Source organism: Canis lupus, chromosome 3, assembly GCF_011100685.1.
Source record: "Canis lupus familiaris isolate Mischka breed German Shepherd chromosome 3, alternate assembly UU_Cfam_GSD_1.0, whole genome shotgun sequence".
Classification (NCBI taxonomy): Eukaryota; Metazoa; Chordata; class Mammalia; order Carnivora; family Canidae; genus Canis; species Canis lupus.
In genome coordinates, this window is record NC_049224.1 from 64,612,864 (window position 1) to 64,757,042 (window position 144,179).

Consider the following 144,179-nt stretch of genomic DNA (forward strand, 5'->3'; position numbering starts at 1 on the left):
GGAGAAGCAGGCTCCATGCAGGGAGCCTGATGTGGGACTCGATCCCGGGACTCCAGGACCACGCTCTGGGCCAAAGGCAGGCGCTAAACTGCTGAGCCACCCAGGGATCCCCCCTTTTTAAGGCTATAAGCCCCTTATATGTATACACCACATTCTGTTTGTCCATTGACCCATTGATGGACATTGAAGGTGCTTCCACCTCTTGGCTATTGTGAATAGTGCTGTGATGAATATGGGTGTACAAAGGGACTTATTTTGAATATGGACTGCACCAGGCATCACTATCTCCTTGAATTCTCCCAACCACCACATGGCATGGGGTGGCAGACTGCTAGGCATCCCCAGTGTCCATTCCCCCTTCTTCCTTAGTAGTAGAGCCTTCTCTAGTTTTAAATGAGTACTGAGTAAATGAGCTCAGAGTAAACCAAAGAAAACAAAGGAAAGCTGCTGATGCTCGGCCTCCCTTGCAGCTAGATGTAACTATATTACCAAGTTCTCTCCAATAAGTATGAACAGAAGTGTTCTGTGCAACTTCCAGGCAGGCTATTCAAAGCTAGGGGTGCCTTTACCTACTCTTTCTTTCTTAAGAAAAAAAATACCTTCCCTTTCCAAAGGCTGGAATAGGGATGTGGCAGTGGCCTATTTGGTTTTTTGTTTGTTTGTTTTTTTGTTTGTTTGTTTGTTTTTAAAGATTTTATTCATTTTCTCATGAGAGACACACAGAGAGGCAGAGACAGACAAAGGGAGAAGCAGTCTCCATGCAGGGAGCCTGACGTGAGACTCCATCCCAGGTCTCCAGGATCAGGCCCTGGGCTGAAGGTGGCGCTAAACCGCTGAGACCCCCGGGCTACCCCAATTTCAGATCTCCTGAACAAGAGTACCACCCTCACCCACCCACCCCCACCACCCAGAGTGTGGGGAACAATAAGATAGAGGAAGCATGAATTTCTGATTTAGACTGTTTATGAGGGGCATGACATCCATCTGTCTTGCTTTCTGCTTTGAGGTCTCTATTACAAGTGTCAAACTATATCCCAACCAATACTGATAGATTATTATTAATGCCATTTCACAGATGAGGAAGCTAATGCTCAGATGGTTAGAATTACTTGCAACTGTAGCCACAGATGGACCAGCTCTGCCTGTTTCTACATCTGCGTTCTTTCCATTATGTCATCTTGCCTCAGATAATGTTTAGGTGATGTATATGCATCTAGGAATGTGTGTGCCTGTGTGCACACACATGTATATGGGTATACATGAATTTAGGTTGTTTCACTGAATTAATCTTTCTTAAAAAATTTTTTTAAATTTACAGATTAAATGATATTTTAATTGCATCAGGGCACTTAGGATTTGAAAATATTTTTGACGATATTTTTTAAAAGAGTTATTTTATAAAGTGAAGGTTATGTCTCCAGTTTTGTTTTGCAAGTCCAGGTTTTCCTATATTACATTTAGTTTACTTAATACAGATTCCACATATGCCCACAGATAAATATGTCTCAATTGCCTTAATAGGCCTATAATATTTGTTTTCTCGTTTCATTTGTTATATTGGAGGAGGGAGAAATCTAGAAGAGGGGAGGAGCAAGATGGGTAATTCACACTCAAATATTTAAGTAAAATTTTTGCACACCAATCACATTTGCAATTTAAATTGTTTTTCTGTTGCATGAGTGGTTTAAAAACTAAAAAACATAAGATAATGGAGCAAACTGAATCATACAACGACCATGAGCTTAGTGGGAGCATATGACTGTACTTCCTTAGTTCTGCCATCTGGCAAGGTTTTCCATGTGATTAATGAGAGACCGTTGAACAACATTACCAGGAGGGAAACAATTCCAATTACGCATAAATCTAAACCATAATTACTATGCAAATGATTTCAATAATGTAATAGAATGGGATATCTGGTCATTACAGGGCAGACAATTCACAATGCTAATTGGGGTTAGTCTGTTTTTGGAAGGTAAATAATATTAACAGCAAAATAATTCCAAACTAATATTAGGTTTGATTTTGCCTATAATCAAGGGGCATGGTCTGCTTTTGAAATTACATTTACATTAAAAAGATAAACCATACTTGCTGTGGTTCCTATCAGACATAAAATGACTTCGGATTGAAAATGCTGGGAACAAAGTGGTACTGAGATAAGATTTGAGGAACAGTTGAGGGTCTTCCAGCCAGAAGAACCATGAGGAAATAGACCAACTTTAACTCTCAGGGTTGCCCAAATAGACCTGGGGCAGGAGGTGATGCTCAGAATCTGAAGAACAAACAAACAAACAAACGCCTCCTGGTCAGTCATCCTCTTAAAACCTTGTTCTTCCCCTCAGTTCTATTACCCAAGTTTAAGTTCTATACTACCACCTACTTGTTCTATTGTGATTATTTTCAAATCAGTTTCTTCTGACTCCCTCCTCCTCTCCATGCATGCTCACCTCTCCTCCATTCCATGCTATGGTAGCTCATGAGATCCTTCCTTCCCCTGCTAAGTCCCACACGTGTACCTCCAGTGGAAGTACCCAAAGGCTCCTTTCCCTCCCCATTCTGCACAGACACTGGGAGGGCACAGGACTGGAGTGTGGACAATCAGATGCATGAATTTTGAGCCATTTCATCGACATCACCCTCCCAGTCCCCCCCCAGCAGACATGATGTCTGTTGCGGCTCTTCCCATCCTATTCTTAGGCCAGATTTTCCAATTTCACTTTCACATTCCCTGATCCACACAGGATCCCTCCAACAAATTCCCCTTCTGAATGATCCTAACCAATGTTTATTTCTGTGGCTTTCCAGAAAGGAACCCAATGGATACACTTCTGAGAAATTTAAGATCTACGTGGCATTCAGTGAAGGGGAGTGAAAAGAAGGTCATGATCCTCTCCTAAATTGGAGCTGTTTCTAAAGATTGCTTGTGGTCAATTTCAATTTGGAAATATCCTGTGAGCACATGACATCACCAGAAGCAGCGGAAGTAGCGGTTGAGAACCAAATTCCCAACACAGACCCAGTGGGTTTGAACCTCACTTCCTCCACCTGATAACTATATGGCCTTGGGCAAGCTGCTTGCTAGGAAAATGGAGAGACCAAGAGTGCATTCCTCCTAGGGTTGCTCGGAGAATGAACGAGTTATATATGTGGATTTTCTAGAGAAGAGCCTGATTCCAATAAATTGTAAGTATGTAAAATGTGATTATTAAGATTTCTGAAAAGTAGCCTATGTGGGTAGGTAAATAAGATTTACAACATAATGACTTCATACACTTTCTTGACATCTGTGTACAAGGACTTATGTAGCATCCAAAGTAGTTCCCTGGGGGCTACAAATATCCCCATGATATTGTCATTATTCAAGTTTGGTGGGGTCTTTCTGCTTGTTTGTTTGGTTAGTTTTGGTTTTGTTTTGTTTGTTCCAGAATTTATCCATTACAACTTGATTTAGAGCCTGCTATACATAGGTTGTAGTGCCCTTGTTCTGGCCGGAAAGGGATTCAGTTACTAAAAACCGAAAGAAGGTGACTAATAGAGTAGGTAGATGATGTGTGACCACTGCTCCCGAGGTCATCCAAGCCCTGCCAAAAAATGAAATTACAGAAGTGACAGCATATGGATCTTTGCTCCCAAGGGCCCTACTGGCTCAGGGAACACAAGTCCTGTGACAAAATTGCAGGGACTTGCTCGCCTGACAACAAAGTCTCCAATCCAGGGCCTTAAGTGTCCTTGTGGTCTCTGACAGGGTCTCAGATGGCCTCCAAGAAAGCTCAGTCCTGAAACACATTTCTACCTCCCCTGCCTGCTCCTAGAAAGTGTTCATCAGGATCTGCTCCTGCTGCTGCTGCGTCTTGGTCCTTCACTCCTAGCCCTGTTCAGAGTGCCTATTAGGTTCTCCAAACGTAGCCAGAGTTTGATGCGTGTTAACTTGAACTACTTTCCACAAGCAGATCCACCGGGTATTTGAGAACCCATTGGTGTCTTATTACATTTAATCCTCTACATGGTCCTAGATTTGAAGATAATGTTGCTCTTGGTACTCAGTGAGACACCTGAGCTCCCAGCTGCCAATAACAGCAGGAAATGAGTCCATGGGTCTCCTTCCCAGGCTCCACACACACAGTGCTTTGCATTCAGGACTCCCCAGTGCCCTCAGATATCTTGGGTTAAGGGTGGCAGTGGCATATTTCAATGCAGTCTGATTCAGAAAAACAGTGGTGGTTGGATAGAAGCTTACCCAGTCATGTTCTGATCCCAGAAGGTCATCTAGTCACCAAGTCCTGTAAAGGACACAAGTGGTGATGTCATCTTCCAGGATCACTCATCTTAGGTGGTGGGCAGCTGACTCATCAGTAATTCAGTCCTTGGAAAGGTTCTGAGTTTACTGGCTAGGCTCTTTTTTTTTTTTTTTTCTTTTTCTTTTTTTTTTAGTTTTTTGGCTAGGCTCTTAGAAGAGTGCTCCCTTGGTTCCCTACAGCCTCAGACACAAGTTTTCACTGATAGTAGGTGCTATGGGTGTCAAGTATGGCTCACTGAGGGAGAGGAGGTTTAGGAATACAGTTGTAGTTAAACCTCTCTGCAAAAGCCAGTGCCACTCAGAAGCAGGGCTATGGTTGGGGCTTTCCCATGGAAAGCTTCAGGGAGGGAAACCTCTGCTGGCACAGGGGCAGCAGTCCCTGAGATTGGCAGGTCTGAATGGAGGGGGCCCATTCACAAGGGGCTTTTGGATTAGAGATCCCCTGCATGAGCTCTGAGACTCTTTTGCAGCACTCAGTAGGCTGAGCCCAGCAGGTTTCAATTCTAGAGTTCAGTGTGGATCTCCCCTCTCACAGTTTTGGCACTGAGCACCTAACACCAGGCTAGCAAAAGATGCCAAGTAGCTGACATCCTAAATTCTCAGCACTATCAGGTGTTGGGATCAATTATCTCTATCTGCATAAAGTGCTTACCAAACTGGGTCACTTCAGCAGAATGAGCACCAACCCCACTTCCAGCCACACATTGATGAAAAAATAGGGTAGGGATGGGGCAGAGGTTAATTTAGGGCTGCAGTAGGAGAACATTTAGATGTTGTGGAGTGCCAACCTATCCTCCTTTCCTTTTCAGACAGGAGCAATGTCTCTAATTAACCATATTACCTCCAGCACCTCGGGCTCTGTCTCTATCCAGTCGGAGCTGGATAAGTATTTATTCAGGAGCAGTCCCTCCCCTCCAAACAATTTTTAGGTCTTCAATAAGAGTCTCTAGGAGATATAAAGACATCTTTCAGTCCTGCTGGTCCAAGCCTACTTCTGAATGGACACAGCAACAGTCATGATCCCTTTTCTTTTTTATTTTTATTCCATATTTTTTTTCTAATTGTTTCAAGGATAAAATATGCTTTAAAAACTAGCAGCACAAAATAGAACATGACTAAATGTCTAGTAAGCTCTGTGGGAAAGAAACCTTGCTGTGTCCAGAGATAAGCAAGAATATGTGGTGTGAAACCTTCCATTCATTTCCACTGTACCCAATCTAAAAAGGTCCATCTCAAATAAGACCAATGCCAGGTCTTTCCCTAAGCCTCTCCTTTCCCAAAGGGAAACCTACCCCTTTTCTGAATCATCAAATTCCCAACGTACAGCTTGGTTTGATTGCCTTGGTTTCTTGCTCTCTGCTTTTAGGTTTGGGTTTTAAAAATAATATAAAAAATAAAAGTAGTATAGAAATGTATAGAGTAAAAACTAAAATTTCTCTCAGCCCTCAAGACTTGTTTGTGTTTCTCTTATACGATTTCTTTACTTTCCTTTTTTACTATAATGTTTTAAAATTTTGATTTGTGTCTCCCTGCCCTCCAACAACTTGAAAATTCATAGGAGGAAAATAACGTGTCTTACTCACTTCGATCCACTTCATTAGTGGCAGAATTTGGGATTTGAGTAGAACCTTAAAGAATGGGTAGGTTTTGGGGATCCCTGGGTGGCGCAGCGGTTTGGTGCCTGCCTTTGGCCCAGGGCGTGATCCTGGGAGACCCTGGATCAAGTCCCACATCGGGCTCCCGGTGCATGGAGCCTGTTTCTCCCTCTGCCTGTGTATCTGCCTCTCTCTCTCCCTCTCTCTGTGTGACTATCATAAATAAATAAAAATTTAAAAAAAAAAAAAAGAATGGGTAGGTTTTAATAGGGAGAAATGATAGAGGAAGCTATTTGGAGCTAGCAAAGTGTCTGGCACTTAGGAAAAAAAAAAAGGTAGGTTTCTTACATGAATGAATGAGAGATTTATCCTCTGTGATAATAAAGTGATGGATTGAGATAAATTCAGAATCAATAAAGTTTATGAATAGAAAGTTTCCTTTAAAAAGTAAGAGGAGAAAAAAAAAGTAAGAGGAGAAGAAGGGAAAGTAAAGAAAACAAACAAAAAGTCTTAGTGATCATGTCTTTGTTAATGTTGCTAAATTTAAGGTAGTACAAATTATCAGTTTTCATTTCCCAGTTTTTGATACTTTCTTCTTCCTTAACTCCTAAGTCTTGTTCACATATATACAATGCTGAATTACATGTATTAAAATTTTGTTTCAAATTTTAAAAATAGATATTAAAAAAATTTTAAAGTACATAAGATTGGTCTATATTTTTATTTCTCTTTTTTGTCCTTGTTTTGTTTTCAAAGGGATATTGGCTTCATAAAATGAACTTAAGGGCTTTGTATCTTTCTCTGTTAATGGAACAGTTTGCATAATCTAGTATAAAACTTCCTTCATGATCTGACAGACTGAGTCATGAAAACAGTCCGATCTATGTGAGTGAGGGAGCGTGTGTGTGTTTATTTTGAAACCTGATTTAATTTCTTTAATATTAAAAGGACTCTTCAGAGTTTCTATGTCTTGTTGATTCATTTTTGGTACTCTTCGTTTTTCTATAAGCTTAATGGACTTTATTGACATAAAGCTGCTCATGAATTCTCTTGTAATCTTTTTGTATGTGTGTGTAATCTCTTCTGCATCTGCCATTATGATTCCTTTTTCCCTCCTAACAGCAATCATCATTTACCATTGATGTTAATATCAGTTAATATTGCTGAAGTTTGTCTGTTGTGTTAGTTTTTTTGAAACAATTTGTTTTAATTAAAGTTTATTGATTGTCTATTAAAATCTGTTTCAATTTAATTATTTTCTGTGCTTTTCTTAAAGAGTCATCTATTTATTCGAGAGAGAGAGAGAGAGCATGCACGTGCATAAGTGGGAGGAGAAGCAGACTCCCCATCTAGAATGGAGCCCAATGCAGGGCTTCAACTATCAACCCATGAGATCATAGCCTGAACCAGACTAAGAGTTGGACACTCAACTGACTGAGCCACCCAGGTGCCCCAATTATTTTCTGTTCTTATCTTTAGTACTGCCCTCCTCTCTTGCTTTGGGTTTAGTCTGCCATTCTTTCCCACTTGTTGAATTAAATAGCTTTATTTATAATTTTTTATCATCTTCTGTCTAATGTATTAAGTCTATAAATTTAAATTATTCGAGTCACCCCATTATCCTCTATTTGTAGTGTTTTTATTGTTATTCAACTCTAAATATTTTGTAATTTTTATTATAATCTGTTCTTGAGATACACATTATTAACTTTCTTTCATTTTCAAAACTATGAGGATTGTTTATAGTATTGATTGTCAACTTGATTGCATTTAGTAGAACAACATAGTCTATAGTATATTTGTTTCAGTTATTTGCTGAGACTTTCTGTGGCTTTGTATATGTTTATTCTTTAGTTGATGGGATCAGGGTGGTTTTATTATGCCTACTCTATCGTATTATCCAAATCTCCTGAATCCTTAAAAAAATTCTGTCTGTCTTATTTATCAGATTCTAAAAAGAGATATGTGAAACTCTCTCATGATTAGTAAGAATTTCATCTTTCTCCTTGAAATTCTTTCAATATTGGCCTAAATATTTTGAAAATGATGCTGGTAGATGCAGATGAGTTCAGAGCTATTTTCATTTCCTAGAGAATTGCTTAATTTATTGGCCTCTGATGACCTTTTTTAAAATCTCTTACAGTGATTTTACTGCTGTGAAAAAGCTAATATCAATTATTAATATATCTGAATCATATATTAATAATTCATAATTACTGGTAACAAGTAGGCCAATATTAAATTGCTCTTAACTACTTTTTTTTTTTTTTAAATTGGCTTTTATGGAATAGGGTGTTTCAGGAGTCCAGGAGGGTGGTTTGGGCTCAACCCCATTCAAGCAAGTTGTCAGTCCGTGAGCTCAGTATCCCTCTGCTTGGGCCAGCCTCACTTGTGAGGGATAGCAGATACATTCCCCGTAATTTCAGGAAATTCTCTCCTTTCCCTGCATGCCCTGGGTACAGATAAGGATGAGACTTGCAAGATGAGTGGATAAGATGTTGCCAATAAACACTCCTTTGTTGGCCCCAGACCATTCCAGATGCTGCAGAGCTAAGGTCTCCTCTTCTGATCAGGGTCATGTCGCTTCTGCTATTGCACTGCATCTCTTTTTCATCCCAGCTTAGCCTTATCAAGCTCTCTTCTCCAGGACAAGAAACACATCCTAGTGTCTAGGATGCTCAATGGCCATCAAGAGACTTCAGCTCAGCTCAGCTCAGCTGTAAAGAAGCCTGGTGACCAGGGGAAACCACATAGCCCATTTGGATATATGTTTATTCTATAAAGTGAAGGAGGTACATTTTTTTAAAAAATCTGAGGTCTTTTCTAGCTGAGGGAAGTGCTATGAATCTAATTGCAATAGGCAACCTGCCGCTTGTGTTGGGAATTTCAAATCCTAAGTACTTTGCTGAGTAAACAAAAAAATCCCCAGAACTGAGACAAGAAGGTTGGTAAGGGTATGGATATTAGAAAATTTTGGGATCCCTGGGTGGCGCAGCGGTTTGGCGCCTGCCTTTGGCTCGGGGCACGATCCTGGAGGCCTGGGATCGAATCCCACGTCGGGCTCCCTGCATGGAGCCTGCTTCTCCCTCTGCCTGTGTATCTGCCTCTCTGTCTCTCTCTGTGTAACTATCACAAATAAATAAATAAATAAAATCTTTAAAAAAAAAAAGAAAATTTTACGGTGGAGCCTGGTGGAGCAGGACTTCAACAAACACTCAAACTAATGATGACTTTTTTCTAGGAAATTCCCCTTTTTTCGAAACTTCCATATATCTAACAAATGAAACAAAGCAAGCTATGTGTAAGTATAAAACACTTAAAAATATATAACATGCTTTTGAGTTTTATTTTAGTTCTCCAAAAATCTAACAAAGTAACTTTCTGTCTGTTAAAAAAAAAAAAGACTTAACAATGCCTACTATATAGACTCTCTATTTGTAGGAAATCTTTCCTATATCAGTGCTTTTAGTCTAAAGCTTTTTTTAAAAAGAGGGTTTTATGTATTAACTCATGAGAGACACAGACAGGGAGGCAGAGACACAGACAGAGGGAGAAGCAGACTTGCTGCGGGGAGCTTAGTGCGCAACTCTATCCCAAGACCCCAGGATCATGACCTGAGCCAAAGGCAGATGCTCAACACTGAGCCACCCAGGTGCCTAAAGTTTTATATAATTTAGGAGAATCCTAATACTTAACCAAAATTCAGATTCAAAAAGCATAAAATCTGAAATCGCCAGCACAGTGCTTTTGCTATTTCACTAGAGGGCAGCATGTTCTAACAAATAATGGTATTACAAAGTAATGAAGTAAAAAGCTATTTTAATAACAAATGTCAGCCTCACACAGACTCTTAAACAATGTAAAGAACTCGAGTGATTTTCAGCTTAACTTTAAAGTACCGTGGATCTATTAGAGGCATTATTTTACTCCACACATTCGCACATTCTATTTTAAGTACTAATTCTTGAGTCTAAAATATAATATGGATAGAAGGGTTGGATTCTCTGAGACATCTTTTCTTCATTTACGTTTAAACTAAAGGAAATGAAAACTGATCTCCTAGCCAAGAAGGCTTTCAACCGTTACCAAGAACCAGTTATAATAAAGCCTTTCTCAAAGTCAGATCTTGAATTTTATTTGGCAATTAATGATCTAGAAAAGAAACTTGAAACTTTAGGGAAACATACCAACACAACTGAAAAATTTATCTAGCAAAACTGTCATTCTACAAATTCAGGGCATGAACGTGTTTTGCTTGGCCTGAAGTATGTCTGTGTGAGTGTGTGTGTGTGTGTGTGTGTGTGTGTGTGTGTGTTTCAAGAACTGCCCATACTCAGATTCATGCTTTTCCCTATAAAAATCCAGATCCCTGGGTTATCTGGTGCACACAGAAGATCTGCCAACACCGAATCCGTATTTTCACACACAACCTGAGGCTGGAATCAAGTGGTGGCTACTCCTTTTTGACCAAGCAAGAGCCCTTCAGTTTTTTCTCATTTCTTTGGACTCTGTTATCTATTTTCTAGTTATATTTGTTTTCTATTCCCATGTAACAAATCACCACAAACTTGGAAGCTTAAAACAACACCCATGTATGAGCTCACAGTTCTGTGGGTCTCACAGTTCCAGACCTGGCATGACTGTAGTTTCTGCGCAGGGTCTTACAAAGCCAGCATCAATGTGTCAGCCAGGCTGCATTCCCGTCTGGAACTTAGAATCCTCTTCCAAGCATATGGTTGTGACAGAATTTATTTCTTTGTGGTTGTGGGCCTGAGCTCCCCATTTCCTTCCTGGTTCTGAGAGGGAGACTCTCATTTCCCATCGCATCTCTCACCGCATGATTCCCTTCCTCTTCAGAGCCAGCGACCGAGACCTTGGCATACACCAACTCCCACTCGTGCCTCCCATCTCTCTCCAGAGGCAGCCCAGCCCCTTAAGGGCTCACCCACTCAGCTCAGGGTACCCAGGTTCCTCTCCCTTTCTTAGAGTCAGATGTGCTGTATGACATAACCTAATCGTGAGACGGATGACCTGTCACATTTACAGTCCCAGAGGCTATCCAGGCCGTGTAACACGAGGCAGAAACCAGAATTCTATCTACTGCGCGTGGCCTAGAGCCAGTTTGTCGTTCACTCTTCAACATAAACTCTTTCAGAATAGAGTTTAAAGGAAATAGAGTTTTTAGGAATAGAGTGTGAAGGAAATTGAACAATTTCTATGCAAACACTTCTTTTAAAAATTGAGAAAATGGTCAAAGGAAAGTCCATACAGTGTGAAAAAAAACAAAAACCCAAGAAAAATATGTCTGTGTGTTTCAAACGAAAACAGAATGTACTATTTTTAGATTCAGGCTTCTTGTTTCATTTATGCTACCCATCCAGCCATTTGGGGAGTTCCAGTCCTCAAACCTGAAAGGAATTGAACCTCAGATTGAATGCATCTTCTGACAACCTATCTCCACTGAAAACCTCTGAGTGCCTCTCAAAATGCATCCCATGTGATTCTTGGCTCTTGGCTCTTCTCCCTTTCCTTTTGACTTTAGTAGCTTAAACCTCAGGGGTTCCCTTAAGAGGAGTTTCCCTGCAGCAGTGCTTCCTAAACTATCTTGTGGTGAAGAAACTTTCTTCCCTCAATCTACCGCAGACTGATACTTTTGTAATTCCAAATAATACAATTGAAATAAAACGAGCTCACTGATTATGTTGTTGGGTGTTGACATGACATTAAGTTGATATAAAAGTTTCTAAAAAAAATAAATAATAAATAAAAGTTTCTAAATTTTATCTTGTTAAAGACTGGTAACCAACTGTCCGTGGGCAGCCACCACTCCACTGACCACACAAAGCTGACAGTGACCTTTTGTCAAACAAATTTTCAGTGCAAATCATATGTAGTATCAAATTACAAATATTGCTAAGGCTGTAATAACTAACTTTTCTTGTGGAATTATTATGTGCCACTGTCAAGGATTTTTCTAGTACACATTATCTCCTCTAGTCCTCAAAATCTACTCATGAAGTGGATTCCGTTATTTTAAAGGTATGAAAACTAGGCACAGATAATGTAAGTAATTTGCCCACATTCACACAGATGGTCTGTGTTCTCAAATACCACACCCTGTGGCCATTCATATGGCCACAACAGGTGTTGGAAATTGTACCTATTTTGGTGTCAGGAACCAGGACTCAAACTATGACTCCTCTACCTCCCAGATACATGACATGGGTTGAATTATTTAACTTCTCTGAGTAACACTGTCTTCAATGAAATGCAGTACTTCAATGAATATACAGCTCCCTGGGGTAAAATAGGGAGAGATGGTAACATGATAGAATTTGTATTAGTACTTTACAAATTGTAAAATCCTCTTCAAGAGTTAATTATTTACACACATCAATTTTTTTCAAAGGTTTTATTTTTTTTATTTATTTGAGACAGAGACAGAGCACGAGCAAGGAGGGAAGGGCAGAGGCAGAGGGAGAAGCAGATTCCCTGCTGAGCAAGGAGCCTGATGTGGGGCTCAGCCCCAGGACCCTGAGATGTGCCCTGAGCTGAAGGCAGACACTTAAACAACTGCATCACCCAGGCGCCCCACACGCATCATTTTTAAAGGTAATACTGGCATAGTCTCTAACCAATGTCCTTCAAAAATCTTCTTTCAAATATGCTGTACCAGTGAGGGCCCAGCAGGGGAAGAAAACCCACTCTTCCATACAGAAGGAATTGAATATAGGGAACTGATTACAGAATTGCTGGAAGAGCTGAAAATTCAGAGGATTAAGAGGTAACCCAGAGATGATCTGTATTAGTTAGGGTAATAACTGTTTATCTCTGCCAGAGAAACAGAACCAGTATATATACAGAGATGAGAGATTTTATATTTATAAATAAATATATATAATTATAAATATGTGTAATAAATATAAATATGTAACAAATATAAAATGCATATGATCTATATGGATTTAATACAAATAGCAAAGAACTTTCAGTCTATCTACAGTGCTTCACATTTTAATCTTTTGTTCTCAGTTTTGTTCATCTGCTTTTCTTTCTGTCGCCTAATGGCTGCACCAATCTGAACACACAATGTAGCTTTTCATAAATACATAGATACAAATCTGATTGACATAAAAATCCTGTCAGCCATAAGCTTACCATAGCAGACACTGGGACTAAGAAGTCAAATTTCCATACAATAGTAAATGCAGAGGATACCACGGATTTATTTTCACCAAATGAGCGAGGATCTAGAGAAGGTGGAAAGCATCGGGGAAACTGGCCTTGGGAAATATCCAGGAAACCAACTCATAGAAAAGAGGGAAGAAGAAGGGCTGAGCATAGAGGTGTTTGGAGGGGATGCTACAGAATTAGTGGTCTTTCGTCTCTGCATGCAGGAGGTAACATGGGCAGGGCTTGGATGGGGCTCAAGGAAAAAGAGAAAAGTTTACAATGGGCCCCTGTGAGGAACTGGAAGCAAGCTCACCAGAGAACAGCAGTTACAGGTCTGCCCAGGACCAGCAGTGGCCAGAAGTCATGGCTCTTGATGGTTCTAATCAGGTCTTGAGGCAAAATTTATCTCCTCCAAGAGTCCTGGTTCTTCTCTCCCCCTTTCACACGCAGGCATGTGAGCATTTTGAAAATGTGTACCTTACACACACATTATATATCTGCAGCTGGTGAGAATACCGAGCTGTTACGATCTATGTTACAATTTGTCCCTAAGTTTTCTCCTTTCTAGTTTAACATCTCAACCTGCAATTATTCCTCAGCTAGCAGTCATGTTGCCACCTTGGCAGCTTTTCCTTGGAAGCAGATAACTAACAACAGGAATTGTTACTTCCTTACACTACTTTTTGTGATGATTAATTTTATGTGTTAACCTGGCTGGGCCACAGTGACCAGATATTTGGTCAAACATTATTCTCCGTGTTTCTAGGAGGGATTTTTGGGGGGGAAAGATTAGCATTTAAATCAGAGGGCTCTGAGTAAAGCAGATGCCCCCCCTTAATGTGAGTGGGCCACATCCAATCAGTTGAAAGCCTTAAAAGAAAAGACTGACCTCACCAATGCAAGAAGGAATTCTGGCAACAGATTATCTTTGAATTCAAACTGCAGCTCTTCCCTCGGTCTCCAGACTGCTGGCCTACCCCAGCAGAGTTGGGGTCCACTAGCCTCCACAATTATATGAGCGGATTCTTCATTCTCTCATAGATGCGATGAATTCTTCATTCATCATAGATGTATTTTAAATAAATAGATTTAAAGATAGATCTAAAGATTAGAGAGATGCGGATGATAGAGATAGAGACATAGATAGAGGCAGAGACATCTCATTGGTTCTATTTCCCTGGAAAACTTGACTAATATGTTTGATGAAAAGTGCTTTCACATAAGCTATGCAGTAGGTGGATTCTGAAAGTCATTTGTGTCAGTCAACTTATATATCCTTTATAAACTTCTTTCACCTGCAAAGGGACATAAATATTTGTGATCCCTCCTCCATTTCTCTTCATTAATTTCCAAACTCCAAAACCCCCAGCATCCCCCTGAATTTTCATGATATTCAGTATGTCAATATAGATTTTAAAAGAGTTACATAGAAGCATGCTAAGTCTCAATTCATTTATAGCATTTGTAAAGAAAAAAAATCATTAGTTACCAGGAACTTGTTTATTCCCCAACTTTTCCTCCAATCTTTAAATAAGTTGCTTTTATTCAAATAATGCAGGGTCTCTAACCTACCAGTTATATTTTTACCAAAGTGGATTTGAAATTCAGCATCAATTCTGGAGAGAATGGTGAGGATTCTGTTGGAAAAAAAGATGACTAATAATGTATTATCAAAAGCAGCAACAGCTAAGGCTGATGCAATTGGCAAGTCACCCACGTATTTCCAAAAACAGACTGCCTTGTTTAGATCTATGATGTAATATTATCACCCTTCTAATGTGGAACTCTCTGGGTCTTCTCTTTGACCCAGTTCACCGACAACATTACTTTCAAGCAAACAACCCTTGGTTAGGATGAGAAGTGAACAGGAGAACAGTATACCCAGGCTATATTCTCTCTCTCCTTTCAAATCTAGTTTATGAAGGGTTTAGTTTGGGGACAGAGCTGCTCCAGATCACAGGCAACAGTCAACCTAGATTTTAAGATAGCAAAATTGCTTTGTACCTTCCGGAAAATACTTGCTACCCTGTGCAAATCCCTCCTCCCCATACCACCTCTTCTCCTTCTCTGGTCCCTGCTTGGGGTTACTCTGAGGCCTTCCCATAATTTCTAAGTAAAGGGATAATGCCTCAGTAGAGTGGAGGTCCTCAGAACCCTACTTTGGAGCTACTGTTGGCATCTCTTCTTATTGGTCAGTATTCATGCCCTACTGATTGGTTAATGTGCTAAATATCACACCTGGTTGGTAGGGAAAGTTTTGAGCATCCTTTTTTTTTTTTCATACAAAGATTTTTAACAAATCTATTTTTGTTGAAAAATAAATAATAAAATAAGAAGCAAAAGCATTTTTACAGTGATCTATACTTTGTAGCTTTTCCAATACATTAGTTTATTAAACAACTCTTGATTGATTCCTACTGTTCCAAGCACCATGATAGATATTCATACATACATACACACAAACATCATTTACTCCTCATGACAACCTTGTGATGTAGGTGCTTTGATGTCTTCCCCAATCATATTAATATTAGCTAATATTATTCCATATGCTAAATAGCAGGCACTATGCTAAACATTTTACATGGTTTAGCTAATTTAATCTACAACAATGTCATGAGATATGTGCTTTTTTTATTCCCTATATCTGGATGAGTCAATTGGCACTGAAAAGATTAAGTAACATCCTCAAGGCTAAGGAGCTGGTAGGAACAGAGCAAGGACGCTCATCAAGGCTTTCCAACCACACTGTGTCCTCCATTCTTGAATGTCCCTTTGCATCATTACAAGTTGATATTGGCAGAAGTATTGCATAACGGTGCTATTGTAATTTCTAAATGGCTAAAAGTGTATTAAGCTCTAAATTTCAGCTTTAGCATTGACAACTTACACATTTCACATCAGAAAAATTAGCATTGAACAGCTAACTGATCTCTAGATGAAACTGCTCCAATTTCTCATTGGTCATTCTTATCTCTAAAGGACGGGCATTTTGCTATCCCTCAAAGACTCTTTCTGTGCCTTTATTATACATTGTATTTAAGATTAAAAAAAATGGAGACTTCACCTTCCCAGGGATATTGTACAGCAGAGGGGTTACTGGAGATTTGTTGCTTTTGATTTGAGTTTACTGCCCCCAACCCACTTTTCCTCTCTCCTGTCCAGAGGAGAATGCTTCACAAAGCTTTGGGACAGGGCCTGTGCCGATTTCATTTTATCCCCAGTCATTAACCTAGTGCTTAGAACAAGAAAATAGAAAGCATTGCCATAACTATGGGTGATAGATAGTGCCTTTATGCCTCTCTAAAAGAGGCAACCCCCTAAGTTATGATGACTATCATACTTCCCACAATATACTTTCCAACCCCCTCAGGTTAAAAAGTCACCATATCCAGTATGTCACATCTGACACCTGGTTCTCTCTCCATTCTTTCATACAACAAGCACTACTGAAATATTCATTCATTTATTTAGCAAATATTTGTTGAATGCCTGTTATATATCAGGCAATGTGCTCGATTCTGGGAATACAGTGACTCACAAGAAAGTGAGTTCCTTTTCTTGGGGAGCTTATGCTCTAGTTGGGGAAAGAAGTGGAAATGAATGCATCCAAAAACAACTCAAAAAATAATACACAGAATACTTATCAATTGTATGAAGGGCTACGAAAAAGAATCAAGAAGGGAAGAGATGAAGAAACGAAAAGTAGCAATGAAAAGATGACCTTGAGCAGAGATCTAAAGGATGAGAATGATGTCACCATGCAAAATGGTGGAAAAGAGCATTCTAGGCAGAGAGAAGAGTAAATGCTAGGGCTCTTGAGGAACAGAAAGGAGGCTGGTCCTGCTTAGGACCAGTGAGAAATGTGGAGAGAACTGGGGGTGGGGAGGAGAAGGCAAGCCTTGCAAGGATTCATAGTACCAAGTTTGTCTTTTATTTTCAGAGAAATGCAAGACCAATGGAGGGGAATAAAAAAGAATTTTATGTCTACCACAGAGAGGACTAAAGAGGGAAAAATAAAGGCAAAGAGGTAATGGTGCCATGGACAGAGAAGGTAGCAGTAGAAATGGAAAGAAGTCAATGAGTTGGAGGCCTACATGAACTGGGTGTATTGGATAGGGACAATCTGGATTAAGCAACAGAGATAGGGAAGAGTAAAAGAGGAACAGGTTACAATCAAGAATTTTTACTTTGTATATATTAGCTTTCTATTGCCTATTAAAGACCCAGGTGGGGATATCTAGTAAGAGTTGGATATACAAGACTTGGGTCCAAGGGAGAAAGAGAGAGAGCATGCACAGAGCTGGGAGTCATAAATTTGGGTATTGTCAATAGATGAAATCAAAACCAAAGTAATATATACAAGAATTTGTCTCTTTAAACACCAGTTAGAAACAATGCTAATCCTATGGTCTTGAGCAAATAACTTCTTCATGCCTCAATTTTCTTATCTGTAAAATGGGAATGAAAGTCTCACTTCTTAGGGCCATTGCAAGGATGAGTAATATAATCCTTGTACCCTCCCTAATCCTGGACAAACACTCCATGAGTGTTAATGTGATTTTTTCCCCCCACAACAGCCTTCACACTCATTCTGGATATGATTGTACTAAGACAACTGAAGTCTGAGGGCTTCCAGTGGGGTCACTTGGACGGGCTTGCTCTATCAAATTCTAGAAGTCCTGACCAGCCCCACTGCTGCCCTCAGTCCTTCTCTGCCATTTCAGGTAGCTTTGGCTACCCCCACATACTCACAGTTATTTAGACAAGAAGAAAGCACCAATCTCAGGGATGAGATGTCAAGATTCCCTGCAGGAAGATAGTCCCCCTTTGTAGGTTTGCTTTGAGGACCATCCTAAATAGGCTTCAGGAAACAAGCCCTTCTCCCTTCACCCAGAGTTGAGAAGATCAGGGAAAGGCCATGATCCTCTTACATGTATGAATCCCATTTAAAGATCTTCCCAACCTTTTCCTTATATAGTTGAAGATGGGTTGATAGAGCTCATAGTCAGAGGACCTGCTTGTTCATATCAAAGTCAGTTCTCCAGAAATGTGTCCAGTGTTAGTCTTTTTAATGCAGGGAATTTGTCATACATTATAACTAGCTTTGGTCATCAGCCAAAATTCCAACAGGAAACATCCATTTCTCATAATTTATGCTTTAGTTTTATTTTTTTAGTATCAAATTTATTACCTCATTATGACCCCCATGCAAATAAATACTGGCTCATGAATCTGAAGTTGCTAGAGATGTAGGAAGAATAATAGCATATAATACTGCCTTTCCATATGCTTATGATACTGGGTTACAAATCTGAATGAGACATTAAAACTATCTGTACTACATAGGAGTTCATAAAAAGGGTCATCTGGATGATGTTTGAGTTTAAAGGAGGGTGATAATTAATTGCTCCTTCTTCTCAAAGTTCAGAGCTAATTAAGAAGTCAGATACATGGAGACCAAAATATATGCCTTATAATTCAAAAGGCTATATTGGAGAATGTCGTTTATCCTGTAGCAAATGTAGGCTTCCCAAGACTCCCTTCACCCTCGCCTTACTCAAAAAAGCAAGATGACAACCTGTCTTTAGAACCCTACCATCTGCAGGCAGGAGCCACGAATGCATGCTTACTGTTGGCAGGCAGATCCCAGAGAGGGAATCACGTGGCCTGTTTTGAAGGGAGGGACAAACAATCACAGAAGCTTGGACTAGTGGAGATCAGACCCTCCTTGACTTCCAAATTAGGGTGGTAAAAGAGGAGAAAGGTACAAGTGTTCCTTCCACATTTTCCTTCCTTCCTCCTTTAAGGAAAAGTAGGAGGAGGGATAAAAATGGACCTTCAATAGGTAAATGAAAGAGCTAAGTGCTGTGAACATGCAAAGAGTTGAGAAAGATTCCCTGGAACTGGAAAAACCCAAGGAGGACAGCATCATGATGTTCATTTGCTCTGCGACCTCCAGGTATGAATTTTGGGGGGGAAGTTTTGCAGGCAATATTCCTGTGTGGGGAAGCGTGAGTGGAGATGAAAGGAAAGGCAGAGGTGCCTAGGGAAAGTGAGTATTCTAGACTGACTTGGAAACCAAAACTTTGATGGGGACTAGAGGCAGAAAGTGAAGTGAAGAGGCCATCTGGAGCCAGGTTGTAGAGGATCTTGGTTACAAGCCAGAGAGTTGTCTTTTATTTGGTCAGGAATTGGAAAGCAGTCAAAGTTTTTGAGTAAGAGAGAAACATAATTATAGCAATGCTTTCAGAAGATTAAGTGGGCAGCAGGGTTCAGAATATATTATCTGGGGAGTGTTTGGAAGCAGAAAGATCAGTCAGACATTCCTGTACAGGTTGGAAGTGGAAGTAACGTTAATTAGTATCATCACAGTGTGACTGGAAGGCAAATTGCTTGTGTAGTGCTTTAGAGTTTACGAAGTTCTTGTTGCATTAATTACCTTGTGTCATACAGCAACTGTGAAAAATAAGTAACTCAATGATAGACACACCCTAAGACAGACACTTTGCATCATTAATAAATATTAAACGAATAAGCTCAAGGAAGATTCTAAAGGACTTGGTAACTATAAATAAGAAGGAAGGCAAGTGAGCAGTTAAAGACGACCCAAAGCCCCAAGAACTAGGGTAAATAATTTATTCATTGAGTATTTACTGAAGTCCTATTATAATGCCAGGAATTGTTCCAGATGCCAGGCTATACCAAGGAAACTGATAGACAAATAGCTTATCCTCAAGGAGCTTATATAGAAGGGAAAAGAAATAATCAAGAGATATGTAAAGAAACATAAAATTTCAGTGAGGAAAGGGGAAAAATCAGGGTAAGAGGATAGAGGGTCAGGCAGGTACTTTATAGATAATGCTATCAGAGAAGTCTTTTTCTGAAAGTGACTTCTGGGAAAAGACTGGACAGGAGTGGGTTGGAGATACACACAAAGTTCTGGAAGAAGAATACTTGATGCAGCAAGAACGGTAAAGGAAAATCCTCAAAGTAGTCATCCATCTGGTATGTTTGAGGAGCAGCAAGGAAGCCTGTGCGCAAAGCAGAGACCACAAAGTGCAGGTGGTAGGAAATGAGTCTAGAGAGAGAGAGCCAAAGGCCAAATCCCAAAGGGTTTTGTAAGCCAGGCTAAGGACCTTTGGCCATTGTGCAGAATCATTTGTAGAGGGGCAAGTGTGAACTTGCAGGAGTCCAGGCGAGAGATGATGGTCACTTGGACTAATGTGATATTGTTAGAGATGAAAAACAGCCAGAATCTGTTTACGATAAGATAAGGGTTATAGGACTCTTCACTGGATTTGATGTGGAGTGGAAAAAAAAATAAGGACGCTTCCAAGGTTTGTGTCCTGAACAGTTGAATAAATAGCTGAGAAGGGGAATTGTGGGCAAAGGAGACAAGAGCTTTGCTTAGAGCCTGTTGTCTGTGATAAACCTGGAGATGTAAAAGGAAATATGATTCTGGAGTTAGAGGAAGGAGTCAGGGTTAGAGATATAAATTTGAGATGGCTTTACCATCATCAAAAATAGAAAAGCCAGGTAGGTGGTTCATATATTTATCCAGTATTTATTAAGTACTTAGTATGTGTGAAACACTTTTTTAGGACTTGTGGATACAAAGCCCAAAGACACAGTCTTCCTTTGCATAGGTTTCACCACTTACAAGCAAGGAAAAACCAAATACAGTGTAGTGGTATAAGCTTCCTGGGGATATTGTGGGAGACAGCAATGGGGCACTGAATCCAACAAATCCGGCAAGTCTTTCTAAAGAAGATAATACCTGAGAGAAGTTTTGAGAGCTGTCTGGGGAGAAAAATCCAGGACGTGGGAGAAGGATGTTTCAGGTGGAGGAAACATAGTTAACAGCATAGAGGTGTGTGGTAGCATGACACATCTGTGCAATGGCAGTTCTATGGGTAGGACCAGAAAAGAAGGGGCTTGTGGGAGAGCAGCAGGAGATGAGATAGAAAAGTAGGCAGAGACAGATTATAAAACCCCTCTGGACCATGCTAAGGGAGTTGTTAGATAAGTAGAAGAGAAGTTCTATTTTAGAGATGCTGCGTTTGAGATATAAATGGCACATGTCTAGAAGGTAGCAGAAAACAGAAGATCGAAACTCCAGGGAAAATGAGGGCCAGATTAATATTCTTATATCTATCTGTATCAATCATATCTTAAAGTGTCCCTCATAGGAGTGATCTTTGAAGCCACAGATGCAGATTCAGGTATCATGATGTAGACAGTGCAGAGGAAGGAAAAGGAAAAGAAGAGAGTTGTAGGTAAGGCCCACAGTTCAAGGACTGGAAGAGGAGGAGGCATCAGGATGGAAGTCAGGGACAGTTAAAAACTGGAGGAGCACCCTGTCACTGTAGCCAAGGAAAGGGAAAGATTCATGAAGGCCTCTGGTTGGCAGGGTCCAGCACTGAGCAAGGTTAAGGAGGGTGAAAATGGAGAAAAGGTCATCAAACATGGTGACCAAATGATCCCTTGGTGACCTTTAGGAGAATAAATAGAAGGCAGGAGGTAAAACTCAGAAGCAGAGGTTGGAGTGACAAGGAGTACAGTGACAGTGAAGGCAGAGAAAGTGGACTTCCAAGCCTCTGTGCCCAAGCCGGTCCTATTTTCGTGCCTGGCATCTGCCTTTTGTACTCAACCTTCATGTGACCCTTTTCTCCTGGCTTTCGGTCCTGTCTCTCTTATTCTCACTGTCAACTCTCCCAGTGTGATGGCATCTCTTGCTAGCGGCAATTCTAGCATTCAGCCATCAGGCAAGTTAGGACCTGAATCCCAAGTACACTTTATCAGATAAGGAAATAGGTCAAAGGTTATCTTGATGAAGGATGTGCTGTCTTAGAGTCTGCAAAAACAGAATCTCTCTTCCCATTTTGTTTTGCCTGTTTGCTCATTCCGAATGAATGGGTGGTGTTTTTTGCCCATTGATTTTCTCAATCTGCTGAAATGACTATATGCTTTTTCCCCTTATTTGGTCAATTTGAATGTTCGATTTTTATTTATTTAATGTTTTAAATTGAAGTATAACTGACCAACATTATATTAATGCCAGCTCTACAATATAATGATTCCATCTTTGTATATATTATGAAATGAGTATAATAAGTCTAGTTAACATTCACCACTCGATAGAGTTAACCTAAAAATTTTTTTCTTGTGATGAGGATTTTTAAGACCTACTCTTCTAGCAACTTTCAAACATGTAATACAGTATTATTAACTATAGTCACCATGCTGTACATTCATCCCCAGGACTTATTTATTTTATAACTGGAAATCTGTAACTTTGACCCCCTTCATCCATTTCTGCCCACCCCCTACTCCCAGCCTCTGGCAATCTCCAATCTGTTTTCTGTATCTATGAGGTTGGGGTGTTGTTGTTGTTGTTTTTATTTCCACATATAAATGAGATCATATGGTATTCGTCTTTCTCAGCCTGACTTATTTCACTTAGCATAATACCCTGTAGTGCCATCCACATTGTTGCAAATGGCAAGATTTAATTCTTTTTTTAGGGCTGAATAATGTGTGTATGTGTGTGTATGTGTGTGTGCACGTGCATCATGTCTTTTTTATCCATTCATCCATTGATGGACACTTACGTTGTTTCCATAACTTGGCTTATAAATAATGCTAATATGAACATGAGGGGTATATATCTTTTCAAATTAATGTTTTCATTTTCTTTTTTTAAAAAAGATTTTATTTATTTATTCATGAGATACAGAGAGAGAGAGAGAGAGAGAGAGAGAGAGAGGCAGAGACACAGGCAGAGGAGAAGCAGGTTTCATGCAGGGAGCCTGACGTGGGACTCAATCCGGGGTCTCCAGGATCAAGCCCTGGGCTGAAGGCAGCGCTAAACGGCTGAGCCACCCAGGCTGCCCAATATTTTCATTTTCTTTGGATAAATACTTGAAAGTGGAACTGCTGGATCATATGGTAGGTCTACTTTTAATTCTTTGAGAAATCTCCTTACTGTTTTCCATAAGTGGCTGTACCAATTTAGATTCCCACCAACAGTGCACAAGGTTTCCCTGTCTCCATGTTCTCATCAGCTCTTGTTATCTCTTATCTTCTTAATAGCCATTTTCACAGGTGTGAAGTGGTATCTCATTGTGGTTTTGATCAGTATTTCCGTGATAAGTGATGTTGAGCTTCTTTTCATGTACCTGTTGGTCACCTGTATGCCTTCTTTGGAAAAAATATCTATTCAGATCTTCTGCCCATTTTTTAATTGAATTCTTTGGGTTTTTGCTATTGAATTCTATGAGCTTTTTAAAAAATATATTTTGGATATTGACCCTTTATCATATATATAATATTTGAAAATATTTTCTCCCACTCAGTAAGTTATCTTTTCATTTTATTGATGATCTCCTTTGCTGTGTGGAAGCTTTTTAGTTGGATGTTGATTTTTGTTACCTTTGCTTTTGGAGTCAGAGCCAAAAAAAATCATCACCAAGACTGGCCAGGAGCTTACCGCTGGTGTGTTCTTAAGAGTTTTATGGTTTCAGGTCTTCATTCATGTCTTTAATCCACTTTGATTTTTTGTGTGTAGTATAAGACAGTAGTCTAATTTCATTCTTTTGCATGTGGCTGTCACCACTTTTTAAAGAGATTGTCCTTTCCCATTGTATATTCTTGGCTCCAGAATGTCTTTAAGGACACTTTCTAATAGGAAGAATACCCACCTATCTATTAACAGTAGTTACCTACCCAGGTCCTGGACAGTAGGAGGTTGTGGTGAAAGATGTTTTCGTTTTTTAATTTTTACAGTATACACCATTTTGTTGTTTTAGGTTATTGTTCTTGTTTTATAACAAAAGACTTGTTGGTTTTCTAATTTTAAACATTTTGTTTAAAAAAAAAGACAAAAAAGATATCCCCTTGGTCCTTATAATCTGTAGAAGTACCATTTGGCTAAGATCATCCATATTTTTCTTTATATTTTCCACCCATCAGTCTTTGGCAGCCAGCATTAACTCAATGGAAATGTTGGCAAACTCTCGAGTTAGACATTTGTTCCCTTGAATGTCATGGCCATATCTAGATAATTGTTCTCCTACATCAATTGATATCTAGCTTTTAATGTAATTGGATTTTTGCATAAATGCCACTTATGCAAATTAAAACAATGACTCCATTCAATAAACTGGAAATGATAACCGCAGTCATAATGAAAGTAAGTGGAACTAATCAAAGCCCCATCTTCATAATTTTCTTTTTAGAGACCAACAACTGAAACAAATGATCAGGAAGAATAATTTGCCATTTATTCCAATCCCTGCTTTTTCTAATAGTAATAAAGAGCACAAATAGCAAACAAATTAAGCACTGCTCCCTCTGAGCCAATCAATTACCAAGTCATGACAGCTTTACCTCCTCCTACTTGAATCTTTTCCTTTTATCACTAGCTCATCCAGGCCCTGTTCTTTTCCTTTGAACCATGTCAACAGCCTCTCAGATTCTGTTCTTGCTTTTCTTAAATATGTCCTCCTCATTGGTCACTGAAATGAGCTCTCTACTACAAAAACCAAGCCATTGCCTTGCTTAAAAACTCTTTGGTGGCCCTTAGAGTAACATAGAATGCTTAAACTTTGTCACGGCATTCAATATTATTGGTTTCCTTGATCCTACCTGTGGATCTTCTGAATTCAGTTTCATAATATGCCAGATAGAGCTCTTCCCCCTGACTATGGGTTATTGTGTGGAGATCATGTCACTGCCAGACCTTCACTTTCTCTTGTGATGCATTTCCCTCTGGGGAAATTTAGTGTTCTCTTTTGTCACCTTGGTGAGGATGACCACAGTTCACTGTGGCAGGTTTTCCTAATTTTAGCATTTGGTTGAATGGATTGTTGACTTCCTTTCTTCCCTTTCAGGAGACTTTTAGAATCCTATGCAGATACAACCACTCCCTTGCTAAACTTCTGTAAACTGAGAAGTCTTTTGCAACAGATTTTTTTTTTAAGTTTATTGCATACCATTTTCCAAAGTCAAGACATGCCTCAATTCTTATATTTGGATGAAGGATGCAGCTCCAATATGACTTTCAATGTTCACTTTTCAATAAAAAATTCTACCACACCAGGTACCGTATCACACATATATAATTGGATTTATATAAAATTCAACTCTATAGGTATAAGTGCACACATATATATTAAATAATTATATCTCTGCTTTAAAAATTACTTTCCTGGCTAATACTTTTAAATAATACTATTGCTGTTTTATAGGTGGTCTAACAGATCATTTCCTGGAGTCAATAGCGCTAAGATTAGAGAGTTCTATAACTTTAACCAGAGCCAAATGAATGAACCCTCTGAATTAACTGTTTTATTATTTCTTCTGTGCCAGATTTCTAAAATCTAAAAGTAGGAGAGAAGCTAACAGTTACAGATTTATCAGAGACCATTTTAAGGAGCTGTTGAAACAGCTTATGAATCTATAGACTTCAACCATACATGTGCACATAAAAATATATCTAGTTCTTTTTTTTAATTTTTAATTTTATTTTATTTACTTATGATAGCCACACAGTAAGAGAGAGAGAGAGGCAGAGACATAGGCAGAGGGAGAAGCAGGCTCCATGCACCAGGAGCCCGACATGGGATTCAATCCCGGGTCTCCAGGATTGCGCCCTGGGCCAAAGGCAGGCACTAAACCACTGCGCCACCCAGGGATCCCTAAAAATATATCTAGTTCTTAAGACCTAAAAACTTTTTAGGGGGAAAAGTGTTTAAGTTTGGCCCATGCAAGCCCTTCCACCATGTATAACCCTACTCTTGGAAGATCTTACTCAGGCATCTAGAAAATGATGACTGCAGAGATAGGACTTTCCACTGAAGACCAGATAGGAGAACACTGTAGAAACATAATACTGGACCCTCTGAAGGCAGTACAAATATCTGCGGGACCCAGATATCCAGTCAACTAACAAGCTGTGCTCTTCTAAAACCCTTAAATACATAAAAATACAAAATTGGCCACATATATGTCTTCAAGTTCTCCAGCTTTCTGGGGTCATTTATTCTTAAAAGGAACTTACTTAAGGAGCTCTAGAACCTCTGGGAGGAGCAAAGAGTTGCATCTGGAGCCACTCAAGTTATACAAGGAGTCTCCTTTGTGTAGCTTGAGATTACTGGGAGAGATTATTAAAACTTTGTGTCTTTCTTTACATTATAGTTCTCTTTTTTTTCTTTTTCAAATAATAAAAACTTTCTAACCCAACACTCCATTTTTGTCTCACTTATACAGAAGGCAGAGCTTGATTCAGAGCTTCCTTTAGTAACTTCCCACTTCCCTTTTGGAATAGCCTAATTTATATGGGTTAAACTTTATAAAACCAGGGTGGAAATTCCGAATAAAACAATTAAATTAAGTAGAAGGCATAACATGCAGCCATAGTCAATCACTGCTAGATCAATATACGAACATAGAATAGGTATGGCCTTTTAAATAGTCCCTGGATTATCAAAAACAAATAACTTCTACTTGTTTTCAGCCAAGTCCTTGTGTCTTCTGAGGTCATCATTCCTTAAAGATCCTGATAACACTGTCTGGGCCCCAATACCATATACCTTGGGAAACTCTGTGACCACCCTCCCCTGACACAGGCATGCATGTATAGACACAATATGCACACACTTTCCCCATCCCTGTGTCACTCTCTCCAAAGTACCCCAGTGAGGTCTTTCTGGTGCTTAATGAATCCTCTGAGCTATTCTCTGTCCCCAATCCTCTGGCCCAAGATTGTTGGTGTCATGGATGCTATCAGTGCTCAACCACGGGGAATTACTTTATTCAGGAGATTAAGTTTCTACCATTCCTCTTTCAGAGAAGACTAGGGGTGATGAGTCACTGACATGAGTTTAGAAAACCACAACACTTGTCTCAAAAGGGGACCAGCTCTATTGTGCAATTCATGCTCCAGAGCTCTCCAGGGAATCAGTCCCAAGTTAGTCCCTGATGAGACCATACCCATGTTGGGATGTCCATGTCTACTCTCACTCCTCTCTCCTGAGAGCACTTCCTCAATACATCACAGTCAGAGCAATCCCTGTCTCAGGCTCTGCTTCTAGGCAACCCAACCTGATACAGTTGGGTTTAGGTTTCCTCTTGAAGGAGAATAATGACCCAATATAGAAAAGCAATGATTTAGGTTTGAATTCAGTGCTCTTTGCTAAAACAAGCAGCATCAAAGTGGACAACTGCAGGGTATGTCGCCCTCTTTTCTATACAGAGCGGTAGGACAATATTATATCTGTTTTGTGGTTTTACAGGACTTTATTCTGTCCTCTCTTAATTGCCTCCCAGAAAAGGAAATGAACACTAAAAGAAAGGACAGCAAGGCCTGGGTTCAGGGAGCTCCCAGAGTTTGACAATCGTATTATTTAAAATGTTTCTGAAAGCTCTTGAAGCAAAAACAAAGCACAGGAACCAGATAATTCAACTCTTGAAAAATCTACCCTCCCCGCAACTCATTTTTCTCATTTTCTTTCTCAAGCACTTTCACCCATAAACTGAAGAACCCTTCCCTCAATTCTTTAAGGGGCCATAACAAGGGCCGCAAATGGGAATGTGTGATGCTGTGAGGGAAGGCATGTTAAAAAATGAAATGCAACTGAATAAATTTGAAGATCAAATTGGCTTTATTCAGCAATTCATGAATCAATGTGGCATCCCATCTAGCAAGTGAAAAGGAGCTCTGAGAAAATGTACAAAATGGAAGACCTTTACAGGCAGAAGGAGGTAGAAAAGCAAGTTTTAATAGATTGGACTATTTCGGGCAAGTTACCTTTGGGGGAGAGGGGTCTGTTGTGCAGATCACCTCACTAAGGCTAACCAGGTAATTCTAGGTTGACTGGGTAAGGATCACATTCCTGGGAGGAGCTGAAATTGCAATTACGGTAGGTGTTGAGTCTTGATTTGCTGACATTAGGCCTAGTACAAATAACTCCATTAGGGGCCTGTTGTCTCTTTTTTGTTAACAGGTATATAGAGAATTCTGTGGAAGCCAAGATATGCAGGATGCGATGACATCTCCCTCCGTAGGGCACAGGTGGCATGGCGTACATGTTCCCACTGCGGCAGAGGCTAGGTTAAGTTGGAGGGATGTACAAATTGCCATGGGACTACAGAAAATGAAACAACCAACATTACTTGGTGATGAGGAGGGGGAGGTCAGGAAAGTTTTTATAGAATATATGACATCTGATCTGTGCCTGGAAGGATGGGAGGTAGATGACCAAGGAGGAAAGAAGAAAGAAGGAAATCCCAGGGAAAGAGTCTCCCAAGGGACAGAGATGGGACCGCAGATGGCAATGCTAGGACCCAGTGAGCCCAGAGTGCTACAGAGACATGGCAGGAGATGACACTGGGCAGATAGCCTGGCATCAGCTTGAGGAGACCCAAAGCATCAGGAAAAGTGTTCAGTAGGAGGTGCCTTGTTCATATGTATTATAGAGACCAATCTGCTCAGCATGTGGGGGAATAGAGAAATTGAGAGACAGAGACAGAGACATAGAGAAATGAGAAGGTAGTGAAACCAGTTAGGAGGCTTTTGAAATGTCTCTAGGGTTTATTGTGTATTTGTGAAGTGCTAGGCATTCTTCCAAGCATTTTCCATATTTGATTTCACTTAATCCTGGCTATGACTGAGGGTCACAAATGCTATTGTGCATCTCAAGTGACAGGAGAAAATTGAAGCATAAGAAGTTAAGTAAGTTGCCAGGGGGGTCAAAGCTAGTAAGTACAGAGCCCTGAAGGAAACCCAGGGAGTCTGACTCCAGAGTCCACAGCCCTTTCTTCCCCACTCTGCTGAAATCATCCAGGCAAGATACGTGGAAGGACTCTCCAGGACAATAGTAGCTAGGATAGTTGGGAGACAAAACAAAGGATGTCTGCAGGGGGAATACAGGTGAGGCAAAGAGATAAGTCCAAATAACCAAGCTCTAGTTCTAGTGAACCAAGGAAGGGAATAGGAATTCATAAGAAAGGGTGCAACAGCTTCAGGAGTGAAGGTGTTACTACGTTTGCAGAGCTTGGGAGACATCCTGGTGAACCGTTGGGAAACATGTGACACACTCCCAGTCTCTGCTTCCTCCCTGTGCAGTAAGATATCCCCTCCATATTCTGCAACTGGGCCTCACCATGCCTGCTCTGTCCTCTGCTCTGTGAAGTGTCTTCTCAAGGAAGTGCCCACTTCCTTGAGAAGTGGACAATATCGTGATTTCAGAAGATATATGTGTTTGGTCTTCATCCTGGCTCCTGGCACAGAGTTCCTAAAACCGTTGTAATTTCCTAAGTGATAAAAATGTTAAAGGTGCTTTTTATGTGTGAATTAGGTGTCTTTTGGAAAGTACCTAAGGATGGGGGGTTGGTTGGGAGGGGAACCAACCACATCATTAGAGGGCTGGAACTTCCAGTCCCACTCCCACCCACCCCGAGGGTGGGGAGAGGGGCTAAAGGTTGAGTCAGTCACTAATGGCCAATGGTTTCATCAATTGTGCCTATGTAATGAAGTCTCCAAAAAAAACCAAAAGGAGGGGAACCTGGGTGACTCAGTCAGTTGAGTGTCAAGCATCTCTCTCTCTTTCTCTCTCTCTCACCCTCTCCACCGTGCCCTCCTCCTGCCTGCACTCCTATTAGTTTTTATTAAAACAAAGTCAGTGACAGAAGACTATTCATTGTGCCATTATTTATAATAGCAGGTTAGAAAGAATCCAAATGTTTATTAATAGGAGACTTATAAACTATGACACGTTCCCACGATTCTGTATAGTCAGTCTTGAAGACATGAGGAAGTTTCCTATGTACCTATCTGTGGATACAAAGATGAATTATTTCATGCAAATGCAAGGTACAAACTGCTAAGTTATACACCACCTTTCATATATATATTCCTGTACTTGCAAAAAGAAATCCTGGAAGAATAAACCAGAAACAAAATTAATTCACAAACTGCTAAGTCATACGCCACCTTTCATATATATATTCTTGTACTTGCAAAAAGAAATCCTGGAAGAATAAACCAGAAACAAAATTAATTCACAAACTGCTAAGTCATACGCCACCTTTCATATATATATTCTTATACTTGCAAAAAGAAATCCTGGAAGAATAAACCAGAAACAAAATTAATTCCCTGTAGACAGCTGAGGCAAACAGGGTGGAGGGCATAAGCATGGAAGCTAGAGGGCCCTGTGTACAACTAACTGGCTTTTCCTTTATGGGTGTCTGATGAGAGTGAAGGACACTGGCAGGGAAGAGATAGGGAATGGATAGAGAAAGAGACACAGTATGGCTCAGGATGAGAATGGCCAAGAGGGAAGGAACAAGAGAACAGGAACGGAGAAATGGTAGAGACATCACCTCCCCCAAGCAACTCTCCCTCAGTTTGCAAAATTTCCTCCCCCAGTCTCGCCTGAAATCTTTGTTGTTCACCCATACTTTTTGGCTTAAGTTAAAAATATTTTATTCGAAATATTTACAGGAGGCTATTTAGCAGTTTTGCTTGTGTGGCAGGACGCTGATTTGTGTCTTTTTCCTCGACTGGTGGGTGTGTTCCTCCCTCTCTCCTCGTCCCCGCCCCAACTGGAGCAGGAGGCAGCTGTGCGCTCACTGGCACCAGAGCAGAAGTGGAGGAGTAGGAGATAAGAGGCTGTCGGCTAACGTTTGCTGCCCCACCCCTCCCCACCCCCAGGCCTAGGCAAGGGTGAGGAAGGGGGAAATGACATCTGGGGTTCTGAGAAGGAGAAGAGCCATCTATCGTTACAGGCAGGGAGGGGAAGACGTGCCAGGAATGGTTATATGGCTGGGACCCTCTGGGCAGAGGGCATCAGGGGCAGCCCAGCCTGAGTCCTGTGCTCCAGGCAAGACAAGGAAACAGAGCCAGACCCATCATGGGTGAAGGGCCGTACAGACAGACCCTCAGGGACAGTGAACAAAGATTAAGTGGGCCCCCACACATTCTTTGGCAGGGGACATGATCCAGGAACTGTGACATACATCAGAGAGAGAGAGAGAGAGAGAGAGTGTGAGCCCTGGGACTGATGAAGTAAGGGTTTCCCCCTGTTTTCTTTTTCCAACACTCTGCCATAATGTGAATGTAAAGTTAGTATTAAATTGGTTTACAGATCATTTTACTGGAGTGTTTATTACACACTTCAATTTGGGGGACAAAATATATACCCAAAACCTCTGATTCTTTCTCCACCTAATTAGACATGCTTACACCCCCCACAGGAATAGCAGCTTGGTGCACAGAAACAAAAGCAGGGTATCTCTGGCTTTCCTGGAGTTCCCCCAGATCCCAGCTATCCCATCCACACTCAGGGTGCCAGTGCTGAGACCCAGAGGCAGCGGCATGTCAGCGTGATCAGGAAACAGCAAAGCAAGCAAAGTCAAGAGCTTGGAGAACTTGTCAGGGAGGGATGCAGATCATGACCGCTCAGTCCACCTTTATTTAATTCATGTCCCCAGAACTAAATTCCACAGAGGTCAAATACATTTGACTCGAGAACAGCCAACAAAATTGTCCTGCACTTTGTCCTGAAAGCAAACAGCAATAGAAAAAAGGGGCCAGAACAGGAGAATGGGGACAGGGTGGAAGAGGTACTAGCTAAAAATATAAAAAGATTCACAGAGAATGCCTTTTCTTTAATGTCCTGGAAATTCAGTAGCTGATCGTGGTTGCTACATAAGGAGACAAGTTTTCTTTTACGGTAATCACAGGTTTGGAAACCATCCACCTTCAAAAACAAATTTAACCTTTGGAGCTGTGTGAATCGGCAGGTGAAACAATTGCATTAGGACAAGAAGTGCATATTTTATATGTCCAACTGACTTCGTAAGATTGTTATAGATTCTACCAAAAAAAAAAAAATATTAAGGCACTCTACTAGTCCCTGCTTACCTAGATAAACTAGTTCTTTATTTTGCCCACCTTTCACACAGTATTGCAACAATGACAAGCTCACCTGCTAGAATGTGAGCTCTGAGAGTGCTGGGACACCATCTCTTCATATCTGAACCCCACTGCTTACCACAGTGCCTGGTGCTATTAAGTGCCTAACAAATGAGAAGTGAAGAGGTGTATGGATGGCGAGGTGGGAACTCAATGGATAGACAGGTGGTGTGTGCATTGGCTACAGCCCCATGATTTAGGAGGTGGCCCAAGTTTTGCCATAACATGTGCAGACAAATGGAAGGAGCTGGGAATGGGCGGGGGAGGGGGGGCATTGTAGAGAGTTGTCTTTCAGTTTCATCTGCCCTGTGAGCGACAGATCTAAGTAGATGTGGTTAAAAAAAACAAAAACGAAGAAACAAAAAAACACCTCACAACTGTAGAGCAAGGATATCACAGTATATCTGATGTTATGGGCAATATGCAGCAGTAGGATATTCTCAAAAGTAGTAATATCCAAAGGTCAGGGCAGATGATAGTATTGTGGATTTAGGGACAATACTTAAGATCCTCTTGACTGAGGACTCTAAGTGGTAAGCAAATAGTTAATAGTTCAGGGTAGAGCTCCCAGTTGGGAATCAGGATTAATTAGGACACCAGAAGTAGAAGTCCAATTGGATAGGCAGATTTATGATGGCTACATCTTGTGGGGGCACATGACAGCTGATGACTCAGTGGATATGGAGCTTTAGGCAGCAAGCCTGATGTCAGATCCTATCCCCAGAAAGCATGACAGGCCTAATGTGCTCTTTGGGGATCCCATTCCCATTCTTGTGTATATTCATCTTCTCCCTGCAACAATCAGTGCCAGTCACCAAATAAGCAAACAAACTTCCCTTCTTACAGTCAACGTTGTCTATGCTATTGTCTCCTCTTCTTCACCTCCTTCTCAGTCCTCTTTGAGTACATCCAGTTAGGTATTTCTTTCTCTACTCATGAGGTGGTTCTCACTGAGGACAGTGATGGTGTTGCTGATGCTACATTCAAAGGACATGTTTCAGTATGTACCCAACATGCCCTCTGCAGCATCCATTATCTACTACTCCTGTTCCTTGACATGACTTCCATGGCCATGCCTCCTGAGGACTTCTTCCTATCTCCTGCCTCTCCTTCATGGACTACCCATCTGGCCATTTTTTTCCCAAATGTTCATGTTCCTCCAAGATTTCCTGGCTGCTCTTCTCTCATGCTCTGCACCCTTCTTGTGAGATGTCACCTATTCCCTTCATTTCAACACCCGGATGAAAATGACTCTCAAGTTTATATTTGACTTTGGATTTCTCTCCACATCACCATAGCTGTATGGGTATATCCTATTTCCTAGACATCTCCCCTTGGCTATCCATGGACTGAAGTATGCCATTTTGAGGCAACTTGATATTAAGAACCAAATGAAACTGACATGGGCCCAAATGATACACAGCAAAATTTGTTATAGATGAAAAGCTTACTTGAGTTTGGTAAACTTAAAAATTGCAAAATTTACTTCAGGATAATTTTAGGCTTCATTAAAAAAAAAACGTAAACTACAGCTGAGGAGCAAAATCAGTAAATGGTAAAAATTATTGCTCACAAATTAATGAAAAATTAAAAAGATTTGATAAAAGCTTACATGTGTAAAATCTGACATGGTAAAAATAGTAGAAATAAAAGAAAATTTACCATGGAAAAGCTATAATTGGTACAAATTTCACAAAGATAATGAAAAAGTTGAAAAATAAACTTTCTTGTAAATTGTACATAAGAAAGATTATATCCTGATGGAAATAATATTGGTAAAATAAAAATCAAAGTGGAAACAGTTTAAATATGCTATATAGAAAATGGACCAAGGAGCTAAATTGCCTTAATGGAATGCATCCTGGAATAAATCTTTGCCACAAAATTCATCAGTTGTTGATATCATCCTAACAGAAATGTTTATGCTCAAGAGTAAAGACCAGGCAGGGTCAAAAACATATACGAGCTCAAAATGATGAAGCCAAAATGTCCCACACTCCCCATGGGTACTTCAAACCCCAGTTTCCAAACTGGACTCACTTTGCCTTCCTCATACACTCCACATCACTCCTCTTGTTTCCTCTCCCTGATTCCTCTCCCTTTCTTACCACCTTTCTCCTAACACATCTGACCACATCCTGCCTTTTCTGGCTCCTACAGATCTCTCAATATATTCTATCTCCCCATTTCCACTCTAATTCCTGCTGTGGATGCCATCATCTCAGCCAGGCAAGAGCCTCTTAACTGGTCATACTAATTTCCTGAACGACCTCAAAGCACTCCACACACTGCCAAGGAGGGAGGTCTTTCAGAAAGGCAAATCTGATCATAGGTTCTTTATAGGTTCCCTCTGCCCTGTGCCTAGCTTGCAAGGCTCCTCATGGCATGTACATCTCCAGCCTCAGCCTCACAGCTGCTACTATATTAAGCTTCTCTCTGTGTCTTGACTTGCCAGCCTCTCTCTGGCTCAAAGGCAACGCATATGCTTTCTCTTCCACCTCGGATCCTGCTACCTTCACCCCAACCCCTAGAATCCCTTTGCTAGTGAATTTCTATTCATCTTTCAAGAATTAAATTGCAATTGTCTGTTTTCTTGTCTGTCTCTTCCCTAAATTATAAAGTTCTCAGGGCAGGATCATGCCTTATTCATCATTATATTCTTAGTTACCAAGTACAGAGACTGACATGTAATAGGGCCTCTCTATGTATCTGCTGAACTGATGGATGGATCTTATTTAATCTGCACAACAATCCTGCACAGCAGGCATTACTACCTTTATTTAAAGAAGCTCAAAGAAGTTAAATAACTTGTCCAAGTTCTACAGCAAGTAAGAAGCAGTAAAGACTTCACCCACGAGTTTAGCTATAAAGTACATATTCTCTCTATTCCACAATGCAGTGCTTTTTAATTGTATGCAACCAAAATACAGATATGAAGACACAGTTCCTACAAACATGGTATTGAGAGTCAACAGGGGAGAATAACGCATTAAAAAAAAAATCACTGGAACAGGGTGGGTTTTAGATGTATGGACTATGGGTACATAAAGAAAAAGAATTCTCTTCACCCGGGATCCCTGGGTGGCGCAGCGGTTTGGCGCCTGCCTTTGGCCCAGGGCGCGATCCTGGAGACCCGGGATCGAATCCCACATCAGGCTCCCGGTGCATGGAGCCTGCTTCTCCCTCTGCCTGTGTCTCTGCCTCTCTCTCTCTCTCTCTCTCTCTCTCTCTCTCTCTGTGACTATCATAAATAAATAAAAATTAAAAAAAATAATAAAAGAATGACCAAAGGTGAAAGGGAGGGTTAGGAAAGACATTGAGGGGGTATTAGAACTAGGGTTTAAAGGATAAGTCGGAGCTTGACTGGCAAAGCTGGAAAGTGAATTCTGGGCAGATGTAGAGAATGAGTTCAGTTTTTTTAGACATCAGTTGCTACATTGAATAAGCTTAAAAAATTAATATTCTTTTTGCATGTAGTATAGATGACAAAGCTACTAATGCCAATATTTCAACATTTCAAAACACTAAAATGATTAAATGTATAAGAGTTTAAGAGATGATTTCTCAGAAGCATTGAGCATGATGCTGCAAGCGTCTCTCCTGCCAGAGTCCTCGGGCAGGCCATTATGAACGTATTTCTCCATGTCTTGTACCTCATCAACCTATTCTGCTGTGTTCCAAGTGCTAATTAAAATTGTATGCTGCCTGCCAAAGTAAAAGCGCTTACATTAAAATAATAAGTGTCTAAATTAAATGGCTCAAAACAGAGTCTGATTCCAAGTTGACATATAGTTCTTACTCCAACCCATAATTGTGCGGGGAGAGGGATGAGACTCAGACATAAGATTTAATCAATAGTACGTTCTTTCTGCCATTTATAATTATTCAAACAATCTATAGCTTAAAGTTTATAGAAGCCATCATCCCATCTTATCCCTTCAATACACTGAAATGACTTAATCTGGAATTTTGAGGTGAAATGTGATGTTCTATAAGAAAGAATATGACGTTTATCATTACAGTGTATCTGCAATTCCCTATGCAAACCCCCACCCCCACAAAACCAAAATAGATTCCTTTCCCAAACACAACAAATTTTTAAAAAATGTTTGTTCAAAACAAATTTTTTAAAAAATATTTGTTCTGTGGGGCACCTGGGTAGCTCAGTCGGTTAAGCATCTGATTCTTGGTTTTGGTTCAAGTTCTGATCTCAGCATCATGAGATTGAGCCCCGTGAGGGCCCCTGCTCAGGGGGGAGTCTGCTTGAGATTCTTTCTTTCCCTCTCTTTCTGCCCCTACCCACCCCTGCTCATTTGCTCTTTCTTTCTCAAATAAATAAATGAATAAAATCTTTTAAAAAATGTTCTGCAAATGTTACGACTAAGATCAATTTTCGGAAAAAAATTATGTTGATACTACTTCTTAACTAGATATTGGAGTTGGACATTGTGAATAAGACTTAATACACAGTAAATGCCCAATAGACATGGACTAATGTTCTAATTATTCTACTCAACAATTATGAGCAGTAGGGCAAGCAAATCTCACTATACATCACGCTAAAAAAAAAAAAACTGTTTTTGAGTTATTCTTCAAGAAGGCCCAGAGGTACTGATATCAACCTTTTAATCTCCTAATTCCTCATTTCACCTCAACCATTCCTGTTCATTCTTCTATTCATCAACCCTCCCCACCCCGATTTGTTCCCTTTGATTTAGCCCTGAAAACTGAAATAAATCTGGAGTTTCCATTCAAACACTACGAATCCTCCCACGTCTTCACTCTGTATATGCTCCTCCATCTGTGAGGCCCTTTTGTTACCTCCCTCAGTCCCATTTCCTACCGGGCAAACACATCTCCCAAAACCCATTCAAAGATACTTTCTAAGCTGTCCTGGTTCTCCCCAAAGCAGAATTACCCAGTCTCTTCTCTTAACTACCATGGCGCTTCATTCATTTGTCTACTACGGTCCTTAATACACCGCAATATTGTTACTTGTGGAGGGGAAACACATCTCACTTATCTTTACTACTCTAAGGCTTTGCACAGTACTTGGCATATACAAAAACATTCAACAAATATTTGTTGAATAAGCTGTAATAAAGTATGTTAATTAAAGGTAAGCAATTTTGGGTAAAGACCGCAATTTATTTATTTATTTTAAATTTTTTTTTTTTTTTAAGACTTCAATTTAGAACAGGGTTCTGGAGTTCATCGGAATAAAAACATTACAAATTTATGCCAAGTCCACATTTAACTTCAGCCTAAAATAACAAGGTACCTAAAATCTCATCATCTTAGAACTGAAAGGAAACTTTGAGGCAATCTAACCGACTGTCTGCTATATGGATCAAGAAACTAAGACCTGGATCTCATCTCAGGTTTCCTGCTAGTAAGCAGCAGCCCAGAATCCTAACGCAGGCCTCTCAACTCCAAGTTGACCGCTTTCTCCATTTTATTCCTCTGTCTCTCTACTGAAGACCTTTGCTAGTCTAATGCCATCAGTTGAGACTAAATTCTAGGGTCTAGTCCCAGACGAAAATTTTACCTACTTTGGTGCAGACACACACAAAAAACTGATTATTTTGAGAAAACTGTTAGCTAGAAACCAATGTTTGCATGGGTGAATCCACCTGTGTGTTTCTATGGGTCCCTGAAGGATTAACAGACACTGCCTATGAATACTTGGTTTAAAAAATGATAGACTCAGAAGAAAAATCTTTGTTGATATCTTATTTTAAAAATATATGCCCTTAATATGAAAAAAAGTATTAGATTTCAAGAGAGAAGCTACTTACACTTTCCATAAAACAGAACACTGTCTATAAAACACCAGTGAAGAGATCACACCAATTAGGCTTTCTCTGCAAAACATGATTAAAATATTAGCAGAGGATTTAGAGTGGACATTAAGTTGCCTAAAATCAATGGCATTAATTTATTTTTGTACCTTTAATTATTTAACAGGAGACTGATTTTATTATCTTTGTTAAGATTAACTAGAAACTGTGAAAGAGCATATAAAGCTTGTTAAACTAAAATCAAATTGCATGAAACTTGATAGTTTAGAAAAAGGATATCTAACATGTCAGACCATAAATTCCAGCATAATGAACATTAAAATTGAATATTTAAAAATAATTCAAAGTACTAGACATGAATTTGTATTTATACAATTGGTGTGATGACATTTCTAAGTATATGGATGAAGGATCAGAGTGAAAATAAAGAGATGATAAATAATGACCAGTGCCTGATTTAGCCTCACTTTTCTCAGCAATCAAATATTTATGTATGAATTATGCATGCCAATTTTTAACTGCGCCATATATCTGTCATTAGTGTGCATATGCTCAGGGGAATGCGAATTAATGTTAGTACCAGCTTAGACAAAGCATAATTAGGAGGACAGCGCTATCCCAAGAAAATAATGTGCTAAAGCCACAATATATGTTTTCTTTTTATTGCTATTTTGAAAAATTAGCTGCATTACTGTTCCCCTTTAAAACTGTGCACCTAAGCTATAGCATCCATAGGGAAGATAAAGAGTAAAAGCTGTTCACTGTTTGAAATTGATACTAAATTAGAAAATGTCAGAAACAACAGGAGTTTGCACATAAACAAAAACTAGAATATTGAAACAAAAACTAGAATATTGAAAAGGTTATTATAGTAGAGGCATATAAAAGAGCAATCTGAAAATCCAAGGCCTTGAACTCCGATAAACACATTTCTAAAATCTGGAAGGCAGAAACTCTTAAGGGAGAAGTTTTGAGACTCTGAAAATCTATTCTGCATTTATAAGACATTTTGGTCACAAAGACAAAATAGAAATTTAGCTTTGCATAAGAAGAGATAAAATTTTAAAAATAAATGCTTATGAAACCCAGAAAATCCATTTACTTTTAACTATCTTAGAAAGAGGAAGGAGAAAGGAATAGAAAAAAAATATTAGGATGGAAACAATGATGAATGAACAGAATGAGAAGGAGTGCGTGATCGCAGCCCCAAGAAACTTAATAGATATGCAAGGAAAGAGAACAAATTACTCTTATCTTGATCCATGAGAATTCAACCAGAAACACTAGAAAAATGTGAAAATTTATCCTAAATATCTTGTAAAATCTTCTGATTACCAACAACTATTTGATAAGTGGCCAAAAGAAGCAATAAATAGCTCATCACCAGGGAACAATAAAAACAGGACAATAAAAATTCTGAAAGGCAAAATCCAACAGGAACTCAATGATAAATAAAATCACCTTTACTGGGTGAATTCTAAAAATAAAGGCTTTGTTAGCTGGAGTGATAAAGAAGAATTTTAACGGTTATCAAAAAATTTTTTTGGAAAGTCTGAGTTCATTCTGCAAATAGATTTTTTAATTAACTGACTAAACGATTAAAACCATTATAAACATGACATGTCTGCTTTTTTTTAATGGGTATAATGAAAAATGAACAATGTTCTTTCTCTACATAAAGAGAAATCTGGAATGGAAAGCTTGCCAAGTCATCACCATGGTCCCTTTTCATCGGTATTTTGGAATTTTCCAGAAATTTAAAATCTAAACCTTTTATCTGATCACGAAAAGGTCCTAAGGTCCTATTAGCCAATATAATATGGGTTTGTGTTCATACACTCTTAGGACATAAACATAACTACCTTTAGGTCTTCAGAACAGAATTTTTTTTTTTTTTAATAAAACATCCCTTTTAACAAAATAACCTTTTCAATAGAGTCCATTTCAAATGTTTTTCTATATTCTCCTGCTGCATAAATGCTTTTAGAAATAAGATTTTGCTCATGACTGTTTTAGTTAAATTGTAACAGGTACATTAGAATCAAAAGTACATTATTCAATTTGTGCTCCATCTTCTGGAAACAAACTACATTGGTGTCCTTTAGAAATGCATGGAATAAAGCCCAGACAGTATAAAACGTAATGAGTAGCAGTCCAAAAATGACTGCTGAATGATAGAAAATACTAGTACTCAAACTCAGAGATTCAATAAACTCAGATAAATTTGCTGCAAGCCTTGCTCTGGGTCCAGCGCTTTATTTTATTCCTTTAGAATATCAGTTGCAAAGCTGTTCTGATTTTTAAAAAACATCAACTCTTAACTTTTCTCTTTGAAGACAAAATGATTAATTAAATTCAGCAAGACAGTTTGCAAATTCAACACATGGCATTTATGGTTTGGAAAAAGTCATGTACTACTGAAATAAATTTTTGACTGAGAAATACAAAATTAATTTAAACCTGTATCTGTCCAGTGGTTGAATTTATACTACCAAAATTAACTGTCCAACAGTAATCATTTCAAATACCGTTTCAGTTGCCGTTAAATGCCACCTTAAACCAGTGTTCTTAGACTTAGGTATGCACAGGTACAATATGCGAAACTTGTTTAAAGTGGGTTTCTACCCTGAGGCCTGTAGTGTAGACCGGAAAGGTCAGTGAGAGCCTATTGGTTGGTTCTCATAATGGCATGCAGAACTAATGCACAGATCATAAAGTTATGTTAAAGACTAAACGTCTCTGATGTGTTAAGAGTGAAGTTACCGTATTTTAATTCCCTGCATTCAGATTTTAGACCACATTACAAAGTCATTCTGTAATTAAGGATTTCATACTTTTCTACAAATCTTCAGAGTATAGGCATATCGAGCTATTTTTAACCCAAGAGCCCGAGAATCTAAAAAAGGGTTTGCAAGGATTTTATCCTGACATTTTGGAAGTGGCCATGAGGGAAATCTAGTCCAATATGCTACAACAGGAAAAATGAAGCAAAGAGAGGTCACATGTGTTACCCTTAGGTCAAAAGACTCTTTTAACTGGAGAGTTAGAGAGAGTACAGGCTTTCTCTTGATTCAGGATCCTTGCAAATCATCAAAGTACTTGATATTTTGGCACTAATTTCAAACATAGTTATGGACACGTATATATAAAACGCTATTGAGCTAAAATGCTTTGTAGTTGAAAAGTAAAACCTACTAAGTTTAAAGGAAACAGTCACAGGTATCACTAAAGAGAAAGAAAAGGGGAAATCGTATTTTTTTTCACCTCCTACTATAAAATAGGTGGGTGTTGCCCTATTTACCAATGAAAGAACCAGTATATAGACTTCATAAGACAGTTTTCTGTAGCTTGAATCCATGGTTCATGCAGAATGGGTTCAATTTGTTTTGTTTGGTCACAAAATCACAATTATTAAATCTTTATTAGAATATGGAGTTATGCAATGTATTTTTTTTTTTAAGTTGTGTATATTGGGGCACCTGAGTGGCTCAGTCAGTTGAGGGTCTGACTCTTGGTTTCTGTTCAGGTCATGATCTCATGGGTTGTGGGATTGAGCCCCTGCCCCTTCCTCTGTCTCCATGCTCAGTAGGGAGCCTGCTTGAGTTTCTGCCTCCCTCTTCCTCTGCCCTTCCTCCCTCTCATACATCTTTAAAAAATATAATAAAATCGTGTATAAATTTCCATTCTTAAAAATGATATTTTGTGCTTGCTATTTTCAAAATACAATAGCCACATGACAGATATTGCAACCAGAAAGTACAAGAATACACAATTAAAAATATGTGCAATTTTATACTCTTAAATTTATATCAATTATTCATGTATATTAAAATGTAGCTTTGAATATATAAATTCCTTTCTTATTTAAGAAAGGTTTTTTAGCTTATTGAATTTTTCCCCTCTCTTGTTTACATGGAAGACTCTCCCCGACTTCTTATTCATGTTCTTCACTTTCCTCTATTAGAAGTATTACCCATGAATAAAGTTATTTCTTTGATCAGCAGCTAGGACAGTGACATGTAAACAGCACACCAGCTCACTGCTTGCTGGTTTAAGTTACTGTAGCTCATTGTCATCCAAATTGTTTTTCCCTTCTACCTTAACTCAGAATGTCATCTGAGGTCTCTTTAACAGTGAGAGTTGTCATGTTTTTAAAATATTCTTACTGTTTTCTAATGGTGGTATTACAAATCTAGGCCTACATCTTTCTTTTTACAACAGATATATATATAAAAAAACCATTATATCTCAACTGCTATTTTCTTTCCTCAGGGAACTGGCTCTTCTGTGCTGTGTAACTATTTCTCACTTGAGATTATTTGTAAGTTAGTATTTTGAAGATTTAGAATACGCATATGAAAACACCCTTTCCTGGATGCTGAATTAAGTTGCAGAAAGTTGAATTAACCCAAAGAAAATAAATTTTTGTATTACAGTGGGATATTTGTTATCTAACCATCAAAACCTATCCAAACGAAGAATAGTGTTAAATGAAAAAAAAGTTTTCTTTATAGTTTTCAAAATGCTTTTTAGTAATGTTGAGTTCATAATGGGTTTGAACTGGTGCAATTTCACAAAGTATTAGATAAAACAGCTCCAGTGAAAAGACCCAACTGATGAGAAGCTCCAAGTCCCTGTCTTCCCATCTTGACACCTTCATACCTAGACTGCCCACAGATGTTCCCTTCCTCTTTGTTATCTAAAAGGATAGGTAGCCTTTGGAACAGTGTTTTTCCTCAGGCCTGATATTGAAAATGAGAGAAACCCATTCCTACGACCCGCTACCTTAGGAAACAGAATTTCAGATTCCTTTCCTTCCAGCTTCTGTTGAGTTAAAAGGCCGGGGCAATAAGCCAGTAAATACGGAGGGGCAGTAAATAAGAACTGACATAAACAAGAAACAAGTCTACTTCCTTCTTGACATCGGAAAACCACGGGATGAGGATGGTATTAAACTATGAAAGATCATAGAATTCGAGCTGTATCTCAAACGCCGTAAAACTTTCAGGGCCTTTGATTTTCAGAATGATTGTGAGGATTCGTCCTGAGCACTTGTTTTTGATTAAGGCTCGGTTTTGACGAAGTGTAACACAACATCACACGGAGGATGGTCACCCTAAGGTTCACAACTGTACTCCTGTGCACTCTTCTATTTTACGAAGGAGCCTAAGGACGTTCCAGGGATTGGTTCCCCTTGTTTCCGGGGCGGGTGAGGGGCAGGTCCCGGCTTCGGGGCCTTTCCCGTCCATCCTGGCCCCCCACTAGGGCTCTCCCTTGCCGGCACACTGGCAGGTGTCTGCTCTAGGCACACTGCCCCCACCTACCCGCTGTTAAATCTGCTGGGTCTGCAAATTCGCCAACTCCTAAGGGCACTAACCAGCGGCCCCGGAACCCCCAGGGTTCTCTGAAGGATCAACAGGAGCCCGGCTTTGCTCTATTCCTACCCGTTTACATCTGGCTGTCGGGTTTGGGTCTAGGCAAGGCTGCGGAGAGCTTACTGCTGGGGGAACAATTACGACTTCACGCTTGCTAACCAAAAGGGCAACAGGCGCGGGAAGGTTCTGAAGTTGGCAGCTCGGCCGGCCGCGGTCGTCCTAAGCAGAGCACGCGGCAACCACGTGGGGGCAGGTGCAAAGGCCCCCCGGGCCCTTCCCTGGAGCATCTTCGCCGGCGCCATCCCTGCGGCGGGGGCGCGGTCTCAGGCCCAGGCCGGAGCCGCGAGGGCCGGTGCAGGGAGAGCGGCCGCCCAGGTGATGGAGCGGGGGCACGGCGGCCGCCAGGAGCCCGACCCCAGCCCTCATCCCGAGGAAGGGTCCAGGGCGCCCGCGGGCTCCTCGGGCTCCCCCCCCCCGCCCTGCCCGACGGTTTCGGACCGTCCACAGGAGCCCAGAGGCTAGGGAAATGTGACGGGCGACCATAAATATGCAGAAGAGATGGAGTCCCAACGGCGGACGCCGGAGCAGCCGGGGCTCGCGGGGGTCGGGGATCTGGGGCCGGGCCCTGGCGGCCGGGGCGGCGCGGGCGGTGCCAGGACGGGGCGGGCGGCGCCGGCGCACTCCGGGCACCCAGCCTGCAAAAAGGGCCCCGCGCGGGCGGCCGCGCACCTCGCAGACGGCGGGCAGCGGCCGCAGCGAGCGCCGCCCCGGGGCCCCTCCGCCGCCCCGCCGCCGCCGAGCCTCCGCCCCGAGCCCCGGAGGCGGCCGCTCTCCCCGGCCGCGCGGCCCGGCGACATGGAGCCCGGCGCGGGGTCCCGGACGGCCGAGCCCGCCGCGCCTCGGGAAGCCCCCGCGCGCCACGCCGAGGGCCGGAAGAAGATGGCGGCGGCCGTGGCGGCGGCGGCGGCGGCGGCGGCCTCCCACGCGCCGCTGACGCAAACAGCGCGCGCCGGCCGGCGAGCCGCGGATGGCGGCGGCGGCGGCGGCCCGGGCTCCGGCGAGGGGCGGGGCGAGGCCGGGAGGGGGCCGGCCGGAGGCGGAGGCCGGGCGGGAGGCTGGAGGGAGGCGGCGGGGACAGTTTGTTGTGCTCGGAACATGGCGGGCGTCGGCGATGCGGCCGCCCCGGGAGAAGGCGGCGGTGGCGGCGCGGACGGCCGCGGCGAGGCGGAGCAGCCGGGAGGCGGCGGCGGCGGCGGCCACGGGCCCTCGCCGGCGCCCCAGCTCACGGAGACGCTGGGCTTCTACGAGAGCGACCGGCGGCGGGAGCGGCGCCGCAGCCGCGCAGGTGAGGCGGGCGGGCGGGCGGAGGCGCTAGGCCGCGCCGCGGGCGGGGGGCGGGGGGCATCGCCGCGGCCGCAGCTGCCCCCGGGGCGGCCCGGGGCGCGGGCGCGCGGGGTCGGCGGCCGCTGACAGCCCGTCGGGCGGGGGCGGCGCGCGGCACCGCCGGCTCCGGACGCGGCTCTGCGGGGAGACCCCGGGGCGCGCCCCCGCTGGCGCCCGCCGCCCGCGGAGCCCCGAACCCAGACGCTCCCGGCGGCTCTGTTCCCGCTTCCCGTGCCAAGGTGACTTTCTCGTAGTGTATCTTAAGCGAACTTGAGCCGTAGGAACCTGTTCCCTCGCGCTCCAAATGCGTGCTCCCCGCCGGCAGCTGGCGGCGCGGCGAGGACCGTGAACTTCAGTACTTTTGCCCAGAACGGAAATACCGTCAGCTCTCTTCAAAATGTTACTTACCTGTGAACTTTTCCTAAACCGAAACTTAAGCCTCTTTTTTTTTTTAAAAAAAAAAAAAAGAAAATTAAAAAAAAGAAAAAGTTGGCCGTATAGGGAAAAGACGCCTTTGTAAATCCTTTTTTCGACGACCGCTTTGAAGCATGTTGTTAGAATATTATTTTGTAAGCAGTGGGATTCTGATTTTTTTGTTTGTTTTTTAGTTTAGGTTGCATTTGTATTTCATGTTATAGTTGCGTGTTAGGCTTAAAATGGGATTCTGAGATACGTGTTTCGGTGAGTAGAGTGATCACAACATTTACGTTTTTTACATGACTCTAAGTTTTAAAACAGCCGCTGAGCCATTAAATTTCTTCCAGAAAAAAAAAAAAATTTTTTTTTTTTTTTTTTGCTTCTGGTGGGCAGTCGGGGCTCCATTAGCCCTTATTGCCATCAGTTCCTGCAAATGAATGTTAAGTCCTAAAGCTGACTGCATCATTGATTGTACTTGGGTATTGAAAATATAGCAGCACTCAGATCCCAGAAGGTTGATCAGGTGAGATCCTTGTTGAATTTGCCAGTTTTCAGAACCAGGCGCAGGTTAGATTTTGAAGAGGTCTGGGTCTTTGAAATACTGAGTACAGACCGCCTCGTTCCGTCTTTTCCTATTAACCACATAAAAAAAATTCTCGATTCTGTTTGGTTTAGTTGTCCGTTAAATACTTGCTTTCAAGAGTATTTACTTTCTCAACGGGCAGGAAGTAAGTAAGGGTATTAAATCTCTCAGCTGTTTGTTTACTGACTTAGACTTCAATCTTAAAGACTCTCTGATGCAAATGGAAACAAGAGTGGCCAGGTTTCACAACAATGTCTTTAACATATTTCTGAGTTTTCAGGAAAGCCAATATTACAAAAGCCATTTTTGTTGTTTGCATGCATAGAAAATGAAGTTGTCAGAAGTCTTTTGATGAGCACAGATGTTAGACTTTTGGAGTAACCCCTAACACCCCTTCCCTGGCCCTTCCCAAGCCGGGTCTGAATACCTGGTACCAGGGGCTTCCTGAGACTTCACACTCGCATTCTTCATCAACGTGAGTTTCCGAGCGTGGTATAGTTAACATTGTTGAAAATTGGACTTTTAACCCATAATTGCAGAAAGTCTTTATCTGGGAGACACTTCCAGCGCTAGTTGTTGGGATAGCCCTCATGGTTTCCCTAATTCCATCAGTTTTGTTTGAGGAGAGATGATAGTGGCAACTGTCCAAGATCAAGACTTAGGTCTAAGAATCCCAGACTATTTCGGCTGGGGGTTATAAGCCAGTGTTATTCCATGGGGGCCTCTAATTCTTTCCCCCAAGTGTCTGTCTCTGCTCTGCTAGTCACACAGCTCTTGCCCCTGCTAGCATCGACTCTGATGCCGCATTGGTTCCAGGCACACCCAGGAGATTAGAATTCTTTCAGCCGTTCTTAAACACCTAGGCTAAGCGGCTTGGCTTCACCTTGCTGTTTTGGCATCGCCCCTTTCTACTGCTCTGTAACCTTTCCCTCTCTAGTGCAGAGTTGAGAAAACTGTTCCCTAGGTGCTGGCCTGGCCAGAGGGCCTTTGAGTGCACCACCTAGTGTCATGTGGGAAGCATTTCTCCCTGAATCAAATGTCTTCCAAGCCTCTGTCTTTATACCTAAGGTGTTACTTGTCCATTAATTTTTTTTTTTTTTTTTTAGTAAAGTTGACACACAACGTTGCATTCGTTTCAGGTGTACAGCAGAGTGATTCAACATCCCTATAGGTTTTTCTGTGCTCACAAGTATAGCTACCATCTTCACCACACATACTTGTCTACTCTTTTTATTCTCGCACTGCCTCTGATACTCTAGTCCTCCTCTCCAGTTTAGGGCAACCTTTGTTTTTCCCTTTGAAAGTCATAATCTTAGTGTCTCAGTGGCCTAACCATCAGTTAGCTCCAAAATTCTCTTTGTTAAATCTCCCAAGGAATTTAAGAGTCTTTTGAATGTTTGTTGGCCTTTCCCAACAACGTAGGATTTCGTGAATGAACATACAGACTAGATGCTTATCAACACCCTCCCTATCTAAGTAAAATAATTCAAGACATAGTACTTGAGGTTAAATCTTTGCTTTATATCTATCTTTGTCCATTTTTATGTTTAGAAAATATACTTGATATTTATTTGTGTATGGGCAGTGTATGGTCACTGTTCTTGGACTCGGTATAGTGCAAAGCTACAGATTCATCTCTTCTGTTTTCTTTTGTCCCTACTCTTAAAAGTACTGCCAACTTCTATTATCCTTTTTTGACTTAAGCTCAGATAATAAGTACCTATTACCATAGTTTTGTATTATTCCCCAACTTACTCATCTGTAAAAGTCCTGAGGGGGAGAATTTCTGTATTACCATGTTCTCATTTAGGAATCTAGGCCCAGCAAGTCAACTTTGGACTAAGAATTAGGCAATCTATTCTTGGCTTGGTTTGGTTGTCAAGTTGCTTTTAGACTGTGTGCTTGCTTAGACTGCTTGCCTAATTCTTTTGGCTCTGTTTCATGGCTCCACTACTAAATAGTTCAGTATCTGAAGTACCTGAGTTGGCTCTAGTGCCCATGGAGACTTAACAGTGGAAGAATTGGTGTAAATTAAGCCTCATACCTACTGGTGAGGACGAAACAATACCTATCTGATGCAGGTGTAAGAATATGCATAGGGTGAGGTGTTGCTTGTAAAACAGAAGAGCTTAAAGTAAGGTTAGGGTGGATAGTATCGTGTCTCACTTCAGTAGTGCTGTGGGGCCCATGTTTTTCCTTTTGTTTCAATGGTGACTCTCCACATCTAGAGCTTAATGCTTGTTTTCCGTCTCTTTTGCTGCTTTTCTCTTTCTTTACCCATTTTAGTCCTCTTGCTTTACCTCCATGAGGGAATGAGCAGAGGTGGGAAGAAAGCCTAAACCCCAAAAAGCCCAGCTGAGCTCCTTTTCACAGTTCCCACAAAAGACTTCACGTGGGACAAAGGTTTTAACTGGTCAAATTCTCTATGCCCTATTATTTGTAAATTGAAAATTTAAATTCTTATTACAATTAATTTATTTTAACTAAAATACCATTTCATTTATCGATCCTTCTCCTCCATAGAATGTGTTACATGGTTATCCCCATGACCCCAAACTTATTCTAAGGATGGATATTAAAGGTTGTTATTCTGAAATTGTATTCTAGTCCATTTCTCACTTACAAAGGGAAGTAATGATGACTATAAAACTGGGAAGTTACTCGGAGTAACCACAACCCTGAGATAGGTTAAGTAAAATTAGCTTCTCTCTGACACACTGTTGCTCTGCTTTTTTAAAACTCTCACTTTATTGAACTAGTACGTGTAAATTGAGCAATGAAAAGTTATTCATTTTGGTCAGTTCAGTATCCTGGCTTTTTAAAATGTGTAACTCCATCCTAGTTTACCCTTCACAGTTCAGCCCTGGCTGCTCATTTGTGGCCCAGTTTGAGGAATGCTTGCATGAATCAGGTCTTTGGAAAGACTGAGCATTGACTGTCAAATTAGTGACATTCTGATCCCATTTTTAGTCCTTAGCCCTGTGACCTTGTGACCTTTGAAAAAGCCGCTGCTGTTTGTGTCCCTTTTTCCATATAAATGTATAAGTTTATGAATATCCTACCTATTCTTTTCTTCCCTAAATGAGACTATTTGTGAGCAGTTTCAGGATCTTAAAAACTTGAAGGGTACCTTTACTTTTATTTAACTTAGGAAGATAGAATCACTGATGTATTGATTTTGAATTCGCCTTGTACAACGGCATACCTCTGTGTTTGTGTAACAAACTTACGTGTAACATTTTCATATAACCTTAGTAAAGTTTATTACTATTTTACATTATTTAACACTATGGAGATTTGCATGTTTTATAATATTTTCTTAAAAAAAATTTTTTTTAAAGATTTTATTTATTTATTCATGAGCAACACACAGACAGAGACACAGAGAGAAGCAGAGACACAGGCAGAGGGAGAAGCAGGCTCAATGCAGGGAGCCCGAAGTGGGACTCGATCCCAGGTCTCCAGGATCACGCCCCGGGCTACAGGCGGCGCCATACTGCTGCGCCACCAGGGCTGCCCTATAATATTTTCTTTTTTTTTTTTTTTTTTTTTTTTATTTATGATAGTCGCAGAGAGAGAGAGAGAGGCAGAGACACAGGCAGAGGGAGAAGCAGGCTCCATGCACCGGGAGCCCGACGTGGGATTCGATCCCGGGTCTCCAGGATCGCGCCCTGGGCCAAAGGCAGGCGCTAAACCACTGCGCCACCCAGGGATCCCCCTATAATATTTTCTTAACAACCAGTATTACTTTCCAGTTTTTTGATGGTCAATGCTATTTTAAGGAAAATATATTTAGACATATTACTTACCATTTAAATATATTTATGATTACGCATTACGTTTAATTAATACTTCTGTTTCCTGGGTTCTTATTTCTAAAATGAACTATCCCAGAAGATAATTAAACATAATCTTCTTTTAGGGATGAGGAAGAAGCAACTTATACTATGCTTTTTCTCAATTTAAGATACCAGAACACAGAGCATTTCTGCAGTAAAAGATGAATGTTGATTAAAAATACTCTGGAGGAACTGATTTGGACTTATGATTGGGTGGCAGAGCTTAGTTCTTCTAATGTAGAAGCACTTGTTTATATTATAAATAAATATTTTAAAAAGACGTGCTGACGTTTCTTCTTTGTGAGAGCTAGATAAATGAACTAAAATCGGTTGAATCTAAAAAGTTAAGTCAGTGTTTGGAAAATAAACATTTGGGTTATTTTTATTTTGGAAAATAACTTGTTCTTAAAATATAAAAACAGATGTTTGGCATAACAAATGAGAGTGACTTTTGCTGAGAAGGAATAACATGGCACCACAGTATGGAAGAAGTTACGGTGGACTTAGCAGAATTCTTGAGGGGTGGTACCTGCAAGTTGAAGGAATAACAGTCTTTTTAGATAATTAGCTAGGCAGCTATACCCAGTATCACAGGACAAGTGAGTTCAGGCAAATCTGTAGAATGCTAGAGAACAGTGTTTGAAATAACAAGAACAAAAGCTGAACCACTTCGGAACAGAAGATTAAGTAGCATCCTACAAAGTATATCTATGGCTAGAGAAGGTGGGTGCAGCCGACCGAGCAGCAAGGCTAACTTACTAGCTCAGGCTGCAGGGAAAAGTAAGCCCCTTCTCTTTTGGTAAAGATCAAAGGGCTCTTTCTGGCTGGTTGAAGCCAGGTTAGGGCTAGGTTATCTTCTCTTGTGTGATTGTCCATAGATGGATACTAAATTATGGCATAGAGGAGAAAGCACTCTGACCTCCTGGTCAGAGATCCAGATCCTATTCCCAATTTACATCTCAGCCTCTCAGTGACTTTGGACAAGTGTCTTAACCTCCAGGATCCTCAGTTTCTTCATTTGTAAAACATAAACACATTCTCTGCTCTCCTTAGCGCTCAGAATTGTTGTGAGAATTTTATGAAATACTGGGTGCTAGACCTTTGTAAACTGCCTCTTGGCATAAAGTGGGAGGATCCTAATCCCTTAAGCAGGACAAGTTTTCCAGGAGTGGGAGAGAAGAAGGTAAGATGAAGCTTCCAAAATAGTTCACCCCATGAAGCTTGGTTCTTTTGTCAGTATTGCTTTAATGTATCTTTACAAACCATTCCCTAGCCCATCAGCAATGGTGTTAATTGTATGCAGGCACTTCCCCCAGACTCAGAACTCACTGGGGGCTGGACATTGGGAAGATCAGGATTCGTGGTGCCTGCTTTCAGACAGCTCATGAGCTGGTAAGGGAGCCAACTAGTTAACACTGTAACTTCATAAAAGTAAACCCAGGGTGCTGTATATGAAACACAGAGAAAGAAGAGGACGGGAGTGGTGGTCCCAGTTTTCTAGAAAGTACACAGTGACCCGTCTACAAAAATTACTTAAGACAGTGATAGGCAAAATAATCTAGTACCACCTGCACCCCATGTTCATAGTAGCAATGTCCACATTACCCAAAGTACGGAAAGAGCCCAGATTTCCATCAAGAGATGAATGGATAAAGAAGATGTGGTGTGTGTGTGTGTGTGTGTGTGTATTGCTCAGCAATAAAAAAGAATGAAATTTTGCCATTTGCAACAATGTGGACAGAACTAGAGGGTATTATTCTAAGAGAAATAAGTCAGAGGAAGAGAAATACCATATGATTTCACTCATATGTAGAATTTAAGAAACAAAACAGATGAACATAGGGGAAGGAAAGGAAAAATAAGATGAAAACAGAGGGAGAGGCAAACCATAAGAGACTCTTAACTCTAGGAAACAAACTGAGGGTTGCTGGAGGGGAGGAGATGGGAGATGGGGTAACTGGTGATGGGCATTAAGGAGGGCACTTGATGTTATGAGTACAGGGTGTTATATACAACTGATGAATCACTAAATTCTACCCCAGAAACTAAAAATACATAAATGTTAACTAAATTGAATTTAAATTAAAAAATAATAGCAATCTCATGCCAAAAAGCACATACTTTGAGAATAGAATGCCTGATTTTGAATTCTGGCTCGACCACTTTCTTCCTTTATGACCCTGGAAACCTCCTTAACCTCCCTATCCCTTGGTTTCTTCATCTGCAAACTGGATGTAACAGAAGAATATGCCTCATAGTTATGAGAGCTGTGCAGTAAAAACATGTTTTTATCATTTTGATTTTTTTAAGTACATACTTTAAATTTTTCCATTGTGGAATTTAAATTGGTGTTTATGACTAAGATTCTTGAATTTCTAGAAGTAGAATCCTGACATGTCACTTCAATTTATAATATAGTTAAGACACTTTTGTAGGTATATGCTGTGTGACTTGTTTATAGAAAATTAGTTACTAGGTTAGTTTGTTAAATATACTTATTTGCAACATACCTTTTATCCTTGAAAACAGAATTGCAGAAGCAGCACCAGTAAACATTAGGGAACCACCAGACCAGAATTGGGTAATATGTCAGGTCCTGTGAAATTACTAGTGAAGAGTTCAAGACCTTGTGTCATGCTCTGCACTTGTCATGTGCTTTCATCAAATCCTCTCAGTCCTTTGGCCATCCTGTGTGGATGGCAGGCAGGTTCTAAAACTGCTCCAAGCCTTAGTTTTCTGTTCTGTGAAATTGAACTTTATGACTTGAGCAGGGTCACAGGACTCATGTGTGATAGGATGCCAGAAGCCCCTTTTGATCGCTAATCCCTGCTTTTCTTGTGGATCATAACAAAACTTATTATGGTAAAACTCGGTCAACTGCGTCATCACGGAAGACGCCACTGTGGAGGATAATTTTCTAAGTACATAAGGTAGAGCTATCTCTTTTGATTTAATTTTCTGTTTTAAATGTAAAATTCTGTAATAACCTGTTTCTGTATTTCCTTACACAGCTGACATACTAGCAGGCTGGCCAGCTTCCCTCCCTTCCCTTACTGTGAATAATGCAAGCATCCTTGTCCCATACCCCAGGGTACTCCATGGCTGTGCCTGCCACCATGGCACCCTGTCCTTTTAGGGCAGAGGTTCAGATATGTGCTAGGTTACTTTACATTCACTTAGACACACATATACACGACATAGACACTCCTTATCTTCAGTGGCTGCTGCATCCAGTGAGGTGCCAGATCTTGTCATTCTTTCCCCTCTCACTCTCCCGTCTCAGAAAATTCTGTCTCAGTCACAGGCTGTTTTCTCAAGAATCTGGTGTTCTCTGTTTTTGCCACTTCTGATTTCTGATTCTGTTTTTGTTCTCTCTCTGCCACACTCCTCCTTGTGTTTTTTTTTTCCCCTCCTTCTCCTCTCATAGTCTTTCAGCAAGTATTTGTTGAACACCTGTGACGTGCTGTACCCCAACGATGCCAAGTGAAGGACAAAACCAACCCCAAAACCTAGTATGGTATGGGTGGAGGGAAGCACAGGGTAGGATAGACGCTGTGCCAAGCCAGTGGAGAAAGGCTGCATTCCGTTTGGAAGACCTGGGGATGGCTTCCCAGAGCAGGCGCCTGTGCGTTTTCACCTGTGGGAAACTGGAAGCGAATTCTTGGGACAACAGACCTTGTGAACTGACTGCCCTGTTTGCAAGACATGAGAAGTAGTGTAACTAGAGAACTCTGACCTAAGAGACTAAGCGGAGGCAGGTGTGAGGCACAACTGAAAACCTAGCAGGGAGCCAAGTTGTAAAGGATCCAGTGTCCCCACTGCTGAGGTGGAGGGCCTGGCCCACAGGTGGCAGCACTGAAGGGGGGCTGGGCTGCTGCTGGCCTGTGAGCATGTGGCTCTGGCTGCCTGGCGGGGCCAGGACTGATGGGAGAAGAGATGGAAGGAGGGCATCAGTCAGGAAGCTTAGGTGGGAACTGTAGGGAGATGAAAAGGACCAAACTCAGGTGACAGATAGAGACGGGGGAGGGAGGGCTAAGTTAATCAATGTGCCAGAGAACGAATCAATGAGACTTAGTGAGGAGAGAGGGCCAGTAGCATCGAGTTTCTGACATACACTGTGTCACTGGCAGTGCACGAGCTAAAGCCAGGGCTGCAGGAGAGGGTGGATTGAAGGGCAAGATCTTGAGCTCCATTTGCAGGTTTAAAGGTGGGGCTGTGGGGGAGCTCCAGGTAGAGTGGCCCAAAGGCAGCTGGGAATACACGTACAGGTTCCTGGGGTCAGATATGGTGACTTTAGGATTCAAATGATGGCTTTAACCTTAGATTGTCCAAGGAGAATATATATATAGGAAAAAGAGAAAAGAAGAAGACACTCCAGGGAATATAGCCGTAAAGAATGGCTGACATTTTACTGTTACTGGTGCTTTGTTAGGACACAGTGACTGGAACACTGAACCTGCAAACGCTTACAGTCAGGTGGAGGGGAGAAGCCACCCAAGACACCCAGTTCCAAAAAGTTGGGCCATTTGAGAGGGGAGCGCTTGAGGGTGGAGGGTGGCAGGAGAGGGGACGGGAATCATGATGACATGACCTTTGGGGCTCACTGGTATCAGCGAAAGGTAGTGCAAGTACAATCTCTCCTGCCTTTGGAGAGGCCTGTTTTTACATGAAAGGATTAGTATTTATGACATTTATTGATATATATCAGCTAAGCAGAACATCCTTTGCTTTCTAATTGGAAACTGAATATATATGCATATATATATTTAAAATTTTATTTGAGAAAGACACAGAGCACAAGGAAGAGGACAGGCAGAGGGGGAGAGAAGGAGAAGCAGACTCCCCACTGAGCAGGGAGCCCAATGATATGGGGCTCGGTCGCAGCCACCCAGGTGCCCCAAGAGTATAATTTTTATCTTTCACTGGTTTGGCTGTTCTTGTTTGCAGCTCAAAAGGCTCTTTTTCTCCGCTTCAAACAGCAGATCACATTCTGTATCTAGCCAGCCTACAGTATATTAGAAAGTTCCCGATCAAAAATTTTACTCTGCATGGATTTGGTGATACCAAGGCCTTCTAATCTGAACATCTATTAATATGTGAACGATACAGTTCACCTCTGGCGTCCATGGCTTCAACTGTAAACGTCCCAAAAGCATGATGCTGGCAGTGCATTTGACGATTCGGCCTGCCCTGTGCACGGCAGGAGTGGGTGGAAGTCTGCTCTTCTCTCCGTCTGTTTCAATCCCCAGATCTCTCTCGTGGTATCACCAACCCTCCAGAGAGATGATGAATCTGGAATTTAAAGAAATGTGTGCATGCATGTGTGTATTTTCTCTGTACTGTGACCTCGGTACACGAACAAGCCATTTGACCTGGTACTCAGAGAACTAGCCATCTGTTCAGTGCTGGAGGAAGTAAGCTGTCTTAGGCCCACTGAGAGGTAGTAAGTCTCCGTCTGGGTCTTCCTGAGGGCTTCTCAAGGGTGTTTTTGACCACAGGATCTTCCGTATACCTACAGACTTTACATCCTAGCACTCACATAAGATGCAATTCCCTGAGTCAGTCCTTATAAATGAAATCCACCTTCCCTCTTTGTCATTTTTTTGGAGGGAACACCAACACTGCATTTGGTAAAAGGACTACAAGGGCCAGCTCAGAGCAAAGAGGACAGATGGAAACTTTTGGTGTCCTGACTTCTGGAAGAGGGCTTGGCCTCATGGGTGGTAAGAATAGTAAGGTAATGTGAGTTAGGGGTCCAGAAAAGTCAGTGAGATGATGGGTTGTCAGGGAAGCACGCGCAACCTTAGATTCTTATCTCAGAGACTCCAGTTAGAGCCAAGGGGAAAGTACTCAACTTCCTTTGGCCTTACTTTCATTTGAGATGGAATGATTCTGGGTGAATTTGTTCTGGAGGAACAGAGAGAGCCGGTGGATAAATCCAAGGAAAGGGAAGTCTTTCAGATCTTGTTGAGGTTCTACTTTGTATGACTTAGTATGATTATTTTGTTGGTAAGCCTTCACCTAGGGGACTGGCATTTTTTAGATAGTTTTGCAGGCTCTCTGAGACTGAAGAAGGAAGAAGTTGCACTGGTATCAGTGTAGTTCACCCAGGATGGTTTTTGGACCTGAGCAATGCCTGTTTAGGTGACTTGGCTCCCTCTTAGCATATAGAATCATTCATAGGTGTAGATGTATGGATATACATATATGTATCTATCAGCATATAATATTCATATTACATATACTTGATCTCTACTCTTTTTACCCCTCTTCTGTCTATCAGTCCAGGTCCTATATCACTTATAAGACCCAGGACTGGGTTCTTGCAGACCCTTTTCTAACTGTTCTGGCTCATAGTAATCATTCCTTTTATATTCCTGTGGCATTTTCTCTTTATACCACACAGAGTAGCAATTTTGTCAATAATTTTTGCTGATCATTTGTGTGTAGCTGTTCAGTTCTGGGCACAGAATTATAGTTTGCTTTGTTTTATTCTCTTCTTGTGTTATATATGTATTATCTATGGCCCCAGCTAGCATGTAAGTTTCTTGATAAATACTGTTCTTTTTGTTTTGTGTCATTTTCTTTTCCTGTAGAGCTTTCATTGTTGAGGTTCCTCAGTGCTGAACTAACAAGAGGGTACTTCCTTGAACATAATGAGGCCAAGTATACAGAAAGAAGAGAAAGAGTATACACTTGTATGCGAATACCAAGAGAATTGGAAAAGGTACTATTTTTTTTTTCTATTACCGGACATCATTTTGAAAGTTATGTCGACATGTTAATTATACAAAAATAAATTGTGAACACCTCGAGTTGAGTTTTTAAAATATTGAAAGTAATATGATTATAGGTAACTAAATATATTGGGAATAGGAATTCCCATACAGGAAGAGGTTTTAACCTTGTATTTTTAGTGTAAGTGTTTCTTAACTTTGCTATGTATTAAACTTACCATATTCCCACTTGTGTACCATCCAAGTCACTTTTTCCAAGGAGTTAATCTCTACCTACTCCCTTAATTTTCATCAGTTCTCTTGGGCTAAGAGCAGTATTTTTTTCTCAGTATGACAAATTACTGAATTGTCAGCCCTTTTGAAGGTTTGTTTCCCAGAAAGCCCTTGTATTTAAAAACATTAATGACAGTCTCTTCAAAGAAAAAGACGATTCATTGCATCTTTGTCCTAGAAAACCTCACATCCCAGGGTGAGTGTAGCCACAAGCATAGCCACTGAATCTGTGCAAGCCGTATTCCCTTGGTTGTGTCTTAAGATATGACACTCAGATATGACAGGAAGGCCGCTCTTTTCCCTTTGCATTCTTGCAGCTGGTAAGTCTAAGCAATTCCAAGATTTCTTACTAGAAAGGAAGAATTAAGAAATAATTCAGTTTTGGCTGTACTAGAACACAGTTTCATACTTCTATAGTCACATAAAACTTGTAATAATTTGCTTCCTTAGAATCACACTTTCTTTTGGAGTGGCTGTCAGAGGAATTTTGCTGGTTAGTTCAGTCAGAGTGTTCTAGAACTGGAGGAGCAGTAGACAGGATTGAGGACCCAGCTGTTTTGGCTGCTGGTCTTTTACTTCTGACAGTCAGTGCATCGGTATGGTAGAGGGAAAGGAGTCAGCTGTCCAGTGACACTTTGAGAAGTATTGCTTCACATGGGCTCTTGGTGGCAGATTGCATGCTGAACTTTTGGGGAGTTCTTTGTTAAGGTAGGGAGGGGTGGGAGCAAGCGCAGGCTGGAGGGAGAACAGTCATGAAAATGAGACGGTTGTTGCCTGTGGTCAGGATCATTAACTGTGCTTAGGGTATGATTACATGGCTGCTTTTCTAGGGAGTCTCGGGTTCCATGAAAGAGTCGGTGCCTGGTAGGGGAGATGGAGAAGTGTGGGGCGCTGTCTGCACCTGCTGCCTTAGTGCGGCAGTGCCTTGATTCTGTACATTGGAATTTATTTAAGATTTTGGCCAGGGATGGGGGGTAATGTTTCTTTGGCTTGCCAATAATAATAACAACAACAATAATAAAATTAGTTCTTATGTCTTTCTTTCTTGAACACATTATTTTCAGAGCTCACTTTTTCCTTCCAATGATAAGCCAAGACTGGGAAGCATGAGGATATACTGCAGAGGGAATTGGAGGGAGGTTGGGGCCTAGGTCCTTGTACAGGGCAGTGCCAGCCACAGTCAGGTTTTACCCACCTGCTGTCCCCTGTCTGGATAGTTGTGGATTCCCTTTTTATCTGGGGAAAACACAGAAGTTTGCCTGCAATCCACAGCCAAACTACAGACGCACCCAGGGGATTGCCTCAAAGCAAGAAGTGTGTGTCTGGCCCCTTTTATTACCCCTCACGTGGCAGAAATGATGAGCAGCGGCTATGCCCTTGTGATGGTGAGCTCATCAGAGTCAGGGTTGGTACACACATTCTCTTCTCTTCTCTCGGGCAGCACTGACATGCCAAGCAGTTTCTTGGTAGATCCCTCACAGAAACTTGCGAGCATTTCCTGGTGTCATTGTGAGTCTTGTCTTCTGGGGGAACTGCACACAGGTCTTGATAAGCCTTCACTATAAACCAGAGCGTATTTCAAACTATGGTGCATTAAGGGACCACTGATGGGATGAGTAACCCATGAGGTAGGTTACAATCAGTTAGGAATTTTTTTTTTTAAAGAAAAGTTAATCAGAATGGCATTGCCTGTAGGAAGGTAAATATCTTGTCATGAAACTTTGGTTTTATTTGTGTGTATATAAGAAGTGTAATGTCAGAAAAGTTGAATTAACACTGCTCATGCACAATTGTAATTATTTTCTAATCCTGTTTCCTATTATGAGGCTTTGGCTTTAGGCCTATTTAGGAACATTTGATTTAGTTTCTTAGAACAACACTCCAGAAGCTTTATTGCTTAAAATGTACAAAAGGTGTCACATTTTTCAATTTAGAGCAATTTCTTCTTAACTTCTCAGAGTAAGTGAAATGTAGAGGAAAGCAGAGTTCAGGGACACCTGGGTGGCTCAGTGGTTGGGCTCAGGGTGTGATCCCTGCCTTTGCTTTGGCTCAGGGTGTGATCCCGGGTCTGGGGATCGAGTCCTGCATCAGGGTCCCTGTGAGGAGCCTGCTTCTCCCTCTCTGCCTGTGTCTCTCTCTCTCTCGCTCTGTGTCTCTCATGAATGAATGAATAAATAAAATCTTTAAAAAAACCAAAACAAAACAGTTCAGTTTCAGTTGAATCACTGGCATAAATACCTTATAACAGGGTAGGTTCTTCTCTAGTGTCTCCCAGGCCTTGATGTTAGGAGTAGGGTTTCACCAGGCTTTTATTACAAGAGTTGAGGGGCTGTCTAGACATTCGCATTGGTAAACTTATTGTCTAATTGGTAATTCATAATATATAATACCTTTCCCTGATATAGAATATAGAATACTTCTAATATATATAACACCTTATTCATCTTTTTTTCTTGTTTTTTGGTAAATGCTATGATATTTTCATGTAGCCTTTTCAGGAGGAAAAATTTGACAATTAATGCTTCTACAAGGGTGGCACATGCCATAAAACATGTAGTTAATGTTTATACTTTCAAATTAAGAGAGTCGTCAATTCAGTATATCTTATTGAACTTGTTTACTAATGTAAAAAAAATTCCAGAACTTTTGTGTAATCTTCTCAGTGGAAAAACACATTATACTTGACATTCAAAACACGTAAATTGTTTATACACTCAAAATAGTATTTCCAGTGGCTGGCACTTTTTTCATATTTGAACTTCTCATTCTAATGAAAGGGGATGAAATTTTGGAGTGTTGTGTTGGCTTTAGACAGCATTTCTTTTTTTTCTGCCACAAATCTCTTTTGGCCTGCAACTACACACCCCTTGGGTTCTTGTCCTAGGTCTGTTGCTCACTGTGTGTGATCCGTTTGGGGGCTCTGGTGTTTTCTTTGTACAGCAGAGAATACTGAACTGTACTTCTCTGCATTCTAAACTGAGAGACAGGATAGTGCAGTGGTCAAGGGCATGAGCTCTAAAGCCAGCCTGCCTGTATTTGCATCTCCATTCCACTATTTATCAGGTGCAGGGCCTTGAGTCATTTACTTCTGTCCATTTGCCTCAGTTTTCTCATCTGTATATTAATTGTGGGATGAGCCCTATATCACTGTTTTAAAATATATCATAGTCCTCACCTCAGCAACTTGAGGAATGCCCTGCCCTAGGAGAACAAGAAAAATTTGGGAAGGTTTCTTGTCTCCAGGTTGCATTCCAGGGGATGTCTCCTTGCAGGAGGGGTGGCTGTCATCTGGAGGGCTCCCTGCACAGCAGGAGGTGACCAGGAGGAGTCTGGTTTCCATGTCTCCCCCATGTCCCATTTGATCTCATGTTAGAATCTAACCTTCCTGTTTAACTTGCTGCTAAATTTGACTTTTCTAGCCCAGTAAGGGACATGATTTTCTGACTCTGCCTTCTCTGATTGCTGACCACAGGCAGAAAGAAGCTTTGGGGTAAAACTGTTTTCTTCCCTCTGTCTTTGTAATTAGGCTGTCTTCGAGTAAAACATGTCTCTTTCATGAAGGATTTAGCTGATGGTCAAAAGAGATAGCACACCCTGTCACCCTAACGTTTTCTGTCAGGCCTTCTAGAGTCTGTTCTCAGCAGGCACAGAACTTGGAGCTGATGGTTAGGTCAGACAACCAACACTTTAACTAGAAGCCTTGTGAAATCGGGGCAGGATCACCAGTTTCTTAGGAACTTCCTGGTGAGTAAGTGCTCACTGCTCCGTAGCCCCCATTGATTGGCCGCTTATCCTACCCCTGGCAGCTATTTCTGTGTTGATAAAATGAATAGCAGTTACCACATAAGGATTAGGAGCCAGGCACTGTCCCAGGCACTAGAAATGAGTTAGCATTCAGTGTCACCCACTGCCTCACGGGATACATGTTCTCTATCTTCCCAGACCTGGCGGTCCTCTTGGTGTTTGTGCTGCATATGGACCCTGTAGGAACAGTGTATCCTGTACCCCATACAAAATTAACTCTTGACAGAGGCTGTCTGTGTGAATTCACCTGTGTGAATCCCAAATTATAGGAAACAAGAAATGCTCACCAAAGTATTCTTTCAAATTCCCTAATATATTTAAATGCTAATTTAGAGAGATACAGGTCACTCGTTCACTTATTTATTGATTTTGCTCAGGCTTTTTTGAGTACTGTCTATATTCTAGGCACTTTGACAGTGTGCATGTACAGAGCTCAGCCCCAGACTGGCAAGGTAATACATTGCCAGGTGACGAGAAAGGGAGGTTGATTTTGCACCTGTGTTTTAGGGCTTGGCATTGTGAGTGGGTGTGCTAGGAAGAGCCAGAGGTGGGAAATTGTTTGGGACAAGAAAGGACAGGTACCCTGAGAGGAGAGGCCAGATCCAGGTAACTGTGAGTGGTCACACCAAGCAGTGGAGACTAGCTATGGGAGGATTTTTAGGAATGCTTTTTCCTATGTAGGTCACAGACTACCTAACAGTGGCTTAAACAAGTTTACAATTTTTTTTGACTAGTCAGAGGATGGAGATCTCTTTTGCTCCAGCTGATAAATGAAGCCAGCATGGACTTGGACTCCTTTTAATGTTTCCATTTTGGCATCATTGACAAATTGGCTTTTGGTCCTCTTGCTTGCTGCCTTTTAATAGAAGGATGACAGCTGCGACCTCAGGCAATACCTCTGCATTATCACCCAAGAGAAGAGGAAACAGTGCCATCATTCGAATGTCCCTTTTATAAAGAATGTAAAGCTTTCCCAGAAGTGCCCCGGCGCACTTCCTTCTGTGTGTCTTATTGGTGGGAGTGAGTTCCACAGCCATCTGCCACTGCCTGGGAGACTAAGGACAGTGGATGTGATACTTTTCCAATGAAGGGAGAGGCAGACTGAGAATGGTGATTGGGTTAGCCACCCCTCAGAGCTCTGCCTCTGAAAAGTTCGTACAGCAATATTCAACATGGATTAGCAGTAAGAGAAGAGCTCAAGATCTTTCCATGTGCCTAATATTTCTTCAAATTAAATTTATTTATTTTATCTCTTAAGAAATATATGTGTTAAATACATGTCAGGTGTAGGTTGTGATTATTACAAAGCCTTTCCATTACTTTCACATATTTATGTAACTGTTTATTATAAAAGGTAGAACTAAAGCATAAATATGCTTTTGACTTTTCTTTACCTTGTAATTCTATGCTTTTTGGGAATTTTTTCATTGTTATCATAGTTTAATACATTTTTTTCAAAGATGGAACCCAATTGCTTAGCCTTTAATGGAGCTGCTCAGTTGCCTTTAAGAATCTAGTAAATTTCCCCAAGCTTTAAATGTTGAAGGTGTAAACATTGCTATGGGTACAGAATATTGTTATTTTTCTCCATAGACTATTGCTATTATTGAAAGGGACAAAGATTACTGTGACATGGGAAAATTGAAAGTCAAGATTTAGAAATGTTAACTTTTCTTCTCAGGTCTACAGGTGATAGACAAATGGCTTGATCAAGGTGTTGAACCTAAGGCTTTGACTTTCTTTGTTATAGATTAGGGGGTTGGACTTGGGCATCTTGAGAAAGCTGATGGTCCGTGACTGAATGAGCTTGCGTTCGAGGAGCAGAGGGAACAGGAACAAATGGAAAGCTTCACAGAAAGGGAAACTACTTAATGTAGGGGAGGAACTTCTGCTTTTTGAGTCCAGGGTGGGGGTAGAGGATGTAACATTTGGAAAAAATAATTCAGTAAATTGTTTTCAAAACAATGAACTGAAAATATCACAGAAAGCCTTTTCATTGTTTCTCATGTGAGTGTGTGTTAACAAAATGTAGTCACGGCCATCGTTTCACCCTTATTTCAGGAAAACAGTCCTGGGACTCATGGTGAACCTGTATTGAGTACTTACCAAGACCCATGTGTATGGCAGCAGTTTCTTGGGCATCCTGCTCAGTTGCTAATTTCAAGGAAGTGTGTTTGGGGAATCATCCCTTTAAGTTCTTCTCATGTTGCAGCTCTTATCTGTGACATACCCTCATGCAGATATCCCACCACAAGGCTGCTCAGAAGCAGGAAAGCAATGGGGTTCCACATTTCTCAGAATCCAGCATCGGGGCAGCTTAGGCTGGCATTCCTCCCATTCTCTCTGAGGCTTGTTGCCCCATGCTTGGAGTGGTGGTGGCAGCAGCTTCTTCATGCCTCTGCAACAGTCTTAACCTTTCTTAACTCTCTTGGAGGACAGGGCCAGTTTGGCAGCAGCACCAGCAGCCCCCTCCAGAAGTGGAGCTTGGAGGTGATACAGGAGCCACCCGACATCCAGGGCCTCATAGTGTGATGGAGGCCCTACTACCTGTGGGGCATATAGGACCCATTTGAAGCTCTACAGCAACCAGCCAGAGACTTCAGGCTCTACCCCATTTACTGATATAGTTAACTGTGGGCCTATGTTTATCTTTTTGAATCGGTAATTTATTTCTGTCATATTAGCTTTGGAAACAATTTTAAATCTCCCTCTTCCTCTCTCTTTCCATTGTGCTATATCAGGCCATTGTGATCTCTCATTCGGACGATTGTTCTCCTTCACTATCCTCTCTGCTTACTCAGCCTGCTGTAGTGTGCCAATCACTCCCTAAAAAAGTAGATTTGAGCCGAGAAATGGTAAGATGGTGTGATCGTGGCAGGCAGCAGCAGCTAACACCTTTGTTCCTTAGGGTGACTCTCAGATGTGCCGTAGGATTTGAAGGACACACTCAGCGCCATGAGTTACAGCACTGTTTGTTGCCAAGTAAGGGTCTCTGCTTCAAGGGTTGTTGGGAGGATTCAAGAAATTAATGTGGGTCAAGTACTCAGAGTATATCAATATTCAACATTGCTTTAAAAGAAACAGGAAAACAGGAAAATCCAGGACCCTTCTCTGTGTGTGTGTGTGTGTGTGTGTGTGTGTAATCTTTTTACAAATTAAAATTCTCAATTTATTTCTTTACCTCTTAAGAAATGTATTCTTTGTGTTAAAATATATGTCAAGTGTAGATTGTGATTATTGTGAAGGCTTTCATCAACATTGCTTTGTTTTCAGCCATTACATATGTATATGCAACGTGCTTCTTATAAAGGTCCCTGGGTCACGATAATCCCATTGTTTGCCTTCTCCTAGAGTGCAGACTTCCTGGGAGTATGAATTTTTGAATTCAAGTGAATAAAAATTATTGTAGGGATGACCTTGAAGAGCAGTTGCTTTCAAAGTCAGTCATATGTAGACTTTTTAAACTGATAACTTAATCTCTTAAGAATGATAATCCATTCTCCTAATGATAAATCTCTGCATGTGGATTTGTTGAGAACTCCTGAAATACAGGATAAAGTTCCTTAGTAATTACTGAAGATAGTGTCTACTTCTCTTCTATAATGATTGCATTCTCCCACTCACGTTACGCCTGGGCATGCGTGCCAAAACCTAGTTCCCATCTTGTCTCCTCTGTGGGGGATACTTGCTAACTCTGTTCCTCCTCCGCTGGGTACGCATATCCCATTGCCACCCCTCCACTTCTTCCACCCTGCCCAGACCTTATTTCTTCTCCAGCGTTTCCAGAGCACATCATTCACCAGCACTTACTATATGCTCATGTGTAGCTCACTAGATTATAAATTCCCTGGGGAAGATGTCCTCCCTAATGACCTTTGATCCCTCAGTGTATAGAATTGAGCCAAATATGGTCTCTGCTCTTTTGGGAAGAGACTCAGAGCTTTATAAATTGTGAGACCAGGGAAAAGGGAAACACTGCTTCCTGCTTTCCTTCTTTCCAGCTAACACTCCAGGCCAGCCACCCTCTACCAGTGTAGGTGCTGTTTGGGGTTGTGGTGGAGGAGATGGTATTCAGAATTGCCAGAAGTTGGTTTGCATAATTCAGAGAGGTGTATTCCAGAATTATGCTATTTAATTTTAGGCCTAAAATTTTACTTATTTTGAAATTTCAAGAGGAAGGCAGGAGATTTTTGTCAAAAGGGGACAGATTTCAAAAAGGTTAAGAAACCTCCATTCTCCATGAAGAGAGGTTGGCATTTTTATTTATTTCTTTTGAGGTGAGTATTTTTCAAATGAAGAGCAATAGTAGCAGGTTCAAAATGAATGTGGGAAGAGCCACTTGTGGAAATTTTCACCAGCCTTTGAAGTTTTGTTAACCAGTGTCACAGAATCAGTGCCATTTTAGTTTTCTTTACATTGAAGTTCAGATGTCAAAAGCTATGTTAAATCTTAAAAAAAACAAAAACCATGTAGAAGGCCAAATCCAGTAGCAAGGTTGAGGCTGGAAGGATGAGAAACAGGTGTCATAATAGAAACAGTGCTTCCATTTTCAGAGTTGTGTCTTGTGCATACTGAAGTCTGGCCCTGCCTCTGCTGTTTGGAAATCAGGCAAACTCTTTAGTCTCACTGCAGAGCAGGGGTGGGAGGGTGCTTCTTGCCTCTCAGTGTAGAGGGGAAGATGGACTGTGGAATGGGCACATGTCCGGCTGCTCTGCACGGTGCCTGGAGAAGACTTCTGAAGTCCCTTAACAGGAGAGCTCCTGTGAGACAGGCCAGCTTACATTTCTGCTCTTTTGATATTCCTACTTAGGGTTCTTTCATTCTGAAGATTAGCAAGAGCTATCTCATTAATTAAGCAGATTATTCTGAAAGAATTATTTGCCCCTGTAAATTTTAATAAGTCCCTACTCTGGGAATAAATTTTTAAGAGAAATATTCCCAATTTTAATATCCGCAATTTGCGTTTTGGTGCTTTTCATTGATTTTTGTACAAAGAACTTCTCAGTGTGTTCTTAACTCCAAAACTCTGCAAAGCTGAGTAGCCACTTGGAACTGTCTTCGCTGCCCCTGTGTCTGCCGGTGAAGGGAACTGAGTTCCAACCAGCCTGCCTCTCTGGGGACCTGTTTTTCAGACAGTGAGTTACTACCACTCTTTTGTGGGTTGTGAATTTAGTGAGACCAGAATTGCTTTATAAAAAGAGAAGTAGAAAATATCAACCTTTATTCCACGGAGTAAAAATTAACCTTATTTTGGTGAAAATTTTTTGGGGGGGTTTGAATGTATGTAAATGTGTGTGTGTAGTGAATTAGAGTGATTTTTCTCACAGTGGATCATGGTTAGAGTTTGAATCCTTTTCTTTGGGCAGTTTGCTCCTTAACAAGACTTTAACTTTTCTTTAAAAGATTTTATTTATTCATAAAGAGACAAGGAAACAGGGAGGCAGAGAGAGACAGAGGGAGAAGCACGCTCCCTGCAGGGAGCCTGATGCAGGACTCAATGCCAGGACCCTGGGATCCTGACCTGAGCCAATGGCAGATGCTCAACCAGTGAGTCACCCAGATGCCCCAACTTTAACTTTGTTTTTTTCTTTTTTAAGACTTTGACCTTCTTAAAATAGTGGTCATATATTTTATCTAGCTATTGCAGTCTCTGCCACATGAGAGCTGTACAATATTTGTTTGATTAAGAGAGAAGGAGGAACAACTCAGTGTTAGTCCAGGGAAGGTTTCACGTAAAACCATGTATATAGATAGATCGTGTCTTCCATCTCTGGGAAAATGCATAGAACGGAAAAGCAAAAGCCCTAAACTCCAGTATATGATGTCTTTTTGAAATATTTTCATCATGCTTTGGTTCTTTTTGTTCTTTGCCATATTATGTAGTGGCCAGTTTAGAGATGACATATTCATTAAAAGGTCTGCCCTATAGCCGTGAGATAGGTATAAAGTGAGATCTACATCCTACAGGATGTAGAGCGCAGCAGCTCTGGAGTGGCAGTATTGGGCACAACGGATGATTGCTACCTATTAGGACAGATTTTCACCTGTGCTGTAAAGAGGCACATTCCAAAAGCGTTATGCCTCATTAATGTTATTCATGACCTCGTATTCATTTTGAAACTCTAAGTGGCATTTAGAAGACAGCAGATTTTTGTGTTTCTCAGAAGGGCAACAGAGAGTGGCATGTGACACCGATTCCATTCTAGCCACACTTTGGATAATTCTGAGGTATTTTCATTAGACATTGCTTAAGACTGCTTGAATACCTTATGGTTATTTGGTCCAAATAAAAAGGAGATAGGAATTGCCTATTTTATCAAGGTGCTATGCAAAGTAATTGAAGGTGTGAAAGTACATATTATTCTCATGATAATATATACTCAAAGCTTTTAATTCTTAGTAACATATTTTAAAGTTAGCAGTAAGTCTAAATATATGAAATTTGCCTTTTATAAGTTCGAATCATTAAATGTCTATTTGCATTTCTTACGATACTAGGCAAATTAGCAAGAGTTAGCACAAAGAAAATGATGTTAACCCCCATGCCTAATAAAAATAGGGATCTTTTGCTGTGTTCAAACTGCTTCAGAGAGAGTATGTAGGGTCTTGGGTCAGGCCAACTCAGGCTCCAATGCCAGTTCCTTTACTCTGACCCCCAGCCTTGGGCAGGCATTCAGCTTCCAGAGCTGTGGTTTCCTCAAGTGTCAAGTAGGGTTGGTAATAACTATCTCAAAGAGCTGTTGGAAAAAAAAAAAAAAAAAGCTGTTGGGAGTAGTAAGTAGCAGGCTCTTACCACTTTGCCTAGAAAACACTGCTGCCTGGACCGTCCAAACTCTGGGGGCTGGGGTTAGGGGTGTGAATTAACAGAGAGATTTCCATGCAGTGTCCTTTGGGGCACATCCTGCACCTGGCATGGCTTCCTTACCTCCCTCAAGAATGAATGTTTTTATGGTTATATCTTGTTTACTTTTTTAGGAAATTTTCTCGTTTTCATTTGTAAGGAATTTACAAGAGCTGGTGCCTTATGAGAAAGTGCACCATCTGAGTAGCAGGCAGTAATTGAGTCCATGTTCCCACATTTCCAAACCCTGAAAGCCATTTCTGTTGCTCTTCTTGTGCATCCTGTGTTCTCACTACATGAGTGCTTTCTCTCCAACCAGCTGACATTTCCCCAGACCACAGACACTTGATTTCCTTCCACTTCTATGTTGCAGTCTATTACCTTGCCAGCTTCAGGCGGTCCACGTTTACCATACTGTGTGAGATGATTATTGCTTGCCCAATTAGTTTTGCAGGGCTGGTTTAAAATATGAAGAGAAAGGCCCGGTAGACTTCTGTTACTGTTCATCATGAATGATGCAAATACAAATTCCTCTAAGCCAAAGAAAGGTGGCTCTACTGCTTTCTGCAAGAGTAGGTTTTACTCTTCACAATTTCTTTCCTCCTCTGTGCTCTTGCTCTGCCTCCCCCTCTGGAAATGTCTTCCCCTTTCCGTCCCCCCAGCCCGTCTTCTGTCAATCTGCCCTCTCCGTGTGGCAATATTCCTCATTTTCTCCGATGTCTTTAAGGGCCTCCTCTGGAGCTTTTTCTTAATCTCCCCAAATTGGTTTGGCCATTCTTTCTCTAGGGCTCCCTTGTACCTTGTAGACTTAGTTCTATTGCAGCAGCAGTCTCAGTGCTAAAATGTGAATAAGCTTAGTGAGGGTGGAAACCCCATCCTGGTGTCCTGCCTGGCTTTGTGCCTGCTGGGCTGAGCGTGTTACTTGGCACATATTCGCAGCCTAGTAGCTGTTGGGTGAATGAGTACTGTGCTCATTCAGTGTAAGGTCACGAGAAAGACAACCACTCACTCTTCCTAATATGCTATCTCCTGTTGCACACACACCGAGATACCTTCTGGGTTGTGCAGGCTTCTAGTAGTTTTTGCCTTTGGAGTAGAGCCTGCAGTCCACCAGGAAACAGGGAAAGGCTTCCTGGTGATGGGAGAGTAATAACTACAGGCCACCAGCTTTATGTGGACCATGCTGTCTTCTCCAACACTCCTCTGTATGTAAAACAAACAGATGGAGGACCGTGGCTGTGCTGGCGACACACAGGATGCCTGGCTGACCAGCTGCCGTGGAGGGAAGACTGGAAAGTGGTTGGCATGCAGTACAAGACTTGGTACTTTTGTTGGTGTTCATAGCGAGTCTAAATTATTTAAATAAATAAATAAACAAACAAACAAACTTTTAGGGTCTCTACATACTGATCAAGAAATCTGGCCCATATATGTATATATATTCTTTTAAGACATTCTTGCAAAAAGTTAATAAAATGCGTCCTTTCTCTTAAAGATTTGCTAGGGTTGCTGTCACAAAGTACCTTAGACCAGGTGGCTTAAACCACAGAAACTTAATTTTCTTACAGTTCTGGAGGCTGGAAATGGAGATCAGATGTCAACAGGGTTGATATCTTCTGAGGCCTCTCTTGTTGGCTTATAGATGGTGTCTTCTCCCCGCATCTTTCTATCATCTTTCCCCCATCCGTGTTTATGTCCAGATTTCCTCAACTGATAAGGACACCAGTCACATTGGATTAGGACTCACTCTAATGACTTCATTTTAACTTAATTAGCTCTTTCAAGAACCTATATCCAAACATGGTCACATTCTGAGGTCCTGGTGGCTAGGATTTCAACATGAATTTTGGGAGGACATAATTCTGCCAATAACATTGTGGATTTTAACTGCGCAATATATTCACATAGGACAATTCACTGCCTGAAGTTACATGGACTGTTGTGTGTGAGGGTATATAGATGGTAGCATGTTTGTGTACAGACATACGGAAAGTCACTACTCCTGCAATAGCAGAGTGTGGCCTGGGCGTGGCCACTTCAAGCCGTCAAAAGACTCCACCCTCCTGTGAAATATAGTCCTGTATTTAACAGGACAAATGTATAGCATTACAGAAAAATAGGAAGGATGGGACAAGGGCACAAGATAGGGGAAGAGGTGCAAACATCAGCAGCTACCCCTCGATGAAGAATAATGCCTTCTTTCATAGGAGAAAGGAGAGAAAATGAGTGGGAATAATCAGAGAGGGTGACCAAACATGAGAGACTCCTAACTCTGGGAAATGAACAAAGGGTAGTGGAAGGGGAGGTAGGTGGGGGGATGGGGTGATTGGGTGATGGGCACTGAGGGGGCCACTTGGCGGGTTGAGCACTGGGTGTTATACTGTGTGTTGGCAAATCAAACTCCAATAAAAAAACATATATAAAAAAATAATAATGCCTTCTGAATACAGCCAGTTTGAGCACACGTGAAATTCTGTTAAAATTAGTAATTACTTTTACACATTTGTGATATAAAGACAGTGTTTTAACTCAATGTATGTCCTAGTCTTTCCTGTCCAGGAAGCACTCTGATAAGTAGGAGTCTGAGAAATCATGAAGACTAGAGTTAAAGATTCTATCTGAAAGATTTTCTACAATATCTTTATAAAGTTTGAGGAAGTCCACATCCAGTGTTTCATAGCCATGGTCTGAGGGAGATTACATTTTGAGTAATTGACTTTTCTAGGTGGTAAACCAAAAGCTCCGGGAGAAGAACTACAGACTTGTGCTTTGAAAAGGATTTTTCATTAAATTGACACATGTACAAAAGTACAGCTACTGACTTGTTACTCAGCTGAGCTGTGAGAAACGAATCTCCAGCAGTTTAGAAATTCCGCTTTTGAAATTTTCATCTGCAGTTATTCAGAGAATATTTCTTTTACGTTTTGTTTTTTGTTTTCTTCTCTCCTTTTAAAATCCAGCTCATGGTTTTTGGAATCTTTCTGTGCCTGGATGCATTTCTGTATGTGTTCACGTTGCTTCCTCTAAGAGTCTTCCTAGCACTCTTCAGGCTCTTCACTTTGCCTTGCTATGGCTTAAGGTAAGTTTAAGATCATGAGCTGTTTCAAATGTTCACATTATTTTTGCTACTCGTAAAAGTATTTTACTACATGTAGTCGTTAAAGTCAGTAATCCATTAGATAGATTTTGTAGAATAGGGATCATTCACATAGTTCCATTCATTCTTTGGCCCTTAATGCATGAACTAATGTTCTTTTTCTTTTTAATGAATATTATGTGTTTTTATAATATTTGTACTTTTTCCTTGCGCATTCTTTTTTTCCAAATGGTTTTGAACCAAGACTTTGCTTTCGCCAGCCAGTACAATAATATTAATAATGCAGATGACCACACAGAAGAAAGAGTGGGGAGGCTTGGGGATTGAGAACCAAGGACCTGGTGGCCACTGTGCTGCTCACCCAGTACCTTCATGTTCTTAAAGTCCATTGACCTCTGAGGCATCATCTGTATAGTGAAAACGGGGTTCTGGGCCTGGAGTTATCAAGAATCTCCTAAGGACTCTTCCTCTCATTTAAGAATCATTGTCTTAGTGACCTGGGGAGCCTTAGTTACTGGTTCCCGATGCAACTCTCCACGATTTGTGAGAGCAGAAAACTCTTGAAGACCATTGTCCTTGTGGGAAGGCTCACATTGGTTAGCTGGTCAGGTGTGGGCAGCTGCCTAACTTCTCTGTTCTCTAGGCCTGTTTCCACATCACAGAAAAAGGGGATGTTGAGAGTCTGGCATCTTCTACCACAAAGATGGGAAGTGTAAAAAGAATACCCAGCATGGTGCCTTGGTTCACAGTAGACCAGAACAAATATTAGTTTCCTTCCTTCCGTCTCTACCAAAACTAGGAACAGGAAGACAAAAATATTAAGCTTGCATGAATCTTAATGCTTTATTGGTCTTTAGGTTAGAGGTTTGGGGTTTACAGTTTTCTTTTTTTGTACTGATATGTCAACATGTCTCCATTCTATGGAGTCATTCTCTAGAATATTATGCAGTTCTTAGCATAGTTGCCCAAGTGACATTTCTCACATGGATCACTTCTTTAGACACATTTCATTATGAAAAAATTTTAAAATGCTGAAATGGACAATAATATTAAACTTCATTTAACTGTAAAGTAGGTGACCATTCTATGGTATATAAAAATATAATTAATGTAATTATGGTAATAACTTAACCATGGAAACTGAGGTACAAATTAATAGTCAATATTCAGAATTATGCGTTGATTTTTTTTTTAATGACTAAACTCTTGGAAAGTTTTCTTTTAAAATAGTAAATGGGTATACACTTCATACTTAAGAAGCATTGAATAATACATAAAGTCCATTTAGAAATAAACCTTAACCAATTTCATAAGGAAGAAATCCTTCCAGTAATAACTGGAAGAATTCATTAGTCATGAAGATCATATTGTGAAAAGAGAAAAATTATTTGCCAGATTACAAGGAGTAAAACAATGACAAGAATTAAGATCACATCACTGTTATATGTGATACCAGACATGCTGTAACCTATCTGAATGAGAGAATTATGTTACATATTTTATTAATTACATGTTAGTCAAGTAGAAGACTCTTCTTAGGAATCTAATCATTAGCTTTAATTCAAGTACATTCTTTATACCTTTGGGAGAATTTTTAATGCTTTATTCTTAGTAGCAAACTTAAAAAAAAAAAAAAAAGACATTTGTGGGCAGCCCGGGTGGCTTGGCGGTTTAGCACCACCTTTGGCCCTGGGCGTGATCCTGGAGAACCAGGATCGAGTCCCACGTCAGGCTTCCTGCATGGAGCCTGCTTCTCCCTCTGCCTGTGTCTCTGCCTTTCTCTGTGTCTCTCTTGAATAAATAAAATCTTTAAAAAAAAAAAAAAGACATTTGTAGCATGGTACTTTAACATTAGCAAAGCCTAATCTCGTATATATTTTTTTCTTTTTTTACTATTGGGGGACCAAATAAAATTAGGGTTATTTCAATTTTCGGAAGACCAGAAAAAAAAATATCTAATAGAACATTACTAAATATAAATCTTCATGTGGACTGCATAGCATGGATAGACACATAGAAATTTGGGTAGAGCCAGGTGAGGCTACCTGACATAAAATAACTAAGGCCATGTAGAACTGTTCACGTTTGTATTATGAACTAAATTAACTTCTTAGTTATTCTTTGATCAGTAATGTGAGGCAAGTTTGTGCTCCAGCCATTTCTAAGTGAATGGCTTTCAAAGACATAGGGTGTTCCATATGGCTGTTCGCTTGATGAGATTAAACATTATAGGGAAATATATCCTAAAAACTCTTCCTCCTAGAGTGGGTCCCTCCTTGGGTGTGTTAGCACACAGACATAAGTGGCTGCTCACTGAGTGGGTGACTGTGGCGATTTGTCAGTGTGCCCAAAGCCCTTGTTATTTTTAGGTTCTATTTGAAGACCCATCTTACTGCACAGGCATCTAGAACTGTGTCATTTCTAGTGTTCCTTGTCATTTGGGGGAAGCAGAGTACCCAGATAGCATGAGGGAAGTGTTCTGAAAACTAAAAGAGGTGTTGCAGAGAGAACTGGCAGATCTTCAGCCCTCTCCTCCGTTTTGTTTGTTTGTTTTTCTGAGTGGCCGATGATCCTGGGAGCCAAACTTCTCTAGGTATTTTAAGATTTTTTCTTTTTTTTTCTTTTTTTTTTTTTTTTTAGATATAAAGTAGAGATGGCTGCTTTTGTATATTACTTTAAAATACTTTCAGTCTAAATTAATTTGAGTAACTTTTCAAAACAAAATGTGTTCCATTGTCAAGATTCTAGAACTAAAATGACACCAGAGGGCAGTATGTCACCTCATATGCAAGACTGTTCCCCTTCCTACACAAGCCAAACCATTCTTGCTATTTCTGTATCTTAGACCAACTGAAAAAAATTGTTTTATGCTGTCACTAATAAATATATGATGTGTGCACATAAAATGTTAAATGCAGTTAAGATTACATGACAGAACTTCTGCGACTTTGAGTATTCTGTGCGAGCATAGGCCAGATTACACAGAACGTGAGAATGCGGCCCTACTGTCTTAGGTCTTAGTATGTTAAGTTGCTCTATCAAAACTGAGGGATTTGTGCTTACAGTAGCATATGTTGTAATTTATTTTTTCTTGGAGCAATTTAGAAAGCAGTGTCTTTGAGCATTATTTTTAAAAGCACAAAATTTGAAATGTTTAAAACTTGAACTATGATGAGAAAAATTATATTAACAAAGCTATTATTAATATTATGTCTAAGACCTTTTCAATATTTTAGGACTATAAAAATATATTTGAACAAAATTATTATTTAGAAGTAGCCAAATTCTGCCTTATACCTTTTCTTTCAACATTCTCTACTTTCAGTAAAGGTTGTCTCACCCGTAGCTGTGTTGTGTTCCATCTTTTTCAGCAAGCAAAAAAGTGCTCTTTCCTTCAGTCTGACTTTTATTTTTCCAAAGGGATAGAAAGAAATTAAAAAGACCAATAAAGAAGTGGATTGTGTTTTTTTTTCCTAACTGTTCCCTTATCCTTACATTCTTATTATGTCTTTTTTCTAGGAGAAAGTCGCCATCTTCCTACTCTTAGTTCTTTTTAATTGTTCCCCCAAAGGAGGGGCAAGGATATTCGTCAGAGTAATCAAGATGCTGACATGCAAACAGTGACTTTTCCATCTCCAGTCTTGTCTGTTGGAATATCACAGCAATGATTGTGTTAGGTTGTTGCCTTCTTTCTGTATTTGTGATTACTGTGCTTGCCGCCTCTGTGTGCAAGTTGTATCTGGTACAGTATTTGTCAGAGGCTTTGGAAAACTGACAGCCTCTCAGATTTTCTACTTTAAAATTTATTCTTTGGGCCGGTTTCTAAATATTCTGTAAACTGGCCGTGGTTTTTGTTTTGGGCTTGGGTTTTTGCCACTTTTGACACCTAAGTACACAAGGACGCTGCCTTTCACTACAGCTAAGGACCAGTGCACTTCAGCATGCTTGTAAGAAAACCCAGCCTTCATTGTGATTGCTCCACTGGCAGGCATTTTGCCAGCTTTTGATCCTGTTAAAATATTGTTCATTTGAGAAGTTGGCAGGGTAATTATTTTGACTTGGTAGGTGTGTTTATGTTGCCTACAAAGGATATACTGCTTCCATAAAAAGCTTAGTGATCTCAGGAATACTTATTTGGATACTTTTTGCTAATGAATTGACAGTCTTGAAAAGTCTTCACTCCCAGATATTTTGGTGGAAACTAAAATAAATAAAGAGATATATCCAGATTGTTTAAAAGTGGATCCTTGTGTGTCTTCCCTCTTCCATATATAGGGTAGTATCATTTTAGAAAGACATTTGAGAAACTTCTTGAATTAGAATAATTTTTTAATGATGACGAGGAAATCAGAATTAAATTTTGGTTTATTATTTGAGGTACCTATGTTTTTTGGAAGAATGAAAATATTTCATTTTTTAGAAAAGTAGAGTGCTCTGGATTATGCTAAAGAGGTTATCAGACCTCATTTTTCCAAATTTACTGTAGAATAAACGAATAACCAATTGTGGAGGTATTTTTGACTTACCTGGCATTTCTGTGAATCCTCTTTCCTGCTCAAACTTGTGACTTAATTTTGTGTTTTAGAATTCTCCATAAAATTTGAAGAATGGTGAGAGAGATTATAGAGAAAAATGGTGCTATCTGGTGCCAAGGACTGAGTTATTTTTGAAAACTTTCCTAAAACATTTTAGTCAGTAATAAGTGTAGAGTAGGCTTAGGTAATAAATGCCAGAGTGTAGAGTGTTTTTCTTGTACTATCAGAGCAAATAAAATCTGTGCAAGCAAATTTCCTGATCGCACTTTGGTTTTAGGCAAGAGAACTCTTACTTGAGGCTTCATGGACTTTTTTGTGTTTAAGAGGCAATAGTGTCTTTTTCCTCTGAGAGTTTACCCCATAGGCTTTTATCTCCTATGAATTTAGAAGACTTTGATCTCCTGATGAATTTCAAATGCTTGAGAGTTTCTTAACCTGTTGGATTTCCTCTGTATGCCTTACCTTCTTGAAGATAATTTACCCAAAATTTACCTCACACACACACACACACTCACACACACTTCTCCTCTTCTGAAACATAAGACTCAATTGTGCCCTAACTGGTTTAATATCACCCTGTAGCACATGAAGGTAGAGCTCTCGATGGCTTTCTCTGGGGAAACAAGTATGTTTGTGATTTCCTCTTACCAGGGTTGATCTGCGTGGCTGATACGTAGAGAGCAATATATTTGTTTTATTAGAGAGTCTTCATAAATCAGGTTTTGTTGTCCCCTGTTTCCTCACCATGGCACTCTAAGTAGCGTAGCAACATTACAACCTTCTCTCTTTCTTTCTCTCTCGTGAATCAGACCGAAGGGAGGAGCACTTTCACTTCCTTTATAGAATGGAATGTGGTGTCACAGGGACTCCTTGTGGTGAGTAAACCCTGATTTTTCCTTCTCTACTCTTGGCCAAATTGACATCAGTGCAAACAGATATTAATTATAATGGAAACAACAAAAAGAGCATAGGCAGACATAACCACTTGAGGATGGATGCCTGAGGAAAACATGGTCTCTATCCTTGCTTGGTCCTAAAGTGTTGTCCACATTTTTGCAATATTTGACCATGATCTCACCTAACGTAGGAAAATCACTCCATCAAATGATATTTAATTACACTTGTTGCCTTAGACCTTGATAGCAAGTACTTTTAACCCAATGCCACAGCAGTCAACTGAGCTTATAATAAGTTCCTTCCATATAAGCAATTTTTATTTTGCATTACTCCATAGCTTTATTAAACTGGTTGGGTTTTTTCCTAGTATAGTTTGAAATTATTTTAAAGCCGAAGGAAAGACTTTAATCATTCGGTTTTAACACTTCGTAATTATTTTTCTATTGTATGGCAGGAAAACATAAGATTTAAAATACTATTTTCTAATTAAGGAAAATATCTTAATCTCAATACTTTATTTGAATTTACTTCAAAATTATAAAGGAACTTCTCTTTTAAAAATGGGAGCCATATTGAATATATTACTTTATTTTACACTCTTTCAGGTATACTACAAATGGCTAAAAATGTTAAAAGAGAAAGAGAGAAAGAAAGAAAGAAAGATTCAGTCTATGTATTTTATAATGAAATATCTCATGCCGATAGTTTGACACATATCTACACCAATTTGAAAATCAGCCAGGCAGGGATTATGCCATTTTTCTTGCTCATTTGTGTTGCCTTTTTTTTTTTTCCTGATCTTTCTATATGCTGCTAGTTTTTGCCTTAATCTTCGTGTGTTACCTTCTGCTACTGAGCAGGAGGAAGAAGCTTACGTAGATCACCTTTTCCATTGCATTGTTCTGTTCCCATGAATCCACAAGCCCTTAGAAACAACGGCAGTGCTTTAATTGACAATGGCACATATCCAGTGGAAGTATTTGAATGAGTAAAAGATGAAACTTAGAAATGAGAAAATGTGGTTTCTGTATGAGTGGCTTAACATGAAAATTTTAAAAAATATCTTAAGTTCTGTTGAATATCTTGTTTAAAGTTAACTTCTCTTGCAGTAACTTACAGCCTAACCTGTGAATTAGATTAGTGGGTTTTTCACTTTGTCCAACGGCTTGCTCCATTTATTTATGTGTTTATGTGAGATTTTCAGCATTTGCGAAGTGAATTGCTAGTAACTATGGTTTAAAGGATCTTTATAAGAAAGAACTTGAACCTGAAAGTATTGTTTGAAAGCCAATTCCAAGTTGATTGGCAAGGCTGTGGATAAGCTTCTTACGGAGTTGGAAATGCTTACCAGATAGTCATCTAAAAATATCCTGACAGAGAAGGAAACAAATACTGGGACTGGTTCAAGTTCTTTTAATCCTGTGAACTTATTTTGAGGTCAGGTCTTTCCATACTCAGAGGTGCTGTGATACATACAGATGTCTTTTAAGGTGGCATCTTAGAAATAATTTTTATTTTTGTAGCTTTCCTTCTTATTAACGAGGACTTTTATATGAAAACAAAACTGTTTCTTAGGAATTCTTCAACTTTTATTCTTTATTTGAATAATGCTCCTTAATTTTGAATATCAGAGTCTTTGGAGCAACCACTTAGGACGTTAGCAATAGATTTTCACCAGAGTAGGGAGCACACAGGAAGCAGTAGATCCAGTGAAATATGGTCCTGTCTTTTTTAGAAATAAAGAACAAAAATGATGGGTGTGTTTGCTTTTTAGCACAAAATTTTTCCAGATAAGCTGTCAGTACAGTGTTAAGTTATATTCTATTAAATTATGCTGAAAGTGAAAGGGTACTGAGTTGTTGACTTAAAAGTTCTTTTAAAGAAAAGTCTAGAATGAGAGATGGTAGTAAAGAACATGCCTTCTGGAGCTAGACTGCCAAGGTTCATATCCCTCCTCCTCTACTCTTAATTAACTATCCGGCTGTGGGCACATTCCTGACTGCTTTCTGCCTCATCTGTAAAACTGAGATAGTCACAATAGTACCTTGCTCTTGCTGGATTATAGTGAAAACTGCAATGAATGTATTCCTGGTGCCTAGAACAATGCCTGCCACGTGGGAACTGAATTGTAGCATAAGATATTTGTACAACCTTCTATGGTTTTACAAGCTGGTTTGATCCTAGGCAAGATAAAGCTAAATTAAAGTTGTTTATGCTTGATTTTAAATTTTTATCATCTTAGTTCAAAATGTGTCATGTTGTGCTGTTTTGGGATATATATTTCTAATGTTTGATGCCTCTAATTTGCAACAATCACTTGTAATTAATACAACATTTCTTTATAGATATACTAATACATTGGTCCTTTGTTGTAAATGTTTATAAAGACATTAAAGACATAGGACTGGAGATATATATGTGTGTGTATATACACATATACGTGTGTGTGTGTGTGTGTGTGTATATGCTCTTTTTCTCTTAAATAAAATTACTTTGGCCGAGATCACTTAAGTAGATGCCAATCTAGTATGAAAAGCTCTAAGTATAGTTTCTTTAATTAGTTATCAAAGTCACCTTGGTAATTAATGCAAATTAATTAATACTACCCTACTTATGGTACCTATCATTCTCTTTAATTCATAAAGCATGACCTATAGTTCCCAAATACAAAAGCCCATGACTTTCAGTGATTTGTGGTATTCAGTATATGCTGAGCCTCTCCTACACTTTAGAAGAAGAGGTGGGCACCATACTCTGTACCGATGCCTATTCATTCCCTGGCTGTCCCAGAGGAGATGGTCACACATGGGCCAGGAGCCCAGGAGTGTTCAAAATATCTCCTCTTTGCATTGCTTGAATGAAAGACATGCTTAGTTCCCACTCTCAACAACTATAATACCTCTTCTGTTTTTAATCTCATGGGGTTGGAAGCAGGGAATTCCTTGATGATGTAATAGCCCTTGGCAGAGATATCTGTGTTCTGGGCTGCATGTTTGGGAGATGGGAGGTGAAGAGATCTTCTCTGATTCTATGAGGAGAACAGGCCAGAGCCCACTTGGGAGAGAAGAAAAGAGTCAGGGAAACAGGGAGATAGTGATAGGGATTGATTGGCTTTGTCCTTGAAGCAATTTTGCCCAAAACTTCAGCTGCTAAGAATAATTTGACTTGGTTTATCAGCTTATAGTGCTGGTCTCAAGACATACGATCTGACACAGACAAATTCTGACTTGTCTCCCCATTTAGCCTCACTGGTTCAGCCCAGTGTCTTCCCACCTACTAATAAACCTTTGTGGACTTAGTTCTCACAGAATTTACCTCTTTTCAGGACTTTTGCAGTATCTCATATTCTTTCTGTGAACAGATCAAATTCATATCTGACTGAAAACCGTGTGTGGGGTGTGCATCGTAGAAAACAAGGATGAGGTTCTGTATCACCTGCTCACAGAGCTACTATTTCAAGCCTCATTTGTAAAATAATGCTGTTGATGGTTCAATAATTAAATGGTCATAAAACAGATTAACAGGAGAAAAATTTTGTACATACAAGAACTCATAAAAAATATGCAACTGAAAGAAGTGACCAGGCAGTTTGCTTTTATATACCTTTAAGACAAAGAAACAATAAATTTGTGAAGCATTAACAAGATGAAAAAGTCTGGGCTTGGGATAGCAGATTAATGTAAAAGTAACAAGGGTTGTTTCTACAACCTTCTCAGCCCTGAATTTCTTATCTCTGGTGATAAGGATACCTTCTGTGCCCAGGTGCAGGGAGGGTACATTCAATGGAGAATTTATCTCCCACTTTCAAGGGATCCGAGGAGGTCAGAGTGTCCTCCTTGCACCAGCTGTTTCTTAAATAACTTAAATTCAAAATAAGATGCCATGTTGGCATATTTTGAAGTGGATTGCCTTGAATCTCTCTGAAGTAAGCAATTATTCTGCTGCTAGTAATTAGGAAAAAGCATTTTCAATTCCTATAAAGCCAAAAAGAAAAGGGAAGAATTCACAGAAAATATAAAGAAAATATATAGAGAAATGCCGTTTTCCTCATGGGAAAAATTAACTAAAACTACAGTAGATGCTGTTTTTCAGCAGTGGGATTGGCAGAGATCCAACAGTTGGTGGAATCCTAGATTGCTGCATGTGTGCTGCAGCCTTCCTTGCGAGCTGCTAGTGGATGTGAACATGGGCACAGCCACCAGAGAGGGCAGTTTGCTGCTTCTGTTGAGGGAACATACCCTCCAATTGTAGGAATTCATCCTACAGATATATTGTCAAATATGAGGCATGACATGCACATTTGTAGCCGCAGAAGACTGGCCATCTGCCAGCAGTGTTGCATCAATTATGGTGCATCCACACACCGGACCGTGACGCCATCATAGAAATAGAACTTGTGAAGTGACATGAAGAAACCTGCTCTGCTGGTAAATAAAAAGTCCAGAGCTCTTCCAGTGTGTGGAAAGGGCTGATCCAGCAGGCTGTAGTACTTCAAGATAAGGTGAAAGGCTTAGGACAAAATCGTGGAAATCCATGGCTCCAAAGCATGTTATCAGCAGACACCCACCCTCTGCGTTCACTTGTTAAGAGGGCTTACCTCTAATAGTGGTTTAACATCTTTATTTTTTTGTACTTGGGTAGAAAACTTCACACGATTGAGTAGTCAGCATAACTTGTTAGTTCTTAAAAGAGCGTCTTAACTCTCATTATCATCTCTGTATGCCAGTGTATGTCCAGTAAAGATAATTCCAAGAGCATGTAAGGTAAAATTCATGTTTTTATTACGTCTTATGTATTTCAGGGACAGACGTTTGCTTCAGCCTGCTCAGGTGTGTGACATCCTGAAGGGTGTCATTTTGGTAATCTGCTATTTTATGATGCACTATGTTGACTACTCCATGATGTATCACCTGATAAGGGGACAGTCAGTCATCAAGCTCTACATCATCTACAATATGCTCGAGGTGAGTGAGGGCCCTCCTGTACCCACATGGTTAGCCTAGCCTCCGAAGCTGCACGGGCTTGATGAATGTCCGGACTTGGAGCCCTCTGATACAGAATTCTCATCTATCAACTCTAGTATTGGGACTCCTGGCCTTGATGTTTATACAGTCACCGGAGACCTTGTTAAAATGCAGATTCTGATTAAGTAGTTCTGGGCTGAGGCTGGAGAATCTCATCCTTACCAGATGGTGCCCAGTGCTGGTCCTTGGTCCCTAGGGTATGACATGTCCTCACATGGGAGAGAAGGGTACCTGCTACCTAGAGACTTTTTAGTCAGTACCCCCTTGAGAATGTAAATTGTCAAATGGTAGGGAAATTTGTTTAAACATTCATTGGAAACCCATGTATACATCTTACTAAAACTTGAAGCATTATGAAAAAATATTAGGATTATATATGTATTTGCTATAATAGATTTACACTTAAAGTGCTTTGTAATTTTTACATACAGCAGGGAAACAAAAGTTTGCAAATTTCTCTACATAATACTTTTAATATAGTATATTTCACTTGAGGGCAGGCAGCATGTGAAAATCTACTTACATGCAAAAAGTAAATCAAGCAGCTACACAAAGCAAAAAAACATGTTTTGCTATAAAACAAAGTAGAATTTTGATCAGTTCTTAAAATAGTAAGCTACCCTAGGTTATATAATAAAACTTTTGAGATACAAGTGCATTTTCCTGTACTTTTTAGGAATACAAGTAAGGTATACTTATCTTTTAAATTAACTGGGAAAGGATTTTTCCTAACTAGTGGACAGCTGGAGAGGTGTGGGTGCTCCTGGCTTTTCTGCTCTGAGGCTCCATTGGATGAGGTCTTTCCATCTCTTCACAGAAGCCATGGAACTCTGACCGTCACGGTTACTCCTAAATTCATTGACCAACATGATTTAAAACCACACCCCAGCTTCCTGATTCTAGACTCGTTGCATATGCTCTTGCTCAGCCACACCAAGTACCATCTGTACTGGATACAGATGGTGTGGATGAAGTTTGTGAGGCAGAGTAGTCATCCTGCCCTCGCATCCCTGTCACAGAGAGAGAAGCTTGGGCTTATCTTGTTCCGTCTGCTTTGTGAGTGGCTCTTCCTGCCGCCAGTGGCCTACTAGTCTCCCTCACTGCCTTCCCTCTTGGGGGATTGCAGGTGATGAGGGCTTCTTCCTACCCTCACACATAATGGGTGTGCCCCCTAATTTACAAAGCCCTCTACAGGGTGGCCTCAACACTGTTACTAGAGGACAGGCCTCAGGTGGAAAGGGTCCATGAACTGCTGATCAGAATGGCGTATTCACTTTGCAAACTATACTTGATAATGTGCTTTCAGCATAGTAGACAAGCGTCCCGGCTCTCATCTAGAGATAAACCATCTTTGACTGAACCCTACTTCTTCCCCTTCCCAGCCTCGGTGCCCTGGACACAGCTTCTGGTTGCTGAGTGTCTCTAATTCTTAGCTCATCTCATGAACCTCAGGTGCTAGGGGAATTACGAGCATTCAATGAGGCAGCGCATAGACAGGGTTTAGCACGATGCCAGACATGTGTTGAGTGTTCCCTAAACAGCAGGTAGCTATTACACCTGCATTTGGCAAATATTTAATTGACCATTACTGTATGCCAAGCACTGTCTTAGACCTTGAAGATCAGAGGCAAGCAGAGCCTGATCTTATGGAGCTTATATTCTGCAGGTGGAAAAGAGACCATAAATCAGGAGGTATTCAGAAATGATAAATACCATGATGAAAAAGAACAGGGGATGGATTAGAGACCGTGGGAGCCAGAGATTGATGGTCTGGGTGTGGATGCAACCATTCCAGCTGAAGCCTGAATGATATATGCCCTCCTTTCTTGCTTATGTGCTTATTTTTATTCATCATAACTCCATAGAGATTGCTACCTGAAAATGTCTTTAGGAAGTAAACCTGCATATTACATACTCTGTGATTAATCCAAACAAATTACAGCTACCATTGTCTACAAATATTAGGTACAAATACAGTGGGTCAAATGATGTATTTGTCCTAAAGGATTTAAGTTCAGATTCTGAATCTGAATTTTAAAAATCAAAACCAGAGGAACTATGATTTTGATGTGCCCTCTCCCTTTTTATTTTTGCCACTATAAAAGACTCTCCTTATAAATACATAGCTAATTAGACAAAGTCTAATTCAAATTAATACAGATTTTCAGCACTCACTGTCAGAGAATAAAGAGATCCCTGCTCTTTTGTAGCTTGCCTTCTAGTGGGATTTAAAAAGTCAGAGCTCCAGTATTTGAGTAAATCTGAGGTTTAGTAACATATTTAAGTGGAATATTAAGAAACACTTTTCAGAAAAAAAAATAAAAAGGAAACACCTTTCCAATAATTTTTCTCCTTAGGTAGCAGATCGTCTGTTTTCATCTTTTGGACAAGATATATTAGATGCTCTCTATTGGACAGCAACAGAGCCTAAAGAAAGAAAAAGAGCCCATATTGGAGTGATCCCTCACTTTTTCATGGCTGTTCTCTATGTCTGTATCCTTTAGACTTACTGGAAATTTCGAGTCAGTGCGTATTCTACATTATTTTATTTGGTTAACTCTTTCTCAGATTTAAAGGGGTGTGTGTGCGCGCGCGTATGTGTCCTGAAGATTAACATGAAATGTCTTTCTTTTAAAGTAATTGTAAATTAAAGAGCCTCATGTATGTTTGCTCCATTTAACTGGTAGAAAACAATTCTAGTCTCGGTGTGACTGATTTTATGGAAGGACTTGAGAATGCAAGGTTCATATTTAGACATACTTTATAGAGATCTATATAACTTTCATACCTATACTGGAATTGTTTGTAATTTATCTTTAAGCCTATGAATTTTTTGTTAAAACCTAGGGCGTAAAATGTATACGGTTCATCCAGAGGTAAAATTTGAGATTGATTGGGGAGGAATTTTAGAAGTTTTATCTCCTCTGCTCCCTATACCCCTCCTTAAAGTTTTTCTTTTGAAGAATTAAAGCTTTACTGTATAAACTGTGTGCATGTATGTGTGTGTGTATATACCCACACATATATTTGCCCGTGCACATGCATAGCTGTATTTAAGTCCTATACGTATACTGTCTCTGAAAGAGTGGTACATGAAAAAATGAGGTTATTATTTGGAAAGTTAAGGGACTAAGTGGGAAGGTTTCTATAAGCGTAAAAGTTCCAAGTACGTGGAGTAAAAGAGTTGCTATTCTCATTTAAATGAAATATTCCATGTGTAATATGAATATAATTCTGCAACTTGTGGGTGTCTTCAAAAATGACATTGTAAAGAAGAATCTCAATTATCAGACATTTCTTACTCTTACATTCCTCATCCCCTACAGAACTATAGAAGCCAATTCCTTCCAGACTTTTACTTAGTGTTCTTTTCTATTTTAGAATGCAAGTTAAATATCTTTTTTCAATATTAAAGAAAATTTGTTCCACTTATTTAACTTTTTCAAGGACCTGTTTCCCAGGCCTTGTGCCAAATGCCAGAAGTTCAAAAAGAGCAAGACTGCCATCTTCCAGGACTCACAGTCTAAGTGAAGGGATGCCCAGAGGCTCATTTCTGCTTCGTTTATGTGGGTCCCATACATTTTACTTGTCAAATTAGTATCAACTATAGCTAATAAGATAATAAAGCTCTAATGCAAGACTGGATTTAGAGATCATAATCATCCCCCCCTCCCATTTACTTTCAAAATTGTATAGTTTTATCTACTAATTAACATGAAAACAGACAAGCTTTTTCCTTGACATCACTCACTGCTAGTTTTGCATGCAATTCTCATCATGGTTCAAGCAACAACTCTCAATGTGGCTTTTAATTCACACAACAAGTCACTGCTTACTATCATGATGTCTAATAATGTAAGTATGAGATTTAATTTTACATTTTTGAGGCTCTATGAACACTTTAATGGCAATATTCTGGATGGAATGAAATTATTTTTTTAAATGTTATTTACTCTCCAGAAAGTTTTACATGTAGCATGTCCATTTTTAAACTGCTCATAATAATAGTGATCTTTTTGTTTACTGTTTCAGTTTGTTGAAATTAAAGGAAGTGTTTTCAAGAAGTTTGAAAAGAATAATCTTTTTCAAATGTCAAATAGCGGTATGTACACTTAGGTTCTACATGAAGCTTTATGCAGTATTATTTTGCAACTCATTCTGAAACTCTCTGTCACATTTCCTCTGGGCTGCTGCTTTGACTTAGCTTAGCTTTCTTTTACTCCCTCAACATCTTTGCCAGATTTTCTTACTATCTTGGTTATTGTAATTTCAAGACATTTAAGATAAAATATAACGAGCATTTGCATAGCACCATCCCATACTTTCAGAGCTTCTTATTAATCCAGAAATTTCTTTGTAGCAAATGATATTTCATGTTATAGATGTGGAAACTAACACACAGAGAAACTAATTTGACATCCCCAGGTCACCCACACAGATGCCAAGAGCAGAATTATGGCTGTAAACCTCAGATTATCTCTCTGTGCTCAGCTTTTTCAGTTATGGCTTACTGCCTCCTTATCCTAAGGTGAAAGTACAACATCTATCCCTAGAAATATTATCTTTCATAGGTACAAAAATCAAAGCAGCATAGTGTCTTGGTTCTCAAAATATAGTGTATGGGACCCTGGAGGGGTATCCCTGGAAAGGAGTTCACAAAGTCAAGACTGTTTCCTAAGAATATGAAGACGTAATTTATCTCTCACCATGTTGATATTTGTACTGTGGTGGGAAATGGAGGTGGAGGTAACCTAATGAGCTATTGCTGCACACCCGCCAGGATGGCTGCTTTGGTAGTCTACCACCGATAAATGTTAGCAGGGGTGCGAAGTGACTGGTGTTGTCGTACTTTGATGGTGTAAGTGGAGAATATTACAATTGCCCTGGAAAACCTTCTGGCAGTTTCTTATACAGTTAAATGTTTGCCTATCCTGTAACTTAGCAGGGAGAATACATGTTCACAAAAGACTTGTACAAGACATGTGGCGGCCTTATTCATAGTAGCCAAAAACTGGAAACAACCCAATGTTTGTCAGGAAGAAAGCAGATAAACAAATGGTGGTGTAGTCATACTGTGGAACACTACAGCTATTAAAACAGAAAAAAACACCGATACTTTCAACCACGTACAAAACTGGAATTTCCATACTTGAATTATGTCAGTGAAAGATGTAAATGCCTTACCAGTGTAACACCAGCCTATGTATAAATAGTGTATTTATTTTGCAGACATTCATATGTAATTATACTCTCATTGTGTTCTGACTAAAAGAAAGTTACACATGCAATATATTATTGTTACTTATATACAGTACAGTTTGTATTCAATTTTTTTTTCAGATATTAAGGAACGATTCACAAATTATGTGCTTTTGCTAATAGTATGTTTAAGAAACATGGAGCAGTTTTCTTGGAATCCAGGTATGTACCTTTTAACAGATACAGTGCCTTCTAATTTTACTCTTGAACCACAAATCATTCTTTTACATGGAATAGAGTGAATATTGCAGAGAACTTCAAAAGCTTGAGCTCTTCTGCTACTTGGGTGTTGGAAACACCTGTTCCAGCAAAAGGATTTGAGTATGTTCTGCTGAGTGTGGTGGGATACCACACCATGGGAAGTAGTCTTTGTCCCTTCATTTCCTGTAAACCTCACAGCATCTCTAGAGCTGTGTATTCAGTGGGTGAGTGGACGCTGCTAAGCAGTGTGGCCTCTTTGTTTATTTAACCTGTAGTGTGCTAGGGTTATCTAAATATAGTCAGCAATTTCTCATTTTCACAGTTCACCAGAATAACTTTGCTCTTTCTTAACATTTGTCTTTTACTCACTGCCTCTTAATTAGCATTTTGAATACGGATAAATTAAAAAATATATAATGTAAGGCAGTAAATTTGGTTACTTACGCATCTTTAAATCAAGACTGACAGGAAGTTGTTGAGATTCTATGAATTTTCATCATCCACTCACTTAGCAGACATTTACATAAAGCCAGGCACTGTGGTATACGTAGAGAGTACCAAGGTTTGTGTGGGACACCCAGGCTCATAGTGGAAATAAGTCATTACAACACAGTCTGGAAATGCTGAAGTGAGGTTGGTGGGAAATGGTCATGTCTTAAGTGAGAGTTTTTTATGTCTGATATTTTTATACAGCTTAGTTCTTATGGATTGTGATTATACTTTGCATTTTATTAATTACCCTCATTGCCATGCCATGCACGTTCTAGGCTTTTAATAACTTCTTGTTCACTTATTTTGATTCATTGCTACTTTTCAGATACCTGTGAAAATCCAGAAACAGATAGTAAATGAGATATATGATCTTGGAAATATATTTCCACAAGTTATATTCTTGTAGAAAGCATAAGACCAAATGATATATTTTCCAGTGACTTGAGTTCCTGTTTGAATAGATCCAAAGTCTGCCTCACTTGTGACAGCAAAGCCCTCCCCTACACACACTGGGATTTGCTATGCACCTGGATTCTTGGTTTATAACTAAGGCACCTAACATGGTGTCTACGAGAGGCTGGATAGTGGGCATGTGTGGCTGGTCTCAGCAGGACTCACATGGGATCAGCAATCCTGAAGCAGGGCAATTGCACCAAAGGACAGTAATTTAAGCCTGCTGACTGCTCGATATCTGAAATCCTATTCTCACTTGTACTGTGATTTTCAGCTAATTACCTTAGGTCTTTTTTATTACTGTTATGGCAGAGAGTGTGATAAAAGGAACAATGTTGGTGAACTCATCATTCTTTCACTCTTTAGCTTCTTTTCATTTCTTTTCTTAAAAACCAAAATACCATTTATAGAAGCTTCCTGTAAGCTTCCAAGATCATGAGCAACGTAAAAATAATACTAGCTACTTTGTGTGCCAGGCACATTGTTCTGCACTTTCCCTCCTTATTTAATTCTCATAATGGTCAAGTATAGAGACTTTTTATTTTGTAGAAGAGGAAACTGGAGCTTAGGTCATTAAGAAACCTGCCCAAGGTGATGGAGCCAGTTAGTTGCAGTTTGACATTGAAAGAAGTTTCCTGATTCCCAAAACTCAACAGGATGCCAGACCCACTAAAACTGTCAGCATGGGTAGCCTGAACTATATTGTGTCCACCTCATCCAGTCTCCAGATCCCAAATTGCCTAGGTCTTTGTCAACATTTCTATCCTTTTCTTTCTCTGTCCCACCCTTATATCTTTCTTCACGATCTTTTTGTCAGGTGCTTGATACCAAATTGACATTTTAATAAATCTAAAGGTGAGCAAATTTGACAAATTGCGTCTGTGTGACAGTGAAATAAATGATTAGTATCTTTAAGTCATACTGATCAAAGAGTTTGGGAAATCATTGTTCAGTTGACTTCAGCACATGTCGCTACTAGCTATTTACTGTCACATTAGGCAGCTATAGAATTAAAGGATTTTATAATAAGCCTGTTTAATTAGCCATCCTACCAGTGTGTTGGCTCCATGAAGGAAGTCGGGGACTCTTCACCTCTGTGTCCTGCCCCTCAAGGGTCTGACACAGAGAAGTATAGAATAAATACCTATTAAATGAATTATCATTTAACTTGATAAAATATAGCTCTTTATATAATTAATTGAATGCTAGTTTTGTCTGTTATCATTTATTGACAACATTGTAGCTTAACCTTGTGGAGATTTCAGATTTCTTATTTTTTTTAATAATAAATTTATTTTTTATTGGTGTTCAATTTACCAACATACAGAATAACACCCAGTGCTCATCCCGTCAAGTACCCCCCTCAGTGCCCGTCACCCATTCACCCCCACCCCCCGCCCTCCTCCCCTTCCACCACCCCTAGTTCCTTTCCCAGAGTTAGGAGTCTTTATGTTCTGTCTCCCTTTCTGATATTTCCCACACATTTCTTCTCCCTTCCCTTATATTCCCTTTCACTATTATTTATATTCCCTAAATGAATGAGAACATACAATGTTTGTCCTTCTCCGATTGACTTACTTCACTCAGCATAATACCCTCCAGTTCCATCCACGTTGAAGCAAATGGTGGGTATTTGTCGTTTCTAATGGCTGAGGAATATTCCATTGTATACATAAACCACATCTTCTTTATCCATTCATCTTTTGATGGACACCGAGGCTCCTTCCACAGTTTGGCTATTGTGGACATTGCTGCTAGAAACATCGGGGTGCAGGTGTCCCGGCGTTTCATTGCATCTGTATCTTTGGGGTAAATCCCCAACAGTGCAATTGCCGGGTCGTAGGGCAGGTCTATTTTTAACTCTTTGAGGAACCTCCACACAGTTCTCCAGAGTGGCTGCTGCACCAGTTCACATTCCCACCAACAGTGCAGGAGGGTTCCCTTTTCTCTGCATCCTCTCCAACATTTGTGGTTTCCTGCCTTGTTAATTTTCCCCATTCTCACTGGTTTGAGGTGGTATCTCATTGTGGTTTTGATTTGTATTTCCCTGATGGCAAGTGATGCAGAGCATTTTCTCATGTGCATGTTGGCCATGTCTGTGTCTTCCTCTATGAGATTTCTCTTCATGTCTTTTGCCCATTTCATGATTGGATTGTTTGTTTCTTTGGTGTTGAGTTTAATAAGTTCTTTATAGATCTTGGAAACTAGCCCTTTATCTGATACATCATTTGCAAATATCTTCTCCCATTCTGTAGGTTGTCTTTTAGTTTTGTTGACTGTATCCTTTGCTGTGCAAAAGCTTCTTATCTTGATGAAGTCCCAATAGTTCATTTTTGCTTTTGTTTCTTTTGCCTTCGTGGATGTATCTTGCAAGAAGTTACTGTGGCCGAGTTCAAAAAGGGTGTTGCCTGTGTTCTCCTCTAGGATTTTGATGGAATCTTGTCTCACATTTAGATCTTTCATCCATTTTGAGTTTATCTTTGTGTATGGTGAAAGAGAGTGGTCTAGTTTCATTCTTCTGCATGTGGATGTCCAATTTTCCCAGCACCATTTATTGAAGAGACTGTCTTTCTTCTAATGGGTAGTCTTTCCTCCCTTATCGAATATTAGTTGACCATAAAGTTCAGGGTCCACTTCTGGGTTCTCTATTCTGTTCCATTGATCTATGTGTCTGTTTTTGTGCCAGTACCACACTGTCTTGATGACCACAGCTTTGTAGTACAACCTGAAATCTGGCATTGTGATGCCCCCAGATATGGTTTTCTTTTTTAAAATTCCCCTGGCTATTCGGGGTCTTTTCTGATTCCACACAAATCTTAAAATAATTTGTTCTAACTCTTTGAAGAAAGTCCATGGTATTTTGATAGGGATTGCATTAAACGTGTAAATTGCCCTGGGTAACATTGACATTTTCACAATATTAATTCTGCCAATCCATGAGCATGGAATATTTTTCCATCTCTTTGTGTCTTCCTCAATTTCTTTCAGAAGTGTTCTATAGTTTTTAGGGTATAGATACTTTACCTCTTTGGTTAGGTTTATTCCTAGGTATCTTATGCCTTTGGGTGCAATTGTAAATGGGATTGACTCCTTAATTTCTCTTTCTTCAGTCTCATTGTTAGTGTATAGAAATGCCATTGATTTCTGGGCATTGATTTTGTATCCTGTCATGCTGCCAAATTGCTGTATGAGTTCTAGCAATCTTGGGGTGGAGGCTTTTGGGTTTTCTATGTAGAGTATCATGTCATCGGCGAAGAGGGAGAGTTTGACTTCTTCTTTGCCAATTTGAATGCCTTTAATGTCTTTTTGTTGTCTGATTGCTGAGGCTAGGACTTCCAGTACTATGTTGAATAGCAGTGGTGAGAGTGGACATCCCTGTCTTGTTCCTGATCTTAGGGGAAAGGCTCCCAGTGCTTCCCTATTGAGAATGATATTTGCTGTGGGCTTTTCGTAGATGGCTTTTAAGATGTTGAGGAATGTTCCCTCTATCCCTACGCTCTGAAGAGTTTTGATCAGGAATGGATGCTGTATTTCGTCAAATGCTTTCTCTGCATCTAATGAGAGGATCATATGGTTCTTGGTTTTTCTCTTGCTGATATGATGAATCACATTGATTGTTTTACGAGTGTTGAACCAGCCTTGTGTCCCGGGGATAAATCCTACTTGGTCATGGTGAATAATTTTCTTAATGTACTGTTGGATCCTATTGGCGAATATCTTGTTGAGAATTTTTGCATCCATGTTCATCAGGGATATTGGTCTGTAATTCTCCTTTTTGGTGGGGTCTTTGTCTGGTTTTGGAATTAAGGTGATGATGGCCTCATAGAACGAATTTGGAAGTACTCCATCTCTTTCTATCTTTCCAAACAGCTTTAGTAGAATAGGTATGGTTTCTTCTTTAAACGTTTGATAGAATTCCCCTGGGAAGCCACCTGGCCCTGACTTTTGTGTCTTGGGAGGTTTTCGATGACTGCTTCAATTTCCTCTCTGGTTATTGGCCTGTTCAGGTTTTCTATTTCTTCCTGTTCCAGTTTTGGTAGTTTGTGGCTTTCCCGGAATGCGTCCATTTCTTCTAGATTGCCTAATTTATTGGCATATGCTGTTCATAATATGTTTTTAAAATCGTTTGTATTTCCTTGGTGTTGGTAGTGATCTCTCCTTTCTCATTCATGATTTTATTAATTTGAGTCTGCTCTCTCTTCTTTTTATTTTATTTTATTTTTTTTAAATTTTTATTTATTTATGATAGTCACACACAGAGAGAGAGAGAGAGAGAGAGGCAGAGACATAGGCAGAGGGAGAAGCAGGCTCCATGCACCAGGAGCCCGACGTGGGATTCGATCCTGGGTCTCCAGGATCGCGCCCTGGGCCAAAGGCAGGCGCCAAACCGCTGTGCCACCCAGGGATCCCTCTCTCTTCTTTTTAATAAGGCTGGCTAATGGTTTATCTATCTTATTAATTCTTTCAAAGAATCAACTCCTGGTTTTGTTGATCTGTTCCACAGTTCTTCTCGTCTCGATTTCGTTGAGTTCTGTTCGAATCTTAATTAACTCTCTTCTTCTGCTGGGTGTAGGATCTATTTGCTGTTTTTTCTCTAGCTCCTTTATGTGTAAGGTTAGCTTTTGTATTTGAGTTCTTTCCAGTTTTTGAATGGATGCTTGTATTGCGATGTATTTCCCTCTTAGGACTGCTTTTGCTGCATTCCAAAGATTTTGAACCGTTGTATCTTCATTCTCATTAGTTTCCATGAATCTTTTTAATTCTTCCTTAATTTCCTGGTTGACCCTTTCATCTTTTAGCAGGATGGTCCTTAACCTCCACGTGTTTGAGGTCCTTCCAAACTTCTTGTTGTGATTTAGTTCTAATTTCAAGGCATTATGGTCTGAGAATATGCAGGGGACGATCCCAATCTTTTGGTATCGGTTCAGACCTGATTTGTGACCCAGTATGTGGTCTATTCTGGAGAAAGTTCTATGTGCACTTGAGAAGAATGTGTATTCAGTTGAGTTTGGATGTAAAGTTCTGTAGATATCTGTGAAATCCATCTGGTCCAGTGTATCATTTAAAGCTCTCGTTTCTTTGGAGATCTTGTGCTTAGAAGACCTATCGAGTATAGAAAGAGCTACATTGAAGTCACCAAGTATAAGTGTATTATTATCTAAGTATTTCTTCAGTTTGGTTATTAATTGATTTAAATATTTGGCAGCTCCCACATTCGGGGCATATATATTGAGGATTGTTAAGTCCTCTTGTTGGATAGATCCTTTAAGTATGATATAGTGTCCCTCTTCATCTCTCACTACAGTCTTCGGGGTATATTTTAGTTTATCTGATACAAGGATGGCCACCCCTGCTTTCTTTTGAAGACCATTTGAATGGTAAATGGTTCTCCAACCTTTTATTTTCAGGTTGTAGGTGTCCTTCTGTCTAAAATGAGTCTCTTGTAGACAGCAAATAGATGGGTCTTGCTTTTTTATCCAGTCTGAAACCCTGCGCCTTTTAAGCCCGTTCACGTTCAGAGTTACTATTGAAAGGTATGAGTTTAGTGTCATCATGATATCTATTCAGTGCTTGTTTTTTGGATTGTTCCACTGAACTTCTTCTTAAAGGGGAATTTTAAGAGTCCCCCTTAAAATTTCTTGCAGAGCTGGTTTGGAGGTCACATATTCTTTCAGTTCCTGCCTGTCTTGGAAGCTCTTTATCTCTCCTTCCATTTTGAATGAGAGCCTTGCTGGATAAAGTATTCTTGGTTGCATGTTCTTCTCATTTAGGACCCTGAATATATCCTGCCAGCCCTTTCTGGCCTGCCAGGTCTCTGTGGAGAGGTCTGCTGTTACCCAAATACTCCTCCCCATAAAAGTCAGGGATTTCTTGTCTCTTGCTGCTTTAAGGATCTTCTCTTTATCTTTGGAATTTGCAAGCTTAACTATTAAATGTCGAGGTGTTGAACGGTTTTTATTGATTTTAGGGGGGGATGTCTCTATTTCCTGGATCTGAATGCCTGTTTCCCTTCCCAGATTAGGAAAGTTTTCAGCTAGAATTTGTTCAATTACATATTTGGGCTCTCTGTCCCTTTCGGCGCCCTCGGGAACCCCAATTAAACATAGGTTTTTCTTCTTCAGGCTGTCGTTTATTTCCCTTAATCTATCCTCATGGTCTTTTAATTGTTTGTCTCTTTTTTCCTCAGTTTCCCTCTTTGTCATCAACTTGTCTTCTATGTCACTCGTTCTTCCACCTCGTTAACCCTCGTCCTTAGGACTTCTAGTTTGGATTGCATCTCATTCAATTGATTTTTAATGTCTGCCTGATTAGATCTAAGTTCTGCAGTCATGAAGTCTCTTGAGTCCTTTATGCTTTTTTCTAGAGCCACCAGTAGCTGTATAATAGTGCTTCTGAATTGGCTTTCTGACATTGAATTGTAATCCAGATTTTGTAACTCTGTGGGAGAGAGGACTGTTTCTGATTCTTTCTTTTGAGGTGAGGTTTTCCTTCTAGTCATTTTGCTCAGTGCAGAGTGGCCAAAAACAAGTTGTATTGGGAAAAGGAGAAAAAGAGAGGAGAGAAAGAAGGAAAGAAAAGAGAAAAAGAAAAAAGGAAGAAAAAAAAAGAAAAAGAAAGGGGGAAAAAAGGGGGGTGGGGGAAGCAAACAGAAATCAAAAAGCAAAAAAACAAAAAACAAAAAAAAAACACGGGGGAGTATCTTCTGATTCTGTATACTTTAAGTCCCTTGACTTCCCCTGGAACTGGTCCGTCTAGCTGGTCTTCTGGCGGGGGGGGGCGCCTGTTGTGCTGATTTTCAGGTGTTAGCTTGGGGGAGCTGCTCTGCCCCCTGCCTGGTGCAGGGCTCAGTGGGGGTTGTTTACCCGGTGAGGCCCCAGGAGGAACAACCCCAGTGGTGGGGCCAGCTCTGGAGCCCTGGATTCAGCTCCCGCAGTAACTCCGGAGCTCTCCGTCTGCAGGGCCTGGAGGCTCCGGGGCGGGGCCGCTGATCTGCTCAGCTCAGGGCAGGAGCGTCCTTGCTGTCCTGGGCCCTCCCGGCCTCTTCCTGTCCTTGGGGGGAGGCCGGATCCTGGGCTGTGTCCCGGGCGCCCTGTGCTCCGGGGCCTGCGCTGTTGGATTCTCGCTCCGGCCGCACAGCAGCCTCTCCGCGGAGCCGCAGCCCGAGCCCCTCCGAGCTGCTCTGGGTCCCGCCGTGCGCGCTGCAGCCCTTAGGGAGCTCGGCGCACTCTCCCGGGGCGCAGGTGTCTGTTAGTGTCCCAGGGAGCCTGAGGGCATCCCCGCCCTCCTGGGGACCTGCTCTAACTCCTTGCGGGCCCCTTTCCGCCGGGAAGGTTGGTGCAGCTCCTGCTTCTCTGGGACGGGGCTCTCCTGTCCTGGGGACACTCGCCCGGCCTTAGCCCGGCTCCTCGTGGGGCCCCTCCCCCTTGGATGCCTTTTGTTTATTTCTCCCCCCCGTCTTCCTACCTTGATAGAAGTGCGAACTCTTCTCACTGTAGCACTCCAGCTGTTCTCTCTTTAAATCTCAGGGCGAATTTGTAGATTTTCAGGATGATTTGAAGGTTATCTAGGTAATTTGGTGGGGACAGGTGATTTGGGGACCCTGCTCTTCCGCCATCTTGCCCCTCCTCCATGAGATTTCAGATTTTTGTGGCAGTCTATGATATTATAGTATATGATATTCTATTCATACTAAGAGATTTAATTGTTTCTTTTTCCCTATACTTTGTAGATCACCTCTGGGTGTTGTTTCCAGATGTCTGTATGGTGATTGCATCAGAAACTGCTGTGGATATTGTAAAACACGCCTTTATCACCAAGTTCAATGACATTACTGCAGATGTATGTATTTTAATAAGCAATTCAGTGTTTAATGTTGGCTTCTTTGCAAATTGGTATAGCCACTTTGGAAAACAGTATGGAGGTTCCTCAAAAACTTAAAAATAGAACTACCCTATGACCCAGCAATTGCACTATTAGGTATTTATCCAAAGGATACAGAAATACTGATTCGAAGGGGCACATGCACCCTTATGTTTTTAGCAGCAGCATCAATAATAGCCAAATTAGAAAAAAATGCAAATGTCTATTGACATTTGAATGGATAAAGAAGATGGGGGGGGGGTGCGCATGTGTGTGCTCTTGTGTGTACACGTGGGAATATTACTCCGCCATCACAAAGAATGAAATCTTGCCATTTGAACCACATGAATAGAACTAGAACATATTATTCTAAGTGAGATAAGTCAGAGAAAGACAAATACCATATGATTTCACTCATGTGGAATTTAAGAAACAGAACAGATGAACATAGGAGAAGGAAAGGAAAAATAAAACAAGATAAAAACCAAGAGGGAAGTAAACCATAAGAGACTCTTAACTATAGGGAATAAATGGAGGGTTGCTGGAGGGGAGGTGAGCAGAGGCTGGGATAAATGAGTAATGGGTATTAAAGAGGGCACTTGTTGGGATGAGCACTGGGTGTTATATGTAAGTGATAAATCACTAAATTCTACTGAAACCGGTACTACACTATGTGTTAACTAACTTGAATTCAAATTTTAAAAATAATTACAAAGGATATTTTCTAAAATAATGTTTTCTGCTTATTATTATAAAGATGTAAAATAAGCCTAGATTTACTCTATTTCTTAAAAGTACTATTTTGAAGTTAGATTATATTATTTTAAATTTCTAAATAATTTAAATTTAAATTTTAAATTATTGTACTACAAAAAGTATGTTATTTCAATATTGAACAGTTCTGGTTCATACTTTTGGGTAGCAGTATAAATTGGCCAATAGTTTAGGTCAGAACAGAGTGTCACTAACTCAGAATCATTATAAACTGTTAATACTGTCATAATCTATTTACTTAAACTTTTAAAAATCACATTGTTTCTATTTAAGCACAGACTATCAAAACTTTTATCTCTGGCTAGGTTTTTTTTTTAAAGTATTTTATATTTAAAAATTGATTTTTTTCTATGATTATAGATTTCTGAAAAGTCCTACAAGACAGAAGCCTTATATTTTTTGGTGAAAGCATTCAGATTTGCTTTATGTTTCAACCAGTTGTTCTGTGGAGTTTCCGCAAATAGATATGTGCTGTAGGCTCATCCTCCACAAAGCATGGTGTTCTGAGTGCCTTCCACGTTCCTACCTCAGCCCCAAAATGAATATTCATTTTGATAGTTTCCTAGATTTTATTTGGGTTGTACTTTGTCTTACCATGGTACTATTCAAAAGGCATAGATCGGGGATCCCTGGGTGGCTCTGGTTAAGTGCCTGCCTTTGGCCCAGAGCGTGGTCCTGGAGACCCGGGATCGAGTCCCGCATCGGGCTCCCTGCATGTAGCCTGCTTCTCCTCTGCCTGTTTCTCTGCCTCTCCCTCTCTCTCTCTCTCTCTCTCTCTCTCTCTCTCTCTCTCTTTCTCTGTGTCTCTCATGAATAAATAAATAAAATCTTTTTTAAAAAGGCATAGATTTAAAATCTAATGTGGTTGCAACTGCTACAATATGATTTGATTAAGAGCTTCGGAATGCCTTAATATACTTTTTTTTTGTATTTCCTTTTTTTTCTTTTTTCCAAGATTTTATTTATTTATTCATGGGAGATACAGAGAGAAAGAGAGGCAGAGACACAGGCAGAGGGAGAACCAGGCTCCATGCAGGGAGCCCGATTGGGACTTGATCCCAGGTCTCCAGGGTCACACCCTGGGCTGAAGGCAGCACTAAACCGCTGAGCCACCAGGGCTGCCCCTTAATGTACTTAAATACAGTAAGGTTTTGCATTCTTTTGTAAAGCAGCGATCAAGTAATTTCACCGTTTTCCTTTCTGGTTTCCTCAGTGCAAAATGGTTCCTTTTCATGGGGTCATTTTCTCAGCATCTGAAGTCAAAATTAATAAACTTACCTCAAGGGCAGCCCGGGTGGCTCAGCGGTTTAGCACTGCCTTCAGCCCAGGGTGTGATCCTAGAGACCTAGGATCAAGTCCCACATTGGGCTCCCTGCATGGAACCTTCTCCCTCTGCCTGTGTCTCTGCCGCTCTCTCTCTCTCTCACTGTGTCTCTCATAAATAAATAAATAAAATCTTTAAAAAAATAAAAAATAAAATAAATAAACTTACCTCAAGGACTTAGTGCAATTTGTAGTGAAATGACAGTTTATAGGGCCTTCGCAGCTTTAGGTTCTGGAACTCAATTTGGCATCTTGCTTAGCATCCATTTTTTAAATGAGGTGTCATTATCTTTATATAAACTAATAATTTTTTAAACTATGCATTTAAAATTTCAAAAATGTTTTATATGTATTATACTACTTAAAATAGCCACTCTTCCCCAAATTCTAAACTCTCAGGATCATAACCATTGACTATCTCTTTGAAGAGAAGTCTGTAAAAGGCTTGTGAACCTAAAAGTTGGAGCTGAGGCTGTCTTACCCTTAATGTAGGGAAACAGAGGCACACTACCCAGGTGTGTGCTTGGTTAGCAGCACCTTTTTCCTGGTTAATTATTAAACGTTTTCATCTAGAAAGTCCATTAAATCTTTGCACATTATATATTTGCACTGTATCACTTAATATTTCACTTGTTTGTCTTTAGGTCTACAGTGAGTATCGAGCCAGCCTTGCTTTTGACCTTGTTAGCAGTCGACAGAAAAATGTGAGCATTGTGTCGAAGACATAGTCTGAAATCTCCTGAACAGTGATTTGATTTAGCATGGAATATTGGTTAAGGGAAAGTTCCATAAACTTCAACTTCCTACTTCTCTGTTCTCAACACTGTTTACAATTTAGTAAAATAATGATAGTACTTAATACTAAAATAAGATATGATTTCTGTAGCATTGTAACAGTTATACAATTTTCTATTTAAGACTTCTTAAGAACCTGTAGATTTCCACATCATTTTACTCAATTACATAATAGTTGCCAGGTTTTCTTTTCATGCATAGCCCCACCTATTGAGAATGTTTGCTGGTGATAAGTGGAAGCAGACTTTTTAAATGCCATAAATCCTTCTCTCCTTGTTCTGTGCAGGCATATACTGATTACAGTGACTCCGTGGCACGGAGGATGGGGTTCATTCCTCTCCCATTAGCTGTTCTAGTAAGTTCATACTTTTTTTTCCTTTTTTACTATGAGATAGCTTTTTTCTGTGAGATAGCTGTCATGATAGAGTATTAAATGTATTATCAAGAAGTTTATTTCAGAAAGACTTTAAAAACTAAAGGTAAATAATTTGGAAGGAAATTTTGTCATTATTCATTTGGATTTTGAGCTGTTAATAGATAAGTAATTTTAACAAACATTTTATGTAATGGCTTTCCTAGCATGAGAGTACTCATTTTTGCTTATTCATTTGGCAAAGATTTTTCTTTTTGAACAGACATGGCTACTGGTAGGCATTGGTGTGATCATGTAAGCATGTATTAGTGGAAGTATAAGAAGTCAATCCAACATTTCTAAAAGGCAGTTTGACAGTATTATGCTTTGATGTAGTAATTCTAGTTCTAGGAATTCATCCCAAGAAAATAGTTATAAAAAGCACATGATGAATTATAGGCAATATTATACATTGCAGGGGCATTTATAATAATAAAAATTTGGAAAGAAATGAAATGGGTTAAATAAATTTTGGTGTGCTCCAATGAAGACATGGTCTCTGTCCATTATAGTTACTACTTTTACAATTTTTCCAAAGTTTTCACAGTGAAAATTTTTACTGCTATGCTCAGAAAAAATATATATATACTTTGAATATTTTAATGAATTGCTTGGAACAGCCTTGTAAAAAGTTACTAGCCACATTGGGCTGTAATAATGTTAATTAAGATTTGCTGGCTGCACCTGTATTTGATTATGTTCCTCGTTGGCTACCTAGTCTCACATCAAAACAAATGCAACCATCTTTTTGCCAGTGGACATCTAGAGTTCTCCTGTAGATGCAAAGTGTCATGAAGTCAACTAAGAGATGTATAAAGAAATTGTAAGTGATGCCAGCTGTATCATAGACCAGCTTGCCTGACCTTTTTTAGAGACCGGAAGATTAATAGATTTAATATTATGTAAATTTCATTGTGACTCTCCAGACAACCACATCCTAAATATTTTCTATAGTAACTTGTTTGTTACATAATAATATGGCTTTCTTTTGTTTGGGAAAAGGAGCTTCTAGAAGTTTTGGGAAAACAATACTTTAAAGAGTAAATTATTTTTAAGAGATTGATAAAATGTTAAATATTTCTACATTTGTTTCCTACAACTGGAAATGTGATACTTAGAATGTAAGGATACACCTAGGTTGCCTGATTTTTTATTTTTAAAAGTTTAGTTAATGATTAGATTTAAATATGGCCCTGCTTTGCCAAGTAATTGACTGTCTCGTAATTTATTTGCCAGAAAACTCTATTCGTAATTAGTATGGATTTTTTTAATTTAGTATTTTTAAAATTTTCTCCAGCCTTTTATTCCTGAAATGACTTTTTATGGCTGTTCTATCAAAAGATTTAAGCTTAACTGGTAATTGGTTAACGAAATGCTTCTGGAGTACCTCTTGCATTTTCAGAGGGGATCTTGCAGTTAGACAGTGATCCAGTGGGTTTTCTCCTGTAGCACTCTTCTCTCAGAGCTCCAAGTAACCTTGAACTTTGGCAGCCATCTAGGAGTCTTGAGGAATAGTCCATTAATAGTCTTTAATGCCCATGAGTGGCAGTGTTTCTCTCTAAATGTTACCTTATGTCCTAAAATGAACTCATATCCAGGAAAAGTAAATGATGCATTAAGGTCTCATGGAAATTACGCTTTGGACGTATGTATTTTAAAATTCCCTAATAATATATTAGATAAAAGTGAAATCATTTAAGCCTTGAATGCAGCAGCTGGCTTGCCTTCATATTAATCAGTAAAATCCTAGGGCCACGTTAATATCCATCACAAACATTTGTCCAGCAGGTTGTCTCCTCAGTACAGCATGTGACAGAGATGAGGACTTCCACGTCAGTCCTCTCATAGGGACCTTTGTTGAACACGAGACAGTAGTTCTCTCTCCACCTAGTTATTCTTTCACTAAAAGCATTTGTAAAATGTTGTTTAAAACGTATCTTATGGTATTTATTTAAGACCCCTCAGTAGAGTTCCACTTGATGATAACCTAACCTTGCTGGATAAGGCCCCTTATTTTCCCAGACTTTGCATTTCTGTGTAGCAGCCCCTGGACCCTGATGTGTGGGTACATTATTAAGCTGAACCTGATGTATAAATATTTTCCGGTGACAGGCCCCACCAGATTTATTCAGCATACTTCCAAGGACAGTGCTGTTCCTCCTACATTTATGTGAGATAAGTAAGAAAACATGTTTAACCATGACTATACCAAAGAGACCGAAAATTTTCATCTTTTAAATAATGAATTTTGTAATATTAGTTTTTTTAAAACAGTACAAAGCTCTTAAGGCTCCCTTTTCCCTCTTCCCCATTAGTCACTGTGGGTTCCTAAAAAGAGTCAAGGAAAGACCAAAAAAAAAAAAAAGCAAGAATAAGGGAAGTGCCCACCACATAATGCTAGCTCTGGTGGGGACAGATGCAGCAAGATGAATCTATTTGTATTTTCCAGAGTGATTTTTCATTTTCAAAATCAGCTGACTTGACTCTCTGTGAGGTACAACTACACGTGTCATTCACGAACCCAGATAGAGTGCCTGACCTCAGTGTCAGTGACAGCTGAACCGGGCATTAGCCATAGGCATCCTAGATTTGCCTACACAGAGGTTTTCACGTGCAGCCAAATATTCTCATATGAATTGACAAATCTAGAACTACTTGGATTTAGACAAAGCCCACAGGAGTGTGCCCAGAGTGTTGAAATCAGCATGGAGAAGTTTATATTTAAATATTAACTAATAACTCTGTGGTTGTGTGTTTTTGTTGTTTTTGTTTGTTTCTGGCTAGCTCATCAGAGTCGTAACAAGCTCAATCAAAGTGCAAGGAATTCTGTCTTATGCCTGTGTCGTACTCTTCTATTTTGGGTAAGATTAACAGTTCCTGAATATATTTTTGGTTATACCATAAAGCATATATGCAAGATGTAATGGAAGCTAGTAGCATCCAAGTCAGCCTGCACCCCTTCTTACTGTCCCAGGGCTCCCCTCACAGCACGTACCTCCAGGTGGGTTTGCAGTTTGGTGAGACTCCGTGATGTATGCTGCTTTTTGGTACCAGTGTAAATGGCACCTTAGGGTTGATTTTAATCTTTAGTAGAATCGTTAAAGCTCTTGCTGCTTAGGATTTCAGTTGCTTTCCTTTTTCTTTCACAGTAAAATCTGCCATTACAATCAGACATTTTTCTGGGTTTAAAAACATCTTTAACTGAGTTGATCCATGGGGCTCTCCCCACCAAGGTTTTGCTCAGGTTCTAGGAGTTAGGCTGCCCCCCGTAGCCATCAGGCCTCTGTCCCTGCAGTGTCCCAAGCCATGTCATCAGTACCTTGATTGGTGGCTCTGGTTTGGGCCCGTAGGAAATTGTGTTGAGGCAGAGGGCCCAGGACTTGATTTCTCCTAGAGCCTGCCCCTTCTTCATATTGTGGGGACTGACTCACAGATCTAAAGCCCAAGGAACCATATAGACTGACCTTGGGTTTTGACCTTAAAAACCTAAGACCCTCCTTCTGTGGTACAGATACTTACACAGTGCTCCCACGTTCTTGGTTCATCAAGGGCTGTTGCTGTAATCGCTTCCATCTTTGTTTAACAAAGTATTCTTGTGTGTGTGTGTGTGTGTGTTTACTTAAACTAGGAAGTGAAGCATGTATATGCAACTTAGAAAAATCTTTGTTTAGTTATAGTTGTGTGTGTAATTCACCACAGTGGACGTGCTTTAATCTAAATGACTGAAAATTCGTGCCTCCCCACCCCGACACCTCATCACTGGTCCCCCTGTAGCCCACAGAAGCACAGCTGCTCACTGACCTTTCCACTCAACTAATTTCTCTCTCTGAGCCTCAAATCAGGGTAGTACCTGAGTGTCCCCTTCTTGAGAATCTTACCCAAACCACCTGGTCAGTGAAGCTGTCTCTATTCTCTCACCCCACCCAGCCCAGGACTCTCATTCCAGTGCAGATAGGTCAGAACTCAGTTGGGCCTCTTGGTACCTGGTGCTGTGCTTTTTCCCCATGGCCCAGTTCAGCCTCTTTCCCTGCAGACCTACTGTGGCTGGCAGCCTCCACCCGCCTCATATGTTCAGCCCTCCTCAGTGAGCACCCGTGGGTACAGGACCAGGGGCCCTGCCTTTGTGGCCCTGCAAGTCTAGTGGAAAAATAGGCAACAGCCAGAAAAGCAAATCTCCATAAAGTGATAGTTGGCAGTAAGCTTCAGGAAGAAAAATAGAGTAGTAGAAGGAGATGGCGAACAACAGAGGGGCCTGCCTCTGAGCCTCTCTGGTGAGCTGGTGTTTGGTGAAGACCAGATGGAGTGAGGGAGAGAGCCACGCAGATGCCTGGGAGGATGGCACGCGCAGTAGAGGCAACACAGGACAGGCCTGACAGGAGCAACAGTGGGGAGCCTGGGAGGCTGGAGTCCAGCAGTCCAGACAGAGCGTCACAAAGAGGACCCTGCAACCCCGGGAAGGGCTCAGGTTCCAGCTGAGGGGAGGAGGAACCCTGGAGGCTTCCAAGCCGAAAAGGCCAAGATCCAGCTGGCTCTTGGCCAGGACCACTCTGGCGGCTATGTGAAGGATAGGCTGGAGTGTAGCAGGAGGAGAAGCAGACCTTGGGCCAAGTCAGGAAGTGGTTATGGTCCTCCCTGGGAAAGAGGCCCATGGCCACCACTCTAGTGGTAGCAGTGGAGTGCTAACAATTTGTCATCTGGTATATATTTTGAAAGGGGAGCCAGACAGGACTTGCCAGTGAATGACTGGATGTGAGGTGTAAGGGAACCAGAGGAATCAAGTGTGATTGCAGAGTTTGGGGCCCAAGCAGTTAGGGTAGTGGCATCGCCATATTATGATGGAGGAGCCTGTAAGAAACACACACGGGTGTGATTTTGTGTAATTTTCTGTTTTGCAAGGCTGCGTTGGAATCGAGTTCAGGCTTTAGTAAATTTGAAATCCCATTAGCCATCCCCAGTGCAAGGTCGGGGAAGCAAGGCAAAGTATGAGTAAGGAGTTGCAAGCAGAGTTGGGTCTGAGGGTAAATTGGGGGAGGAGGTTGCACGTGAAAATCCTTGGGCCGTTATCCAGGTGAGGTCCTCCCTGGATGTTTGCATTCTTAACTGGGGACAGTGAAGGAGACCTGTTTGCTTGACCTCTTCCTGACCCCCTCCTCAGACTCGCCCCCACTGACTCACAGATTCCTGTAATTGCCAAGATCTCATCTCAGCCATAAAGACGGCAGCTGCCTCTGCACTCACTGTAACACTGCCAGTGAGGTCCTTGCTGCTTTGTCCTGTAAGACCTCCCTTTGTGAGAAGATACTAACATGAAGAGTATTTTTTCAGGATTTTTTTGCCATATTTGTATCAAATACCTTAAAATATATACATTTGGTTCCCATAAATTCTACTTCTGGAACTGTAGCTATCTAGGCATTTATCTTAAGGAAATACAGATTTAGCCTAAGTTTTCTGAATTAGAAACTTTTAAATAGAAACAAAATATTAGAAATAACCCAAATATCCAGAAATTAAGGCCTTTGGGGGCCTTTGTTATAACAGCGTCCTTGAGGAACATTAACTGGTAAGGAAAATATTCATAATAATACGTAGTTATGTAAAACAACAATAGCATTTAATAGCAAAATTGGTTGACATCTCTGTGTGCCAAGAACTGTTCTGAGCACCAACTGGAGTCATCTCTGGATTACTGGTTAAGAAGTGCACTCAGGTCCACACAGGTTCGAAGAGATGAGTCAGGATTTGAACCCAGACACTTGGTGCCTAGAATCTGCCCTGGCCCCAAACTCCAGCCCCTACTGCTTTGTAAAATAGACCCCGTTTCCAGCAGTGGGAAAGTCGATAAAAGTCATCACAAAAACAACCAAAACATTGTATACCACATGTCACAGTGAGCAGTGCTGGAGGATGGAATTATAAGTTGTCTTGTTCACCTACATTTACTAAAGATATTTGTTTTGCGGTGAAAGAATAAATGTTAAATGATTTAGTACCAGGTAAAATTTCTAAGTGGTACAATTTCTTCTCGTCATGAGAACTAATGAATCGATCAAGCGTTTTCCCTTGTGGTAAAGAAGCGTCACGGGACACTTGCCCATTCCAGAAAACGGGGGCCTCTAGCTCCCGGGCCATGCACCTCCCCTGGCCCCAGGCCCTCTTATAAGAAGCGGGGGAGACAGCGTTTGCATTGATGGAGATGAATCCCAACCATGGTTGTTTCTGCTTGTAGGTTGATATCCCTGAAAGTACTTAATAGCATCGTGCTGTTGGGAAAATCATGCCAGTATGTGAAGGAGGCCAAGATGGAAGAGAAGCTATTTAATCCACCTCCAGCCAGTGCACCAGGCAAACCACCTAATAAATCACAGAACAAATGTAAACCCTCTCAAGGTATGTTTGGTTCCTCCCATCACTTGTGTGAATCATTTAACAAAGAGTTAATGGTCTAAATTCTACCTGATAAAAAAAATCACTGGTGGATGTTTAGCAATGCTTTCAAGATTTGGTTTCACTTTGCTGAGTTGTCTTTAGCATATTTATTTTAGATCTCCTTGCAGAGACACATAACCCAGTGCTCTGAGCTTTTACAGTTATTCATTGTCCAGGAGATGATTGTTGAACACCTATTACATGACAGACCCAGGAGTATAGCAACAGGGAAGAAAGGCAGCGCTGATTCTGACTTGGAGGGTGGGTGGAGAAAGTGAGGGGGCAGTCATACTGTAGAGAAGACTAAGGCCGGATGGATCTGAAAAGGGGAGTGTGACTGGGAGTCGGGAGCTCCCCCAGCCAAGGGGACAGCACCTTCCCAGGAGGAGCACCAGCAGCACATGCAAAGGCCGAGGGAGGAACCTGCTGGGTGTGTCGAGGGACTGCAGAGGTGCCATGGGAGAGGGACTGGAGAAGGAATCAGAGGCCACCCTGCTGCCTGTCGTGAGAACTATCTTTCACTGTGTGGGAGGGGTCTGTTTCAGGGTTTGGAGCAGAGACATGACCCAGCTGACATTTTAAAAGGATCATTCTCCAGCTTTGTGGAAAGAGGACTCAAGAGGAATGAGCGCAGAGGCGCAAGGGCCAGCGGGGAGGCTGCCTGGCTCAGAGCAGGGCTTAGTGGTGTGAATAGGAGAGCTGGCCAGATTCCGGAGAGACCTGGAAGAGCACAGGGTGTGCTGATGAGGTTTTACAGTGTGAGACCCAAGAAGTGAAGGATGATTCCAGAGCTGCTGGCCTGGAAGATTTGGAGGAAGAAGTGGGACACTGATGTCATTTTTGCCAGTAGATGGCAGTTCCCTATTGTCATGATTATCTGTTCACGTGACTTTTCATTTAAATGGTTTATTTTAAATATGTGGAGCTGCTGTGTGCCAGGTAATACACTCGATGCTAGAGATACAAAGGTAAATAAATTGTGCTTGCAGGGCCTCACAGACTGACGGAGGAGATAGCAAAAGTGGATAATCCAGACAGGAGAGTGAGTTGTAGACAGGCTTGGAGAGGACAGGAGAGGGCCCCTTCCTGGAGGTGGTGATGTCTGAACTGAATCTCAAAGAACAGAAGAAGTGGGTCCCAGTGAAGATGGGGGAGAGGACACTTCAGGAATGGACCAGCATGAGCTGAATCTGGAGGCCTGAAAAGCAGCCAGGGACGTAGCAGCTCAGTATTCTGGATGTGACTTTTGCTGTGGGAAGGGGCCAAGTTCAGACTGAAGGGAGGGCCACGCTCATGCGTGCTTCCTAGAGAGCCAAGAGTAAAAAGTCTTGTATGACCACTTGAAAATAGTTTTTTTCATAACAAAGAACATGCAAATACTCTTAGTAATATGGGGTTGCCTTCGTTTCAACTGGGTGATGGATAGTGGTCCACATGTGTTCTGTCTAGCTAGGCCCCTTGGACACTTTAACACGTGAGTACGTGTTTGTCATGGTGTCGGGGAGCCTTCAGTCTGACGGGCCGGGGAGATAAAGCTTTAAGTGCATGTCTCAGTTCAGGGCCATTGGATCCAGAGCCACATACTAAATGCATTTTGGGCGAGTGTCTGAGTATCTGTATAGGGTGTTCTGGAGGGTAGGAGACCACAGACCAGACACCATCAGGAAGGTTTTGCAAGTCAGGTGGCTCAGGTTCAATTCAAGGATGAAAAGAAGAGCCGGCTCTCAGAACAGCATTGTGTTGGTTATGTTCTAGAAGAAGCAAAGGACAGCAGCGGGGTGAGGGCACAGGAAAAGAGACTCCGCGTGCATTGTCACTCGTGGGGGTGGTTTCTGCAGATGTGTACATGTGTCAGCACCCATCAGATGATTCATTTTAAGTATGTGCACTTGGCGTGATGTCATTTTTACCCTGATGAAGAATGTGCGGTTCAGGCCCCAACCCAGCTGTCCCGCAGATCAGGTTCCAGGATTCCCAGCACCCAAAGTAAACATTCAGGTTTTGTTGGTTGGTTGGTTTTTGCCTCTGTTTTGGACTTCCCAGAGGTGAAAGGCTAAGTCTTGCTCAGGCAACTACACAGAAGAGGTCGGATGCCCTACAGTCTGCTTGTCCCTGCCGTCCAGAGTATAGGAGCCAAGGCTAATTTTTCAGGCCACAGACATGTTTGGACTTGGCCGTGTAGGAGGGAGTTTGTTAAATGGGAGTCCTGATCTTTCCAAAATCAGGTAGTAGTGTTATCCGTGTGACACAGTTCACATAACAGCCCTTCTATGAAATTTTAATTGAACAAACAAATGGCATAGCCACTGAGTTTCAACATAAACCATGGCCGCTTATATGCCGCGTGCTTTTTTGGTTGTCACTTGCTTTACTTAAAAGGATGGATGATGGACACTTTTTTCCATCCCACTCTTTTGGTAAACTTATTATAAGTCGGGGGGAAATTCTTTTCTGATTAGCTGGATCTGCTTTTCCACAGAAGAAAACCTGTCTGCTTCAGTTACCAGCCAGCCCGTTCATCCCAAGGAAAGCGTCGTACCGTTCCTTGTGGCGAGCAGTTCTGACCAGTTTCTGACGACTCCAGACGGCGATGAGAAGGACATAACGCAGGAGAGCTCTGAATTAAAGCACAGATCCTCGAAGAAAGATTTGTTAGAGGTGGACAGGTTCACAATCTGTGGAAACCGAATCGACTGAACTCCATGCCTCCCGTGCCCAAGATGCCGGGTCCCGGGCAGGAGGTGCAGAAAATGGCACTTAAATATTTATTTAAAAACTTAAATTATTAATGGAAAGCGAATCTTAGTATCTTTCTTCCAGTGATGGAGTCTGGCTGCAGGTTGGGTCACAGAACCTCGGCGGCCTCCAGCCTGGACTCTGGGGACCTGCCGGGCAGGAGGAGCCCCTCGTGCGTGGCCGGGAGCAGTCACTTCCAGGCCCGCGATGCAGCGTCAGCACCACCCTGCTCGTCCGTCTGCGCTTCCGGAACATCGAGGCCTCTCAGTACAAGGATGTACCTGGAAAACTGTGAAGCTTTTACCACATTACCTTTCCAGTCCCATACTGTTTCCACAAACAGTTTTCAAACTGTACTTCATCTGCCAAAGCATTAAAAAGAAAAATGGTAATTAAACTTAAGTCAAGATAAATGTTCTTACCACCAGAATAATCCTTGAAGATGTGTCTGAATTAATCAGAATAAAAGGCTACCTAAAATAATTCATGATGAATAGTAGCATTTTATAGGGAAAAAACCCCTAAGCTGGTTTGTTTATTTAAAAAATATTCATTTAATGAAGGTGGTTATGCATCACGGAGAAAATGTTTCATAATTTTTCAGTTTACTCTTTAAAGCAAAATGTGAGCTGTGTATTGTTCAATTGCAACGGATAAAATAGAAATACCCTTACAAAAGGCACTTTTATACTGAAAAAGAGCAGTGTTAACTTTTAATGTATAGTTAACGGGTTTCGCTTTAAAACTAATTGCTTCATAAATTGTTGCAGTTCAAAGGATGTGTTGAAGGGGCTGAAGAATTTGTTGGTGTACAAAATCCAAAGGTGTCAACTTTAACAGAGTTTTTAAAGTGACAGCTTTAAATATTCTGAACGATTTGGGCAGCATCTTGCTTGGGCTTGCAAAAGGCGTGAGCCCTGCTGACAGGAGTGTCCAGGGGTGTTCCCAAGCTGGGGGCAGGCGGCCGTGTCTCTGGGGTGTGTGTGTGGAGATGTGTGTATGGACACTGGGAACAGGAACGAAAAGGTGCTTTTGGGTTTTGAGATTTATTCTGTTTAATTACTAGTTTGTGGCCTGCATCATAGGACAAGTCATTTCCCACCACAGTTTTATCTTGAGAAAACTTTCTGCACTTTTATAAAAATTTTACAGTGTCTCATTTCAAAATGTGCAGATGTTACTGTTAACAGTCATTTCCTTTGATGTTTCCATGTTGAAGTTCGGCTCTTGTGCTGATACTTTGGGTATATGACATGCAAAAGGTAAATTTTAGGGGCTTCATCTCTTTCCTGGGTGAAATACAAAGCACGCTTTAATGTTTTGGCTTCTTTGGCCTCCATAGAAGTACAGAAGTAAATCTTAACGTTTTGCACTAACTAAAGAAATCTGAAGGTAATGTTCACTTAGGGTAAAAGGAAATCTTACCTAAATGCTTTTGTGAAACCAGGAAGTATTTTAAGTTAAAAATGAAAAGATTTGTGTTTTGTGTATGTTTCAATGAAGCCCCATCATAGAATTATTCTTCTATCCATCTCTTCGCCACCAAAAGGAACGGAATCCACGTGAATGGACTAGTTTGGGGAAAACTTTGCCAAACGTAGCCCTGATCAGAGCAAGAATATGATTTGGGTTTATCTTTCAATTCAGCTTGAATTATCCTGTTGTTATTGTGCTGTCATTTTCAGAAGATTTCATTTCCTTTGCAGAACCTATTGGGAGTTCGGAATGATGTTCATTTCTTCTGTTAAAATGGCATTCAGTACTAATTTTATAAGTGCATCTTGTGTGAAACTCAATAAATTCAATTTTGTAATCTTTTTTAAAAAGGTCACTGAATTTATTTTAATAATGTTTACTGTTATATTTGCTGGAGTAAATACCCACTCTGTAATAAGAATTTTACTTCTAATTTACAAGTGACAAGACTGTTTAATATGACTTCTTCTCTTAGTCTTAATGGTAGCAAAATGTTGGATTTTTGTCCTGGGGTGGAAAAGGCTAGTACTTGATCATAGAACATTTCATATCTATCAGCCAATGGATGTACAGGTGTTTTGAATCTCACACAGTGTGTTTTTCACATCTGAGAGTCAAGTTCAAGACAGTACTTTGCTTTTTAAAATTAAGGCACAACTTAGGTCAGACTCTAATTTGCTTTATCATTTAAACAGTATAAACCCCAAGGGTCATTCAGGAGTTTATCCAAATTTTCTTTGTACGTTGTACTTCTGTACCTTGGCCAGCATTCAGACTGTACATTCATTATATGTATACATGGAAGAAACGTGTTGTAGTTAGATCCCCAAAACATTTCTGCCACTCCTGATAACTAGCAGAGGAGGGTATAAATTCACAAAATAATTTAAAATCACTACATTTTGATATGTTTCAGATTTATATCTATTCCTCCAACAGGGATTTATGAATCATTTTATGTGTCTGGGGCTTTTCTAGATGCTGGAATCAGCAATGAACCAAGCTCCAGCCCTTCTGGAAGGACCAACAGTAAGCAAGTCAGTGAAAGAACATCCCCTCCAGACACATTGCCTAATGACCATAAAACCTGGTCTGAAACAAATATGGTTCTTTAACATTTTATAGAAATCTTACTTTTTTCCCGTTTTTTTTTTTTTTTTTTGAAGATTTTATGTATTTATTCATGAGAGACACACAGAGAGGCAGAGACACAGGCAGAGGGAGAAGCAGGCTCCATGCAGGGAGCCCAGTGTGGGACTCGATCCCAGGACCCCAGGATCGGGCCCTGAGCTGAAGGCAGACGCTCAACCGCTGAGCCACCCAGCGGTTGTATTTTTGTAAAATAAAAGAATTATGTAGCAGTTTCACAGTACTTCTATAAAATAGAAATAGGATTTTTTTTTTTTTTTTTTTTTTTACACTACAGAGTGCCAGTTGTCCACCAAACTCTGTTCTGTTCTGTACACAGAGTTGCAGCCAAGCACATAAGCTGCCTTGGCAGTTCAGAACTACATCTCTGAGTCCTTGCTCTTCCTTCTGGGCTAGTGACATTTCTACCAAGGGATGGAAGTCAGAAGGATATATGCCATTATGGATCCCCTTCCACCCTCTCTTCCCTTCCCACCAACTGGAACCCAAAGAAGGTGTGACTTTGCCCCAACCATGCAGGTAAATGCTGTGCCCACAGGATGGCAGAGCCACAGGGGTGCGGATCCTGGGTCCTTGAATGCCTCTCGAGCAGAGTTGCCTATCGATGAGGGACACTCAGCTTAGACTATACATGAGAGAGGAATAAACACCTTTGTATCATAGCTACTAAATCTAGAGGGTCTATATTACAGCCCAAATTGATACACTAAGAAATCTGGAAGGGTCTACTTAGAGATCTTTAGATAAATGAGGTGTTTGACCTCTAAAACATACTCGTGAAAACACTCCATTCTCATACGTACTCTTCGTAAGGAAAAGATAAAGATGATTATGTCCCACTCATTCGGAGGTCAGATTCCCAGCACCCTTGGCCATCTTGAACTGAACCTTAAATTTGCTCATAAATGGCAAAGTCATGTTTGTTCGTGTTCTCTGCTGACCAGATGCGCCTTTCCCCTTATCGCTCAGGAAATTGTGTGCAGAAAGAGTGGATCATGGATATAATCAAAGAGCACAGAGAAGTGGAAGCAAAGAAGTTAATACATCAAAAGAGCAGCAAAAATATAGTCATCTGGGGCCAGATTGAGGCAAATGATTCTGAGCAAGTGATTGCTCAAAATATCCCTGTGTTAGTGTTCAGTATGATATGTGGCATTGGTGAGTGCCTGAGACATCTAGGATGGTTTAGGTCATGTTTAATCTGATTGAGACATGTCTACAATGGAGGAGGAAGTTGTTAAGGAAATTGGCATTCTAAGAGAGTTTCAATGATCTGAAAAGTTGGCTAACGGAACAGCTCATGTTCAATAGCTCTTGCTTGTTCTAAATTTCAATAAGAAAAGATAACATATTGGCAAGTTAGTAAAAGGCACACTTTGGCATGGTGTAGTAGAGCTGAATTGGAAGTTGTTTGATATTTAATGAAAAAGCTAAGTATCCTCACAACATATTTTGCTTTCAACTTTCTTTTTGGCAGGTGAGGAAGTTAAGGGCGGTGCAGGGAGGGGGTCTTGGGGTACAGGTGGCACCTTTTATAAAAGATTGGATCGGAAATTACAGAATGTATATGCCCCTGAAGAGTAAATCACCTGCAATTATTTTTAATAAGCATATTCTCATTTCATTTTAGGTATGTCTGCATAAGAATGTAAACACTGGGAAATTGCTATAATATCAGGCTAACCAGATAAACTGAAATTTTTAAAAATGCATAACATATCTTGCAGGACTTGATTTTTTTTTTAAGGTTTTATTTGACAAGCAAGTGGGCACAAGAGAGGCAGAGGGAGAGGAAGAAGTGGGCTCCCCACAAAGCAGGGAGCCCAACCTGGGGCTCAATCCCAGGACCTTGAGATCATGATCTGAGCTGACACTTAACAGACTGGGCCACCCAGGCACCCCTTGTAGGGCTTGATTTAGCAAATATTAAGTATGCAGTCCCTATGGAAAGCACTGAAGTGAATAAGCCCTGCTTTGCTCACAGAGCTTATCTAAGGCCTAGTGGGCAGACTGTTGGTTGAACTGGCTTGGCAGTTACAGTCCTGTGAGCTACGTGCTGCCATAAACGGTACCGGTTGCAGCATAACATCTGGCGCAGATGGGGTCCCAGCATCTATCTGGTACAGTTCCTGGCACATGCAGGTGGCCAATGTATGCTTACTGGATGAATAAACATGGGGGCCATTTTGGGAAAAGTGCACTTGGACTGCCTGGAAAAGAAAGTAGGAATTAAATGGATAAGAAGGAAAGGAAGGGCGGGCCAGACACAGACGAAGGAAGAAAGCACCGTGTGACCTCACGTGACCTCACATGTCTGAATGCCTGCCGAGTGCCAACCATCATACTGAGAATTCGAGAAGGAAGAGCTTCACTCCAGAGGGAGGGTGGAGGAGACAGGAGCTGGATCTGGAGAGCTTTGAATGCCTTAACAAGAATCTTGGACTCGATCCTACAGGCAATGGAGGGAGCTTACATGGAATCTTAAATTGGATCATTGGAACTATCAAATGAGAGGATAAATGGGAAAAAAATTAAAAGGCTACTTGTAAACTATCAAGTGTTAGGTAACTTGCCAGCACATATCAGAGGGGAAAGCTAAATCTCTTCTGTAACTCGGAAGCCTGTGCTCTGTGCTGCTCTTGAGAGAAAGAGACCAGGAGACCCAAGACCATGGCCATTCCCACCAGAGGAATGGGACTTACCAGATGTAGGGCATGGTGACTTTTCAGATGTTGGGTGTCTAAGATGTTTATCCCTTTGAGAAGTTCAGGGAGGGCTAGCTGGCTGTGTGGGGCTGGAGATGGGGACTTGCTCTGTGACACTGCAAAGCTGCTAATCTGTAGATCAGGCTTGATAATACTCATTTCTCAGGGTTGTTGGGAGGAATAAGCGTGCATCTGACAGGGTTCTTGGGTTGCTCTGTCGGTTAAACATCCGACTCTTGATTTTGGCTCAGGTCATGATCTCAGGGTTTTGAGATTGAGCCCCATGTCGGGCTCTGCGCTGGGCATGGAGTCTGTTTAAGATTCTCTCTCTCTCCCTCCACCCCTGCCCCTCCCAAAAAAGTGCATCTGACGCTGGAACTGTAAATGGTATAGCACTGTGCAAACCTAAGTTGTTGACCCTCATTGCCCGAGGCCTCACAGCCAAGATTAGTGGTCCTCGAAGTGTGCTTCCCCACCAGCAGCATCCCATCACCTGGGGACATGTTAGAAATGCAGATTATGTTGCCCTCACCCAGACCTGCTGAACAGAAACGCTGCAGCCCAACAACCTGTTTTTACAGCTCTCCTGGTGATTCACAAGCTCCTTAAGTTTGAGAACCCAGGCCTAGAGCCATCACTCTCTAGGATCTAGATCTCGGAATTATGGAGCCCCAAACAACACCATCTGCATTTCCCAAGGTAAAGATTGGAGAGGTTAAAACAGAATTTTGGTCTTTAGCATATATACCTACAGTTTATTTAAAATCTATATTTTACTGATGTCACTTGCTTAAGGCCAGGCCGCCAGATAAGAGAGCGGGATTAGACGCGGGGGCTTCTAGATCTTTCTCAAACCTCACTTGGCATTCTTCTGCCTATTACACCCTCAAGGTTCTGCCCCCATCCCCTGGCACTAGAATCTTCCAGATGAGTCGTGCAGACATCATAAAGCACAGGGTCAAGGTATCACATGAGACTCCAGCACTTTAATCACCAAAGCTGAGGAAGAAAAGACGCACAGTCCACTACGTGGTGCAACGGAGCTCCAGACTTTCTGAGGCGGATTGGCTCTCGGGAGCACCCCTACTCCCCTAGAGGAGCAGGGGAGCAAGCAGGGTCCTTCTCTTTGGAAGCTTAGATTCCAATATCCCTGTGGGGAAAGCAGATAATAAACAGGAGAACAGCGGAGTATTTGCAGAAGGTAACGGATACTCTAGAGAAAACAAGGTGATGAGAAACTCGGGCTCGGGCAGGCCTGGCTCAGGCCGGCGCAGGGCACAGCCGCAGGCCCGGGCACCTCGCGGCCTTCACCTGCGGGGGGCGAAGCGCCGGCGCGTCTGCAGGAACCTCGAAGCCTCCCCTGGAGGGACAGCCTGGGCTCCACGGACTCCAGGCCGCCCGCTGCCCACCAGCCTTCGGCCGCTGCCCCGCGGCAACGACGCCCCGGGCGGGCTGGACAGCGCCGCGGCCGCGCAGAGGCCGCCCCGGAGCCGGGATGGCCGGGGTGGGGGGGGTGGGGGGGCGCACAGGCCCCCAGCTGGGCGGCGGGGCTCAGCTCTCCGGCCTTGGCCCTGGGGCGGGGAGAAGCCGAAGCCGCTGGCAGGTGCAATAAAGCCAGGCGGCTGCAGATCCTGTCCACCTTGCATGGAAACAGCTGGAAAGAACATGACTTTCCCTTGTGAGTATAAGGGACGTGGCCACTGTTCCTGCGGCCCTCAAACACCGCGTGTGCAGAGGTGGCCCGCGGCCAGGCCGGCGCGTCTCTGCCTGGAAGGGGTCTCACAGGGCACCCGGCCTGTCCCCAGGGCCAAGCTGCTTTCTCCCGCACCCCTGAGATGTCGTCGTCTAGCTGGGACATGAAGTAACTATAATAGTAATAGTAGTGACTTAAAAAGCAGTACCTACGGGACGCCTGGGGGGCTCAGCGGTTTAGCGCCCGCCTCTGGTCCAAGGGCGTGATCCTGGGGTTCCGAGATCGAGTCCCCCATCGGGCTCCCTGCGTGGGGCCCGCTTCTTCCTCTGCCTCTGTCTCTGCCCCCGCCCCTCTCATGAATAAATAAATAAGATCTTAAAAAAAAAAAAAGCAGTACTTCCTAGACTGGATCCACGACAAACCGTCATATGAGGCCCTTTTAGTTCATACCCCCTTTACTCTGCACTATGGCCCTGCGAAGGCCCCATTTTACAGATGTGGAAGCCAGAGGTAGGGCGCGCTCTCCTCCAGTCCCCGGCTAGAGAGGAGCAGAGCCGAGATGCAAAGCCACATCCCCGCGACGGCAAAACCTTGACCCTTCCCCAATCCGCGGAGCTCAGACTTGGGGGAGTGGGGGGACCTCGGACCTCGGCGCAGCCCTGCGCGACAGCTTTGCCCAACAACCGAGATCTGCCTCTTAGTCCAGCAGTTCTCTAACAAGTATGCATAACCACTCTTCGATTCCTTCTGACCTCCTCTGGTTCACGTTTTCCAGACTCTTGAATGATTCCAATCCTCCCTAGACTGCGTTGCTGAGTGCTATTTTAGGATTTCAATTATGAATGGATTGTTCCAGTTCTGCTTATTGAAAACCACCTCTTCTCTGGGGTGCCTGGGTGGCTCAGGAGGTTAAGTGTCTGCCTTCAGCTCAGGTCATGATCTCAAGGTCCTGGGATCAAGCCCTGTGTCGGCCTCCCTGCTCCGTGGGGAGCCTGCTTCTGCCCTGCCCTCTGCTTGTGCTCTCTTGCTCTCTCTCTGTCAAATAAATAAAGGCCTAGGGGAACCCTGGGTGGCGCAGCAGTTTGGTGCCTGCCTTTGGCCCAGGGCGCGATCCTGGAGACCAGGGATCGAATCCCACGTCGGGCTCCCGGTGCATGGAGCCTGTGCCTCTGCCTCTCTCTTTCTCTCTCTCTATCATAAATAAATAAAAATCAAATAAATAAATAAATAAAGGCTTAAAAAATAAATCAAGTCCTACAAGATATGTAGCATTTTTTTGTATTTCATTTTATCTGGTTAACCTTGATATTATAGCAATTTCCCAGCGTTTACATTCTTATGCAGACATACCTAAAACAAAATGAGAACATGCTTGTTAAAAATAATAATTGCAGGTGATTCTCCCTTCAGGAGCATATACATTCTATGATTCCTAATCCAGTCTTTTTAAAAAGATGCCAGGGGATATATGGAAACTCTGTACTTCCCACACAATTTTGATGTGAACCTGAAACTTGACTTAAAAAATAAGGCCTGGGCGGCTCAGTTGGTTAAGCACCTGACTTGATTTTGGCTCAGGTCATCATCTCAGGGTCCCGGGATCAAGCCCCACTGGGGACTCCCTGCTTGGTGGGAAATCTGCTTCTCCATCTCCCTCTGCCCACCCCAACCCCACCTCATGCTCTTTCTTCCCCTTTCAAATAAATGTAAAAGAGAAAGAAAGAAGAAGAAAGAAAGAAGAAAGAAAGAAAGAAAGAAAGAAAGAAAGAAAGAAAGAAAGAAAAGAAAGAATGAAAGAAAGAAAGAATGAAGCAGCAAGAAAGGAATGAATACGAAAGCTAATCCTCGCTCACCCCTCACCTCCCCTTCCGACCATGACCACTTCCTTACTTCCTTCCTTCTCTCCTTCCTTCCACTCTCCCTACCCCTCCATCCCTCCCTCCCCCCTCCATCCCTCCTCCCTCCCCCCTTCCCTCCCTCCTCCCCCCTCCCTCCATCCTCCCTCCCTCCCTCCCCTCCCCCCTCCCCCCCCCCCTCCCCCCCTCCTCCCTCCCTTCCTCCTTCCTCCTTCCCCTTCTCCTCTCCCTCCTCCCTTCCCCCCCCCCCTCCTCCTCTCCCCTCCCTCCCCCTTCCTTCCTTCCTCCTCCCCCTTATCCCTCCCTCCCTCCCCTCCCTCCGAACCACCTCAATCCATCACGAAATAACTAGAAGAAAGCAAGAAATGAAAGAAGAAAGAAAGAAAATCACCTTATTTCTCCCTACTGATGAATCATGATGAAACATAACAGTGTGGATTATGTGATGGCTGGTACTTCTCAAGTTTTCTCTCCTTAGCTTCTCACTCACCCCTGCAAGGTGGATACAACAGCGATTGAGATGTCCACGTGTCAACCAGGAAATCAGAGCCCTGATTTTCCAGGCACTTGGATGCAGTGCCTGGACCACTGAGGAAGACCCCCTTCCCCTTCGCTCCCCCCTTCCCCCCACCACCCACCACGCACCAGGCATGAACTTGTGAACCACATGGTCCTAATGTGCCCAGCACTACGGGCCCCTGCTAAGGAGTAAGGGGAGCATCTCCTTCCTGGCTCCAGCAATGGCAAATACCACTCATTTTAAAAAGCTTTTTATTAGTTTTAATCCTCAAGTAATACACATTCACTATTGGAATGTCAGAAGGCCATTATTAAGAAAAAGAAGAGGTGAAGAGAGGAATACCTATAATGCTACCATTTAACTTGGTGCATGTTCTTTCAGACTGTTTCTGCAAAGATGCACACAGATATAGGATTCCACACGTAAATATATTTCAAGTACACTTTACATGCTGATTTGTAGCTTGCTTCATTTCCTTTACATCTGGTGGGAGTGCTTCCACGCAACAATTTAAAATATTTTGAATGCCTGCATAGAATTCCATATATGGCCATATCATAATTTCTTTAACCAATTCCTTTTTGTTGCACATTTGTCTGATTATTTCTTCAGGATAAATTCCTAGAACTGGAACTACTTGGGCAAAGGCTCCAAATCACTTCTGATGTGTTATCACAAAATTACCTTCCAGGGGCACATAGTATATGAATGGTCTCACCAGCCCTGGGGTCAATGACTGTCCTAATCCTTGCCAACTTTACAAGTGTTTTAAAAAGGATACATCCCTACTGGGATCCCTGGGTGGTGCAGCGGTTTGGTGCCTGCCTTTGGCCCAGGGCGCGATCCTGGAGACCCGGGATCGAATCCCACATCAGGCTCCCGGTGCATGGAGCCTGCTTCTCCCTCTGCCTATGTCTCTGCCTCTCTCTCTCTCTCTGTGACTATCATAAATAAATAAAAATTAAAAAAAAAAGATACCTACTTTTAAGCCTGTGATTAAATGTTTCTATATATTTATTAGATATTTTTCATTTTAGTGGCATGCATACTTGTATCTTTAATTTTTCTTTTTCAGTGTTAGCTGGAAGTAGGGAAGGAGGATGGGGACCTGGGAGCTTCCTGATTGCCCTAGACCAGTGTTTTTCAACATTTTGGATAGAGACCCATAATAGGAAGTATATATATTTTATATCAAACTCCAATGGACACACACATATATGTCTGAAAAAGTAAACTGTTACCAAACAGTGCCTACCTTTACTCTGATTTTTGCAAATATTTTCTGTTTATATTTTTTAAATGCTGATCATACCATACTAAATTGTTTCCATAATCTTGTGATGGATTGTGTCCCATAGTTTGAAAAATAGTGGCTTAGACCCAGCATCATCGGTTGTCTGAACATACTGGCCCCAAACAAAGTTAGGGGTTCATTAGCAGAGAATACAAGGGAGGTAGACAGCAGGCAGACACGTAAGAGTCACCATCAGACCTTAAAGGGTGGGCCTGGTGTAGGCAGGTGAAGACTGAGAGAGCCCCGGTGAGTGAAGTCAGGGGCAGGACAAGTGAGTGTGAGCCGGGCACCACGTCAGCTGGGCTCCGGGATGTGTGGAAGGAAGTTGGCTGGGAAAGCTGGTTGAACCCTCCTGCCAAGGAGGACCTTGGCTGCCAGGCTCCAGGAGAGCCTCTTCGGGGAGCACCTTACTGTCTTACCGTGGGCTGCTGTAACAAGCATAGCACCGCGTGGAGCGCAGCAGGCTGGAAGGTTGGCACATCTGGTATCTGCTGAGCACCCGCTTCCTGGCTTTCCCACGGCCGCTTCCTGTCTCCTGGCCTGGTGGAGAGCAGAGAGAGAGAGAGAGAGAGAGAGAGCAAGCTCTCTGCTGCCTCTGCTTGCTGATGAGGGAACTGTGACGGTTCATTTCTCATGGCCACTTGACTGGGCTCAGGGACTCAGGTAGCTGGGAAAGCATTATTTCTGGATTTATCTGTGAGTGTTCCTGGAAGACAGCGTTTGATTCGGTGGGCTGAGTAGACGGGTGGATGGGCATCACCTAGTCCAAGCAGAACCCACATGGAACAAAAATGTGAAGGAAGCATGACTTCTCTCTGTCCAGAAGTTTTGATGTCTGTGTTCTCTTACCCTTCAAGCCTGGAACTCTTGGTTCTTGGGTCTTCAGCCCCCAGGACTTAAAACCAGCAAGCTCCTCCATCTTCCGGCCACAGACTCAGGCAGCATTACACACTCAGCTCTCCTGGTGCTCCAGCTTGCAGACCAGACTGTGGGGCTTCCGGCTCTCCATTACCGTGTGGGCCAAATCCCCTAGTAGATCTCCTCTTGTGGGTAACTATGTATCTCCTATTGGCTCTCTTTCTGGAGAACCTTGAATCTAGGCACTAATCCAGGCACTCTTCCCATTCATGAGGGCTCCACCTTCATAACCTAATTTCCTCCCAAAGGCCCCAACTTGGGTGGGGGGGTAGGATTTTAACATCTGAATTTGTGGGAGACACATTCAGGCCTTAACAGAGGAGGTTATCCCTGGGCTGGGGTGCTCAGGTGCCTAGCAGCCTTTCTTCCCAGGATTCACTTCTTCAACAACAGGCTGACCCCACTCAGGGCTACTCCCCAGGTGCACTTGGAAACTTTTTCTCACATGGACTACATTTTCCTAATGTCTTTTCATGTATACAGCCATTAAGTGCTCCCTCGGGGTTCTCTTTAAACTCATCATCTGGATGTTTCCTAAATGGCTTTGGACAACTGTGTCATGCAGAGCAGGAGGCATCTGCGATGGGCCCCCAGCGTCTTGAACCATGGTGCACGGAGCCTCTGATGAAGTGGACCAGCCTTTGGGACACTGCACTCAGCACTGCCCTCCACCACTGTCGCCCCAACAGGCGATGACACAGCAATTGGGTATGAAATGATCCCACGCTGTCTAGCCTGACTGGATGCAGAACTGCCTCACACAAACAGGGCTCTGCTCAGTTTTCTTTGTGTTCAGAAATAAAGCGTCTTCGTCTTTACCAGAGATTCTTCTCCATTCTGTTGGAGTCGTGTCTCACCAGGTCTTTGATCACGCCACATCCCGACGCTTATTTCAGTGAAAGTCCTGGCTCCTGTCAATTGGAATGTCAGCTTCTTTGTCATAAAGGCGACAGCCGATGATGGTGGACAGAAGGGATCCCATTCCCATGATGTCTTTGTGACTGGCTAATGCTTGTATGGCAGAGATTATCCAATCAGTTATCACAGACCTGCAAACCTGCAAAAATTGGAACAGACATACTTTACCTTATTGCACTTTGCTTTACTGGGCTTCGCAGATACTGTGGTACTCTTTTTTTTGTTGTTGTTACTAATTGAAGGTGTGTGGCAACCCTGCCTCGAGCAATCCTCTCAGCACCATCTTCTAACAGCATCTGCTCGCTTTGTCTGTGTGTCACATTTTGGTAATCCTTACAATATTTCAAATGTTTTCATTATTATTCATTATATTTGTTATGATGATGTGATTATGACTTACTGAAAAGCTCAGATGATAGCACTTTTTAGCAATAAAATATTTTTTAATTAAGGTATACAAATTTTTTAGACATAATGCAATTGCACCCTTCATAGACCACAGCATGGTGTAAATATAACTTTTATATGCATTGGGAACCAAAAAATAATAATTTGACGTGCTTTATTGTGATACTCACTTTACTGCTGTGGTCTGCAAAGGAATCTTCCTGAAGCTAATCTCAACTCATTATCTTCCATTTGCTCATTCATTCATTCAACATATCAAGCGGGAAGAAGAGGCCCCCCAAAATTACTGTTACGGCATTGCGTAGCCTGTATGAACAGCCTCCTGAAACTCGCTGGGGCATTTATCGGAACGATGCTGCACTCTCTGTGTTTCTATGTGCTATTTTGAGTCCTTGTTGGAAAATGGTGGTCAGGAAAGGGTTAAGGAACACAGACAAAAATCTCCCCTCTCTGGTAAAGCTGAGCTCCCAGAGCCTGGGTAGCTGGGCGAAATGATCACTATGTGATTAGACCTAATACTTTCCAGACTGTGTTCTCATCAATTACCGGGTTTAATGGTTGAAGTAGGTTTAAGAATACTCATCTTTCAGTGAAGGAAAACAAGCCCTGGAAAGACTGGGTGACGTGCTCTGGGTGACACACGTAGCTGGCGATGGAGATCAGAGGCACCCAAACGCAGGTCTCTGACCCACAGCTTTGGGTGTGTCCCACCACACCCTGAGGAGAGCACCCTACTGTCACTGCAAATTAAATTGCTGTCATGTCCTAATTAAAATGGCATTAATTAGCTGTCACTTTAACATAGATGACCTGATAGTGATGTAGTCTCTCCTCCACTTTGCAAAAGTCCTTTTATTTCCAACTATTTAATTAGGCACCAAGATCATCCCCCCTAGCAAGCCATTGACCCGATTTGAAAAGCTGAGGCTGTATCTCAGTGTGGAAATAGGATCCCAACTGGGAGTTAGAATTGTCTCTCCAGGCACTCACAAACTCTGTCTAGACTCGCAAAGGCAGCCTCCCAAGCCCTGGGTTCCATCCTGGAGGAGGTCATTTTCCATCTCTGTTGTTTTGATCAAATGACAAGCTCTTAATTTTAAATAGCCATTTACAACTCCCCGAGAGCCCACATGCTGTTGTCTCGTGAGATGTTCAGGGCAGCCTCAAGGGGTCACGACGGGTAGTACTAGTTTGTGTTTCTGGGTGCTTCTTACCACATCTGGACTCTACTAAAGTACTGTAGGTGCTAACCTACAGTAGTTAGCACAGTACTAACCAGAAAAGCAGCAAGTGCAAAGGAGCACTTAGGTAAGGGGCAGAAGGGGGATTCAAACCCAGGCAGTGTGCCTTCAGACCCCCCCGGGAACCATGATGCCACTCTGCTCCATCTGCAGCCTTCCTGCGGCGCTGGGGCCTGTCTGCCAGTTGGATCCCGGGGCTGTCCACGCGCACACAGGGCTGGCAGGGCAGGGAGGGTCAGGGCCTCGTACTCTCCTATGGGCCTCTCAGGCAGCATGGACTTCATTCAATCAAGGGTGCAGAAGATAAAGCCCACTTTTGTTAATGGCCTACTCAAGCCGGTGAGAAGGCTGGGTACTTGCCATGCCCTGTCTTGACCCTCCCAGCAAAGAAGACAGTCTTATGATCCTCCTCCTTCATGATTGAGGAGTCTGTGGTCCAGAGAGGCCAGGCAAGCCCCTAAGACTGCTCAGCAGCTGTGGAAATGACAATCGAACCCAGTTTGCTGACATCAAAGCCCTTGCCCTTGAAGCCGAATGAAGAATGGCAGCAGAGAACAATCCCGCCAGGACCAGTGCCAATCATATAAGACAGTCCAGGAGCCTGTTGTCAGCTGATGAGACTCCCAGTATAAACCCGGCTCAGACAGGAGTCAGAGGTTCCTGAGTAAAAACCTCAATAATGCCAAGGCTTTTGTTTCTCAGGGCTCAGAGTCCAAGACACTCAGCAGATGAATATGCCTTCCTTGTGGGAGATGAGACGTGGTTGTTTCCAAGAAAAATCACTGCTCTCATTGACCGGGGTGCTTCCCTCTGGGGCAGGAGTGTGGAAGTCAGCCAGTTCTGTCCAGCAGAGACTGAACCTGGTTCAGAGGGACCCATCCAGGAGACCTGGGCACTCAGCAAAGCCAGGCTACACAACAGGGGAAGACAGCATCTTGTGCACAAGGAGGGCGGAATCACTTGTGCGGCTGGAGCACTGCGAAGAGAGACTGGAGACAGATCGTGGGCCCTCCAGGGAGACACTCCTCCCCCAGAAGCACTCCTGCAGGAGGCATGGCAGTGGTGGGGTTGCAGCAATGAAGGTTCCCACTGCAGCCCCAGCAGCCCCATGGGCCCCATGACCTTCCTGGAGGAGCAGTGAAAGTACCACACCTGAAGGTCCCCAGGAAAGGGCAGCCACCCTTGCTGGGATTGAGGAGACCCCAGAGAGCCCCCACCCTTGTGTTAGAGCCACGTCCCCATGCCGCAGGCCACCCTAGTTTCTGCTTCCCACCCTCCGCAGAGTGAGAGGTACACACCCAAAAGCTCAAACCAAGGGAGGCCTGGCAGCTGGCCTCAATTCTTTATTGGGACATTTTAAACTCTCCACAGCTCTGGGGCCCCCTAGGGTAGGAGGTAGGGGTGGTGCATGATATCCTGGAAAAGGGGGATCCAGGAAGAAGAGGGTCAGAGAGTCTAGACCGCAGAGGATGGGGTCACAGGGAATTTGGGGCCCAGAGGAGGCCCAAGGATTGGGGGGGGTGGGTATAGAGGGTGGTGTCAGGGGAATCAGGGCACAGCATGTTGAGCTGGAGGGTCTGCGGCCCCGCAGGGCTCAGCAGGCAATTTCTCCTTTCCCACCACCACTTAACAAGAGAAGCTCCACTTTTATCCGTGAATCTGTGGCAGCTGTCCCCCGGAGGCTGCTCCTGGAGGAACCCCCTCCTGGACATCCTGCCATCTCCCCACAATCCAGCCACTCAAAGGGCAGCACCTGGCACAGCTAAGACCTGTGACTGTTCTGATGGGCAGGTGCCTATGTCTTTGCATTGTAAAATATTTTACGTAAGTCCCTTGGTACATGGAACTCTATCTGACAAAAATTTTCTACAGCTTTAAAACAATGAAAAACCCATTCTACTGCACCATCCTATTGCGCCTCTTCCGATGCCCAAGATTTTAATGGGGGCCCACAGATGATTTTGACCCAAAAGTGTTTTCAGTTAGAACCATCAAAGGGTGTTTTAAAAATCTGAGAATTTTGCATAAAAATATAATTTCTGGTTTTTAACTTGGTCTGGTCTCATCCTCCACTCTCCAGCTCAGCAGGAGCCTTTGAAAAATAAGTCCACATTCCAGTACGGGATGGAACAGAAGGGAACTGAAATTCTTCCAAAACATCATTCCCAAAGACTTGTCAATCTTTGACCTGACTTCTGGTTCCCTTGAAGACCCACTCAAAAGGCTTGGGTTTTTTTTTGTTGTTGTTGTTCGTTTGTTTTTTGTTATTTTGTTTTTAGGGTTCCACACTGGTTGTGGAGCCCAGCACAGGGCTGAAACTCACAAATCTGAGATCAAAACCTGAGCTGCAATCCAGAGTCACTAACAGACTGAGCCACCCAGGTGCTCCAAAAGGCTTGTCTTTATTTAAACTTTAGACTCAGAGTCCACCCAGTATAAAACTCTCTCCCATGAGGCTGGCCATAATAAAAATAAATAAATACACCTTAAAAATTAACAAGTGCCAGCAGAGATGTGGGGGAAATCGGACCTCTTGCACATTGCTGGTGGGAATGAAAAGTAGCACAGGCGCTGGGAAAACAGCCTAGCGGTTCCCCCAAAGCATTAACCACAGAGCTACCAAATGATGCAGCATCCCTCCTGGCCATCTACCCAAGAGAAATGAAAACATAGATCTGCATAAAAAGCTTGGACATGGATTTTCATATCAGCATTATTCAACATAGCCAAAATTTGGAAACAACCAAGTGTCCGTCCACAGTAAATGGATAGGCAAGGTTCCGTATGCTGGAATGTCATTCAGCTTTGGAAAGGAATGAAGCCCTGATGCGTGCCACGGCGTGGATGGATGAGCTTTGCAAAACATGATGCTCAGGGAAGAAGTCAGACCCAATGTACGGCTCCATTTCTAGGAGGTGTCCAGAACGGGCTAATCCAGAGAGATAGAAAATCAATTAGTGTTTGTCAGGGCTGGACTTTGAGGGGACAGGCAATGGCTGCTAATGGGTATAGAGTTCCTTTCTGGAGGGATGAAAAGTTTCTGAAAAATCTTTTTAAAGATTTTATTTATTTATTCATGAGAGGCAGAGACACAGACAGAGGGAGAAGCAGGCTCCTTGCAGGGAGCCCGATGGGGGACTCATCCCAGGACCCCGGGATCACGACCTGAGCCAAAGGAGACGCTCAACTACTGGGCCACCCAGGTGCCCCCAAGTTTCTAAAATTAGATAGTGGGGATGGTTGTACAACCTTGGAACTGTAATAAAACGCCATTGAATTTTACGCTTCTAAATAGTGAATTTTGTAGTTTGTGAAAAACGTTGATAAAATTTTTTTAACCAATTAGCAAATGTATAAGGAGAACATTACTATGATTTGTTCTGTATCTTACACCAAATTTCAACTGGCCTTCTATATCTGACATGTCTCCTGACCTTTTGTGACAGAGAGCCAAGACTATGGATATTTACTGTGGATTTGATCAGAAAGTAAGAGCAAAGATTGGTTTTAAAGCATTTCAGGAGGTGGCTCACTGGCTGACTGGCTGTGTCAGCTTTCTGGGCTGTGTAACTACTGCCTCCGTAGGTGTGCCTGGAGGAGTTAGTAAGGGAACGCTTTCAAAGTCAAAGCCTAAAAGTCAATGAAGAAATAATGGAAATTGTCAAGTTATAATAACCACAAAAAAGCATGAAGTGTGAAAAATATTTGAAAAGTATATGACAGCTAGGATATTGCTAAGCAAATCAATAAGAAATGCCCATTGAAAGAGAAAAAAGGCACATGAAAAATTGATTCTTGAGAAAATAAACACATACAGCCAATAAATATAAAAGTATGCATTCTCTCAAGTAACTTAAAAATTACAAAGTGAAACAATAACATGAGGCCATTTTTAGCTTGCAGACTATGAAGAACCATAACATCAGTGTGGATGAGGGTCATGACACTTTCCTGCATTTTTGGTGGGGACGATTAGCATTAATTTTCGTGAGGGCTATTTAACAAAAGGTATCATAAGAATTAAAAGATACAGAAACTAATCTGGTATGTTTAGGCATCAGAAATGATTAACTATTCAAGTTATAGAATCAGATAAACCTAAGTGTATAGCTTCGACCATTTACTAGCTGTTTCTCCACAGGCAAGGCATTTACTATCTCCAAATACCAGTTACTTTATCTATAAAATGGGATTAGTTATAGTACCTGCTTCCTAAGGATCTCTGAGAGTTCATTAATCCAGATATTTGTGAAGCACTCAACACAGTCACTGGCTCTTATGAAGCATCCATCAAATATTCACTATTTCATTGTCATTAAGAATTTCTTGGGGCAGCCCCGGTGGCACAGCGGTTTAGCGCCGCCTGCAGCCCAGGGCGTGATCCTGGAGACTCGGGATCGAGTCCCATGTCAGGCTCCCTGCATGGAGCCTGCTTCTCCCTCTGCCTGTGTCTCTGCCTCTCATTCTCTCTGTGTCTCTATGAATAAATAAATAAATAAAATCTTTTAAAAAAAAAGAATTTCTTCTAAGAACATGCAATGTTTATCACAGTGTTATTTATACCAGCACAAATTAAGAGAATGTGGAGTGTTTAAATCAATTGTAGCTCATCTACACAATGGATTTCCATGTACATATCATATAATGTAATAAAATCTTCTTTGACATGGAAAAAAGTTTATAGTATATTGTTAGATGAAGAAAACCAGGCTAAAATGCTAAAATGCTATAACATGAAACTAGTGTAAAAAGTGTTTACTGAGATGGCAAGAGCACGCAAGTGAGGGGAGGAGCAGAGGAGAAGGACAAGCAGACTGCGCTGAGTGGGGCTGGATCCAAGGACCCTGAAATCATGACCTGAGCCAAAATCAAGTCGGACTCTCATCTGACTGAGCTACCCTGGGGCCTCCTAGGCCTTATTTTTCAGGATGAGTTTTAGATTCACATAAAAATTGTGTGGCAATTTTTCCCATTGAAATGAGTTCCCATATGAGTTCCCATATGAGTTCCCATATATCCCTTGGCCCCCTCGTCCTCTTCCCCCAATAACAATATTCTCCACAGAGTGATACATTTGTCACAATCAATGATCCCACGCTGACACATCATTATCACCCAGAGTCCATGATATATGAGCGTTCACTCTTAGTGTTGTACATTCTATGGGTTTGGAGAAATATATAATGATATGTGTCTACCATTATAATATCATACAGAATAGATTCATTGCCCTAAAAATCCTCTATGCTCACTCTGTTCATCTCTCCTTCCCACTTCCCTCCAATCCCTGACAACCACTGATCTTTTTACTGTCTTCATCATTTTGTGTTTTCCAGAAGGTCATTTAGTTAGAATCGTACAGTATGTGGCCTTCTCAGATTGGCTTCTTCCACTTGGCCGTCTGCATTTAAGTTTCTTCCAAGTCTTTTCATGGCCTGATAGCTCCTTTCTTGTTAGTGCAGAATAATATTCCATTGTCTGGACATACCACAGTTTACCCATTCAGCTCCTGAAGGACATCTTGGCTCCTTCCATGTTTTGGCAATTATAAATAAAGCTGCTATATGGGATGCCTGGGTGGCTCAGTGGTTAAGTGTCTGCCTTCGGCTTGGGGTGTAATCCCGGGGTCTTGGGATCGAGTCCTGCCCTGGGCTCCCCACAGGAAGCCTGCTTCTCCCTCTGCCTATGTCTCTGCCTCTCTCTCTGTGTCTCTCATGAATAAGTAAATAAAATCTTTAAATAAATTAATAAATCTGCTATAAACATCCATGTGCAGGGTTTTGTGTGGACATAAGTTTACATGGTTTGTTTTATAAGTTTTATTGAGATACAATTCATATACCATACAATTTGCTCATTTAAAGGGCACACCTCAATGATTCCTAGCATATTTATAGTTATACAGACATTACGACAATCAATTTTAGAACATTCTTTTAACCCCCAAGGAAACCCCACACCCCTTAGTACTCACTTCCCATCCCATCCACCCCAGCCGTGGGCGAGCACTAATCCACTTTCTATCTATAGATTTGCTTCTTCTGTGCATTTCATAAAAGTGGACCTACATAACTTCACATAGTATTTTCAAGCTCCATTCGTGTTGTGACGTGTCTCAGAACTTCGTTTCTTATTATTGCTGATTAATGTCCATTTTATGGATAGATCATGTTCTCGTCTCTTCATCAATCGATGGACATTTGAGGTCCTTCCACATTTTGGCTATTATGACTAATTCTGCTAAGAACACTCGTGTATAAACTCTGTGTGGACATACGTTTTTATACCCCTTTACCAGGTATATCCCTAAGAGCGGGATTGTTGGGTCATACGATGACTGCACATTTAACCTTTCTAGAAATTGTTTTGCAAAGCAGCTGTACCAACCACCAGCAATGTCTCCATGGCCTTACCACACCTACCATTAACTATCTTTTATTATAGTGTTTTAGTGGGCAGGGTGGATCAATATTAGTATACAACGTACATTTCTCTGTTTTACAATGAGGGTGGATCACTTTTGTAACTGTGAGGAATGTGTTATTAAAACAAACCATAAAGGAAAAGAAAAAGAAAAAAAACCCTCTGGGTGGGATAATCACGATTGAAAGTGTGTAGAAATGCAGTTGCAGCTGGGGACATTGGTGAGGTAAGCAGTTGAAAGAGCCAACGTTGGCCTGTGGAGGATGTGGGTGGCTCTGTGGTCTGCTGTCCTTAGTTCGTCCCACTCCATAATTGTTTTGTCTTCTCAACTCCAAGAGAAGAACTTGGGGTGGCCCTCCCTGGCTGGGGTTGGGGTCCGCCTCCTTATCAACCTGGCTTGGGTCTCACCTCACCCTGTGTGTCACCTGCTGGGCAGTAGAAAACACTCCACGTAGGGAGGAGTTCCTTAGGATGCATCAGGAAGATGCCAGAAATGCCACTGAAGTTTTACTTGGTCCTTTATAGACAACATAACCCCCAGCAAGGCTCAAGCCCTCCTGGAGAGATGAAGACCAGAACAACTCCCTTGTCTGAAATACGGGGTGTTTCAATTTTCCCCTGGTGCATCTAGTGTGGCCAGTTCATTCTGTGATCAGAACTGTGCTCCGGGGAGTATTGTATAGATGGAAAATCAGATGACAGGAACCCTGGTCCTTTTTAAGGGCAAACTTAATGATTTGATGATTGTCTATGTAGCCAAAGTTACAGAAGCCAACACAATACTAGGACAGGTGGGGCTTCATGAACTGAGGGGGGTTTAAATGGCTTCACCTTGCTAGCAGTTTACTTAGATTATCTTAACTTTCTTGCGCTCAAGAGGCTTCCAGTGGCCCTCTGTGTCCTTGCCTTCCAGAAGGTTGCAGAGGCCGTTCCTCATCCGATTGGTCAGTCCCACAACAATAAAGAAATGCCTCCTCGGGGCCGCCTGGCTGGCTAAGCAGTTGAGTGTCTGCCTTCAGCTCAGGACGTGATCCCAGAATCTGGGATCAAGTCCCACATTGGGCTCCCTGCGAGGAGCCCGCTTCTCTCTCTGCCTCTCTCTGTCTTTCTGTGTCTCTCATGAACAAATAAATAAAATCTTTGAAGAAAAAAAAAAAAAGAAATGCCTCCTCTATTAATTGAATCATTTTATTCTATATTTTTGATGCTTTGACATCTTGGCCCTGGAGGACTGCTCCTCCCAAGGCTAGCTAATTCCTAGAGAAGGCAAATGGCTGGGCTGTATAAAAAAAAAAAAAACCTTTCCTCTGCAAGCCAACCAATCCAGAGCCCAGAACCCATACCCCAACCACCTCCTCCATTGTCTCTCACCTCTCAGCCACTATCCAGCCAAGAGCCAGGTACAGGTGACAAGGGCAAGCACCTCCGTACGCCCCAGAGTCTGCTGATGTTACTCACACCAGCCAATCCCAGGCCTGTCTGTCCAGCAGCACATTCCTTCCCTGGAAAGTAGGAGAATGACTCCTGTCCACATTTCCCCCAGCTCCCTCTACCTCTGTACAGACCCAGTACTTCCCAGTGCTGCGGCTCCTGTTTCTAGGGCTCCGTGACGACAGCACATTCCTTTCTTCGTGATAGTCCCTCCCATGCCTGTATGTCTGGCCATACCTGATTGAAGGGAATCCCAGCTATTCTTTAAACACTCCTGGAGACTCGGTCTAGAGCCCCTCATTCCTCAACAAAGTTTGGGTGATTTTGTAAGCACCTACTTCCCTGTACTGTCTCTTTTTTTGCCTAGAAACCACTAGGGGGGTTTTGCTTCCTGCAGTTAATCCTCACGGTAAAGCCACTTACCCCAGACTGCGCAGCTGGCCAGGAAGAAAGCCGCACACCATCTGCCCCCAACACCCAAGGCCTGGCGCAGGAAGGCTGCTCTGTTTACACTGGCGTTTGTGTCATAAGGTACCTACCGCCTCACAGCTCTCCCCGGCTGAAAGCGCTTCCCTCCAGTGTGGCCCTGGCCAGTATGTGACCTTGGTTGGCCAGCCTCCAGGGGAAGCTGTGGCTGGAGCAAGAGTCTGGCTGTCCCTTGAAGTCTGGACCGTTTCCCTGCAGTGACCTGGGCTCCAGGTTAGGTTTCAATCCTTGGAGAAGAGGAATCTGAGACTTCTGTGAAGCTGAACTGAGGGTTCCTTCCATTTACAGAAAAGCCCAAGGAATGCTGGGAATCCAAGGTGACTTCTGACTGCCACCCACCCTGCATCCCACCCCGTCTCCTAGAACGGTGCTCTAGCTCCCACCAGGCTTAGGGCCTGTGAGATATTTCTTTTTTAAAAAGATTTTATTTAGGGATCCCTGGGTGGCGCAGCGGTTTAGCGCCTGCCTTTGGCCCAGGGCGCGATCCTGGAGACCCGGGATCGATCCCACGTCAGGCTCCCGGTGCATGGAGCTTGCTTCTCCCTCTGCCTATGTCTCTGCCTCTCTCTCTCTCTCTCTCTCTCTCTCTCTGTGTGACTATCATAAATAAATAAAAATTTTAAAAAAATAAGTAAAAAGATTTTATTTATGCACTTGAGAGAGAGAGTGCATGAGCATGGGGAGGGGCAGAGGGAGAAGTAGACTCCCTGCTGAACGGGAAGCCCGACAAGGGGTTCAATCCCAGGACCCCAGGCTCATGACCTGAGCCGAAGGCAGACCCTCAACCACTGAGCCCCCAGGTGCCCCCGTCAGATATTTCTTTTACCTGTGTGTTTTCCGTGGATTCTCTCTCAGTCTAGGCTCCTTGAGGCAACTTTGTACATTAAATGTGGATCCTACAACTCGTTCTGGTCATTTTCAAGTAGTAAAAAGATTCCAGTCCAACCTAAACCAGAACTTTCTTTTTCTTTTTTTCATCTCACAACCCATTCAAAGCAGCCACCTCTTCCCTCCACTCAGGCAGAAGAGCAGCAGGAATGGGGCCTGGGGTGTCCCTCAGCTCATCTTTTCCTTTCCTCTTCCCCAATGCCTTGCTCTTCCACTTCTCTGGAACTAGGGGAATAAGGGTGGGCAGGAGCTGTGTAGACAAGCCAGTCTGGTTGGACTCCTGTTGGAATATCTGGCCACTGGTACCTGTGGGGGTGGATGCCCAATGGTTGGTCCTTATGTTAATTCCCTAGAGCTGCCACAGCAAATTACCACAATCTGGGTGGCTTGAATCAACAGAAATGTATTTTCTCACAGTTCTGGAGGCTGAGCTCCAAAATCAAGGTTTGGGCAAAGCCACACCCCCTCTAAAGTCTCTAGGCTCCCCTTGCTTCTTCCAGCTTCTGGTGGCTCCAGCATCCCTTGGCTTGTGGCCACATCGCTCCAGTCCCTGCCTCTGTATTCATATGCCCTGCTCCTCCCTGTGTCTATGCCCAAATCTCCCTCTTCCTGTAAGGACAGCAGTCACAGTGGACTAAGGGCCCACCCTATCCTAGTATGATCTCACCTTATTACATCAGCCACAACCTCATTTCCCAATAAGTTCACATTCACCAGTCCTGGGGGGTTAGGACTTCATCCTCTCTACTGGAAGGACACAGTTCAACCCATAATGGCCCTCTTTCTCTTCTCCTTTTTAGGGAGTGCTTTTGTGGCTTCCGAGATATCCCACCCGCTCACTGCCCCCCCCAACCTGCCACCACCTGGGCCCCCTGGCAAGGGAGATATATTCCCTGTCTGACTCCTCATAACTCCTTGTCATCTCTTTACCTCCTGCCCGAGGGCTCACGTGGAGGTCCCCCTGCTCAGCAAGCAGCCCCCTCCGGCAGGGTTTTCTCCAAGGTGGCTCCGGTCTGGTTCCTTCCTTGGCATCCCCTTGGCCACAAGAAGACTCCCCCGATTCTGGCCTCACCAGCCCCTGGGGATGCAAGATGCTCCCGTGGCTGCCGTCCCTCGTGCTCCTGCGTCGAGACCAGAGTCTGTCACGTGGTGGGTAGAGTGGGTAGAGTGGGTATAGTGGGACAGCTCCGGAAAGGCTGCGCCGCTTGTCGCTGGCCGCGCACTGCTCCCTGCTGCTGCGGTGCCCCCGCCCCGCCTGCCCTCCAGCGGCTGCCGAGACACTCGGGCCACCTCCCAAGATGCCAGCCTGGCTGCCTGCACCCCTTACTTCGCCAGGATTTCTCCTCTGCTCCCCTTCCCCTTGGGGCGAGGCGCTCCCCTGTCTGCCTCTGCCCTCTGGGGAGGAGGAGAAACATCACAACGTCCCCCACATCTGTGAATTTGCTTTTTAAGATCGCCCTTGGTCAGTCTCTGAGCTGCTCCCCAGGAGGAGCGAGGAGAGCCGGGCTACCGGGTTTTTGCAGATGTGGGCAATCCTGTGGGGCTGCAGCTGCCACCTCCTGGCGGAACCTGTGCGAACCCACTGCTTGCCAGGGGCTGGGGGCCGGGGTGCTCAGGTAGGTCCCGGTTAGCACCCCGGAAGGAGGCTGCGGTGCCTGGTTCCCAGTGCCCAGTAACTGGCCATCTTCAAAGCCCAGGTTCCCGCACCGATCGTCCTAAGGCTCTTTTCTTTCCTTGCTACTGTGCAGACATTTGCAGCCACGAGGCTTCCAGAACAGCTGCGCTCCCCCGGTGCTCGCTCTGCAAAAGACAAGCAGCCACGGTTTCACTCTGTCCACGTGCCTATCCTCCCAGGTCCCTGGACTTGGACACGTGGGGGGATCCGTGCACGTGCGAGTGACGTGCGCCCACCAGCCCCCTCTCCTGCGGGTGCCTCCCGCCACAGGGCACCTCCGACCACTATACTCGGAAGAGAACACACCCCAACCCGGATCATCTCTGCCCCCTTGGCCTTCCCAAGTGCACTTCAGAGCTGCTCTCCACCCGAAATTACATTAAATCATAGTTTGTTTACCTCTCCCCCTCTCCCCTTCACAAACTTCGTGAAGTTGGGCCCTGCCTGCCACACTTCCCGGGGCATCCAGCATTTATTTTTATTTAAATTCAATTCCAACCTATAGTATAACACCCAATGTTCATCCCATCAAGTGCCCTTCTTTTTGCATCCAGGGTTTAGACCAGAGTCTGTCATGTGGTGGGTATAGTGGGTTGAATCGTGCACACCCCCAGCCCCCAATCCCTTCACACACACACACAAAAAGATATGTCCTCCAAAACCTATGTGTGTGACTTTATTTGGGGAAAAAGTCTTTGCAGGTATAATTAAGCAAAGAATCTCAGGATGAGATGATCCTGGCCTATTAGGATGGGCTTGGGAACCATGGCAAGTGGCTTACAAGAGAAGGGGAGGAGACGCAGGAGGAGAAGGCCTCATCAGGACGGAGGCGGTTCAGAGACATGAAACCACAAGCCAAGGACACCTGGCGCCAGCAGAACCTGCAAGAGGCAGGGAAGGATTCTCCCTTAAAATTCTTGAGAAGGAGCACAGCCCTCTCACCACCTTGATTTTGGACTTCTTGCCTCCAGAACTGTACAAGAATAAATTTCCATTACTTTAAGACACCGGGTTTGTGGTAATTTGTGATGGTAGCCCTGGGAAGCTAACACAGTGGACATTCAGTAAATGTTTGCTGAGGAAGTAAATGCATGCATGCATCTCCATCCACTGCAAGAGTATCCCGTCCCTTTCTTTGAGATCCTGGAGAGCCCACTGCCTCGAGTGGTCACCTCTAAAGGAGTAGGCGTCTGGAGCACTGAATGTGAGTCTCAGCTCTGCTGCTAAATGTCAGTTCCCTGTCGTGGCCACAGTCTCCCCAGTTGGAAGAGATGGTCTCCGAGGTCCCTGGGTTTTCTATGATTCAACAGGCGCACTGCAGACACCATGAAGATGCCCTGCAAGCAGCTCTCTCCAGGCAACCTGGCAGGCCCTGGGTCTGAGGCCTCAGCTGGCAGGGGGCCCACGGGAATCCCTCCAGAGCAGGGCACAGGCAGTGTGCCCAGTAGTAGCAGCTGCTGTGTGTCTGCGTCTGCCCACCCTCGGGGCCTTGCGGTTACCTTAGTGATCATCTCTCTCCCAGGGCTCCCCGCTGCAGATGGAACCAGCTGGCGGTAGGGCTGGGGGCGAATTGTCCCCTGGATAGGAGACAAATCTTGTGCTTCACAAAGGACTTGTGCCTCTAGGTCAGGGTCGTGGACGAGTGATTTAGGGAAGCCACTTCGGTGGATATAGGCAGGATGCCCCCTGGTATTGCCATGTCTCCTAGGAAGACTGGCGAACTTCCCCAACAGAAAAAAAGGAGACTATTTTTTGGAAACTTGTAAAGATCTACAGAAATGTATCCACACACTGCCTCTGTACTCTCCTGAGAACACCGATGGCTGGCCAAGACTTGGTTCATTTCAGCAGGCTCATCTGGGTTTTAAAAAATCTACAACCTCAAATATTTGTGCTGAATTTCAGGGCCTTCATCTCCTGGCCTTTCCAATGACTGATTCTTCCTGGAAGCTGCTTCCCATTGCAGTTATTCCTGCCCCTGGCCACTGGGTGAAGCCACAAGGATGCGGGGCTAGGTCATGGGATGACCATGGGTGCCTTGGAATGACCTGTGTGACCTTGGGGAAGTTCCTTGATCAGTCTGGGCCTGGTCTGACTCACTTGGGAAATAGAGATGACAGCATCGGCTATGCTTACCTCAGGAGGCATCTAAAGGACCCAGGCAGCTGGACACTTCAGGGATTCCCAAGAGAGGGCTTGGGGGCACCCAGAGAAATGGATGGGAAAGCTCAGGGAGGCTTGGTGTGCAGTAATTAACCTTTGCCCAGAGAAAGGTGTAGCCTTTTCCTCTAGCTTCTGGGAGATAACCACTAAGCCCTTGGAATGTTCTGCTTTGATCACAGGCTCTTTATTACCCGAGGGCTTGTGAGCCGCACCAGATAGTCTACAGTAACCAACCACGTGAACCCTGGTGGGGCCTTGGGCCATACAGTATCAGCTCATCCTCCAGAGGGGCTGGATACGAAAGTCAGTCTTGTGGGCAGGGCTGCCAGCTGCGTCTACATGGCTAACAGCCATAAAAACTCTGGATGCCAAGGCTTGGGTGAGTGTCCTTGGTTGTCAATACTCAGAGCACAGTATTGTCACACGTGGTTGCTGGAGAGGTTAGGGCTGCTCATAACTCCACTGGGAGATGACAACAGGAAGCTTGCTCCTGGAATTCTCCTGGAACCTTCTCTCTGCTCCTCTGACTTTAACCTGTGAGCTTTCACAGTAGAAAAGCATAAAGGTGAGTATGACAGCTTTGCTGAGCTTGAGGGTGGTCTTGGGGACCCTCCAGAACTTACACATTGGAGAAGGAACAACAGGAAGGAGGGGTCAATGATAGAGAATGCAAGAGCAGCTCCCAAGGAACGATGGGATGGGACACTCACTCCTACTCCTTCTGGACCCTCACCTCTGCTCCAACCTCCTGATTCTGACCACCACAGGGAAGTGTTTCTAAGGCCCCTGCATGCTTATGAGTGATGCAAAACAAAACAAAACAAAAAACCTTGAAATCCTGGGAGGAAGCATCTGATTAGCTGAACTTGGATCACAGGCTTGTTCCCTGGTGTCCTGGGGGTAGGAAGAGGGTTTTCAGGGTGGAGGGGCCACGCCTCCCAGCTGGACCCTTATAATGAGGAATCCCTTAGACAGGATGGAGAGTCTAATGTTGAGCAGCCAAAAAAGCCATCCACTTGAAATGACTTGGATGGGTCAGAGCATCTCGAAAATTCTCTGAAATTAGAGAAGAAAACTGCTTGGAAGCTGGCCGACTTCATGGGTGTGCAATCTGTGCTGCGGCACAGCGCCTCGCACTTGTTTCCGTGCTCTGCTGTCACCAGCTTGAAATTCTTAGTCATTTTCAAACAGGGACCTGCATTTTGATTTTGCAGCAGGCCCTGCAAATTGTGTAGCCTGTCCTGCCCAGAAGGCACAGAGCATCATGCAAATGTAAGGGCTGGTGATAACCTTTGTTTTACTAGCAAATGGTCCAATCCATCAAAGTTATTTTCACAGCTGTCTCTTTTTTTTTTTTTTTTTTTTTTTTTTAGTATTTGTTTTGACTTATACTTAGTGAAACCACCACCTGTTCCACTTGTAACAAACCCTGAGCAACACCCTCTGTGGGCACCCAGAGCCTTTTAAACAGCAGACCTACTCCCTTCCCTGCTGCTGCCAGTCCCACCTGCCTGAGTTCTCGGTACTTCGACTCCATTTCTCCTTCCCTCCAGACATGCTCCTGCCTGGACCTTGGTCATCCTACGTGGCCCTGGTTTACCTTTTCTCAGGCTGCTGCTTCTTTGCCTCTTCTATTGACTATGTCTGCTTTACTTCCTCTCAGTCCTTCAACCCTGGATTATTCCAGGCTGAGTTCTCCCTTGAGTCTGCCCTCCACTCTAGATCGACCAGTTTCCTCTCATGCCTTCAAACAGAACTCCCTGCAGAGTTCTCCAGGACTCTGCTCTACTGGCTGTGGGCCTCACCACGTGGATGTTGTCAGCTCAGACCACATCCATCTGCCCCCCTCATCCTCCTGATTCTGCCCATATCACCATCAGCCTTCCAGCCCAGCTGGTCTCACATTCTTTCCTGCCTCCACATTGTTATCATATCTAAGTGTGTCCATCAGTGACAGAGTTCCAATAGGATGGGAGGGTGTATCAGAACCTCTGGGTAGCTGGATGGTGTGGAAAGATATGCTAAGTTAGCGAAAGCTCCCTAGAGCTCCTGCTAAGTGCCCCAGATAAGGCATGGCTCTCCAATTCCAACCTGCCAATCTTCCAGTTTCGATGCACCGTCCAGGACCTGATAGCCATCTGTGTATGTTGTGATATTTGTCCAGCTGCTGTAATAATGGTCAAAATAACAATAACTAAATCAAGATAGAAGCTTATGGCTCTTTCAGAAGAAAACAGTCTGCATGGATAAAAAACAAGTCTGGTAGAGCCATTCCATGATGGTCAAGGACCTAGGCTCCTCTGTCTTGTTCCACATCTGAAATATTGCTTCTACTCTAGGTCCAAAATGTCATCTGAGCTCAAGCAAACATCACTGCATTCCAGTTGGCAGGAGAGGGAGAGGGGAAGAAGGGCATGCCCCTGCCCCCATCTTTAAGGATACTTTCTAGATGCTAAACATGACGTTCTGTCTTCTTTCCATTGGCTAGATGTCTGAACTGCAAGAGGCAGTTTTTATTTCATATAGTTGTGAACCCAGCTAAAGATGGGGATGTTCTATTTCTAAGGAAGTTAATGTTTGTGGACAACAAGCATCTCTATAGCAGTAATACAAACAAAAATCTTATGTGGAACTTTCAAGAGAATTCATTGCAAGGAAGAGGGTACACCCTCTGCTTCTTCTGTTGTCCCTCGTAGTTCTGTCCTCTGAGAAGTCCCCCTCTAGATTCTATTTACATAAGAAAGAGATAAATATCTATCTTGTTTAAACCACTGTCAGTTAATGGTTTAGTCATATGTGAGAAAGCTGAATCCTAAGGCCAAAATGATACAGATGTGAATAAGGCCTGGATATTGCAGGCAAACTCCAGTTGTGATTTCCTTGTCTTTCTGTGGATGAGTTTACACAGCTATCAAAAGTGCTGGGGGATTCTTGTAAGAGAATTAAAAAGAGAAGTGGGATTTTGCCAAAATGGGTCAGATTCAAGACTTAGGGTACAGAAAGGAGTACTGGGGATCTGAAAATAGTTTGAAAGCTAATATCTGAGATTCATTCTGACCCAGTTAATATACACTTTGAGATGGGAAAGGCCCAGAATGTACATGTAAATAAAAGAACTATTTGTAAACCAGAGATTATTGTCACTGGAATCATAACTACAGCCTGGTGAGATAATGAAGGGATAAAGAAGGTTATGTGTGTATGTGTGTGTATGTGTGTCTGAGTGTGTACATTTTGGAGGCACATTGATTATCCATTTGGCCAAATTCTATATTGGCCAGTGGTAAAATCAGCCTTTGGTTAAAGTTAAGACAAAAGCTTAATATTACAATAATAGTAGAATAAAGTCAGGCAATAAAAAAGAATCTGGTATTTTATCCAAAATACATTAATTTTACATTTTTGTTATTAAAACAACTTAGTAGCCAGTTTTAAAGCTTGAAATGGTAATGTAGAAACTATGTATTATGAGCTGCTATTTAGTTCCTAAATCACTATCCTGAACACTACTTATACCAAGTAGATGCCCACTTTGCACTATTGAGATAGGAAGATATATTAAGTCAGCTCTATCAGGATAAGTAAGGCTGTTGGTGATGTTGCAAACAAATTATTATCAAACTTGGAGAGTAGCAATTAAGATAAAGATTTATCATCTCTTCACCTACTTGACTTGAGAATCTGGTTTATGATGCTTATGTAATTTCACAGAAGCAATCTCACAAACTAAAGCTTTGGGCACTCAAAGATGATACTTCCTCACAAATTTGATAACTTAGATGAAATAGACCAATTCCTTGAAAGACAGATATCAAAACTCACATCAGAAAACAGATAAACTTCATAGCTTTATATCTATTTTAAAAATCGAACTGATATTTAAAGCTCTTACAGAAAAAGGAAACACTAGACTTTCACTGGTGGGTTCTGTCAAACATTTGTAGAAAAAATAATACTAAAAAAAAAAAAAGAAAAAATAATACTAATTCTGTACCTTTTTTTCCCAGAAAATAGCAGAGAGAACACTTTTCTACTCATTTTAAGAGAATAAGATTACTCTAGTACCAACAGCAGATAAAACACAATAAATAAAACTGTTGACCAATTATCTTTCACCAATATGGATGCAAAAATCCTTAACCAAATAATGGCAAATAGAACCCAACAATATATAAAAAGGATAATACATTACAACCCAGTATAATTCAGGAATCAGGAATGCAAGTCTGATTTAACATTCATAAATCAATCAATGTAATTTTTAACAGAATGAAAAAAAAAACATAAATGTCATGATAAGAACTCTTAAAAATCTGGGAATAGAAGGGAACTTCTTTAATGCAATAGGGAAATATATATTAAAAAAAAACCCTAATATCATACTTGATGGTGAGATACTGAGACTGGAAGTAACTGGAAACAAGTCTAAGACTAGAAGACTGGAAACAAGATAAAGAAGTCTTTCCTCACCATCCCTATTCAACATCATACCAGAAGTTCCACCTAGTGCAATATGATAAGAAAAGAAACTAAATAAAGGCATACACATTAGAACCAAAGAAAGAAGATGCTTCATGAATATTTGCAGAAGTGCTCTTAAGGTTATTACCCTTTCTTGCATTTTTTATTTCCTACATTTCAGGGTGTACTTACTGCCTTACTTTATCTTTTGAGAAAAAATTTGTTCTCAGATTTTGGATCTAGAAATATGGTAATGGACCAATATAATTTGCTTTCAAGAGAATAAAATCACACCCGAGTATCCAGCACATCTCCATTTTCATTGCATGCAAACAAATCTCAGCCTTTTCTTGGAGTAGAAGGATAAAATAAATCTTTAAATCAGCTCAGAGACGCCAGATATGACAGAGGTAAACACTTGGCTGTTTAGCCTCCCAAATGGCAGGGCCAAATCTAATAATATATGTGAACAAACATATATAATTATGTCTCATAAACACTGAGACCAAAGTCAAACTTTTGTGAACCCTTGATATTTAGCCAGGAATTCCCAAGCTGTTCAACCTATGAGAAGAAACCCTTCCCTTAAATAGCCAGGGTAGGGATCCCTGCGTGGCGCAGCGGTTTGGCACCTGCCTTTGGCCCAGGGCGCGATCCTGGAGACCCGGGATCGAATCCCATGTCGGGCTCTCGGTGCATGGAGCCTGCTTCTCCCTCTGCCTATGTCTCTTCCTCTCTCTCTCTCTCTCTCTGTGACTATCATAAAAAAATATATATATATATAAATAGCCAGGGTAGAGTCATTCCCCAAATCATCCACTTCGAAGGAAGTACAGGATTTTAATAGGTTCCCTCCCAGGGGTCCCAGAGAGAGAAAGCATGTTTCCAAATCTGTCCTATATGCTACTTGTCACTTCAACAACAAGCTCTCCACATCTTACTCCTTCCCTGGAGATATCCTCTTATTATTGTATAACTGTTGCTTTCCGGGGCATGGCCACTTCCTCCCTAATCTCTAGAAGACAGCTAAGACCAGATTTGGTTAGTTAATAAATTATTTCTGTAGGTAACATTCTGGAAGAGTAATAAATCAGAAAGGAAACAGTTAAACAGGATACAAAATATGGCTCCCTAGATCCAGAAGCCAAGCCCCTTGAGGTATCTGACCTCTTGCCAACTTGGTCTCTGAAACAAGATGACAGCCTTTGCCATTTCTCCCTGCTAGATCCAGGGATTTTCAGTCTTAAGCCCGAAGGGAAGAATCAAATGTAATCTCAAAAAAAAAATTACAACTCTGCTTTCAATGGACACATCTACCTATGTCACTTTGCAACCAGTGGTCTGCCACAACATGCACAGAATTTCTTCACTTCAGAAGGTTCTGGACTTTTCTGTTGGATGACAGGAGATTTATTATGGGGCCTTTGCAAAATCAACGTGCAGTCTTTGTCAAAAGATAAAGTCTGCCCTAGAACAATGAGAAGACTTCAACTTTCGGTAAAAATCGTGGTTTGTCCCTACTTCTATGTATTGAAGTTTCAAAAATACTAAGTACAATCTCAGAGCATCTTATTACAAATATAGATTAAGGTAGGTGCTGCTGGTGGCCTTCTCAGCATCCTCTCTCCCCTGCCCTCCTTCTTCTTACTATTTGTTTAAATCCTATGTTGGGTTTTCTGGTAAACGTAGTCACGCTCAATCTTAACTGGTATGTGTGTGTGTGTGTGTGTGTGTGTGTGTGTGTGTTGTGTTCAGCAAAATTGTGATCAAACAAATTTCTATTTCTGGAGAGTGTGATGAAATGGATCTTTCTGCCATGAAGCTCCCCCTCCTCCCCACCCCAGGATGCCCAGTCCACAGGGAGCCAATGTGTCCAGATGCCATCTCCAAACTAGAGCAGACTCAACATAATCAGTGACATTCTCTGAGCCATACAGCAGGGCTAAGGAACATTTATTGAGGAAATAAATGAATGAAATGTTTCTGGCCATCAGGGTCTATATAATCTAATGGAGGAGGTAATAATTAGCATTTATGATCTGTAGGGTCAAATAAGAGCTATAATTACAGGGATCACATTTTTAGGACCAAATCTACAAGTATTCTAATAAAGCAAATTTTTCTGATTTTTAAACATGTTTAAGTGGACATTTTACAATGGTATCTGAATCTAAACACATCCGACTGCTTTTTACAAACTCTACTCCTCCCACCTGATGGGAGCCACATCATCTCAAGCCCAGCTGGGACTGCCTCTCCCCAGTGGTCCTAGTGGTTTCCTTTCTTACCCTCCTCAAGAGGTTCAGGGGGTTATACATGGCCACTAGGAGAGAGAAACTCTGCTCTGGAGTCCTAATCCAGTGTCATGCGATAGGAGCCCTGGGTAATGACTGCTCGGATTGTCTGCTACCTGAAGGAAGCTGGCCAGCAGTCAGGAATAAAATGAAAGAAGCCCTCAATATAACTGGAGCCAGTAGATTCAGCGGTGCCTGGGTTTTCCCCTATTCTGTCTACATCCTTGAGTCAACAACTTTCCCTTTGTGCTGAAACTCCATTGGAGCCAGCTTTCTCTCATTTGCAAATACAGAGGTTCTGGCAAATGCTAGGTTTCTAAACTTCAGTTTCCTCTTCTGCAAAATCAGCTGCCTCTAGGCGTGTAGTGAAGATTGAAGGAACTACGACTGCCTCATGGCTTTGTAAGTTATGAAGCAAAATAGCCATTGTCATGTGCCTTCTCAAAGCACTTATCAGATAGGATGCTCAAGAAGTTGAGCAAGCAGTTAAAATCAGCTTGAGCCAGGATGACTTAAAGTGTGGTTCCTGGACCAGCATCAGCGTCACTGGGAGTTAGAAATGCAAAATCATGGGTCTCACTCTAGCCCCATTGAACCAGAATTCCTATATTATAACGAACTCCTTGAGTGCACCCTAAAGTTTGGAAATCAGTCCCTTTGGCAACAAAGGGTTCGTTATCTCCCATAACAAGCCAGTACAAGGTGTCTGGGCATAGGTTGCTTAATTTTGCTTGGTCAAGGGCCTGGGTGCTTCCTACACTGAAGCTTGGTTCACTGGCCATAAGATGGTGATCTGAGCCTCCAATAGCAAATCTTTATAGAATCATGTCCAAGAACAGGAAGGGTGATTTTTCCTCACATACCCTTTTCATCAGGGAGTAAACCCTTTTCCCAAATCCCCAAAGGACCTCTCTTTTCACATCAGGAACTAGGGCTGCATCCCATGCCAGTACCTAAGTGATCATGGTCATGGGGAATGGAGTGACCGCACCAGCTTACACTTGACTACCTTCATTACCTGTGGCCCTAGAGGGGCCAGCTCCTCTGAGCACATAGGAGAGTGAATAACAGACCTGGTCAGAGCTTCGTCAGCAATGGAAGCTTGCAGGGACAGTTGTGGAATATAACCAGGAGGGTGTGCCACATCAGTAATAGGGAATGAGGTCTGAAGTATGGAGAAATTGTGTTGCTTTGTCACTCTGATCCCTCAATCAAAGTCAAGTCAAAGTTCTGGAAGCTTCTCCACGTCTTGGGGGCCTCACCCATAGGTCAAAAATGATGAAGACTTTTCAAGGTGTGTCAACTGAATCATTAGCTCTGAAAGGCCAATGGAAGAGGTTAGGTGGACAGAGGCCGCCAGAGGCATCACATGCCCCCTATGTCTGTCTGGTGTGGACATCCCAAGCCTTCTCCAGGGTCAAGGCCATACCCATTACACCCACAGTGTTTGCTTATCAGGGCAGCACGCCATAGGAGTTCCATACATCCAGCCATCTCATCACCTAGTGGGTGCCCAACATTCTGAAGGGATAGGTTCCAAGGCATTTGGAATTTCTAAATTCAGGAATGCCAGTGGAGCATGTAAATTCATCCACAAAATGCACCAAGTATATTTCACGTGATATGACATCAGATGTGATGAAGAGTGAACACGTAAACTAAGATGTGGATGCTGGGTGGGCAGGTTGATTCACTCAGTAGTCAATGATTCCTTCTGCACACAGAGTTGCAGAAATAAGATTGTGGACACAGAAGGTTTTAAAATAAAACTTTAGTCACGTCATAAAAATTCTGCATACAGGAAGAAATGAAGGCTTTATCCAGCAGCCAAGGCCGAGTGACTATTTCCCAGTTTTATAGATTCTGTTTTTCACACGAGCAGAACTCAAGAGTCTACCTACCGGGCCCCCTACCCCACACCTTTCCAGAAAGCTTCTTGTTGTGCTGCATTTAGCCTGGTACTTACAAGTCAATAAACAGATCACTCACACTTGACAAAGCACCGTGAGTGCATATTTTGAAGATGAGGAATACTAGTGAACAAGGTAAAATCTACATCGAAACAGAGATTCAAATATACGGTTTGAAAACAAGGGGAGATGCATAATAAGCAGGAGAAAGAAAGGAGAATCAGACACACGTCTGAGGAGGAAGGAGTCATGCCATTTTTTAAAAGATTTTATTTATTTATTAGAGACAGAGAGAGGGAGAAGCAGAAGCACAGGTAGAGGGAGAAGCAGGCTCCATGCAGGGAGCCTGACGTGGGACTCGATCCCAGGTCTCCAGGATCCCACCCTGGGCTGAAGGCGGGCACCAAACCGCTGAGCCACTGGGACTGCCCGGAGTCATGCCATTTGTCCAGTGTGACATCAAACTATTTTGACTGGGAGGCTGATGTCTCTCATCACCATCCACAATTCAGTTCTTAGAAAAAAAGGCGAGCTAACACACTTACCGTTGAAAGCCCAGACACAAGGATTGGGTCTTTGTCTGGTCCAGGGTGAGGAAGAGGCAGGAAGGGGTGCTGAGCATGTGAATCAAGTGTGATGGGCTCTGCCCCCCCCCCCCACCAACCCTGTTGACCTTGGGCAGCTCATGTAGCCTCTGTGAATCGCGGTTGGTCTGTGAGGTGAGGAGTATGAGATCGTTCACCTTGCGAGTGCAGGGGAGAGTGACACAGCATGTCACTTAGAGAGAGTGACATGCTGTGTCACTTAGGAGGTGCCCAGGGGAACACCTGGCCCGGAATAGTGGCAGTGGAGAACGCAGACCAGGACCAAGGTGGTGCTG

General features: G+C 42.1%; 1 protein-coding gene and 1 long non-coding RNA gene across 2 annotated transcripts; one reads left to right on the plus strand and one right to left on the minus strand.

The window, feature by feature from the left end:
• Nucleotides 1–44,381: 44,381 nt before the first annotated feature.
• TAPT1 (transmembrane anterior posterior transformation 1) lies at nt 44,382–109,216 on the plus strand. The gene is made up of 14 exons (XM_038533323.1): nt 44,382–44,571; nt 56,045–56,175; nt 70,064–70,182; nt 80,434–80,596; nt 83,014–83,149; nt 84,414–84,511; nt 84,689–84,758; nt 85,997–86,077; nt 94,791–94,900; nt 97,663–97,722; nt 98,100–98,168; nt 101,010–101,086; nt 104,455–104,615; nt 107,134–109,216. The coding sequence occupies exons 1-14, from the start codon at nt 44,382–44,384 to the stop codon at nt 107,349–107,351; spliced, it is 1,683 nt and encodes a 560-aa protein (XP_038389251.1). The 3' UTR covers nt 107,352–109,216.
• A 7,444-nt stretch (nt 109,217–116,660) lies between these two features.
• Nucleotides 116,661–129,986, minus strand: LOC119871237. The gene is made up of 3 exons (XR_005357190.1): nt 129,846–129,986; nt 118,503–120,058; nt 116,661–116,761 (listed from the first exon to the last, which is right to left on the minus strand). It is a non-coding gene; the product is annotated as an uncharacterized LOC119871237 (long non-coding RNA).
• Between the last annotated feature and the right edge of the window lie 14,193 nt (nt 129,987–144,179).

Bases quoted from the DNA above. Each gene is read 5' to 3' on its own strand.
- TAPT1 (XM_038533323.1), top strand. From the start codon at position 44,382: ATGGCGGGCGTCGGCGATGCGGCCGCCCCGGGAGAAGGCGGCGGTGGC. The intron at 86,078-94,790 runs GTATGTACCTTT...TATACTTTGTAG, and splicing joins GCAGTTTTCTTGGAATCCAG to ATCACCTCTGGGTGTTGTTT. The intron at 97,723-98,099 runs GTGAGCATTGTG...TGTTCTGTGCAG, and splicing joins TTAGCAGTCGACAGAAAAAT to GCATATACTGATTACAGTGA.